The sequence below is a fragment of the Hyperolius riggenbachi genome, chromosome 4 (genome assembly GCF_040937935.1).
Source record: "Hyperolius riggenbachi isolate aHypRig1 chromosome 4, aHypRig1.pri, whole genome shotgun sequence".
Taxonomy (NCBI): Eukaryota; Metazoa; Chordata; class Amphibia; order Anura; family Hyperoliidae; genus Hyperolius; species Hyperolius riggenbachi.
The window spans coordinates 118,832,832-118,977,010 of NC_090649.1; the positions used below are offsets into that span (position 1 = coordinate 118,832,832).

General features: G+C 45.0%; 1 protein-coding gene across 4 annotated transcripts; it reads right to left on the bottom strand.

Annotated features, from left to right (window-relative positions):
- Positions 1-45,934: 45,934 nt before the first annotated feature.
- LOC137571408 (apolipoprotein L3-like) lies at positions 45,935-97,714 on the bottom strand. Of its 4 annotated transcripts, none has more exons than XM_068280444.1 (5): positions 97,617-97,714; positions 68,318-68,413; positions 66,484-66,551; positions 66,357-66,392; positions 45,935-46,782 (listed from the first exon to the last, which is right to left on the bottom strand). In XM_068280444.1, exons 3-5 carry the CDS (start codon positions 66,484-66,486, stop codon positions 45,988-45,990), a joined length of 834 nt encoding a protein of 277 aa, XP_068136545.1. In that variant the 5' UTR covers positions 66,487-66,551; positions 68,318-68,413; positions 97,617-97,714; the 3' UTR covers positions 45,935-45,987. The 4 variants fall into 4 exon arrangements, with proteins under 4 accessions (XP_068136545.1, XP_068136546.1, XP_068136544.1 ...); XM_068280445.1 differs by lacking the exon at positions 68,318-68,413 and adding an exon at positions 97,401-97,473; XM_068280443.1 differs by lacking the exon at positions 68,318-68,413.
- Between the last annotated feature and the right edge of the window lie 46,465 nt (positions 97,715-144,179).

Below are 144,179 nucleotides of genomic sequence, written 5' to 3' on the forward strand. Positions count from 1 at the left end.
TGTGTGCACTCACGTAGGTAGGTGGGTGCACTGTGAACAACAGGTAGGTATATGCAGTGATGGGTATTACAATGTGCACCTGTCACACACAGACAGGTACCGGACAGGTACAGTGACACTACGTGCACTCACGTAGGTAGGTGGGTGCACTGAAGTGAACAACAGATAGGTATATGCAGTAATGGGTATTACAATGTGCACCTGTCACACACACAGGTAGTCACTGAATGTGCTGGGCCTGGCAGTAGCACACACAGTAGGAATTACCAAGGCTGCTCTTTATGAATCAGTTCTCCAACACGCATTGACTGTGATTCTATTCTTCATCATTCGCTCTTGAATTATATTGTAGGCATCAGCCTTATTTGATTTATGATCATACTCATGCATTTTATATAGTATGCGCGGCTCTGGGCGTTTGGACGCTCTTACCGCTCCTTATATGAGGCTGGCTGGGCTTCTTAGTCCCACATCCTCCGTCTGACATCTCACCCCCTCCTTTGTGGAGGTGTGGCTGTGGGAGTGTGTGTGCGTCCGCTACCCAGGAATGCTGATCGTGTGGCCGCGCCTGTAGGCGGCTGCTGCGCCCGCCCCCCCCGGCTCACAAGAGGATGAAGTGGTTCGCCTCTCTCCCTCCCCCTTCGGGGATTGGGCCGGGTGGGGCGGGCGCCGTGGGCACCGATTGGTGGGCTGGATTATTTCAGATGGATGTGTGGATGTGTGACATATCTGTGCCACGCCCCCCTTTGAGAAAGCCGGAAGTCCGGTGAAACATGTCAGGACAGCGTGGCTTAGCGTCCTGAGACTGTCCGCACCTGCCAGCTTGTGCCACCTTGCGCCACCTGACCACCCTGCCTCAGGCTGGACCCTGCTTTCCCCAGCACGTTTTTCAACTGTGGAATGGGATCGGAGACATAGTACACGTAAGCAATTTGGAAAACGACGGTACAAACCAGTTGCCTGTCACAGTATGGAGCTGCTTCTATCCGGAGTGTCCTTCACTGCACATAAGGACTGGAGTTGATGTGATACCACGCATTGGGTACTGTATGCATTGCCTTATTTGGGGGTACATGCTATGTCCACGCTTAACGCCTCACATTGGCAGCTTGCAGTGGTTGTTGCTCCTGCTCACGCTCTAATGGGCTGTGCTGTGCTTTTTTCCAATCTTGCAGCTTACCGTTGTCCTCTGCTTGTGCTCCTTGAATTGCTTGCTTAAATACAAGTATTGGAAGAGAACTCTTTGCTCTGTTACTCTCCCATCCACACATATGTCTGTCACGCTTTGCTGGATTCTTCCTGATATCTATTGATTACCGCTATTGAGCAGACTTTTCATTCAAGGAACTATTGTTGGAGTCCCTCTTTTTGAACTAGCTCATGCATGAGTCTCTATATGGGAATCATTATTATCAATACCACCAGGGGGCCAGGATTGAATGGTTGTGTGCAATTGTGGTATGAATGGGCGGTGTGTTGACAGCCAGTGGGCTGCTTTTCTGTTTTAATGTGTGATTTTTTATTGTGTACTCTACTCTGATAATTAATAAAGGTTTTTGATATTTTTCTAAAAACAGGTGTTTTTGTTGTTTGGAGCATATGCCCCGCTTTAGTACCTCCTAAAGTGTTTGGCTAGTGTAGCCTGATTGGCTACAATGTGCCTGCTGATTGTGATGTAGAGGGTCAAAGTTGACCCTCATGATGCACTATGGGAGCGAACCGAACTTCCAGAAAAATGTGCGGTTCTCCGAGATTGCGAACCCCGGAAGTTCACCGGGAACTGTTCGCCGGCAAACTGCTCGAGCCATCTCTAATGACAAATACTTAAGATGCTGATTTATTTACCTAAGACAATACTTGCTACTGAGCCTGCATTCTGAGAACTTTGGTTACAAAACAAGCTTTGTCCACAGCACAGAGAGTAGATAAATCCGCTATTAGCACAACCCAACTGAGCAGAGGGGGAGACTACATAACTAAGCTTGTTAGTGACGGGCAGAATCTCTACATGTGCTATGAAATATCCTTTCCAGATGACCTTTTTAAACAAAACACTGAGTAATATGTGTTGCTCTTCCTATTAGCTACATGCTACAAGGGTTATCCCAGTAGCCTAAAGCGCTATAGTGCCTCTTTAAAGAGGAATTGTGGCGAAAATCTTCAAATTTAAAACACATACAAATAAGAAGTACATTTCTCTCAGAGTAAAATGAGCCATACATTACTTTTCTCCGATGCTGCTGTCACTTACTTTAAGTAGTAGAATCTGACATTACCGACAGGTTTTGGAAGGTTGGTTTTGCATGAAGTGGTCAATAATACCTTTAGAGATGGGCCAAAGTATTCGCCTGCAGCAAACCAGCGGTATTCGAAATTCGCATTTAACACAATTTTGTTTCAAAAAAATTTGCATTCACATTTTTCCCATAGACTTTAATGGATGCCGACTTTAGCAATTAATAGCAAAGTCCCCTTATGTGCTAGAAACACCAATTTTCAGGGTATGTGAAGGGGGGCAGTGGCTACAAGAGGAAAAAAAAATCAAACAGTCTTTATAGTTTTAGAGAAAATCGATTTTAGAGTTTTAAAAGAAAAACAAATACATTTAACCTGCCTGGCGTTCTATTAAGATCGCCAGGCAGGCTGCGGGAGGGTTTTTTTTTAATAAAAAAAAAACTATTTCATGCAGCCAACTGAAAGTTGGCTGCATGAAAGCCCACTAGAGGGCGCTCCGGAGGCGATCTTCCGATCGCCTCCGGCGCCCAGAATAAACAAGGAAGGCCGCAATGAGCGGCCTTCCTTGTTTTGCTTATATCGTCGCCATAGCGACGAGCGGAGTGACGTCATCGACGTCAGCCGACGTCGTGACGTCAGCCGCCTCCGATCCAGCCCTTAGCGCTGGCCGGAACTTTTTGTTCCGGCTGCGCAGGGCTCAGGCGGCTAGGGGGGCCCTCTTTCGCCGCTGCTCGCGGCGAATCGCCGCAGAGCGGCGGCGATCAGGCAGCACACGCGGCTGGCAAAGTGCCGGCTGCGTGTGCTGCTTTTTATTTCAGCCAAATCGGCCCAGCAGGGCCTGAGCGGCAGCCTCCGGCGGTACTGGACGAGCTGTGCTCGTCCAGACCGCCCAGCAGGTTAAATGCGGTAAATGACAGATAATGTAGCCATAGCAAACCTAATAGTAGTGTAAATTTACATACTGTATATAAAAAGGAAGAGCAATGAATTTTATGGCGGGGTTTCCAGGGTGTGCGTGGGAACATTTGACATTGGATATTACAACAAAGAGCACAGCCATCAAGCAATACTGTGTAATGCTCAAGTTAACATGAGGCATATAGCTGCAATGTCTGCATCAGGTAAAGTTAGTGCAGGAACTGTTTTCTTTGTACTATTAAACGGAAAGTGTTTTTTTTTGTTATTGGTTACACCCTTTGGCTGATGTAGTGTGTTACATGTCAAAGCCTATCCTTCTTATAGGTAATTTTTTCCTAAATTGCTGTCAAGTGTAAGTTTCTGAGAAATCAACATAATTCTGAACAGCTTGCGTTTATGCCATAAAAGACAGGACATATTGGACAGATGCCATACTGTATCTACTGTTTACTAATGATCATGTGATTTCCTCTCAGTAACACAAACATTTATGGGAAGGGGCACCGGAATAAAATATATTTACAACTAGGGATGAGTGAGCAAATTTTTGATGCTCAATCTCATGCCGATTTGAGCCTTTTTTACTTACCATGAATTTCTGTGATAATGGCGTACATTTGCATCTATTTTCGGCTTTTTCACATTTCTGCTAATTCACGTGCAATTTTTGGGGTGGAGTTTGAATTGAAGAATACCACCTACTTTAGCAGCTAATAGCGAAGCCACCATACATGCCAGACAGAATTTGCACAACCAGATGCTCACCCACTCCCCAGATGAAATGGGAAGACGGGTACTGAAGAACCCCTTACCCATTTCCACAAAGAGTTAAATAAGAGTTAAATAAAAACACAAAATGGCCTCATTCTGGTAGCTATGTGAGGTAAATATTTTCTGTGAGTAAGATACCTCATGAGGTATTTTCCTCTTTTTTTTAGCAATTCTGAAAGATTTTTCTCCATTTCCGAACATGAGGTAAAACATGAGGTAAATGCATAAAGTGAGGTAAAACATGAGGCATTTTAGCGGTAAGCATGCAGTAAATAAAAGATGTACTGTATTTGCTGCCGTATAAGACGCACTTTTTCTCCCCAAAAAATGGGGAGAAAAAGTCCCTGCGTCTTATACGGCAAAGGCAGGGAATCCCCAACTTGCGAACGCCCGCCGATACGAACTGCCGACCCGCCGCCATTGGGGATTCCCTGCCTGTGTCCCTGCTGGGCCTGGCCTGCCCCCCGAGTGTCACAGCTCTCCCAATGTAATAATTTCTTGCCCACCCGCCAAGCGTGCGTCTCCCCGGGTCATTCTCTCCCCCCCCCCCGCGCGTGTCTCTCCCCGTTGTACATATGTCCCCCAGTGTCAGCAGCAGCAGCGGCGGAGGCTTACCAGATCCATGCCGCCGCGATGACTGCAGACACCCGGCTACTTCATGTGTTTCCTCTACTGCGCGGCTTGTACTGATTGCGTCATCAGTAGCCGCGCAGTAGAGGAAACACATGGAGTAGCCTGGTGTCTGCAGTCATCGCGGCGGCATGGATCTGGTAAGCCTCCGCCGCTGCTGCTGCTGACACTGGGGGACATACAGTATGTACAACGGGGATAGCGAGACACGCGATGGGGGGTGACCCGGGGAGACACACGCATGGCGGGCAGCATGATTTCAATGGGGAGAGCTGTGGCACATGAAGGGGGGCATAAAACAACATAAGAGGACACGGACACTGAAGAGACAGGACACATGGGGAGAAGGAATCATGGGGGAGAAGGAATCATGGGGGAGAAGGAATCATGGGGGAGAAGGACACATGGGGAGAAGGACACATGGGGGAGATGGGAGATAGGACACATGGGGCAGACAGGACACAGGATATATGAGGAGAAGGAGAGGTCAGGACACATGGGGGAAAAGGGGCACACAGGACCCATAGGGAGACGGACACAGAAGGACACCTGGGGAGACAGGACACATGGGGAGAAGGGGCACACAGGACACATTGGCAGACACCATTTGGGGGATAACATGTACAAGACGCCTCTGGAATATGGACGCACCAGGTTATATATAATTATTTTTTTTCCCTGGTTTTTGCCCTCTAAACCTGGGTGCGTCTTATATTCCGGAGCGTCTTATACGGCGCGAAATACGGTAATAGTAGTCTTTAACTGTCTTCCATAAGTTAGGATAGTCTTTGGAAGATGTTTTTTTTTGAGGGGACAATGTGTATTTGATTATGTAGCAACCTATGAAAAGTATATTTATAGGCATCTTTTATAAAAAAAAAATCCAGTAAATATTTGGAGTTTTATTTCTACTATTCTTTTCTATTACACGGCCTGAATAGGAACAACACTAAAAACAGCAATAGGAACTCCACTGAAAACTGCAAGATGCATACAAATTGACTTCACCTCCAGGTATAGGCAGGACTTAAACTGATCAGTAAATTATGTGCTAACATGCCCCCTAATTTCCATGAGAATAGCTATTATTACCTCATAATTTACCTCATGAGGTAAAACATGACTGAAGCCTACCAGAGTTGCTAAATGTCATTACCTCATGAGGTAAATTACCTCACATGAAGTAATTTGTTTGATAACCCTATCGGAATTGAGGCCAAGGGGGGAAAAAAAAACTAAAAAACCTTCTAGATTGCTGTTGGTCTGTTAAGGTACCAATGGGGAGCAATGGAGGGATGCCTTGAAGGCTTTGCAATACTTAGTATAACAAGCCCTGACACTTCCGCCGACTCCTACTGTCCTCCCCGGCTGCCCATACATATCACATCTACCCATGCTGGCACCTAGAGCATTCACAGCACCCTGCCATGATGGAGTGCTGTAAATGATCGAGGTGCCGGCGTTTGTGGGAGTTTGAAAGTAATTTTAAACACAAGGAAAAATTATCTTCTAGGAACACAAGAAAAAGTAAATTGAATAAGGGTTTACTCCTAAATTTTCTCCTAGGAGATAATTTTTCATCTTCTGTTTAAAATAACTTTTCAGCACTCTTCAATTGAAAAAAAAAACAAAAAGTAGGTCAAAAGGTATTGTCAAAATTATTCCGAGTATTTAATTTCCTGCTGGTGGCTTAAAAGGCTTTGGGCCTGATGCAATTGTCAGACTCGCCAGTGTTAAACGCTGGTGAGTCCGATAATCAGGCGACTATAAAGTCACCTGATCCAATTGCATTTAGCCCTAGGCAGGGTGCTAAAAGAACTCGCTTGGAATATCGCCTAGCAAGTTCCTTACACCCTATCCTATTGCACTTTGCATGCCTCCGGGAAGCGATGCTTCCCGGCAGACATGAGCGTTAGCTTAGACCTGCAAAAAGCAGGTCTAAACATGCTAACGCACGTCATCGCTGCTGCAACTGGGGTCTCCTTTAATAAGGGGACCCCCAGAGCTCCCCACCGGCCGCCGCTCATCTCCGCAACCCCCCACGTAGCTACAAAGTTAATTGTAAGTAATTTTCTTAATAACAGAGTCCCGGCAAAGAATCTTTGAATCAGCCGCCGGGGCTCCCCATTGGTTCACAGTCTGGACCAATGAAAATGGCTCAGCAAAGCTGAGCAAAGGCCAAATCAAACAGCACAGGTAAGCATTGTATTGAATTACAGTGTATCTTTCTCATAAAAGGACATTAAGGACGTTGTAAAGTCTAGCAGTCAGCACTAGTCCTACATTGAGTTTATAATTTTATATGTAGGTAGGAAAAAACCAAGTCTTATAAAAGTAATACCTTTTAATGGCTAGCTGATAAAGTTAAATTATGCAAGCTTTCTGGGATCTAGTAGTCCCCTTCTTCAGGCATATTTCCAGATGTTAGCTGAAGTAAAACATTGATGTAGGTAGTTAGTAAACACGAAGATGACAGTTGTGCTGGTTACTGTTTAGCAGATAGATGTCAGGTGATCAGCAGGCTGGAGCTAGTGAGCTCATGCAAGTATACATGAACTTTGATCACTTTAACCGAAAAGATTTGCCAGGGAAAATCAGCCCTATTGGCAGTTGGCAGACCTAAGCCCGTTTAAATAAAAAAGGGCTCTAGAGTCTGTGTTTCTCGCCGCCGTCCGCCGCATGTACTGCGCACACGTGCACACACACACGTGCGCGCACCCGCCGCACCTCTGGCCACCCGCTCACCCTTGGCCCCGTCCTCATCCTCTTGTCTCTGTGAGGCTGGGTTCGTGCTGCGCACATGTGCAGTAGCAAAGAGCTACACAGGGACAGCGTGACGCAGGGACACAGGGGTTTTATTATAGAGGATATACTTAAATGAATAAATAAAAATCCCTATGTCAGGGATCGCTCAGAAGTCAGGCTAAGTAAATATTTATATGCACTCAGTTGGTGTGGGGTTTGTTGTTTATACCCCTCCACTCCTTGCATTATCTGATAATGCAAAGTCCCTGCACGTGCTGTCGCTTGAAATGTATCAGGAGGCTCAACCTGCAGACACTTCTAAGACAGGTGATCTTTGTCAAGGTGCACTTAGCGGTCATGCCGAGACACTTGGTTTTGGGCCTTGCAATATCTGATAATGCAAAGGTCCCTGCACGTGCTGTCACTTTAACTGTATCAGGAGGCTCTGGACTGGAACACAATTTTGAGAACAGACGAATTTCCCCGTTAAACATGAAATTTCGATTTGTTTCCATTACGGAAATGATTCTAATTACAAAAACAATCATAATTATGAAATATCCACATAAAGGCGAAATTTCACATAAGTTTGCAAAATTACAAATTTTCGATTATGTCTGTAATCGTAATTTCATGAATTACGCAAAATGTTGTGTAATTGTAATTTGGTCATTACGCTCATCACTACAAGTGACCAACTGTGCCAAGTTTAGGGACTCTGGCTTTATAATTGTGAGAATGGCAGTGTTTTACATTGACTTGAATTGGTGAAATCTGATTGGCTGTTTGTGGTTCCGCCCACGTATGCAGGGGAGACACGAGACCCCCAGAACAGTAAGGGAACTGTATACCAAGTTTCGTTGAAATTGGTTAAGGCATTTCTGAGTGATCACGGCACATACATAGAGTACATACATACACACGCACATACACACACATTCAATTTTTTATATATAGATGGTTCTAAATTTGGATTATGGTTCCATTTTCAATTATCTACTCTTCTTTGCTATGTTTTTTGCTATATTTTCTTTATAAATGTATAAATTACAGAAAATAATTATATTAGGGAGAAAGGACTGAACCTGCCCAGGTGCCTCCGCCAGGCCTCAGGAATTGGATTATGATATCACAATATTATGATGCAATATATTAGGGAGAAAGGACTGGGCCTGGCCAGGTGCCTCCTCCAGGCCTCAGGAAATGTATTATGACATCACACTATTATGATGCATTTCCTGATGTCTGTAAAACCAGCTGTCCAGCCTAGATTCAGTCAGCAGGAGCGTAGCAATGGGGATAGCAACCATAGCCTTGCTATGGGGCCCCTACCTCACAGGGGGCCCGCAGAAGTATGCCCCGCTAGGTGCTGGAGGGGTCGCAGAATGAGGGGAGAGCTTGGTGGCACGTCGGTGGGGAGGGGGGAAGGCCCCCCTCCCTCACCTCGGGCTCTCCCCTCTGCGCTCCCCTCCAGCATTGAATAAACACTGTATGCAGGTGGAGGCGGCGGGGCAGCGGCGGCAGATACATACCTTCCGTACGCTCCACCGATGCATCTCTCTCTAGCCTCTGACGCGACTTCCTGTTTATACCAGAAGTCACGTCAGAAGCTAGAGAGAGACGCATCGGTGGAACGCACGGAAGGTATGTATCTGCCGCCGCTGCCCCGCCGCCTCCGCCTGCATACAGTGTTTATTCAATGCTGGAGGGGAGCGCAGAGGGGAGAGCCCCCTCCCCACCGACGTGCCACCAAATTCTCCCGTCATGCTGCGACCCCTCCAGCCCTCAAAAACGGCCCTGAGCAGGCCCAGGGGGGGGGGGGGGGGGGGAGGGCCTAACCTGGGGGGTGCCGCCTGTCAATCACTACCTAACCTGGGAGTCCTTGTCACTCACAACTTAACCTGGGGGGCGCCTGTCACTCACTACCTAACTGGGGTGGGGGGCGCCTGTCACTCACAACCTAACCTGGGGGTCCCTGTCACTCACAACCTAACCTGGGGGGTCCCTGTCACTCACTACCTAACCTGGGGGGGGGTGCCTGTCACTCACAACCTAACCTGGGGGTCCCTGTCACTCACAACCTAACCTGGAGGTCCCTGTCACTCACAACCTAACCTGGGGGCGCCTGTCACTCACAACCTAACCTGGGGGTCCCTGTCGCTCACAACCTAACCTGGAGGTCCCTGTCAGTCACTACCTAACTGGGGGTCCCTGTCGCTCACAACCTAACCTGAGGGGGTCCCTGTCGCACACAACCTAACCTGGGGGTCCCTGTCACTCACAACCTAACCTGGGGGTACCTGTCACTCACTACCTAACTGGGGGTCCCTGTCGCTCACTACCTAACTTGGGGGGCTCCTGTCACTTCCTAACCTGGGGGGCGCCTGTCACTCACTACCTAACCTGGGGGTCCTTGTCACTCACTACCTAACCCGGGGGTCCCTGCGGATCGGCTGCGAGCGGCGGCGATCGGGTAGGACACGCAAAGTGCTTGCTGGGTGTTTTTAAAAAAATTATTCAAATCGGCCCAGCGGGGCCTTAGCGGTGCCCTGTAGCATCTCTTGACGAGCACAGCTAGGGAGATGAAAACAGAAAATAAAACTAGGAGGTTGTAAAAAAATGAATTTATTTTTCAGGAGTATGATGGATGAAATTGTTTATCTTCACAGTTTATTTTCAACTTGGATTTTACATAATGTTCATGTATGAGTTAAAACGTTTGTACAGTATTTAGTTTAAATTGCTGTTGCAGCAAGGGGGCCCAGTAATTTCTAGTTACGCCCCTGACTACTACCTAAACTGGGGACACCTATAGACCTGGCTACTTATACTGTACTTAGAGGGGTGTGGGAATGTTGGGGTGGAGGGTCCTGGAGGAATGTTTGGGTGGGAGGTCCGAGGTCCGTGGGATTGGAAGGTCGAGGGGGAGGGGGCCCATAAAAATTTTTTGCTATGGAGCCCAGTCATTTCTAGCTACGCCCCTGTCAGTCAGTCTTATTTTCACTAGTGACTAGTGAAGGTGTTTTGACTTGTGCTTGATTGCGATTTACCAAACAAGGTGTGGCAACCCCCCAGTACTCATGTGAGAGGGCAGATAAGTCCAACCACAAGAAGAGACTGAGGGAAAGATCTGGAAATGACCCAGTGGAAGGATCACACAAATATACTACATGAGCAGATACTGTATATCCCCATTAAAAAGCCTTCATTGCCCAGATACAGAAAAGTCTTTATTATTAGATGTGTATCATTTATAGGTAGGATTTAGGTGGATTTGTGCAATCAATAAATATTCTATGTTTTCACATTGTGTATAGTGTGCTTAACTGAGCCAACCCTCCTCTTTTTTTGTTTAAATACATTTGTAGGATGTATAAGGCCACGTTTACAGTGATGTGTTGCAGTGTAACGGCACATTGTAATGCAGCTTACCGCTGTGAAACGCACCACCTACACAATGTTCACAGTGCAATAGGTGCATTGCCACACCTGGACCATGGGATACAGATTTGGGCACCACTCTACAGGAAGGACATTGATGTTTTAGAAAAGATGCAGAAACAGGCAAATAAAATAATTAGTTGGCTGATGTCACCAAGTTATGACTTTGGGGTGACCTAATCAACTCAACATACATAGATACCTTCAAGCACAATATATAAACTTGGCAAATTACCTTTATATCCCTAGATCTGTAAGAAGGACAATAGGACATGTGAAGAAAAGAACATTTCACCACCTGTTAAGATGGGGAGTATTATATCACAGTAAGTACTTACAGCCAAGTCTATATTTGCAATTAGAAGCTGCTTGGATCCTTTTTTTAAGAACATGCACAGCTGTGATTACCAGGTACAGGAAGGTTTTTTTTCTTCTAGATTAGGGTAATGTGAGGCTCAAATGATAGGACTCAAGTTTTTACATTAGGTTTCAGGGGGGGGGGGGCAGAGAAGGATGTATAGCCTTAGGGTGCATGGAGCCTTTGGGAACTGATAATTCGAACATCACATTACAGTATCACAATACTAAGAAAGTGCAAAATCACACCGGGCGTTAAAATGCCTGTTCAGGGATGCCAAAAGTTTGGCAAGAAACATGAATATGCTGAGGAAATGTATGGTTTAGTGGTCGTGAGACTTGGCTTCATTCAGCACATGATTGGGTTGTGAGTATAAATTCTCTCTTCTGGAAGGACAGGGTTGTCAGTTCCTATACAAAATAGGATAACCAACTGTGGAGTATACTAAACTCAATTAAGGGTCAGTTCTCCAGGGTCGGTCAGATGGGCTCTCAGCCACTGTCATACCTTCAGTATTTGGAGGAGACCAGAATCGTTTTAAAATAAAAATGTATTCTTGCAATGATATATAAAAAAATTAAAAAAATACTAAAGTTACATAGAACATGGAGTTACATATAACAAGGTATTCAAATAACAAAAACATCTAGAAACAGAATTAAGTATTAGTCATCTGAATTAAGGAAAGAACATACCACACTCTCTGAACCATGTGATTTCCGGTACTGAGCGATGATGATGATACTGCGCAATAAAATATAAATACATTTTATATAAATATAAAATAAATAGGCGTAGAGAGAAGTTCAAACATTTTCAGACATCCCTAGAGGCAGTGGCGTAGCTAAGGAGCTATGGGCCCCGGTGCAAGGTTTACATGGGGCCCCCCAAGCGCTCTATACATAACAATTGATACAGCACACCAAAACCTGCCAAGGACAGCCACAGCGTCCGAGGTGCAAGAAGGGGATGGGGAACAGTTTGTTAATGATTACTACTAATAAAAGCACCTATAGAAGTGATTATTACCAGCATAGGACCAATAGAGAGCTAATACTGTGGTTGAGGGAGGGCCCTTCGGGGTCCCTCTGGCCCAAGGGCCCCGATGCGGTTGCTACCTCTGCACCCCCTATTGCTACGCCCCTGCCTAGAGGCTAGAGGCAATGTATCAGCAGTAGAAGTACCATGGTAAGAGTCAAAGATTTTATTTAGTTTTCCAAAAGAGAATAAATTGACTATACGTCAAAGATTTGCCCCATGCGGGGAGTTTCTCAGACACACAAATAAAACATATAAAACATAATGCAGCTTTGAAAAAACAGAAATGAAACCGAGAGCCCAATATGGTGTAGTATGTCAAAGTCAAATGAAAATAAAGTGAAAATTAATGGTAATGTACTCATAAAAATGGGTTACCGCAAAGGCAACCACTGGAACGGCAGGTGGGGAGAATTATAACCTGACCTCACTTAGGTAATAAAAAGTCGCTCTCTGTAGATAGAAGAAATTGGGGATACACCCCTCCACCCAGGGTGCACTAATCAGCAGAAAAACAAGAGTAACAGAGACGCCAACAAGGATAAAATAATTAAAATCTGCTTAAAAGGAGGGATGCAGGTGGACCTGGAGAGTCCCCAATAAATAGTACTGTTTTGTAACTGAGGGAGGTGAGTCCACCTGCATCCCTCCTTTTAAGCGGATTTTAATTATTTTATCCTTGTTAGTGCCTCTGTTACTCTTGTTTTTCTGCATATAAAACATAATATATTTATTCATTTCTCAATAACTCAGAACAAGTGTCGAGTAGAGAAAAAAAAATTGAAATACATATATATTTTTCCCAGAGTAAAATACACCATAAATATATGCTGCACCTGAATTGACAAGCTGAATAGATGTGTAGATGCCAACCATGGGCAGATTACACACAACTTGCATTTACAGCAAAGGATAACATTGGCTTCAAAAACAGCCGGTGCACAGATTGTTCAATACTAGACTCTTCCACAGCGATGACGTGCCCTCCCGGAAGAGACCTAACCACTAAACTGACAATTAACATTGTTGAAACCTGGACCTGCTAGCCCATAATTGGTCTACACATTTTTTCTAAAGAACAACAGGAAATAGGCAGCACTCCTAGTCAGGTTGCAAATGTAATTAAACCATCTATATATTTGAAAGCGCTGCCATTTCCTCCTGCTGTACGAAAATGTAAGCCCACTGGTGGCTAGCTGCATTCATGTGTATCAGTTTGCATTCAATTTAATTAGATTATGATTAGTGCATAGTTTGCAACTGATTTGCATTCAAGAGGCTTGATTTACAAAGCGGTGCTAACAGTTAGCACCCTGGTGAAAAGCCCCTTATCACGCCTAAACCCAGTTTAGGCGTGATAAGTTTAGGCATGATAAGTTTAGGCATGATAATTTTAGGCATGATAATTTTAGGCAAAAGTTTAGGCGTGATAAGTTTAGGCATGATAAGTTTAAGTACCCACTGGGTTAGCACCGCATTGCACAGCTGATCAAAAGTTTTGCGCTAGCAAAGTCTGGTGCACTTCGCATAGAGTTTAATGGCGCTGCTTTGTGCGCGGGACTTTGTGTGCGATCTAAACTTATCACGCCTAAACTTATCACACCTAAACTTATCACGCCTAAACTGGCTTCTCACCAGCGTGGTGCAATGGTTATCACGCCTAAAGTCTTTTACTGGGTTAGCACCGCTTTGTGAATCAAGCCCATGGTGTGTATATGCCCCCGGGGGGGGGGGGGGGGCATTGCACACCTCTGTTGGTTTCATTTCATTTGCAGCATGACTAGGAGTGCTGCCTATTTTAGAGATGGCTCAAACCTCTGATTTCCAATTCGCAAAACCTCGAACTTCCAAAAATGTTCGCGAACCTGCAAACTTTTCGAACCGCAATAGACTTCAATGGGCAGGCGAACTTGAAAAACTACAAACACTGTTTCTGGCCACAAAAGTGATGGAAAAGATGTTTCAACTGGTCTAACACCTGGTGGACGGCATGGCGGAGTGGAATATATGGACCCTGTTGGTGATGGCGGAGAAGGCAGTCAAGTGGCGTGCAGGCAGAGATGCTGTGTGCGGGGACTGACTTAGTCTTCGGGCAGGCAGTAGCCCTCCGGGATCCATGCCTCATTCATTTTGATAAAGGTGAGGTACTGAACACTTTTTTGACCTGACTGCTGGTGGCATAATACAAAGTGAAGTCATACAGAGGCAGTGAAAGATATGCACTGAATGTGCTGGGCCTGGCACAGTACAGCAATTAGCATGGGCCTGCTGTGACAGACAGGGCTGTATATGCAGTGTCAGTGGCACACACACACACACACACACACACACACACACACACACACACACACACACACACACACACACACACACACACACACACACACACACACACACACACACACATCCGAGGATTATTAGCTCTTAAAAGAGCAGTTTTGGGGTGCTTTTCAGAAAAAAATATCAGCAAGGAGCAAGCTAACAGACTTCCTAACTATCGCTTTCCCTATTTCTCCAATGTCTCTCACTAATACTGCAGCACACAGAGTGAGAACATTTTATAAGGGGGGGGGGGCTCCAGGAGGGAGTGCAGCCTCATTGGCTGCCATGTGTCTGCTGACTGTGATGTAGAGGGTCAAAGTTTAGCCCAATGATGTAGTATAGGGGGCGGGTCGAACTCGTTAAGTGTTCGCGGTTCACCCCGAAGTCGAACCAGCTAAGTTCGCGCGAACAAGTTCTCCGGCGAACCGTTCGGGCCATCTCTAGCCTATTTCCTGTTGTTTTTTTAAAATACACCATAAATTACTTGTTTCCAATGTTGCAGTCACTTACTGTAGTATAGTGAAAATGTGTCACATCTGTCAGGTTTTGGACTTGTTCATCTCTCGTAGGGGATTCTCAGTCATTTCTTTATCCTCTTGATCCTTGATCCTAATAAATTGGGCCTTCAGGTCTGCCGTTGCCACTCGCAGACCCTCCAGCTGATTGGGGTCGCGCTTCTCTTCAAGCATGATGCGGCCCCGATCAGATTACTGACAAGCACTTGTCAGTAATCTTTGGAGGGTCCTATAGCAGAAAGGAGGAACCAGAGACTTCTCTCTTAGGTAAGTATGTGATTTCATACTACTTCTTAAAGACTTCTAGAAATCTGGTCTGTTGGAAGAGATCAAGTGACAGGGGGATCCCACCTTTGTAAGAAGAAGCCCAGCTGAGAGATGATGGACTATATTGAAAGGTGGTCCTTCTTATTATTCTTACACAAGATACTGTATATTGAGAATGTGGTTTGCTGCTCTTTATAAGTATGACAATAGGGGTGGGAGAAGGTCAACACTTTGGCTGTAGCCTGATTATCCTTGATTTCACACACCCAGTCTGTCAATATTTTAATAGCATTTATTTCCATTCCACATTTCCGTATTTGAACCTGCGTGCAGCAGGTGAGGAATTGTCAGCCAGTCTAAAGTCCATTACGCTTAGGGTTGTGACTCACTAGAACAATTTCCTGTGGTTTAATTGGATTCCTGAATGGGCATTATGTGGCAAGTACAAATTCAGTACATGAAGATTGTATTTTGAGACTGCATAGACTTTATAGTTGTAGATCAGTCAAAGGACAGACCTCAGTGTGGAATCAGCGTTCTGCCACCTTTATATTGTTTAGCAGATGTTCAGTCTGTTTGTATGCATATTGGAAGACTGCTTATATGGCACTGCCATAAGCTTTGGTTAAAGAGACACAGAAGTGAAAAAAAAAATATGATATAATAAATTGGCTGTGTAGTATGGATAATTACTAGAACATTAGTAGCAAAGAAAATGTTCTCATATTTTTTATTTTCAGTTATATCGTTATTTTTTATAACATTGCATCATTCTTTAATATTTGCAGTTTACAGTTTACTACTGAGCACACTACTCAGCATTCTAAATGAGTTTACAGAGCAGGACGTGAACTTTTGAACTGTCCTCTACAGAAGAAAAAAAAATACAGTGACTGACACTTCAGATAGTAAGCTTCAGAAGACAGAGCTCTCTGCGACTTTAAAAGTCATGGAGATCAATGGCTCTTTTGCATAGATAACAACTGAAGTTTCTTTTAACGTAATCTTCATTTATGAATCTCATTAATTCAGTTAACAATATACAAATATATAAATGCAAAATTGTATGAGTCATCTGTACAAGAAATATATAACATATACAAAAATGACTTAAATTTCCTATTACAATCAAGAATGCTGACCCAAAATTATTATAATTATTTAAGAAAAACGAATCCACTTTCTGATTCTTAATATATCCAGATCCTTTATACATATTAGTATAAGTACAAATAAATCCACCAAAAACCACCTGAACATATATATATATATATATATAGAACAAAAAAGAAAAGAGCCAAACTCTTTCATCTACATCTACGTACTTTTTGGATACCAAGGGGGGAGGACTATGTAAAAAGAATAGTATGAATAAGATCATTTATGGTTTTGCAAATAATGAGGCTAAGTGAACACTTCTTTATATTCATCTTTCTCTTGAAATTCTATCCATGGATAGCAAACCGCCCTATATTTATCAATCTTGTCTTTACCCAGGAGTATAGTTTCCTCAGCCTGATGCACATTTTCTATTTTCATTATCAATTCTCGAACTGATGGTAGGTTTTGATGTTTCCATAGAGTGGCTATGAGGCTTTTAGCTGAATTTAAAATGTGAGGGATTATAGTGTTTTTGTATTTCTTAGCAGGGAATGGAACAAGATGAAACAATATAACCCACGGATCCCATTCTAACTCAACGTCAGTTAGTTGTTTTACAAGTTTAAGGACCTTTTCCCCGAACGGGGCTAGTTTTGGGCAACTCCAGAAGATATGAGATAGGAAGCCTAGGCTTCCACATCCTCTCCAACGCATAGGATCTTGAGTAGGATAAATTTTAGACAATTGAAGCGGAGTCCTTTACCACCTTATCATAAGCTTGTAACTATTCTCCTGGGTACGAGTATTAATGGAAGCAGAATGCGCTACTCCGATACGTTTTTGTTATTGAGTGTCCGTAATAGAAGAGTTTAACTCCCTTTCCCATTCCTTAATGAAACAAGGTTTAGTTAAAGATTTAGAGTTCAGGAGCATCAGGTAAATAATAGAAATCATATGGGGCGGTCAGTGGCGTACCTAGGGCATTTGACACCCGGTGCTAGGTATTGAAAGACACCCCCCCACCCACGGTCCACCACCTGCCGCGGTGAAAAAATGGGCGTGGCTATGATCAGATGGGGCGGAGCTAATTTAAAAGTGCACCCAAGTTTTAGTCAACCTTTCTCCAGAAAATTCACATCATTGCGCAGCTTTTCTCCAGAAAATACACAAAATGTCAGAAGCTTTCAACATAAAATACACGTAATGCGAGAACATTTCACCAGACATTACACGTTATGTGAGCAGATTTCACAAGAAAATACATTCAATCATGTCGGCAGATTTGACCAGAAAAAAATCATTCAATCTTGCGGTAGATTTGACCAGAACATACACAATGTCAGCACCAGATTTCACCACAAAATACACAATATCGGTAGTTAAACTGACCACAAAATACACAATGACGGTAGTTAAACTGACCACAAAATACACATCGACGGTAGTTAAACTGACCACAAAATACACAATGTCGGCAGTTAATCTGACCACAAAATACACAATGTCGGTAGCAGATCTGACCACAAAATACACAATATCGGTAGCAGATTTGAGTGTTGGCAAGCTGATAGCCTGGTGGGTAGGTGGTTAAGGGTGAGCAGCCTGATTGCCTAGTGGGTAGGTGGGCAGCCTGCTGGGTAGCAGTGGTGGGTAGGGGGGCAGCAGTGGTGGGTAGGTGGGCAGCCTGCTGAGTAGCCTGGTGGGTAGGTGGGCAGCAGTGGTGGGTAGGTGGGTAGCATGGTGGGTAGCCTGGTGGGTAGGGGGGCAGCAGTGGTGGGTAGGTGGGCAGCCTGCTGGGTAGCAGTGGTGGGTAGGTGGGCAGCCTGCTGGGTAGCAGTGGTGGGTAGGTGGGCAGCAGTGGTGGGTAGGTGGGCAGCCTGCTGGGTAGCCTGGTGGGTAGGTGGGCAGCCTGCTGGGTAGCAGTGGTGGGTAGGTGGGCAGCAGTGGTGGGTAGGTGGGCAGCCTGCTGGGTAGCCTGGTGGGTAGGTGGGCAGCCTGCTGGGTAGCCTGGTGGGTAGGTGGGCAGCAGTGGTGGGTAGGTGGGCAGCAGTGGTGCGTAGGTGGGTAGCAGTGGTGGGTAGGTGGGCAGCAGTGGTGGGTAGCCTGGTGGGTAGATGGGCAGCCTGCTGGGTAGCCTGGTGGGTAGGAGGGCAGCAGTGGTGGGTAGGTGGGCTGCAGCGGTGGGTAGGTGGGCAGCAGCGGTGGGTAGGTGGGCAGCAGTGGTGGGTAGGTGCGCAGCAGTGGTGGGTAGCCTGGTGGGTAGGTGGGCAGCCTGCTGGGTAGCCTGGTGGGTAGGTGGGCAGCAGTGGTGGGTAGGTGGGCATCAGTGGTGGGTAGCCTGGTGGGTAGGTGGGCAGCAGTGGTGGGTAGGTGGGCAGCAGTGGTGGATAGGTGGGCAGCAATGGTGGGTAGGTGGGCAGCAGTGGTGGGTTGCCTGCTGGGTAGCCTGCTGGGTAGGTAGGCAGCAGTGGTGGGTAGATGGGCAGCCTGCTGGGTAGCCTGGTGGGTAGGTGGGCAGCAGTGGTGGGTAGGTGGGCAGCAGTGGTGGGTAGGTGGGCAGCAGTGGTGGGTAGCCTGCTGGGTAGCCTGCTGGGTAGGTGGGCAGCAGTGGTGGGTAGGTGGGCAGCAGTGGTGGGTAGGTGGGCAGCAGCGGTGGGTAGCCTGGTGGGTAGGTGGGCAGCAGCAGTGGGTAGCCTGGTGGGTAGGTGGGCAGCAGTGGTGGGTAGGTGGGCAGCAGCGGTGGGTAGGTGGGCAGCAGCGGTGGGTAGCCTGGTGGGTAGGTGGGCAGCAGTGGTGGGTAGGTGGTGGGCAGCAGTGGTGGGTGGCCGGGCCGGTGCACCTGTAAAAGAAAAAAAACCCATTCACTTACCTGCAGATGAAACCTCTCTTCTGAATCCCAGGCAGCCTCCGCAGCTCCTCTTGAATGTCCCGCGCCGTCTCCTGCTGCGTCATCAGTGCAGGGCTACGGGAAGATGGCCACCGAAGCCCGCACTGGAGACAAAAATAGACGGCAAGATGGCGTCGGCGGCCATCTTGCCGTCTATTTTTGTCTCCAGTGCGGGCTTCGGCGGCCATCTTCCCGTAGCCCTGCTCGGGTAAACTAAGGGCGGCTATCAGCCGCCCTGTCAGTGCCCGTTCTGCCCTTGGAGGGGAAGCGCCGAAGGAGGGGACCCAGGTGAGGGAGATGTGGGGGGGTATTTCCCCCCTCCCCGCCGACGCTGCCACCCCTCCTTCAGCGCTGCTTCCCCTCCTGTGTCATCAAGGCTTCTGGGGAGGCCTTGATGACACCCCCCCTGGAGCTGACACCCGGAGCAGAGCGCTCCTGGCCGCCCCATGGTAGGGACGCCACTGGGGGCGGTTTAGCATCTTGTATAAAGATCTTTTGCCATTCAGACATATCAGAAATAGCCCGTAAGGGACCTAAAGTTTTTATCCACGAATGCAATTGTCGCAATCTCCAGGAGTCAAGAGGGAAGGATCCCGACTCTGACCTTAAGAGGTCTATTGTCTTTATAGCAGTACCACTAAGAAAACGCCCAAGAGTTAGTGCTTTATCCTGTTTCCATGAGCCAAAACAAACCCTCTCCAAACCCCGGGTGAACAGTGGGAATCCTTTCACTGGTAAAAAAACAAAGACAAGCACTTATATAGCGCTTTTCTCCTGGCGGACTCAAAGCGCCAGAGCTGCAGCCACTAGGACGCGCTCTATAGGCAGTAACAGTGTTAGGGAGACTTGCATAAGGTCTCCTGCTGAATAGGTGCTGGCTTACTGAACAGGCAGAGCCAAGATTCAAACCCTGGTCTCCCATGTCAGAGGCAGTGTCCTTAACCATTGCACTATCCGGCACTCTGGTAAGAGTGGTGAAGGGAAAGGAGCCCATTTAAACTGACTTAAAGGGAACCTTAACTGTTGGGGAAAAAAATTCACTTACCTGGGGGCTTTCCCGAGCCTCCTGCAGCCGTCCTGTGCCCGCGCCGGTCCTTCGGTGCCCTCCGGTCTCCCTTCGCGGCTAAGTTTCGTTTTCAGACGACTGCCAGTCGTCCTCGGGCAAAGCGTCCTCTTCTTCCGCATTTTGCGTCATGCGGACGTGCTTTATGGCTCTTTACAATGGGGAATGCGGAAGAAGAGGACGCTTTGCCCGAGGACGACTGGCAGTTTCTACCCGCCAAGGTCTTTTCTACTGTGACCCATCCCTTTTGTTGGACGCTCAATTGCCAATCTGTGATTCTATTCAAGGCTAAGGCTCGATGATAAAATTTTATATCCGGAACCCCCAGGCCTCCCCTTTCCTTAGGCAATATCAGTACATTATAGGCAAGTCTAGCTTTTTTATTTCTCCAGATATATTTTATGAAGGCAGTTTGGATTTTTGTAAAAAACACACGTGGAAGTGGGATGGGCAACATAGTCAGAAAAAAAGGAACCTAAGGAGAACATTCATCTTGAGTATGTTTACCCTACCCAACCACGTGTGTCCCTTCCTACTCCAAGACTCAAGATCCTTCCCAATCGACCCCAACAATGGTAAGAAATTGAGACCATATAATTTAGTTAAGTCAGCAGGGAGCCATATCCCCAAATACTTTAAAGACTCTTCTTGATATGTAAAAGGGAATTTTTGTTGTGATTTAGCAATCTCTGATGATGACAGACCAAATGCTATATATTCAGATTTGGACCTATTTATCTTGAAATCTGATATCACTGTCAGATTATAGTTCTGAAATTCTTTCATTAGGAGTGGGAGAGTGGTGTGGGGATCTGTTAGATAAAACAGAACATCATCGGGAAAAGCAGAAATTTTACAATGGGGTTCTCCTATTTTTGCCCCCTTAATATCTCTGTTCATACTTATGCTTCGCAACAAGGGTGCAAGGGTTAAGACAAACAACAGAGGAAATAAGGGACAGCCCTGCCTTGTGCCATTGCCTAGAGAAAAAGCATCTGAAATCGCCCCATTAGCCCTAATTCTTGCAGATGGGCAACAGTATAAGCTATTTACCCTAGCTCTCATACCTGGTCCTAATCCTATATGCTCCAGAACACCTTTGATCATTTCCCAGTTCACTTTGTCAAAGGCTTTTTCAGCATCAGTTGATAGAGCAATTATTGGAGTATCAGATTTTTTTGCCCAGTCTAGAATATTCAAGGCCTTATACAGTATGAATTATCTCTTGCTTCATGACCAACCAAAAAACCTGCCTGATCAGGGTGAACCAGGGATGGGAACTCAAATGTTATTCTTTTAGCTAGGACCTTTGCGAAAAGCTTAGCATCTAAGTTTATCAATGAGATCGGGTGATAGCTCTGGCACAAGGCAGGGTCCTTCCCCTCTTTAGGGATCACCACAATATGGGCCTCCATTCCCTGTCTCATAAAGTTTTCCCCCTTCTTTAGAGCATTAAGGAATTTTCACAAGCGGGGTAGCAGTAAGTCTGAATAAGTATGGTAGTATTTCTTGGAAAAGCCGTCTGGGCCTGGTGTTTTTCCATTTGGCATATTCTTAAGGGCCGCCCTTAGCTCCATTACTGTTATATCTTCTTCAAGTTCCATACACAACTCTGCCCCCCACTTTGGCAATTTAACACATTCTAAATATTTCTTTATTTTAATTTCACATAACAATGCTTCCTCTTTAGATTGGCCCTTTTGGATATTATAGAGCTCTTGATAATATTCCCTGAACAAATTGGCTCTCTTGTGTGCTTGAAATTCAAAACTACCTTTTTTATCTTTTAACTTGTGAATATAGACCAGATTGCGTTTTTTACGTATATTATTCGCCAACATAGTGCCACATTTATCACTATACTCATACAAGGAAGTGAGCCATTTCCTCTGTCTTCGTCTTGTTTGATTATCTAATATTTTCAGTAGATTTGCTTTAGAGCAGATTCAGATACCTGACTAGAATTGGTAGAATGAGTCAGTTGGAGCTTGTTTATTAAGTTGAGAGAACAAAGAAGTTGGGCCTGTTCCTGTTTTTTTCAGCCTGACTCCCTGGGAGATCAGCTCCCCTCTAACCACTGACTTGTGAGCTTCCCACTTAGTCATTGTCATTCTCTCTAAAGTAGTGGGATATTGTTTTACCTACTATTGTTTTGGCCTCCTCCTCATCTAATAAGTTTTCGTTTAATCTCCAGTGTCTCTCCCCCTCCTTCCAGATGAAATAGTGAGATCTAACCAAACAGCAGCATGATCTGACACTGTTATGGGCTCAATATTGACTTTAGTGATATAGTTTAGATAATACTGATCTACCCAAAGAGAGTCTAATCTGGTGTATACTTTATGAACATGAGAGTAGTATGAGTATTCTTTTTCTAGTGGGTTAAGATTCTGCCAACAATCAACCAGATGGTAGGATCTCCTGACATTCTGAAACTGAGTCAGTGTTTTTTGAGGGAGAGAAGAGACGCCGGAGGAGGAGTCATACTTAGGATTGGTAATGAGTTTCATGTCTCCGCCCAGGACCAAAAGCCCTTCCGTAAATTTTGAAAGTCTCTTAAGAATTTTCTGTAAAAAAACAATTTGTTGGATATTAGGGACATATATGTTGGCCAATGTATATATTTTTTTTTTTCCAGATTCTTTTATTTTAATATTAAAGAGTAACAGTGAAATACAATACGTAGATAGTTAACATAACTGTCATAAGTCATAACGTACAAGACACAAGGGAGATATATCACCAGACCTATGCAGATCAGCAATAACAAAGATTGGTAGCATATAGAATCAATGTACAATTTAGTTTTGTATGAGGACATAAATGATAACATAAATGGGTCTTGGACTCTTGAAGACGAGAAACAGTGGTCACATAATGTTATTGCTTTATATATTTAGCGTAATATGTGATAAAGATAATGAGACCTACGTTAAGGGTGAGACAATCATTGTTGTTATCACGGCCTCCCTGGGCCCATAGGGGTCATACACCAGGGGGGCCTATAGTAAAGAGAGTCTAGTCTCACCTGACGTGTCTAGTGAATATCATCCTCCCCTGTTCATTTTGAGAGTATAAGGAGAGGAAGAAAAAGAGAGAAAGAGAACGAAAAGAGAGAGACGTGTGCAGGCGTGGGGGAATCCAGAGTAGGGCACATGGGAACCCCAGGTAGAAGGTAAGTGTTCTCTTCTCCTCACGCCAGGGGGCAGGGGGGGTGGGCCAGGCGGGACTGTTTATGTTAACTGGGAGGGTGTGCGTTCCAGGCCATCTTAATTAGTTATAAGTGACTTGTATTGTTGTGTTTCTTGGAACTCGAACCAGCTAAACCATGTCTTCCAGTACTGGTCATGCCTATCATGTAATGTGGCAGTGAGATCCTCCATGTGTTGTATCTGCCCTATCAGTTTCAACCAGTCACCTATTCTGGGCGATTCTTCTGACTTCCAGAGTCTTGCTATCAAAGTCCTAGCAGCATTAATTAGATGTCTTGTTAGTGTTTTTTTATATCTTCTGATGGACCATGTGTTGTGATGTAGTAAGAAGAAGGCTGGAGAATCAGGTGGGAGAAAGTCAGTCAGCTCGTGCATAATGCCTCTAACTTCCGTCCAGAATTGTGTGAGTTTAGAGCAATACCAGAATGTGTGAACTAGAGTTCCCACTTCCCTCCCACATCTCCAACACAAATCAGATACACTAGGAAACATAGTATGCAAGCGAGCTGGGGTCAGGTACCATCGTGTTAATAGCTTATAGCCTGACTCCTGAAACCGAGAAGCCAGGGATGATTTGTGGGCAAAGATAAGAATCTTGTCCCACTGCTTATCTGTGAATGTTAGTCCCAAGTCACATTCCCACTTGTCTCGGAACTGGGCTGATGGCGTGGCAATATCATTTAGGATAGAGTACATTAGAGAGATTGTTCCCCGTATCTGGCCCTCTTCCATACATGTTCGTTCAAAGATAGTCAAGGGTCTGTTATAGCTGGGTCTAGACCCTTGGGACAACAGGAAGTGCTTGAACTGGATCCAGCTCCAGGGATCCAAAGTCTGTGCTCCAACAGTTTGGGCCAATGTCTGAAGGTGCGTCCAGTCTCCATTATCCAGCATATGATAGGCTCGTATAGCTGGTCCCACCCTCCAGTTTGGGTAACTTTTAGCAGGTAAACCTGGCGGAAAGGCGAGGTTATCCAGAATAGGTAGTAGGGGGGTGGGCCATGGGGATAATAGGGGTAAGTTCCTATACCTGGCAAAAACACTAATGGTGTGAGCGACCATCGAGGCAGCAGGGTCAGAGACTTTCCTGGATTTACTAGCCCATGGGACATTGCTTAATTTATCCTGTAGGAGTTCTTCCTCCATTCCTACCCATCGTTTATGATTAGCATGTCTGTGCCAGTCAATTATGCGGATAAGCACCGCCGCAGTATAGTATAGTTTAGGATTGGGAACGGCCATTCCCCCCAGTTCCTTGGGAGCTGTCTGGGTCTGATATTTCAGCCTGGGCTTACGGCCATTCCAGATAAATCTGGAGAAGGCTCGGGTCACCAACTTGAAGAACGAGGATGGGATATAGATAGGAAGGGTCTGGAACAGATAAAGTAGCCGGGGCATAATCGTCATTTTTATTATATTAGATCTTCCAAACCAGGAAAATTGCTGTTTGTTCCAGTTTTGGAGATCTTTTCTGATTCGCTCTAGTGCTGGGGTAAAATTATTGGTGACTAGGTCCCTTGGATCTGGTGTGATGTGGATCCCTAGGTATTTCATGTATATAGGGGGCCACTTAAAGGGAAAGTTACTTTGAATAGTAGATTTAAGTGTTCCTGGTAGAAGGACTCCCATTGCCTCGCTTTTATCATAGTTAATTGGCATGTTTGAGAGAAGCCCATATTTCCGAAATTCCAGAAGGAGGTTGGGTAAAGAGATATGTGGGTTGGTCATATAAAATAGCATATCATCTGCGTAAGCAGCAACTTTATGCTGGGATCTCGGAAGCTGCACCCCCCCAATGTCGGGATTGTTGCGTACTGTGCAGAGGAAAGGTTCAAGAGTCAGTGCAAAAATAAGCGGGGAAAGCGGGCACCCCTGACGAGTGCCATTTTGAATATTAAATGCATCAGATAGAGTCCCATTAGCTTTAACCTTTGCGTTGGGGCACGAGTATAAGGCAAGGATTCTTTTGCGCATCATACCCCCCAAACCTATGTGTCGCAGTGTCCCCTCGATGAAGTCCCAGTCCACCCTATCAAATGCTTTTTCAGCATCCGTAGATAGTAGTAGAGTAGGGGTGGACTGGGATCTCACCCAATGCAGTACATTAAGGGTACGGATGGTGTTGTCCCTTGCTTCGCGACCCGGGATAAACCCGACCTGGTCCAAATGGACCAGGTTAGGTAATAAAGGTGCTATCCTATTGGCAAGCATTTTGGAATTTAATTTCAGGTCCACATTGAGGAGGGAGATTGGCCGGTAGCTTTGGCATTGGGCCGGATCCTTTCCTTCCTTGTGTATAACAGTAATGTGGGATTCGAGCATTTGGGGGGGGAACCAGTGTTGATCTAGCGGTTGTTCTGTGATTAAGTTACAAGCCCGTAGTAAATGTGGGGAAATTAAGTTCTTGAACTTTTTGTAGTATTCTACGGAGTATCCGTCCGGGCCTGGGGCTTTACCTGTGGGCATTTGTGCGAGAGCCACTCCCATCTCGTCTTCTGTGAAGGGCTCCTCGAGAGCCTCTATATCTATCTGTGACAGCCGGGGCATTTTAGATTCCTTCAGATACATTTTAATCTTGTCTCGTTTTTCAGTTGTGGAGAGACTAAGTGATGAGGAGGGGAGATTATATAAATTGGCGTAATATTCCTTAAAGATTCTTGATATGTCCCTGTATTCATGATGCAGAGTTGAGGCCCTATCCTTGATACAGGAGATGTATCTTGAGGTTTGCTGAGTTCTCAAAGCCCTTGCTAACATAGAGCCGCACTTGTTACCCCACTCATAGAAGGAGCGACGGCATCTTTCTGCTGCAAATTTGGCCTTATGGAACAGCAGGGATTTAAGGCGCTCCCTCGCCGCTGTTAGATCAGACAGTGTGGACGTGGACATATCCCCCTTATGTTTGGATTCTAGCTCGCTGATAAGCGATAGGGAATCTGTTATATCTTTTTCTCTTTCTTTCTTGCGGCGGGCTCCTTCGCGGATCAAGACGCCACGCACAAAACATTTATGTGTTTGCCAGATTGTCATAGGGGACATGTCCTCGCTCACGTTTATCCGAAAAAACTCCTCAGTTTCATTCTTTATTTTTTGATAAATTTGCCTATCTTGTATCAGGGAGTTGTTTATGCGCCATGTGGGCGGTCTGTTTCTAATATCCCCCCAGGATAATTCAATCCATACTGGGGCGTGGTCTGACAGAGTCATGTTACCTATACCGGGGGAGGCAGATATTGATAATAAGTTATGAGAAATAAACACATAATCTATCCTAGTGTAGGAACTGTGCGTATGTGAGAAGAAGGTATAATCCTTTTGGGAGGGGTTATGAAGTCGCCAGGTGTCTACCAGTTGCATATCTCGCAGCAACGCTTTACATTTACGGAGTTGCTTCTCTGAAAGTGGGGATTTCTGAGAAGAGGAATCTAGTGTAGGTTCCAGCGCTACATTCAGGTCTCCTCCCAGTATTATACTGCCTTCTGCAAAGGAGTTTAATTTGGAGAGGAATTTTTGGAGAAAAAGAGCTTGCTGACTGTTAGGTGCATAAAAAGAGCCGATCGTAACCTTTTGGTTATAGAGTATGCCTTTGATTAAATTTGTCACGGACGATTGCGGGGACGCAGGCGCGTCCTGGAATCGCCCGTGAAGAAAAGAACGATCGCACTCGATTCCTGCGTCGATTGCGCTTCAAATCGGTACAATCTGGATTTATTGTGTAGGAGGTCTGCAGTCCTTTTCTTAGCAAAGAGAGCACCATTCCAAATGCTGGTTGGCCCTTTTGATATGCTAATGAGCCTGGGCCCAGAGAGTCCCTGGCTTCAAGCTGTGCTGATGGCCCATCCATCAGGTATAAGGTGACAAGCAGCTGGCAGGAAGACTGGCCCTGTGACTGCTGATCAAGCCAGAGGTGTAAACTCAGTTGTCTAAGCAGATTTCACATTCAGATGTTAATTGAAGGAGCCAACAGGGCCTTTCATAGCCAAGAAGCAGACACAGCTGGACTCCAGTCAGGCTGACTCCGGCCTTAGCAGGAAGAAATGAATGTACAATATAATCTTTTGCCCATTTACAGAATACAATAAATAGGGTGGTTATGAGAGCGGTATCATTGGATCCGTAGGGTCATGCTGGATCTCTTGATACCAGTCGAGAGGGGCCCGGGGCCCCTACCACCCAGGTATGAATCTACTCAGGACCCTGATCTGATGCACTAGCCATGTCAGGTATCATATTAATCTGTATTTTCCTCCAAGTATGAAGCTGTTACCCCCCTAAATGTAACGTGTATGGTTCAGGAGTTACAGCAATTCATAAGTTTAGCTCTAAAATCTCTCAGAGGGAATGAACTGTCATTTGCTGGTAGCTCAGAGGGGGCTGGCATTGCCACACCCCCAAACCAGCTTCATCAAAAGCACAGAGCCAGCAGGCGGGCTGGGTCCTCCACACTGAACCATCTTGCAGTCATCAGATGCCAGCTTGAGGATATGCTGGTATCCACCTGGTCTGAACTCTGGACTTTGAAACCAAGGACTTTATGATTCTTCCCACAATAAGGACATCTTTCCAGGAACTAAGTAATTTTCTCCCTTCTTTTATTTTTCATACTGGCTATTGCTGTTTTCATAATTGTTGATTTTCATAATTGTCTGTATATATTAATTATTTATATTGCGTGAATAAACGACTTTCTCCAAGTCATTCACTTTCCGCTACCCTGCTTATCAGCACACACAGAAATGATCCCGGGTCTCTGAAGATACGCTACTGTTTGTTTGTTGTTGGCTAGACAGAATATCGTGTGTTTAACCGTTTTATTCGCAGGATTAGTCAGTCAGTTAGTGAGTTCCTCTGTCTCAGGAAACAGAGGTGGTGGCAGATCCCATGAACTAGTGTGTGAGTTGTAATCACCCGTGTCTCACAGGCTCCCTTCGGAGTTGTCTGCGGCTAATTCTTAACGGTTCCTTGCGCATTGACTGCGACCAGAGTTCGCACGATCTGTGCGCTGGCACCGTTTAGAAGGCTAAGTGCGGTCAGCCACTGAGGGCTCCTGTGACAGTGTTAGGCAGCGGTTGGATCTGTGTTGTGCTGAAAGTATCTGCGATAGCGCTAGCGCTATCGAGAAACGAACTAATTCGTTGGTGTAGCTGGAAGGCAATATATTTTTTATATATACAGAGAGACTGTGTAGCCAGTACCCCTCCCCAAAAGTTTTATTTTATTTGGCGTGGAAATGTCCGGGAACTACAAGAAAATGTGCCTGGCGGACCTGCAAAATCTTTGCCAAGAGAGAGGCATTGAGGTTGGCCGCAAGAAACAAGGGGACCTGGTAACGGAATTGTTTCAATGGGATACCCAGCAACTGCAGGAGCTGGATGTGTCTGCTGAGGTAGACGCTGACCCATCTGACTCAAGGCAAGGGGAACCAGAGACTGAGACTCCTGACCGTACAGAGGTTGTGCATCCTGAGGGCCCTGCATCAACAGTTACGCAGGAGAATGTCAGTGTGGACCCCAATCCCAGAGTTTCTGAAAGTACTCGCCTGGAACCGGCCAGTACTGGACTGTCCGTTTGTACTGATCCGCTAATGCAGCAGGCATTACAAAAGCTGATGGACACTGACCTGGACAAGTACCTGCAGTACATGCGTGAGGAGCGCCAAATGCGGGAGGAACGGGAGCGGCAAGCCGCTGCTGCTGCAGCCGCTGAGCGGGAGCGCCAACGACAGCATGAGCTCAACATGGCAAAGGTTCAACAGGCCAGCCGGAGTTCACCGCCCAGCCTCCCTGCTGAAGGAGCTGCAGCACCCGTAAGTGCAAAATTTAAATTTGCTAATATTGAAAAGGACACAGACATTGACTTGTTTTTGCGGTCTTTTGAAAAAGCATGCCGTCAGTATCGTCTGTCCCAAGACCAGTGGGCCAGACATCTGACACCTTTGCTGCGCTACAAAGCGCTTGATGCCTTCGCAGAATTGCCTGCGGAGAAGGATAATGATTATGCTGCTATAAAAGACGCTATCATTACTAAGTACCAGCTGACGCCAGAAGCCTATCGGAAGAAGTTCAGGGCCTGGCAGAAAAAGTCTTCTGATTCGTACCGAGATGTGGCCAGCAGCTTGCTCACCACACTCCGCCAGTGGACACTAGGCCTCACCAAAGGGTCTTATGGCGTCCTGGAGGACTTGATAGTCCTCGAGCAATTTCTGAACATTTGCCCTGCTGATGTACGACAATTTGTGTTAGAACGCAAGCCGACTTCAGCAACTGTCGCTGCAGACCTTGCTGAGACTTTTGCAACTACCCGGGTGGCTGATACACGCAGAACTGTCCCATCCAGCTGGAGAGGAGGTCAGCCCAATACCTCGGCAGACCCTCCTGCCCCTGTGAGCCGTCCGCCACAGAGGCCACCCAGCGCAGCTGCTGCACCCAGGCCCGCAGCGCCTGGAGAGGTCACCTGTCACTACTGCCGCCAGCCCGGACACATGAAATTCGACTGTCCGGAGCAGAGACAGACACCACCAGCACCTGGATCATCTGCATCACCTGCACCTCACCCACAGCAGAGGCAACCCGCCAGCGAACCACAGCCTGGATCATCGGATTTTGTCCTGTTTGCACGCGGACAGGAAATCCGCGACCGAACCGACCAGCAGCAACTTGTTAGAGTGAACGGCAAAGTTGTCACCGGATTTCGAGACACCGGAGCAGACATCACGTTAGTTCACTCACATCTTGTGCCAAAGGAGAGCATCAGCTCCAGCCGATCCCTTGCCCTTACTGGAGTAGAGGGCACCCTTTTCCACATAGCCCACGCCAGAGTGAAGCTGGATTGGGGAGTGGGAGGGGTCCACGAAAGGGTTGTTGGGGTTATGAAGGATCTCCCAGTCCCTGTGTTGCTAGGGACTGATTTGGGCAAGCTTGTGTCCTACTATGAACCTGCCACGACCGCCTTGTCGCTCACGGAAGGAGACGGACTCTCCACCCACCACCAGGTACTTTATACACTTGGGGGAGCACCAGGGGGAGGTGGGTTGAATGTGCCCAGTTCAAGGGTACCAGGTTCAATAGTGCCTGCTTCAAAGGCACCTGAGTTTGAGGTACAGACTGTCTGTTGTGATGATGCTGTAACTGTACCTGAGTCTCCTGTACAACCTGTCTGTAATGAAAAAATGTCTATACCTGTCAATGTCATTACTGCATGCAATGATGATCCGAGTAATGTCCGTCTGTGCCATTCTGACAGTGTACCTGTGCTAGCAATACCGCGCAGCTGCACTGCTCAGAACCCGAGCTCAGAACAGGTGGAGGGGGTTCCGGCCTCCTCCCCCTCCTCTGACCGCAGGGATGAGACCTTTCAGCCGCTGGCCTCGTGTGACATGAGCCAGTTGGCTGAAACTGACAGCGCCGTATTCTCAGCCGCACTACAAAGTGACCCAAGCCTGGAGGTGCTCATGCAGCAAGCCGCTGAGCCCCTCGCAGACGGGGCCGCTTTCAAGGTGTACTGGGAAGGTGGGAGACTGTACAGTGAGTCTGCACAGCCCCCTACAGGTAGATCCCACGCGAATACCAAATGGCTTGTGGTCCCGAGTGCGTTCAGGGGACATGTGCTGAAATCCGCACATGGTAATCCTCTGACAGGGCACTCAGGGGTCCGCAAGACACTCGCCGGTATTCGGAACCAGTTTTATTGGCCCCGGATGAACAGGGATGTAGCAAACTACTGCAGGGCATGTGCCGTCTGTCAGGAGCTGGGCAGGTCCAGGGATTCCCGCGGGGTTCCCTTAGGTCCACAGCCACTAAGCAGGGGAACCCTGCGTGGGCTGGCTGTTGACCTAACCAACCCACTGCCCGTTGTCCGCAGTCCCGGCAGACACCACGTCCGACTGCAGTGGCGCAAACGCCCTGTCCAGAACGGTCCATGTTGGGTCAACCCTGAGGGTAGCAGACCGCGACCGGTCCAGGGGAACCGAGCCACAGGCTCCAATAGGTTTTCCCGCCGTACCGGCAACTCGAGGCCCGTCAGCCAGGTTAGCGGCGCCGCCACACATCTTGCGGATGAGTGGCTAAGCCACGGACAAGGGGGGGGGGCTGTCACGGACGATTGCGGGGACGCAGGCGCGTCCTGGAATCGCCCGTGAAGAAAAGAACGATCGCACTCGATTCCTGCGTCGATTGCGCTTCAAATCGGTACAATCTGGATTTATTGTGTAGGAGGTCTGCAGTCCTTTTCTTAGCAAAGAGAGCACCATTCCAAATGCTGGTTGGCCCTTTTGATATGCTAATGAGCCTGGGCCCAGAGAGTCCCTGGCTTCAAGCTGTGCTGATGGCCCATCCATCAGGTATAAGGTGACAAGCAGCTGGCAGGAAGACTGGCCCTGTGACTGCTGATCAAGCCAGAGGTGTAAACTCAGTTGTCTAAGCAGATTTCACATTCAGATGTTAATTGAAGGAGCCAACAGGGCCTTTCATAGCCAAGAAGCAGACACAGCTGGACTCCAGTCAGGCTGACTCCGGCCTTAGCAGGAAGAAATGAATGTACAATATAATCTTTTGCCCATTTACAGAATACAATAAATAGGGTGGTTATGAGAGCGGTATCATTGGATCCGTAGGGTCATGCTGGATCTCTTGATACCAGTCGAGAGGGGCCCGGGGCCCCTACCACCCAGGTATGAATCTACTCAGGACCCTGATCTGATGCACTAGCCATGTCAGGTATCATATTAATCTGTATTTTCCTCCAAGTATGAAGCTGTTACCCCCCTAAATGTAACGTGTATGGTTCAGGAGTTACAGCAATTCATAAGTTTAGCTCTAAAATCTCTCAGAGGGAATGAACTGTCATTTGCTGGTAGCTCAGAGGGGGCTGGCATTGCCACACCCCCAAACCAGCTTCATCAAAAGCACAGAGCCAGCAGGCGGGCTGGGTCCTCCACACTGAACCATCTTGCAGTCATCAGATGCCAGCTTGAGGATATGCTGGTATCCACCTGGTCTGAACTCTGGACTTTGAAACCAAGGACTTTATGATTCTTCCCACAATAAGGACATCTTTCCAGGAACTAAGTAATTTTCTCCCTTCTTTTATTTTTCATACTGGCTATTGCTGTTTTCATAATTGTTGATTTTCATAATTGTCTGTATATATGAATTATTTATATTGCGTGAATAAACGACTTTCTCCAAGTCATTCACTTTCCGCTACCCTGCTTATCAGCACACACAGAAATGATCCCGGGTCTCTGAAGATACGCTACTGTTTGTTTGTTGTTGGCTAGACAGAATATCGTGTGTTTAACCGTTTTATTCGCAGGATTAGTCAGTCAGTTAGTGGGCCCCACGGTCCCATAGTAACCGCGGTGGTGGCAGTTTACTCTGAACCAGTAGGTGACGTTGTAATCACCCGTGTCTCACAGGCTCCCTTCTGAGTTGTCTGCGGCTAATTCTTAACGGTTCCTGCGCATTGACTGCGACCAGAGTTCGCACGATCTGTGCGCTGGCACCGTTTAGAAGGCTAAGTGCGGTCAGCCACTGAGGGCTCCTGTGACAAAATTAAAGCGCCCTAATTTGTCCCCAAATTCTTCTATAAGCGTAAAGGGTGTATCTTTAGCGACCAAGATCGCAGTACCTTTTGTTTTGGTGTCCTGTGGGGTACTATAGAAGGCAGATTTGTAATATCTGCTAAATAGTTTAGGTGGCAAGGGGCCTTTGAAGTGAGTTTCTTGTAAACATACGATAGTGGCTCTTTCTCTGCGACACAGATTCAGCACAGCAGATCTCTTCTCTGGTATGTTTAAACCCCTGGCGTTTAAGGAGAGAACCTTAAGTGACTGCTTGAATGTAGAATAAAAATCCCGTGGGTCCCCCAGCCCATCCCGACCCACCCAGCGTCCGCACACCTTGAAGAAGCAAGTAACAGAGAGAAAAGTAGGAAAAAAGAGAGATACAAAAGATCAAGAATTGCATAAGAACATGTGTAGCAAACCACAGTGAAACCATAAGAAGTATGTTTCTACATATCTTCTTAATATTAGGCCCATAACAGGCCTGTTTATGGATAATAATATCCAGTATTCCCACGAGCCTAAAAGGTTCGTGTGGGCGAGGCGGCCAAACGCCCTGGGGTAAGTGAGTCCACACCATAGTAAGGAGTGGAGTCGCTGATCCCGTGTCCCCGCGTGCATATTTTAGATACAACCACCTTAATGTGTCCCGTTGGGGAAGGGAGAACAATTTTAAAAAGAAAAAAGGGGGATATGAAAGCTTTTAACATTCCTGAACATAGGAAAGCGAACATACAAAGAGCAGAGATATTCCAACAGAAGCCTTGCTTCCACCAATCCCCTACCTAGTTCCTGCTAAGGTTTCCCATACCAGGCCCTCCCACCACATCACATCCCCCATCCCCTCCCCCCGTGTGCCTGGAGAGCAAGAAAGCGCCCCCCAACACTGCTCTGTACTAGGGTGTTTACCAGAGTGAAGCCCTTCTCATCTATTGCTCATCAAGTTTGCTGCGGCAAAACCCCCCGTCCCCAGCCGCCCCCCTCTCCCCCCCAGCGGCTAAAAGCCACTTTCCGCACCCCCCAGGCCAGCTATTCCCCACTACATGTGCATAAACAGATATTTCGCATTGCTTACGATCATACAAATACATTATTCATTATGCAATTGAGGTCTCAAAAGCCTGCAAGCGTGGTCGGGTCGGCCAGCAGATAACAAGCATGTGTGGAAGTCACTGGGAGGGGGGCTCGGGACTCCATCATCACAGCAGGGGGAAAAAGTAAGGCGGTCCAGCGACACGGGGCCCCACCACACCGCTGCCTCCAGAATAATTCTTATTATATTGTGCCGATATCGGCGCTTGAGAGGAGGGGGTCGGGTCATGGGGGCCATAGCCCCAAGTAGCCTCAGGGAGTCTCTGTTGGCTTCAGATGTCAGCATGTCCCAAGATAGCAAATTCTTTCAGATCAGTGTCTGTGGTTGCCCACGCATCTCCAGGAGGGGGTTCAGGGGGGAGCGACCCGCAGCGGGCCCCAGCAAGTAAGTCTAGGCAAGGGCTATAGGGCAAGCAGGTGACAAAGTACTCACATTACTGGCGTCTCGGTCTCCGATTTTTCGGTGGGCGCGATGGGTCAAAGGAGTCTGGATCCCATTCAGGGAGCTCAACCGCGGACATAGAGATGTCCTCAAAGAAGGTAGGGAGCTCACGTGGATGCCGCAAGATGGCGGTTTTGGATCCCTTCCGCGCCACTAGCTGAAAGGGGAAACCCCAATGGTAGGTAATTCCAGCTTGCTGCAGTGCTTTGACCAGCGGGCGGAGGGCCCAGCGTTGGGCCAGGGTAGATGGGGCTAGATCCTGATACAGGGAGATTGAAGCGCCCTGCCACTCCACCTGGTCTTTGTTGCGGGCCGCCGCCATGATCTCCTCTTTCTCTTTGTAGTTATGCAGACGGCAGATGATGTCCCGTGCAGGTTCTTGGTTGGATGGCACAGCCCTCAGGGCTCTATGCGCACGGTCGAACTTGATTCCTCTATCTTCCTGTCTGCCCAGGACTCCATTAAAAATCGAGCAGAGCGTAGGGATAATTTCGTCCGCTTGTACCGTTTCCGGCACACCACGGATCCGTATGTTGTTCCTCCTTCCCCTGTTCTGCAGGTCTTCCAGCTGCCACCTGAACGACTGCGAGCTGGCGAGATGTTTTTCGCTTGCTGCTCTAAGGGAGGCCACTTCTGCCTGCAGCGTGGCGATGTTAGCTTCCGTAATGGAGACACGGTCAGAGAGGCCTGTAATGTCCGCGTGGATCGCCGCAATTTCAGTTTTTGTGGATGTGACAATTCTCTCCGTTTGTTCGTCTAAATCTTGCTTTGTGGGTAGACTACGGAGGTAGCGCCATATATCCTCTAGATTGCATAGGGCTGAGGGTCCCGCCTTCATAGAGGAAGATGTTGCGGCCTGGTCCGCTGTGTCCGCCATCTTAGGTGGTTCAGCAGTGGAACGTGCTGCTTGAAAATATCGGGTTACCGGCCTCTGCTTAGGGGATGGTGGGCACCTTTTCTTTGTGGGTTGTCTCTCCGCTTTCCTCATGCCCCTTAGGTCTCTTTTTGAGAAGGTGTTGCTAGTCTGTATGCTTTCTAAGGCACATCGGGACAGGAGCTCAGCTTCAACACGACCTCACTCCTCCATGGTCGGCTCCGCCCCCCGCCAATGTATATTTTTTTATCTCCAATTCGTGTTTTAAGAAAGAGGAACCTGCCAGAGTCATCTTTATCCTTAGCCAAAACTTGAAGAGGAAGCGTCTTAGCTATAGCTATGCCTTTAGCTCTATGTATCTTTGAATTATTAAAAAAAATCTGTCAAACAGAGATTTAGGGAGTCTGGGGATGTTATTGTCTTTAAAGTATGTCTCTTGGAGCATCAATATTTGTGGATGAAGTTTGCGAAGCTCTGACTACAGTCGACCTCTTTTACAAGGTGAGCCTAAGCCTCTAACACTGTACGTTAAAATTTTGATCTTATCCATAGTTGTACATCAAAAAATGGTTTTATGTAATGATATCCTGTCCCCTTAGTGTCCACAACTAACCAAATTAGAACATTATAAATAAGTATTATCAGAAAACACTCCTTCGGTAAACTAAGACTAGGTGTAAACCTAGCTCGAGAAATCGACTCCTCTTTCTCTAAACATCTTCCCCTATCAAGGGAGCCCTAATGGGGGTACGGTCCACCAATCAAAGAGAAAAGGGAACATCTCCGGGTCTACTCAGCTATTACCATGAAGCAAATGAGAAGGGGGGTACAGGCCCAGATAGGGGACCATAGAAAAACCAGCTAAAGTTATGATCAGGTCTCCCCAAAGGGGTCCCCCCCCCATCCATTTCCGTGTACTGCAACACATTCTATATTGATGCATAATAACTGTGAGGAAAATAAAACAAAAACAAATATAAACCTTGTTTTTAACCTTAGACATTGTATCTGTAATAAGTTATTCATTGTCAAAACTATAGGCAGTATAAAGAGTTATTAAAATATTATGAAGAAGCATTCTGCCTACATTTCTCCTATAGATAAAAAGTTGTCAAGTAAAAGATATAATCAGACTAAACTATATAAATCACCATCTGAGCTGACAGATATCTATCTCTTCAGCATTTTAGATGTGAGTGCAGGTAACTTAGTGTGAAACATTTTAAGAGCTTGCTCAGCTTAGTGAGGAAAAACTTTTTCAGTCAGTTGATGAAAAAGCACAGAGAGCACTTTATAATTTTAGCAGTAGGATCACTCAGTTAGTATACTCTGGGGATTGCAACTGATCAACATTTCTCTTGCGCCTTTTATCCGATGTCTGCCATCTATCTCTCTGGGGTAATGGAGGAGCCTCATTCGCAGATAGCATGTTAGAAGTCGACGCGAGACCGTTGCCTTTTGTCGAGGATCTTGTTCCCCTCATACCCTGCACTCTCCTCCAGTACTTTCAGGTATCTTTTCCTTGAAAAACAAGCGTGTTGCGCAGTTGATTAGCCGGGAGCTCAGAGCTTTGCTTCCTCACTCCTCCATCGCGTAGCCACGCCCCCACAACTGGAGTTTCTTAACTCTTCCTGTACTGGAAACAATATTAGACTTATGTCTCTGCTCCTAATGTTTTATTTCTTAAAGGTACTACACATGCAAATCATTATATCATAATTTGTTTTCACTTCTTTAAAACATTCTGATGTCTAGGTCTCTGCTCACTGGGGAAAGGACAAACATTTGGCAGTTCCAAGAGTCTCGAGGCCCATTTGCAATTAGCTTTTTCTCCTAAGTTTTCTCCTAGGAGATCATTTTTTCAACTTCTTTTTTTAAAATATTTTTTTAACACTTTGCAATGGAAAAACATAGGGAACCTGCTAATCAGGGAAGTAGGAGTCTACCAGGAAGTACCAAGCACCAGAGCTGTATAGTGGCAAGCAGTCACAGTGTACAGGATTTCGGTAGCTGCAGGAGAAGGAGCGCATGTGCATTAGCAGGACTGGAGCGAGGGGGAGAGGAGCACACATCAGGGTGCAGTAAGAGCTTGCAGTGGTAGTGTTATGTAGTGTTAGTGCAGTATAGTGTAGCTTAGCTGGTGGAACAGCAGGGGTTAGTGTAGTGTAATGTAGTCTGTAGTGTGTAGTGCAGTATAACTGGTAGGGGCAGCAGATGTTTGTTTAGTGTAGCTGGGCAGTGTAGCTTAGAGACAGCTTGGTTGGGAGAAGTTCCATAAGATGCCTCTGCACAATAGAAACACCAGGTTTAGTATTTTTTTCCCCTGATATTTGCCCTCTAAACCTAGGTGCATCTTATAGTCTGGAGTGTCTTATAGCCCAAAAAATTATGATTAGTGACAGGAGGGGGACATTTAGCACACAAGGGCTTAAGAAAAAGAAAATGGCTTGCAGATAATTGTATTGTGGTATTGCATAGGGTTAGGCACCACCAGGGAGGTCTTAGTCGCCTCCAGGGGAGGTGTGTGAGAGTAGGGTCAGATTAAGCCATAGTAAAATACTGGTAAATATTACTGCTATTGTACTATGGAAGTTCCGTAGTCGCTATTCCAGACACCTTTTTTCATGAATGCTGACTGACTATGGTAGGCTTTAGATTGTGACCTCTTCTAAGAGTTAGTGATATGACTATATTCAATATGTATAAGTGCTGTGAGAAGATGTCAGTGATATATACATACAAAATAAGATAATCTTTAAGACTAATGGGTAGATACTGTATTATAATAATGTTGGGAAAAAATGTGTTAGAAGAGGATTATTTATCTCTAATTACTTTGATTTTGCAACTGAAAAACAAAGGCACATCCCTGGCATGTAACCTCAGTAAGAGCTGAAAAACACATATCTATTAATATCATGCTAATATAAAAAGAAGTAGCACCACCCATAACAATGTTGATACAAGTAATACTTTATAACTCACCATAAATCAGTGTAAACCATAAAATGTAATAAATACAAAATATTATTATGATGACAATGTAAACGTCTCCCACACTACCAGTGCACTGTTACCTACTTTATGTATGTTTACTGCTTCAAGAACCCCTCTAATTGCCTTATTATTTTTACAACTATGATGTTTTTCAATCTGATTTTCCATATAAAGGGATATTCTGACAACAATCCAGTTGTAGAGAAAATAATTGCCTAAGGCTGAAAACTGAAAAATAATTATTTTTTTCCATTTCTTTCTTAATCTTCCTGTTAAAAATGGATTTAGAATAAAATCATTCTTAGCAAAATGTACCACCCAAAGAAAGCCTAAATGGTGGCGGAAAAAACAAGATATAGATCATTTCAGTGTGATAAGTAGTGATAAAGTTAGGCTGAAGTGGTTAAAGGATAAGAAAAAAAAAAGTCAATAAAACACATTTTGGGTAGAAAAATACATATATTTACTAGAGATGTAGCGAACGGTTCCAGGCGAACTTTGGGGGTTCGCGTTCGCCTGCACCAGGCGAACTTTTGCGGAAGTTCGATTCGCCCCATAATACTCTATTGAGCAAAACTTTGACCCTATACATCACAGTCAGCAGACACATTGTTGCCAAACACACTGCTCTCACTGCTGGAGGCCCGCCCCTCCTCCAAGCAAGGTCCTTATGCCATTTCACTCGTCTGCCTACACTAATTAGTTAAGGGACAGCTGCTCCCTCCACCCCTCCTGCCCTTCTAGCTATTCCCTCCTACCGGAGGGAGGAGGGTCTCATCTGCCAGGGAATTATACTATTTCAAAAACCAGTTTACATACCATAGCTGGGAATCAAACCCAGGTCTAACTGTGTGGTGGGCAAGCACCCTAACCGCTGTACCACAACAGTACTAACTGAAGCTGGCCTAGCATTTACTATTTATGCTCAATGCAATAGAAACATTAGGTTGCTTAAAGGGAACCTTAACTGAGTAAGACAGTAAGCCAGCACCTATTCAGTAGGAGACCTTAGGCAAGTCTTCCTAACACTGCTACTGCCTATAGAGCATGCCCTAGTGGCTGCAGCTCTGGTGCTTTGAGTCCGCCAGGAGAAAAGCAAGATATAAATGTTATTTGACTTGTCTACTTTTTCTCTTGTATTGAGCATAAATGGTAAATGCTAGGCCAGCTTTAGTTAGTACTGTTCTGGTACAGTGGTTAGGGTGCTTGCCCACCACACAGTGAGACCCGGGTTCAAATCCCAGCCAATGTGAGTTGGCTTTTATGCTACAAATACTTAAAGGGAACTTAAACGGTGAAGGATATGGATTTTTCCTTTTAAAATAATACCATTTTCCTAAATCGCCTGCTGATCCTTTGTCTCTAATACTTTTAGCCACAGCCCCTGAACAAGCATGCAGATCAGGTGCTCTGACTGAAGTCAGACTGGATTAGCTGCATGCTTGTTTCAGGGTGTGATTCAGCCACTATTGCAGTCACAGAGATCAGCTGGACTGCCAGGCAACTGGTATTGTTTACAGGAAACATCCATATCACTCTCAGTTAAGGTTCCCTTTAAGCAACCTAATGTTTCTATTGCATTGAGCATAAATAGTAAATGCTAGGCCAGCTTCAGTTAGTACTGTTGTGGTACAGCAATTAGGGTGCTTGCCCACCACACAGTTAGACCTGGGTTCAATTCCCAGCTATGGTATGTAAACTGGTTTTTGAAATAGTATAATTCCCTGGCAGATGACACCCTCCTCCCTCCGGTAGGAGGGAATAGCTAGAAGGGCAGGAGGGGTGGAGGGAGCAGCTGTCCCTTAACTAATTAGTGTAGGCAGACAAGTGAGTGAAATGGCATAAGGACCTTGCTTGGAGGAGGGGCGGGCCTCCAGCAGTAAGAGCTGTGTGTTTGGCAATAATGTGTCTGCTGACTGTGATACCAGGTATTAGAGCCCTTGAAACATGTTTTCTATCATTTTTCCACCCGGTAGAATTTTTTGAAATTTTCAAAGTTCGCCTCCCCATTGAAGTCTATTGCGGTTTGCGAACTTTTTCGCGAACCGAACCTTTCGCGGAGGTTCGCGAACCGAAAATCGGAGGTTCGCGACATCTCTAATATTTACATACATCTGTACATGAGTCCTGCCAAGGGACACATGAGGATGAAAGAGGGACAGGGGGATTTGGCTCCCAAAGAGGGACGGTCCCTCCAAAAGAGGGACAGTTGGTTGCTATGGAGATGGTTGCTCAGAATGTAATGTTACATCTTTATTTTCAGAAAGTATTTATACAGAATTTAGGAAATTTACTTAACCACTTGCCGACCGCACACTCATAACGTGCGTCGGCAAAGTGGCAGCTGCAGGACCAGCGACGCAGTACTGCGTCGCCAGCTGCAGCCTAATTAATCAGGAAGCAGCCGCTCGTACGAGCGGCTGCTTCCTGTCAAATCACGGCGGGGGGCTCCGTGAATAGCCTGCGGGCCGCCGATGGCGGCTCGCAGGCTAGATGTAAACACAAGCGGAAATAATCCGCTTTGTTTACATTTGTACGGCGCTGCTGCGCAGCAGCGCCGTAAGGCAGATCGGCGATCCCCGGCCAATCAGCAGCCGGGGATCGCCGCCATGTGACAGGGGACGTCCTGTCACTGGCTGCACAGGACGGATAGCGTCCTGTGCAGCCCGGATCTCAGGGGGGGGAGCAGGTAGGAGAGGGAGGGGGGAATTTCGCCGCGGAGGGGGGCTTTGAGGTGCCCCCCCGCCACCCAAAGCAGGCAGGAGAGATCAGACCCCCCCAGCACATCATCCCCATAGGGGGGAAAAAAGGGGGGCAATCTGATCTCCCTGCCTGCACCCTGATCTGTGCTGGGGGCTGCAGAGCCCACCCAGCACAGATCAATCAAACCAGCGCTGGTCCTTAAGGGGGGGTAAAGGGTTGGTCCTCAAGTGGTTAAAATATAAACAGATGTTTTATTTACATATACACAATTGCTCAGCAAAATCCCTATCAATGTCAGGACCCTTTGCCAGTGTGAAATAAGCATGCATATGCCTTGCCTGTACAATCTCTTGTTCTTTTCACTGTCCCCACTCCGGATCATCCACAAGGCAAACCTAGGCAGCTGCCTAGGGCTTGGAGAGAGTCTAGGGACCATGGTCATCAGTGGCAGGCAAAAACTGTTATCTTGTCTAGGGCCTCATTTCTTCTTAACCCTTTCTGCTCCTTGTCCTGCGACTATCAGATCTACTGACTGCACAACTTGCAAACCCAGCCACCACACATTGGGCCCAATTCACTTTTTTCTCCTTCGATTTCTCCTAGGTGATATTGTCACATCTTAAATGTCTTTTAAAGAGACTCTGTAATAAAAAAAAAAGTTTTCCTGGGGGGTACTCACCTCGGAAAGGGGGATGCCTCAGTGTCCCAATGAGGCTTCCCCCTCCCCTGTAGCTGCAGGCAATCCCCCAGTCTCCGGCAATCCAGGCTCGACAAACCTAACAAGCTACATTTATTTACCTTTCCTGGCTCCAGCAGGGGCACTGTTGCAGCTCTCAGTATGGAGATAGGCGGAAATAGCCGATCTCCGTCAGGTGCGCTCTACTACACAGGTGCAGGCGACTTGCGTCTACGCAGTAGAGCTGCCCGACAGCGATCGGCTATTTTCTCCTATATCTGAGCAGAGAGCCGATACTGCGCCTGCACTGGAGCCAGGAAGGTAATTATTTACATCCACGCCATTCCAGGAGCTTTATCACTGCTGCCGTGGGACACAGGAGGACAGGGGAAGCCTCAATAGGATCCGGAGGCTTCCCCCACACAAGGTGAGTACCACCCAGGGGAACTTTTTCCCGTTGTAGGTTTTCTTTAAGGTACCAACAAGCAAGAAAACTCTGAATAATTTTGACAGTACTACTTTTTTTTTAACCAACTTTTTGTTACTTTCTTAATTGCAGAGTGCTGAAAAGTTATTTTAAACAGAACATTAAAAAAAAATCTCCTAGGAGAAAAAATAAATTGGATCGGGCCAAATTTCTTTCCCTGCAACAACAGCTCGATGGAGGTGACAACAGTCACTCACCAGCCCCATTTGAACTGTTCAATACTTTTACAATGATTTGAAATTCTGTATTCAAAGATTGGGAGCTTCAGATTTAACGAATGTAAAATTCCACTTTTCTATTTTTTTAAAGGGTGAGGAAATGACTTACTAAACAGCTATTGTAGCTTTGATTACCCCTGAATTATTTCTAAAGTTATCATGGTTATGCTAAGCATAGAAGATTTTTTTATTATTATTATCATTATTAATTTATAAAGCCCCAACATATTTTGTGGCGCTGTACAAAATAAGAGAGACAAACAAGGGGTACATAATGATACAGACAATGATATACATCAAATATGGACATTGGTACAAAATACAGAACTGGTGATTACAATGACAGATGTAACATGACAAATAAAATGTATAACAAAGTGCAAGCTATGAAATGAACAAAATCCAATTTTACACCCCGCTTGTGTCTGTCCAGTCCTCTCCCTCGTCTGATACACACCTCTTCATGCACTATGCACTTTATTTCACTTTAATTTTTACCTGTTCCAGGTACCTATGTTTACACATGTTGACGTTTACTTATTTTCTGCCATGAGTGAGCCTTCTATTTATATTCCATGATCAATGTGATACATGTATATGTCTGGGACACACGATTTATTAATTACCTCATAAACAGACCAGGATTTTGATATTCATGTTTATGTTGTGCTACCTTCCTATTTTATGTTGTTTTATATGCCATTTGCAGTTTAATAAAGATGGACTTTTTTCTCTTGATCGTATGAATGGTGCGGTGTTTTGTTGGAACAGCTTTCTCTTTGGTACTAATTGTGTAATTGGTTCCTTTCTGCACACACTTATCTACTTGTAATGTGTTGTGATATTGTGGGTGGTTGATGCTGCTTGCCTGTTGTAGTGCTCTCAGAATGAACAAAATCCAAGACACAAAAGTGTGAGATAGCCCTGCCCTTGTGAGCTTACAATCTAAAGATACTTTTGCACTGTGTGTAAAAGCAGTGTATACCTATTTGTGCTGATAATCTTTATTCATTGTATTTATAAAGCACCAACATATTACACACTGCTGCACAATAGATAAATTGGGTAAACAAAGGAAGATAAGACATGCATAACGAGAAACAAGAAGCATGATTTGTCAGTGGGGCTGAATGTCATTGTTGGCAAGATTTCAATGTCTTTGGTAAAAACTAGATCAAGTCCATGAGAGGGGTGGCCAACAGAGAGGATCAGGGACGGATCTAGGGGGGGGGGGGCAAGCGGGTCTCGCATGATCAAGCTGGAAGCACGGTGGGGAGGGTCCTGCAAGAGTCTTCTTCTCATTTCACCCAAAACAGTAACATTCTTATTTGTGAAGTTTCTCATAAATAGTAGTAAGACAAGCTGACTGAACATGTACTTTGTTGAGAGAGGTGCAAGAGAAAACCTGGCTTATTTATCTATTGATTGCCAAACCGCAACATTTCCATGCTAAAGTTACTACTCAAAAATTCTAAAAAATAGAGGGGCAATGTATGTTGAAGAGATAGTGGTGTGCTTAATGAGTGATCTGTTTATACACAAAATGATATAAAACTTAATCATCTGTTAACTATTTAAAGTGAATATGAGAAATATGTAGTGGCCATTGCTTTTCTCTTTCTTAGCAGAGGCGATTTCTTATCTGTGATGCTGAGATCCTGGCTAGAACTTCACTCACTAGGAAAAATAATGCAGATAAGCTGGTCTTAAAGCTTTGTACACATGGATCAGGGCTGTCCAACTCCAGTATCCATGACCACGCCAGTGTTTAGGATGGACTGAGAAATCGGGAGATGTGTTCTGCTTTTGGCTGGATAGGGTGCTGGCTCTGCCTCTGACAAAGGCAACCTGGTTTCAAAACTCGTCTCTTCCTGTTCACTAAGCCAGCACCTATTCAGTGAGGAGACCTTAGGCAAGACTCCCTAACACTGCTACTGCCTACTGAGCGTGCCCTAGTGGCTGCAGCTCTGGTGCTTTGAGTCCGCCAGGAGAAAAGTGCAATATAAATGTTTTTTTATTTTTGTTTTTACTTAACAAACCACACATTTTTTGATTCAGACAAATAAGGACCTCAGCCTTTAATTATTATTACATAGTATTTATATAGCGCCAACACCTTCCGCAGTGCTGTGCAGAGTATATTGTCTTGTCACTAACTGTCCCTCAGGGGGGCTCACAATCTAATACCTACCATAATAAAATGTACATATGTCCATATATGTATTCTGTAGTGTATGTATCACAGTCTTTGGCCAACTTAGGGGGAAGCCAACTTTCTTATCTGTATGTTTTTGGAATGTGGGCATCCACACAGACACGGGTAGAAAATATACAAACACCTTGCAGATGTTGACCTGGCTAGGTTTTGAACGGGGACCCAGGACTGCAAGGCGAGAGTGCTAACCACTATGCCACCCTTAAGAACTGGTGTTGGACATCCCTAAACTACAAGGAGCCCAGTGAAGGTGGCTGTTTGGGGCCATTTAGGCCAAGGAACTAGTGTGTTCACAGTAGCCATCTGAGGTTACTTAACCTCCTTAGCAGTATGACCGAAACTGTGTCGGGCATACCGCTCTCTGGCCTCAGGAGTCCCCGATGAATAATTTATGTGATCCAATGGGTGCAACAGCTTTAGCTAGCACTAGGCTAGCTAGTACAGGTGTCTGGCACCCCCCGATCCCTCGATCCAGTCACTTAATACATTACCCAGCTTGGATCCAGCGATTGGCGCAGCCTCCCTGCATAGCTCCAGTTTCTCTATGTGGAGGAACGTGTCTGTGCATGACGTCGGTGACATCATGATGACGTCATGTACGATCCTCCCCATAGCGAAGAGCAAACCTGTGCGGGGAGGCTGCGCCGATCGCTGAATACAGGCTGGGTAAAGTATTAAGTGGCTGGATCGGGGGGTGCCGGCTACCTATACTAGCTAGCCTAGTGCTAGCAAAAGCTGTTGCACCCATTGGATCACAAATTATTCATGTGGGACTCAAACTGTAAAACCTGTAAAAACATTATGCCGCTCGCATAATGCTCAGGAGGTTAAAGATTAGGCATGATAGAGCTTTAGGCAACAGCAACCGCCATGCACACTCTTCCCTTCCATATCCTGCCTACTAGAAGCTGCTCTATTGTGCACAGCGCTACTGTCTCTCCTCCCCTCTGCTTAGCAACGGTACATGACTCATACCTGTGGCTGAGGGACATGTCTGCATGAGCAGAGCTGTGACCCTAGAGTTTAAGTGTCAATACCTATAGGTGTCAGTAATAGTGCATATGTACACACCATTACACCTCTCAGACACTCAGGATCTGCATATTTGTTTTTTGCGTGAAAGTTTGAAGCCAGTGAATCAACAGCATTATAGTCAGACAAATAGTATTTTTAGAAAGGGGTCATTAATGGCAACTCCATATTTATTTCATGACAAGTTTACTCGTTTTGCTTGAACATTTCTGCAACAAGTCTTAATTTCTCCTCACGCATGTTTTCAACGGTTATTCTCAAGGAATCTTGTATTGCTAGCAGATTCTGGGCTTGCTCCCTTATTTGTGCTGCTTCAATTGTATTGGCACCTTTTTGTAGCTCTACGGCTGCTTTTGCAACAAAGGCAACATCAATTATAACAAAGAGAGCAGCAAAGACCCCAGAAACAACACGAAGGGCCCGAGCCCCCTGCGCTGCTAGTTCAACTCCTCGAGCTGCAATACTTGATAGCCTCCCCAGCTGGGCCAGTCTTCCTATTTCCACTGCTATAAAAACTCCCCTTCCTGCAACCCTGGCTATATCAGCAGCTTCTTCCACCTTTAATACAGTTTTCAGGTCTTCAACCCTGCCACTGATATTTTGGGCAAGGTCTTTCATGGTTTCAATCATCTCATTTACTACATCTATCCTCTCACTGGCATTTTTGCATTTCTTTTTCATGTTTACAACATCCGCTATAGAAGCAGATGCCCCAGTGACTCCACCAGCTGTAGCAACAGCAATTCCAACACCACTGACAATCAGAGATGCACCCAATGTCACTGGAGCCAGAGCCAGACCTACGATGGTGGTGATTCCACCTGCAATTCCAAGTGAACTTCCAACAACATTGGTAATGGTGGCTCCCTTATGGAACTTGTCTATGTCATCGGCAGTACTGAGCAGTCCGTTAACACACTGTGAAATGGCCGTCTCTAGAAGTGATGCTTGGTCTTCATACTGTTGAACCAACCTTACGATCTGTTCAGATTAAAAAAAAAAATCATGTTTATTGCAGACTAGTGTCAATCACATCTAACTAAAGGATTTTCAATTGTTTTGTCAAAATATTTAATTTGCATATATTCAGCAGTGATGCACTGGGAGACATCTCAAGCTCACTCCAACCTGAATTATCGCAAATTCTTTCTGTTTTAAAGAGACTCTGTAACAAAATTGTCAGCCTTAGTTCTTCTATCCTATAAGTTCCTTTGCCTGTTCTAATGTGCTCTGGCTTACTGCAGCCTTTCCTAATTGCACAGTAGCTGTGTTATCTCTGCTATATGATCTAATCTTCTCTCTTCTGTGGGCTCTGTCGGCAGAGGCTGGAATGTGTGGAATGTGCTGCACTGCTTGTCATTGGCAGAAGCTATACACACACCCTCCAGGCCCCCTGCAGGCTCTGTATGACTCACACACTCTGCTTATGTGAGCCTATCACAAGCTGGTTAGTTTGTTTGTAAACACTGCCTAAAACTGGCAATTACAAGCCAGGTTTGCAGCAGAGAGTGGAAGAAACAGCAAAGAGGGGCCCAGGAGAATATAATGAATAGAATGGTATGCTTTTTGCTGTAAAATTTTTAGAGTACAGATTTTCTTTAAGAGAGCAAACTTTTGTTTTTCTTAACATCTTAGTAAGGGGGCTTTTAGGACCATTGTAGTCCCTTACACACTCCAATGAGTTCTGGGTCACCATGAGCTTGCTGGTTAGTCTGTACCTCTCGGTGTTACAAGCCCTACTGCATAGAGCCAAATTAATCCATGCCATGCACTGATGAGGATCAAACAATCCAAAACAGTCTGTATGCATGTTGGATTATTATGGCTCTGTACAAATTAACAAGATGGCACATCATTGCATTCCAGCAGTTCTGGAGGTGTGTTTGGCTGCTAAGGGTACAATGGTTAATTTGCATATATTCAGCAGTGATGCACTGGGAGACATCTTAAGTTCACTCCAACTTGAATAATCGCAAATTCTTTCTGTTTTAGGAAAGCAAACTTTTGGGGTTTTGGGGTTTTCTTGTCAAAATATTTAAAAGACAAGTTCATGAGACCATGAAATAATATTAGCCTCAAGGGTTTAACCACTTCAGCCTACAGGTTTTTTTTGCAACTGAGCAACTTTCACCTCCCATTCATTTGCCAATAACTTTATCACTACTTGGCACAATGAATGGATCTATATATTGTTTTTTCTGCCACCAATTAGGCTTTCTGTGGGTGACATTTTGCTGAAAATTAATTTATTGTAAATCAATTTTAACAGGAATATTAAGAAAGAAATGGAAACAAATGATTATTTCTCAGCTTTTGGCCATTATAATTTAAAATTCATACATGCTACCATAATTAAAAGCCATGTACTTTATTTGCCAATTTGTCCCGCTTATTACACCATTTAAATTATGTCCCTATCACAATGTATGGCGCCGATATTTTATTTGGAAGTAAAGGTGCAATTTTTCAATTTGCGTCCATCACTATTTACAAGCCCATAATTTTTATTAAATATATTAATACACTCCTTTGACATGCATATTTATAAAGTTCAGACTCTTAGGTAACTATTTATGTTTTTTTTTTTTTATTTATTATTGTAAAAAAAAAAAAATTTTAATTAAACGTATGTGGGTAATTTTTGGTGTGGGAGGTAATCAGTTATTTTTTTAATGTGAAAAAGTGTTTGTGTAATGTAAAATGTATGTGGGTGTAGATTTACTATTTGGCCACATGATGGCCACAATCAAATAGTCCTGGGAGCGATCGAGCTCGCTCCCAGGAAGATTGAAGCAGGGGAACTTTTTGAAATGCAGAAAAGCTGCAGCGTCTGGAGAGACGCTGTCGGCTTTTCTCCGGGGGGGGTCCCGATCAGTGAAAGGGATCTATAATCCCTTTCACTGTTCGCTGGGTTAACGGCCGGTAGCGGGAGTGTGCACGGGGGGCTCGCAAGAGCGCACGCGACCCGCGGGAGTGCGTGCAGCCTAACTGGACGAAAAATTTCGTCCAGTTAGGCTGCAGTGGTTAAAGTAGAATTATAGTCAAATTTTTTCTCTGTGCTCTAAAAGACACCATAAAAGGTTGTAAGAACAAAAATAGATTTCATAAAGTAACTAAAAGAATTAACACAAAATGCAAAAAAAAAAAAGCAAAATGCAAGAGCCCCAATAGTGCAATATGTAGAGTCAAGGAGCTAGATATGTATTTTAGCTATATTATACTCACAAGAATGGGGCACCTCAAAGGCGACCACTGGAAATACGGATGAGGATCACAATCCTTCCCCAATTGGGTTAAAAGTCGCTCTCTGTCATAGAAGATTAGCAGAGATACATCCCTCCGCCAGGGGTGGGCGATGTTAGAAACTGAGATCAATGGTACAGAGGAGCCAATAAGAATAAAACTATTTAAAATCCATTTAAAAATGGAGATAGTGCTGTACTTACCTCCAGAATTCAGATACAAGTTGTGTCATTTCAAAACAGCAGTTCTTTATTAAAAAAAACAGCCATAATTACTCCATGTGCTTTTTTTTTTTTTCAACCACTTAAGCCCACGGGGTTGTTTATTTTTTTGCATCTGAGCAACTTTCACCTCCCATTCATTTGCCAATAACTTTATCACTACTCATGACAATGAATTGATCTATATCTTGTTTTTTCCGCCACCAATTAGGCTTTCTTTGGGTGGCACATTTTGCTAAGAATTATTTTATTCTGAATCCATTTTAACAGGAATATTAAGAAAGAAAAGGAAAAAAATCATTATTTTGTTTTTGGCCATCATAGTTTGAAATGAATACATGTTACTGTAATTAAAACCCATGAATTTTATTTGCCTATTTGTCCCGTTTATAACACCATTTAAATGATGTCCCTATCACAATGTACAGCGCTGATATTTTATTTGGAAATAAATTTCAATTTGCGTCCATCACTATTCACAAGCCCATAATTTAAAAAAGTATATTAACCACTTCACCACTGAGGGGTTTTACCCCCTGAGCACCAGAGCAATTTTCACCTTTCAGCGCTCCTTCCATTCATTCGTCTATAACTTTATTATTACTTATCGCAATGAAATGAACTATATCTTGTTTTTTTCGCCACCAATTAGGCTTTCTTTAGGTGGGACATTATGCCAAGAATTATTTTTTTCTAAATGTGTTTTAATGGGAAAATAGGAAAAATGTGGGGAAAAAAATAATTATTTTTCAGTTTTCGGCCATTATAGTTTTTAAATAATGCATGCTACTGTAATTAAAACCCATGAAACGTATTTGCCCTTTTGTCCCGGTTATAAAACCATTTAAATTATGTCCCTATCACAATGTTTGGCGCCAATATTTTATTTGGAAATAAAGGTGCATTTTTTTCAGTTTTGCGTCCATCCCTAATTACAAGCCCATAGTTTATAAAGTAACAGTGTTATACCCTCTTGACATAAATATTTAAAAAGTTCAGTCCCTAAGGTAACTATTTATGTATTTTTTTTAATTGTAAATTTTTTAATTTTTTTTTAATTACAAAAAAAAAAAAAAATGGGGAGTGTGGGAGGTAATGAGTTAATTTTATGTGTAAAAGTCATTTATTTGTATGTGAAAAATGTGTAGGGTGTAGTTTACTATTTGGCCACAAGATGGCCACAGTAACTTTTTGTTTTAATGCGACCTCCAAGCTTCCTTCCGGAAGCTTGGAGGAAGAATAAGGAGGCTGGACACGTGAGTTTTTTCTCACAATGATCGCGCTGCCCATAGGAGAGCAGCTGATCATTGCGGGGCTTAGATCAACGAACGGGAATGGATTTTCCCGTTCATTGATCTCTGGGCGAGCGGGCGGCGGCGGTTTTACTAGCGGCGGGCAGCGTGTTTACGAGCGGGAGCGCGGGCAGCGTCGGGAACGCGGAAAGTACGTGTTTCTCCGTCCCTGGTTTTTAAAGGATGGAAAAAGGGGCGGAGAAATACGTACGCGCGGGGGTAAAGTGGTTAATATACTCCTTTGACATGCATATTTAAAAAGTTCAGACCCTTAGGTAACTATTTATGTTTTTTTTTATTGTAATTTTTTTATTATTTTTTTGTTACAAATTTTATTTGGGTAATTTTTGATGTGGGGAAGTAAACAGCTAATTTTGAAATGTCATTTAATATATTTATTTATTAAAAAATATATGTGGGTGTAGTTTACTATTTGGCCACAAGATGGCCACAGTCAAAAAAGTCCTGGAAGCATATGATGACGCTTCCAGGTACTAGAATGAACAGAAATACCGCTGTCTCTGATGAGAGACTGTCATTTTTTTTACAGGGGACTTAGATCGGTGAATGGGAAGTATATTCCCATTCACTGTTTGGGGGGCTAACGGCGGGCGTTAGGAGCGTGCACGATCGCGTGCACCGCACACTGGAAGGTGCACAGCCTATCTGGACGAACATATTCATCCAGATAGGCTGAAGTGGTTAAATAAAGAACTGCTGTTTTGAAATTACACAACTTGTATCTGAATTCTGGAGCCAATTGCACCACTATCTCCATTTTTAAACGGATTTTAAATATTTTCATTCTTATTGGCTCCTCTGTACCATCGATCTCAATTTCTAATATTGTCCACCCCTGACCGAGGGGTGTATCTCCGCTAATCTTCTATGACAGAGAGCGAATTTTGGCCCAAGTGGGGGTGGGATGTAGTTAATAAAACTGAGCAAAGCTTTCTAGAGTTTTATTCTTTTTTTCTGTAGGATTCAGTGATTGCGAGTGGCTGTGTAATCATAGCATTTTCTTTTCCTCGACAAAAGGACTCTAATGATTATTTGATGACATACCTTGTCCAATGCTAGGGAATTACAAATTCTTACAAAGATGGCATAAACAAGACACAAATGCAAATAAGATACCTCTATGGGAAAAAAACATATTTTTACAGTATGATAAGACTGCAATTCCCCTTTAACATAAATAACAGTTATAATTAACTAGCTGACCTAAGCCCGTTTAAAAACAGGCTCTAGGTCTTTCACCGCCGCCCACCGCGCGTGCAATCGTGGTGCGCACCCACTCGGCCCGCCTCCTGCCCCGTCCTGCTTCCGGTCCCAACGGCTGAGTTGGTGCAGGACATGCGCAGTAACGCAAAAGCACTGACACAGGGACAGGACGCAGGGACACCTGTATTTTATACATAGAGATACGTTAAGAATAAAAGCTGCAAAAGTTCAACATCCCTCAAAACCCCACTGCAGACAGTTGCCAGATTCATGACATATGAGTAAGTCTTAGAAAATGAAAGCACCAATTGAACAAGGCTTCCCACTATAGTGTCTTTGTTTTCATGACAATGACCAAGGTGCTGATTATGCAAAATGGCACTTCCTGGAAGATCTGGCATCTGAGGCAATACTGTCCAGTGACCCACTTCACCCATGATAGCTGTCTAACACAGGCTGCAGTGGCACTTGTGGGCAGTGTCCATAATAGTCAATGACTTTGCAGCTTGAACTAGGAGGCATGAACCCGAAGGCCTCATTAACTACTGGGTGGTCAACATGAACTGGAGCACAGAGCTTGCAGAAGATGTGCTAGAGTTGCTTGCCTGTCATGCTGCAAGTGTCTTATAGGAGAGCAGCTGTGGGAGGGGGTAGTGTGGACTGCTTTCCAGATAGATATTGTCAATTGCCTTTTTGTGTCTGCATCTGACTCTTCTCTGAGACCTGACTAATTGTTTAGCATAACCTTTCCAAGAGCCTTGTGCCTCTGCTCTAAAGCCAGACTTTATTTATTAGGAAGACTCCTCCAAAGTCTTTGTGGCAGCACTTTTAGGCTTGGGAATGCTACTGGTACTACACACTAAATAAAAGAGTTATGTGTCATATGGCAGTGTTCTCCCCAGGCCCTTTTAGCTGGGTGCTCCACCCGGCTAGTTTTGGTGAGCACCCAGCTGTCATCGGCTTACTTTCTCCTCTGCTGTTAACAGAGTTTTGCACAGAAGTACCAGCCCTGTATTCTGTCATCTTGCCCCACCCGGCTACTTCCTCATGCAACCCAGAGGCGCTCAAACTTATTGCTTGACCCACTGAGTTGTGCTCCCATTTTTGCCCGAGGAAGCGGGGTCACACCCGCGAAACGCGTTGCATTTGTGGAGTTGAATAAATTACTTGACAATTCTATTTTATTGAGACTCAAGTGAGTTTTCTTTTTTTGTAAGAGGGAGGTGAGTCCACCTTAACATCCCCCTCTCCTTTTAAGCGGTTTTTAAAACATTTTACTCTACTCTGGCGCCTCTGTATACCGAGTTTTTGCTGATCCTCATGCACCCCGGCTACCTCATCATGCCACCCGGCAGGAAAAAAATTCTGGGGAGAACACTGTATGGTACTTCCATCCAGTGCACCCAAAGGGTTGAAGCTTACATTTTGTGCTGCAACAAGCATGATGCACAAACCAGTGATAACATTTCAGTGTGCAAGTAGTGCATTGCAACTGTGCCGGTACAAAATGTCAAGGGAGTAGCATGCATTATGCCGGCGGTTCCTGCATCAGGCCCAATGTAAGATGCCTGCTTTAACCACTTCAGCCTTCAGTCGTTTTCACTTTATGCATCCGAGCAATGTTCACCTCCCATTCATTAGCCTATAACTTTATCACTACTTATCACAATGAACTGATCTATATCTTGTTTTTTCCGCCACCAATTAGGTTTTCTTTGTGTGGTACATATTCCTAAGAGCTACCTTACTGTAAATGCATTTTAACAGGAAGAATAAGAAAAAAAACTGAAAAAAAATCATTATTTCTCAGTTTTTGCCCATTATAGTTTTTAAATAATACATGCCTCCATAATTAAAACCCACGTATTGTATTTGCCCATTTGTCCCGGTTATTACACCGTTTAAATTATGTCCCTATCACAATGTATGGCGACAATATTTTATTTGGAAATAAAAGTGCATTTTTTCCGTTTTGCATCTATCACTATTTACAAGCTTATAATAAAAAAAATTGAAATATTGAAAGTTTAGACCCTTAGGTAAATATTTATGTGTTTTTTTATTGTAATGTTTTTTGTTTTTTTTATTAAACATTTTATTTGGGTATTTTTGGGAGGGTGGGATGTAAATAGTAATTTTTTTATGTAAATATGTGTTAATTTTTATTTATTTTTTTTAAATTTAGGTGTAGTTTTACTATTTGGCCACAAGATGGCAGCCATGAGTTTATTTACATTACGTCACTCTAAGCATAACATGTACGCTTAGACGGACGTAGGGGGATGGAAGAGTCAGAAAAAGCGAGTCTTCTGAGAGAAGCGGTCGCTTTTTCTGCCGGGGAGAGGAATCAATCAGTGGGCACTATATCACAATTGATTCCTGGGCTAACAATCTGTGGCCGGGAGCGCACGTGCACGATCGGCCGCAGGATTGCGCATGGCCTTCTGGACGTAGCGACTATGTCCAGAAGGCTTAAATGGTTAAAGTCCATTTCTGCTTCTGGCTTTGTACAAATACCAAGGGAGTAGTGTGAGAAAACGCGGAAGAGCCGCCGCCATGAGCCAGCGGCAGGCGGCTCTTTCCGCGCACGGACGCGCCACACACGGAGAGGCAGCCGCCTCCCCTCAGCATGAGGCGGCTGTCTCCGTGCAGGCGTCTGCGGAGCACGGAGAAACCGCCGCGTTGGACGCGGCGGTTCGTGCGCATGCCCCCGCTGCGGAGGCACCGCAGAGCGGGGCTGCTGTGGCTGGAACTCGTAGTCCCTCAGGTTTCAGAGTGACGCGCGCGCGCGCACTCAGGCAGGATTTATGACTCTTAGAAAGGAGTCAGCTGACCAGGCTGGTCAGCTGACTCGAGCTCCACTTCTCATTGGTCCAGCACTTAGGGAGGTGCTGGGGGCACAACTGTGTATATATACTGCTGGCTGTTCACTTGCTCCTTGTCTGGCGTTCCGATCACATATGTGGGAGCACCCAGATCCGTAGTCAGATCCGCAAGTGTGCCGGGACCAGCTGGAGCTGTAATCCTACACTTAGCTAGATTCTGTTGATAGCTAAAGTACTAGTTTGATTGTGATTATCTGTTATGACCTATTGCCTGCTCAACTATCCTCCTGAACTCTGATCTTGTACCTCGATATTTCTGATACTCTGTTGCCGAACCCCGGCTCGTTCCTTGACTCTGCTTCTGCCTCCTGATTTTGTACCCCGATATATCTGATACCCCGTTGCTGAACCCTGCCTGTACTTTGACTCCGCCTTTTCCTCCTGATCTTGTACTTTATCTGTCCGTGTGTGTACGACCTGGCTTGTCCGACCTCGAGAACCGACCTTACTGTTAGAGGCGGTTCCTCGCTCTGTTAGTGATCCTTCCTCCTGAAGGTTACTTTCAGTCTGTCCTTCCTACTGTCAGTCTGACTCCTCCCGTCTTGGAGAGCTCAGGTCTGCGGAAGGAATCTGTGCAGTACTCCTTGCTGCACTGAGGCCTAGTCCTCTAAGTGTTACTGTTACACCTAACACTACACTCTACCCAGGTGAACAAAGGTTAGCTAGTATATCGGATTATCAGTGATACTGCAGATCACGTATAATCTGGTATACATCTGTATTCCCAGTGATTCTGCAGATCACTGGTAATCAGATCCTCTCTGTGCTTCACCGATCGTTACAGAACGCCAGACCAAAAAACAGATGGAAACACGCGCTGATCCTCTGACTGTGCTTGCCACCTCAGTGGACAGTATCCATCAAGCACTGGGCCAGCATAAAGCTTTAATCGACTCCCTATCAGGCTCTGTGCGAACCCTCCAGACGTCAGTTGATTCAGTGCGATCCCCTCCTAGTGATGTCATATGTATGCCTGTACCAGACAAATTTTCCGGCCACAAATCTGACTTCCGGAATTTCAAGAGTAGAGTGTTATCGTACTTCGAGTTGAGACCCCGATCCTCGGGGACTGAGACCCAACGGGTCATTTTCATTAAAACACTATTAACTGGTGATTCCCAGTCCTGGGCATACAATCTGCCTCCCACAGACACAGCTCTGACCTCGGTAGAGGAATTTTTTAAAGCTATGGCCGGCAAGGCAGAGGGTCGGTCGAGGATTACGCGGCAGAATTTCGTAGGTGGTCTGTGACCGCCAGATTTGACAACTTTGCTCTGATGGATTATTTCCTGTCTGGGTTGTCGGAAGAGGTCTCTGACTTGATGTTAACCTTACCCGAGCCCAGGACAGTCGATGAGGCCATAGCATCGGCCATCCGAGTCGATCGTCGACTACGCCATCAGAGGCAGATTAGGGGCAGTCACCGTGCCAGGGTGACTTCGTATGCGGCACCTTCTGCTGCGTCCTCAGTAACAGCATCTCCGCCTGTCTCACCTCCTCCAGCCTTGCCGCCACCTGAGCCAATGCAAATTGGTCGATCGAAACTGACTCAGGTGGAGCGAAGGCGGAGAATATCAGAACAACTGTGCCTGTATTGTGCAGAAACAGGGCATAGAGTGCGAAACTGCCCTAATAAGCCGGGAAACGGGTCTGCCTAGGAGTAGTGGGGGGTGACACCCTAGGCACATCATTCGCACCCCAAAAAGAGAAGAAGCTACTTCTCCCCTGTACGATTACATGGGATAATAAGTCTGTAACCACTGAGGCTTTTATTGATTCTGGCTCAGCGGCTAATTTTATGAACATTGAATTTGCTCAGGAGTTGGGCATTCCTCTCACTCCATTAAGTCCCCCCATTCAGGTCACGGCAGTAGACGATTCCCCTCTGCAACGTGATCGTCCCCTGTCACAGACCCCGCAGGTGAAGGTCACGATAGGGGTACTGCATGGGGAACAACTACAGTTTTTTGTATTGCACATGTCAACCTCCACTATCATCCTAGGCATGCCATAGCTACAAGTCCACTCTTCACAAATAGATTGGGCTACGGGTCAGGTAACCAGATGGTCCGATCATTGTCACCAACAGTGCTTAGGGAAGGTGACATTGGGTCAGACCAAGATTTACGTGGAGGGTGCTCCCGAGGTCTATTCCGAGTTCTCTGATGTATTTTGCCCCAAGGCTGCTGATCAATTACCTCCTCATCGCCCGTTCGATTGCCCCATTGATCTCCGTGCTGGTTGTATGCCCCCTAGGGGTCACCTGTATAACTTGTCCGGTACCGAGAAGATGGCTATGCAGGAATACACTAGTGACAACTTGGCCAAGGGGTTCATCCGGCCCTCCCGGTCACCCGCTGGGGCCGGTTTCTTCTTCGTTAAGAAGAAAGACGGGGGTCTTCGACCCTGTATCGATTACCGGGGTCTCAATAAGATCACGGTGAAAAATCGCTATCCGTTATTATTGATAGACGATTTATTCACGCAAGTCACTACTGCAAAGATCTTCTCTAAGTTGGATCTGAGGGGGGCGTACAACCTAATCCGCATAAGAAGGGGCGACAAATGGAAGACGGCCTTTAACACACCCGACGGGCATTACGAGTATTTAGTGATGCCCTTCGGGCTGTGCAATGCGCCAGCCGTCTTCCAGGAACTAATCAATGAGGTATTCCGGGAGGTATTGGGTAGATTCGTACTGGTATATCTCGATGACATACTAGTGAGTTTGTGACCCCCAAAACCAAAGATTGGCTAAGTACATCCCTCCCAGTGGGTAACTTCAAATGCGGACACTGTCATTTATGTAACAACATTAATCAGAACAAATGTATCCGATTAGGTAAAGAAAGACTCAGAGTGAAGGATTTTTTCACATGTCAGACAAATTTTGTAGTGTATGTAATGTTATGTCCATGCGAATTCTTCTATGTTGGTCAGACAACCCGTCCTATGAAAACAAGGATAGGGGAGCATATTGCGTCGATTAAGTCCGGAAAAGGTTGTACACGTTTTATAACCCATATGAGGGAGACCCATAGTGGAGATGGTTCAGTTATTCGCTTTGCAGGTTTAGAAAAACAGGATATCCCCCGAAGAGGAGGAGATAGAGAGAAGCTTCTATTAAGAAGAGAAACTAAAATTATTCTGAAAACTGAAGCAATGGGCCCACTAGGCCTAAATGACAGGATTGAGTTATCCTGTATGCTTGATCCATGATATATATTTTACATCTAGTTGGTTACTATTTTTGTATGTATGTGTGTATATCTTTGTACTTGATCTGATTTTATATTGTATGAGCCTCATTAAGGAATCTGGTGTATGAGACTTGGGCATTGTACTACCTCTTGGTATTACTAAAAAATAGTCCTGGGAATAGGGGCAGATCACCTTCCCCCTATAGCTTTGATGCAATGTTAAACGATACACCCCCATACTGGTAGAGCGACACAATATGTCGCTCTCTCTGGGTGCTACTGTTCCCTAATAAGGGGACGGTGGACATAGAGTTTTAGTATGGGGATGAGAGAGAGACATATTTTTCTATATACATCATCAGGACCCAATTTCCTGACGACGCACCTCCAATTGGAGGAAGTTGATTGTAATTACAATCTTCATATTGCGTCTTTGTATTTAGTATCTATTTACCTCTTCTAGCCGGATGCCTCATTTTATGCCCCTGGAATTAGTTCCATTAGTTCAGCTTTTCCCAGCAATCAGTTTTAATTTGCACTGTCACTTTAAGACACTCATTGCACTACGTGTGGAGCGCTGGGCGTATGTGATGTGCCACAATTAGGTTTGCCTTTTAAACGAGATGCGTTTCCACTAGCGAAGCAGCCCTATTGAAATATGATGGGCACCCTCTATGAAAGATTAGATTCCCTTCTCTATTTTTCTAGCCTTTCCTAAATAAGTACATTATATAAATGTCTTTTGTACTGTATGGCGGGTCATTTCCGCCAATATGGCGCACCACATTGTGCTTGCGCTCCACACGTAAGTCTCTAGGAAGTGACGTCAGCGGAAGGGGCGGAGCCTGTCTCCGCTATAGTCCGTGGCGTTCGCTTCCGAAGTTCATAGTGGTTCGCGTGACCAAGCGTCATATAGACGCGAAACGGCCGTCGCTCCACCACTCTCCACCGAGCACCCACCTCCAACACCAGCTTCCCTGATCACCTGGGACATGTAAGAGTATGCTGATCATTCAGCCATCACCAGCAGATTTGTGTATGCCTTATTAAGAATACTTGCAAACAACCATTTGATTGTCCGCTGTGCCAATAAACCACGTATATGGACGGAAGGTGCACGCTTATCTCTTTCCTCTTGTACGTTGAATTTTGTGATGTTTTCTTCTAATCCGAAGCAGTGCATATGCCAGGGTGGCACTTAAGGACAGTAGCAAGTTGCATACATACAGGGCACTGGATGTGTATGAAGCCTGAGGTCATTTGTCACTCCAGCTGATGAATTAAGGGTTGTGCCACGCACAGATGCTTTTTCCTTCCTTGAATTGAATCCATATGTGTATACGTTTCACCCTTTGACAGTGTGGTGAGCACCCCATGATGACAGCAAATGTTAAAGAGCAGGATGCTATTACAAATGAAGAATTACCAAGTGACGAATTTGAAATTGATTTAGATTTGTGTAATTTAGTGAGTGAGAAAGTAGCAGAAGGGAGAGAAGATTTAAACAACTTCTTTTCAAATACTGCTGAATCGACACAGGCGAATAAAGAGGTGGGTGCGAAGGTGTTGGAACAGAGACTGGGGAAACTGAGCGAACAGGAAACCAAATTATTTTGGACAGTGGCCACCTTAAAAAGATATAAAAGAGAGGGCATAGTGGCTAGAGGTTTCAGATCATACAAAGTACCGTCAGAATATAAAGAAGATCCTGAATTTGTCGAAGACTGGACCACAGCCCATTTCGACTATGTAAAAAGATTACAAGAGATCGTATTGGCCCGAACGATCAAAGAATATAACAAAGTATCAGACGAACTACAAGATACTAAAAATAATTATAAAGTATCAGTAACACCAGAAAGATATAATTCAGTTAGCACCAAGATAGAAACTAAGATATTGAAGATACAGGACGAGATAAAAACGAGAAAATTAAGACAATTTTTCAGAGATAAGGAAGACTTCGATCGAAATAAAATCTTCAGTTGGGGGCCCCCTATACCAGCAAGGCGAAACCCAAAAGGCAAGGGATACTGGACCACAGACTCAGGGTCGGACAGTGACAACGACAAAAGAGGCAGCAAAGCCCCCCCCAATAAACGGAATTCAAAAAAGTATTCAAAAAATAAAGCTAAATTAAAGAAAGAAGGAGAACAGGCCTCTAAAAAAGATTCATCCCAATCGCAGGAATGTGTAGGGGGGTCAGCCCCTTTAGGGGGAGAGTCCGACGAGGAGGAAGAAGAAAACCTAGCCAAAAGACTCAAAGCAGTCAGTTGGGATGGTCTCAGTGTAACGAAACCAGTAATAAAGCGGAAAACGATGCAATAACCACAGAGGAAGATTCACAATTTAAACCTGTGATTGGTGGAGCTCATGAGGAGGACAATTTACAAATTTTGAATATCTCAGGAATCAGCATCACTACAGAATGCAATACGTTATTGAAGAAAGGACTTAACTTTTGTCCCACAAAGGATTTTGACTTTGTTTCTTTCACTATAGATCTCTTCAAATCAGTGCGCAAATTGGTGATTGCACATAAATTTGCCAACCTCAACCAAATTGAGCCAAACAAATCCCCAAGGATAAAAAGTGTCGGTCACTGTGGTGAAGTTAACCCGGTGCAGACACCTATTGAGGGGACAGGGACTAATATAAGCATGAATTTCTGTAACGTCCCTCAAATGACAGGGGATAAGGACACCGGCATCTTGGGATTTTTCCCACAGATTCGGTCGAATCCCACGGATGAGGAGATCTTACAGATATTATTAGATCTAGAAGAGGAGTCGAATGTCACCATAGAGCAGCCAACAACAGAGGAACAGGAACTCAAATTGGGAGATGTTGGGTCTTTCAGAGCATGTAAATCGATTCAATCTTTCCCCACTACTTCGGGATCCACTCTTGAACGCTTTTTTGAAAATACCCTAAGAGATGTTAAGGCAGAAATCTATGGGGAGGCAGAATCGAATCTAACGAGAGACGAGTGGAAAGCTCTGACTTGGTTGAGGAACAATCGAGAAATAGTTCTTAGAAAAGCAGACAAGGGAGGCAACCTTGTTATAATGTCGGTGGCTCAATACCGAGATGAGGCGTTGAGACAGTTGGGCGATGAAGAAACTTATCTCCCTTTACTGTCCGACCCCACATCTCGTTATCAAAATAAGTTACGCACATTGTTGCGTGAAGGTGTCGAGAAGGGATTCCTCTCCCACAAATTGGCCAATGATTTGTTACCACTCTTTCCTCGTCGGCCGGTGTGGTATCACATCCCTAAACTGCATAAGTCCCTGACCGCACCCCCGGGACGGCCCATAGTATCAGGCTGTGGCTCTCTCACTGAGAGACTGTCCAGATACCTCGACCACCTCCTACGCCCCCTTTTACAGGGGGTCCCTTCACATTTGAGGGACACCCTGGAGGTTTTGCAGCTTGTGGAGCGCACCACCTGGGTCCCCGGTGACAGACTGGCCACGATTGACGTGGTTAGTCTGTACAGCCGTATCCCCCACCATCTGGGTGTCGCAGCGGTCAGACATGATCTGTCTCGCACCAATAAAGATGCAGACTACATCGAATTCATTTTGAAATGTTTAGAATTCGTGTTGATTAATAATGCTTTTTTGTTTGACCGCAGGTGGTATCAACAGGTGTCGGGGACAGCTATGGGGACCCCGGTGGCGTGCTCCTATGCGAACCTTTTTTTGGGGGCGTGGGAGGAGTCTGCCGTACTCTCGGATAGAAACCCTTTCCGGAGACATGTCAGACATTGGTCGAGGTATGTGGACGATGTCCTGGTGGTGTGGTCGGGAACAAACGACCAATTTGATTCCTTCATGCAATACTTGAATACCAATATGGTAAATATGCAATTTACCTCGGAATTAAATGAAAAGGAGATCACTTTCCTCGATGTCAGACTAGTGGTGGAGAACAATGTACTTATCAGTAAGGGCTATAGGAAGACTACGGCCACTAATTCTGTCCTCCACGCACATAGCTTTCATCCTGGTCATGTGATTGAAGCCATACCTTATGGCCAATACTTACGTTTAAGGAGGAACAACAGTAGGGATAGTGATTTTGACACTCAGGCAAATGACTTAACTTTAAGATTTATGCAAAGAGGTTACGATGAGAGAATTTTGAAGAAAGCCAAGGATAGGGCCCAAAGACAAGAGAGAGAAATGTTACTAATCCCCCAAAAAAGAAAGAAAGATGAGAAAAATAGAACTACATTTACGTTTGAGTTTTCTTCTATGTCAGAACAGATTAGAAAAACTATATACTCAAATTGGACGATGATTACCAAGGATTCGGATTTAGACTCTATTTCAAAAGTTCCTCCAAGAGTAGCTTTTAGAAGAGCACCGACATTAGGGAATGTATTAACGAGTAGTGAGTTTGTGACCCCCAAAACCAAAGATTGGCTAAGTACATCCCTCCCAGTGGGTAACTTCAAATGCGGACACTGTCATTTATGTAACAACATTAATCAGAACAAATGTATCCGATTAGGTAAAGAAAGACTCAGAGTGAAGGATTTTTTCACATGTCAGACAAATTTTGTAGTGTATGTAATGTTATGTCCATGCGAATTCTTCTATGTTGGTCAGACAACCCGTCCTATGAAAACAAGGATAGGGGAGCATATTGCGTCGATTAAGTCCGGAAAAGGTTGTACACGTTTTATAACCCATATGAGGGAGACCCATAGTGGAGATGGTTCAGTTATTCGCTTTGCAGGTTTAGAAAAACAGGATATCCCCCGAAGAGGAGGAGATAGAGAGAAGCTTCTATTAAGAAGAGAAACTAAAATTATTCTGAAAACTGAAGCAATGGGCCCACTAGGCCTAAATGACAGGATTGAGTTATCCTGTATGCTTGATCCATGATATATATTTTACATCTAGTTGGTTACTATTTTTGTATGTATGTGTGTATATCTTTGTACTTGATCTGATTTTATATTGTATGAGCCTCATTAAGGAATCTGGTGTATGAGACTTGGGCATTGTACTACCTCTTGGTATTACTAAAAAATAGTCCTGGGAATAGGGGCAGATCACCTTCCCCCTATAGCTTTGATGCAATGTTAAACGATACACCCCCATACTGGTAGAGCGACACAATATGTCGCTCTCTCTGGGTGCTACTGTTCCCTAATAAGGGGACGGTGGACATAGAGTTTTAGTATGGGGATGAGAGAGAGACATATTTTTCTATATACATCATCAGGACCCAATTTTCTGACGACGCACCTCCAATTGGAGGAAGTTGACTGTAATTACAATCTTCATATTGCGTCTTTGTATTTAGTATCTATTTACCTCTTCTAGCCGGATGCCTCATTTTATGCCCCTGGAATTAGTTCCATTAGTTCAGCTTTTCCCAGCAATCAGTTTTAATTTGCACTGTCACTTTAAGACACTCATTGCACTACGTGTGGAGCGCTGGGCGTATGTGATGTGCCACAATTAGGTTTGCCTTTTAAACGAGATGCGTTTCCACTAGCGAAGCAGCCCTATTGAAATATGATGGGCACCCTCTATGAAAGATTAGATTCCCTTCTCTATTTTTCGAGCCTTTCCTAAATAAGTACATTATATAAATGTCTTTTGTACTGTATGGCGGGTCATTTCCGCCAATATGGCGCACCACATTGTGCTTGCGCTCCACACGTAAGTCTCTAGGAAGTGACGTCAGCGGAAGGGGCGGAGCCTGTCTCCGCTATAGTCCGTGGCGTTCGCTTCCGAAGTTTATAGTGGTTCGCGTGACCAAGCGTCATATAGACGCGAAACGGCCGTCGCTCCACCACTCTCCACCGAGCACCCACCTCCAACACCAGCTTCCCTGATCACCTGGGACACGTAAGAGTATGCTGATCATTCAGCCATCACCAGCAGATTTGTGTATGCCTTATTAAGAATACTTGCAAACAACCATTTGATTGTCCGCTGTGCCAATAAACCACGTATATGGACGGAAGGTGCACGCTTATCTCTTTCCTCTTGTACATTGAATAATCACGTACACTCCAGGCAGCAAAAACGTCAAGGCAGATGCTCTCTCCAGGTGTTTTGAACCTGAGACAGCACAGCCACCCGCCCCTGAGTCCATCATTCCGCAGAAACTAGTGTTAGCCGCCACGGATACTTGGGATAATTGGACAGAGATTTTAGGTCCCTTCCAGCAAGATGTTCCTGAGGGGAAACCCGAAGGGGTAATGTTTATTCCATTGCCATTTCGTTTACAAGTCCTGCAACTCTTTCACGCCCATAAGAATGCTGGTCACCCTGGGGCTGCCAGAACGCAGGATCTGATTGCCAGGTGTGCTTGGTGGCCTTCGTTGGCAACTGATTGCAAGGAGTATGTCAGAGAGTGTGCGGTATGTGCCAAGAATAAACCCTCCCGGCTGGCACCTGTAGGAAGGTTGCAGCCTTTGCCCACCCCGAGTGAGCCATGGACCCACTTGTCCATGGATTTTGTAGGGGAATTGCCCAGGTCTGAGGGCATGTCTGTTATTTGGGTGGTGGTCGACCGGTTTAGCAAAATGGCCCATTTTGTGCCCCTGAAAGGACTCCCCTCGGCTCAAGAACTGGCCGAATTGTTTATCATTCACGTCTTCCGGCTGCATGGTATTCCGGAAGACATTGTGTCTGATAGGGGAGTCCAATTTGTGTCTGGATTCTGGAGGGCATTTTGCCACCAAATGGGCATGAAATTGTCTTTTTCGTCAGGCTACCACCCACAGACTAATGGGCAGACTGAACGAATTAATCAGTCGTTAGAGCAATTCCTAAGATGTTACGTTGCGGAGGCACAGAGTGACTGGGTGAAATTTCTGCCTTTCGCGGAATTCGCCCAAAATAATTTGAAGAATTCCTCGTCTGGGTTTTCTCCATTCCAGATTGTGACAGGGAGGTCACCCAAATTCTCCCCTTTTCCAGTTGTCTCGTCTCCATTTCCAGCACTAGAGGATTGGCAGAGGTCACTCAGGGACAATTGGGGAGTTGTTAAGGGGAATTTGCAGAAGGCGTTCCAGAGTCAGAAGGGTCAAGCAGATAAGAGACGGTCCGTGGAATGGAAGTTTCAGCCAGGAGATTTAGTCTGGGTGTCCACTCGTCACTTGACCCTGAAGCAGCCATCTGCCAAACTGGGTCCCAGGTTTGTGGGTCCATTTCCCGTGACTAAAAGAATTAATAACGCACCCAGATCCGTAGTCAGATCCGCAAGTGTGCCGGGACCAGCTGGAGCTGTAATCCTACACTTAGCTAGATTCTGTTGATAGCTAAAGTACTAGTTTGATTGTGATTATCTGTTATGACCTATTGCCTGCTCGACTATCCTCCTGAACTCTGATCTTGTACCTCGATATTTCTGATACTCTGTTGCCGAACCCCGGCTCGTTCCTTGACTCTGACTCTGCTTCTGCCTCCTGATTTTGTACCCCGATATATCTGATACCCCGTTGCTGAACCCTGCCTGTACTTTGACTCCGCCTTTTCCTCCTGATCTTGTACTTTATCTGTCCGTGTGTGTACGACCTGGCTTGTCCGACCTCGAGAACCGACCTTACTGTTAGAGGCGGTTCCTCGCTCTGTTAGTGATCCTTCCTCCTGAAGGTTACTTTCAGTCTGTCCTTCCTACTGTCAGTCTGACTCCTCCCGTCTTGGAGAGCTCAGGTCTGCGGAAGGAATCTGTGCAGTACTCCTTGCTGCACTGAGGCCTAGTCCTCTAAGTGTTACTGTTACACCTAACACTACACTCTACTCAGGTGAACAAAGGTTAGCTAGTATATCGGATTATCAGTGATACTGCAGATCACGTATAATCTGGTATACATCTGTATTCCCAGTGATTCTGCAGATCACTGGTAATCAGATCCTCTCTGTGCTTCACCGATCGTTACAAGTAGCATGCATTATGCCGGCGGTTCCTGCATCAGGCCCAATGGAAGATGCCTGCTTTAAAGTCCATTTCTGGTTCTGGCTGGCTATCCTTCTTATGACTATTAAGAAAACAACAGTTTTGCCCACTACCAATATTGAAATGAGTGCTTTGGAATAAACGTACGATTTGTCAATCTGACAGGAGTTGAGGTTCAAACAAGTAAATACGCCCCCAGGAATCTGATTACATTGCTTGTCTAAATAATGTATCTGGAATTATAACAAATGACTCAAGGGCCCATATGCAATTAACTCTTTCACCTGAGTTTTCTCCTAAGACATAATTTTCCAATTTCTTTTTAAAATAACTTTTCAGCACTGTAATTGAATAAGTACCCAAACATAGATGAAAAAGTACTATCAAAACTATAGTATTGTCTTGCTTGCTGGTGACTTAAAATTATTTTTGTGTCAAAATATCAACTAGGAGTATACTCAGGAGAAAAAGTTAATTGCATATGGGCCCAGATGACACCTCCCTTTGGCTTATCTGAAGATATGAAACAACATGGACAATACATTTTAATACCCCTACCTCTAATATCAGCTGTACTTTATCCAGATGATCAGCCTGAAACAAAAACAAATTATAATATAATCTGGATCAAAGCAGCCATGAGTAGATCTTAACAGTTCTAAGCAGTAGATTTTATTTAACCTACCATTTTAGTGTTCCTCCTTGTGAGAACTGCTAACTAACTCACAGTCTGCAGATTACTTCGTACTTCAACTACAAATGAAAAAAAAAAGAAATAGTATTCGCCTCTAAATCTAATAATATACCAAGATATCATGTGCATATAAATTACTCATGTAACAAGAACACCTGGGCCCATTTGCAATTAATTTTTTCTCCAAAATTTTCTCCTTGGAGATAATTTTTCATCTATAAAAATTATTTTGAACATTTTCTTGCTTGCTGGTGGTTTTAAAGGCACGTTATTGAAAAGTTTGTAAATATCACCTAGGAGAAAACTAAAGAGAAAAAGTGAATTGCATATGGCCTCTGATCTCACTAATGCATTTACTTGAAAAACACAAAAGAGGAAACAGTCAAGAGCTCTTAAAGGGACTCTGAGCAGTGCAGAAACTATGGAAAGATGCATACAATTTTGAAGCTCTCTTTCTCCTCTTTCCAACGATATATAAACCGCCACCCTATGCCTCTTAGTTTTCGCTATTTTTGCGATCGAAATAGCGGCTGCCGCGATTATATCGAAAATATAGCTGAATGAAGCTGCCGACTTTGGGGAAAAGTCGTCCTGTGTAATACAAGTAACTATAGAAAGATGCATACCATTTTGAAGCTCTCTTTCTCCTCAAACCGCCGCCCTATGCCTTTTAGTTTTTGTTATTTTTGCGATCAAAATCGTGTTTGCCCTGATTTCGATTGCAAAAATAGCGAAAACTAAAACGTTTTATATATCGTTGGAAAGAGGAGAAAGAGAGCTTCAAAATGGTATGCATCTTTTCATAGTTTCTGCACTGCTCGGAGTCCCTTTAATAGTCTAGTAGGCTAGAACAAAATAATATTTCTCTTAATCAAAAGAAAGAGAGGTACTCGCAAAGATGAGTTACCACTTAGACAACCACTGAGATGTCAGGTGGGTCCCTCTCTGTAGAAGGGAACACAAAAAAGGGGGGTAGCACTCCTCTATAGTGGCTGGACTCAAAGTACTTAAAACATTGTTGAACAGAAGTGCCAAATTATAATAAAAGTGATTGAGACCAATTCAAAAATGGAGGTAGTGGTGGACTTACCTCCCCAAGTAGACTCAAAAATTCAATTTTCAGTAGAAAATTATTTAATCGTAAACTCCAAAATGCAACGCATTTTACAGGCATACACTCGCTTCATCGTGCTATAACAGGCAGGAGTAAATGTTAGGTAAATATCAGCCAGCAAAAGCGCCTAAGGAGCTTAACACAGAGAAAGCCCTTCCCATTTGAGAGTACAATCTACACTTTTAAGAGATAGAAAAAAATGGGCAGATTCAAAAAACAATGGTAAAATTTGCATGTGCACAAACTATAAAACTGGTGCTGCGCAAATAACACAACTCATGTTATGTACACATGGTGAACATTACTTGTATAACCTGTATATTTACATTGTCTATTTACATGTTACTTGTATAATGTGCATCATACTTTTTGTGTAACATATATTATTAAACTTTATTTATAATGCGCTAACATATTACGCAGCACTGTCCAATAGATGGTGAGACATTACAACAATAAACAGTGTTACACAGGGACATTATAGTGTTCAACAAGGGTATACAAAATAGTAATGTGACAATGTACTCCACAATCCTGAAACCCCCACTACAGAGGTATTACAGATCAGCCCTGGAGATAAAATAAAAAATGGCACATAGTGTTGAATATCGTATGAACTGGGAAACCCCTGCCACCACACTCTGCACTCCACCGGAATGCGCCCACAGATGGGGTAGTAATCACTCAGCCCTCCTTTGGGTATGCACTCACCATCCGGCTGCTTTCACTTTTCCATATCAGTACTCGAGGTACTTCAGCTCCAAGCCCCGTCTGGTCCCAAAAGGATACATCTCTAGGCTCCAGGTTCTAGTATAAAAAGTTATTTTTTTAAAGTAAAAGTCCCACAAAAATGTATTAAACTATAAAATAATAGCTTTGGGGGATCGGCATAGATGGTGGCAACAAACAACAGTGGCTGCACCGCGGAATACAGCCAGCTACCGCTGTGCCCAGCCTCTCCTCCCACCTGACTAGAGATGGCTCGAATCTCCGATTTTGGGTTCGCGAACCTGGAACGCGAACTTCCACAAAAATTTGCGTTCGTGCGAACCATGCGAACTGCAATAGACATCAATGGGCAGGCAAACTTTGAAAAATACAAACACTGTTTCTGGCCACAAAAGTGATGGAAAATATGTTTCAAGGGGTCTAATACCTGGAGGGAGGCATGGCGGAGTGGGATACACGCCAAAAGTCCCGGGGAAAATTACGGATTTGATGCACAGCAGCGTTATAATTCCTAAAGGGCAGAAATCACATTGCATTTCTAAATTGGAGGCATAAAGTGCTTGAAAACATCTTGCGTGTGTAGACATGGATCAGCAGGTAGTGTAAGTAGTGTACTGCTTCCCACTGACAGACCAAACTCACTGTGTAAAGCACCGCACACAGCTGTTTGTGTAGTGACAGCCGTGTTGGACTGGTGTGCACCATGACGAGAGTGCAGGCGATGGCGGTTTTCAAGCCCATACGGTCGGGCTTAGGTAGCTCAATGACAAAACAACAGTGACTGTCCAGCTGACCAAATTTGGTCTGTCCACAATGAAGCAACGATCTTTTTATCTTGGGTCAGGTGTGCCCCCCAACACACTCATATAGGTCTTTGCTTTATTGTGATACGCAAGCCCCTTCACCGCAGCAAGGTAACGATCACAAAGTGGAATTGACGCTTGTACATGCCTTTTGTTTTGTTGTCGCAGCCGCAGTACAGCTAGAAAAATTAGGCAGGCATGTACACGCACCAGAAAAATTATTATTGTTTTTGTTAGCGGCCTTAAAAATTCAGGAATCCACCTAGAGTCCTGGACCCTGTTGGTGGTGGTGGAGAAGGCAGTCAAGCGGCCTGCAGGCAGAGATGCTGTGTGGGGGGACTGACATAGTCTTGGGGCAGGCAGCAGCGGCCGGCAGGCAGGCAGAGATGCTGTGTGGGGACTGACTTAGTCTTCGGGCAGGCAGTAGCACTTCGGGATTCATGCCTCATTCATTTTGATAAAGGTGAGGTAGTGAACACTTTTTTGACCTAGGCGACTTTTCTTCTCACTGACAATGCCTCCAGCTGTACTGAAGGTCCTTTCTGACAGGATGCTTGAGACAGGGCAAGCCAGAAGTTGGATGGCAAATTGTGACAGCTCTGGCCACAGGTCAAGCCTGTGCACCCAATATCGCAGGGGTTCATCACTGCTCAGACTGTCGATGGTTCTTTCTCTACCATTGTTAAAGCTAACATTTTTTTTTTTATTACTTTTTCAGCTGTCTGTTCAGTTCCTTCAACGAGAATCTGTTATGGAGGGCAAGTCTGCCATTCATTCAACTGTGTTATAAAGTTTCCATGGTACTTTCTCAGTACCACGGCAACAGGCCAGAAATCACGGTTCGCTTCCGGTCCGGAGTTGGAGCATGAGAAATGGCTACCACCACACATCCAAGGAAGGCAGCAGGCATGGCACGCAAGTCCAGACTCAGGGAAGTAGTGATGAAAAATAACAATACAGGAGGACTTTTTCGAGGCCCTGCTGTATAATGATGAGATGAATACACTTGAAATCCTTTAACAAGAATCTGTTATGGAGGGCAAGTCTGCCATCCATTCAAGTGAAAGGTATGCAATGACTGCCAGGTATAATACAATGTGCAGTCACAGATGCAGTGAAAGGTATGCACTGACTGCTGGTATAATACGATGTGCAGTCACACAGATGCAGTGAATGCTATGTACCTACTGCTGTATAATGATGAGACGAATACACTTGAAATCCTATAACGAGAATCTGTTATGGAGGGCAAGTCTGCCATCAATTCAAGTGAAAGGTATGCACTAACTGGTATAATACAATGTGCAGTCTCAGAGATGCAGTTAAAGGTACTGACTGCTGGTATAATACAATGTGCAGTCACACAGATGCAGTGAAAGGTATGCAGTGACTGGTGGTATAATACAATGTGCAGTCACACAGGTGCAGTGAAAAGGTATGCACTGACTGGTATATAAAACAGCGTGCTGTCACACAGATGCAGTGAAAGGTATGCAGTGACTGCTGGTATTATAATACAATGTGCAGTCACACAGGTGCAGTTAAAAGGTATGCACTGACTGGTATATAAAACAGTGTGCTGTCACACAGATGCAGTGAAAGGTATGCAGTGACTGGTATTATAATACAATGTTCAGTCACACAGTTGCAGTGAAAAGGTATGCACTGACTGGTATATAAAACAGCATGCTGTCACACAGATGCAGTGAAAGGTATGCAGTGACTGCTGGTATAACAATGTGCAGTCACACAGGTGCAGTGAAAAGGTATGCACTGACTGGTATATAAAACAGCATGCTATCACACAGATGCAGTGAAAGGTATGCAGTGACTGGTCTATAAAACAGTGTGCAGTCACACAGGTGCAGTGAAAAGGTATGCACTGAATGTGCTGGGTCTGGCACAGTAGAGCAATTAGCAAGGGCCAGCTGCGACAGGCAGGGCTGTATATGCAGTGTCAGTGGGCCACACAAATAAAAAAAACACATCACAAGAACATTATCTCTCAAAAGAGCTTTTTTGTGGTGCTTTTCAGCAACAAATATCAGCAAGGAGCAAGCTAACAAGACCTCCTAACTAGCGCTTTCCCTATCTCTCCAATGTCTCTCCCTTATCTCACTAATGCAGCAGCAGACAGAGTGAGAAAATGGCCAACGCTGCTGCCTTTTATAGGGGGGGGGGGGGGGGTCCAGGAGGGAGTGCAGTCTGATTGGCTGCCATGTAGAGGGTGAAAGTTTAGCCCAATTATGTAGTATAGGGGGCGGGTCGAACTCGCTAAATGTTAGGCGTTTCGACGCGAAATTGTGTTGTTTGCGCAAACAAGTTTGCATGGGAACCATTTGGGCCATCTCTACACCTGATGTCAGCATGTTACCAGTCTCCTTCCCTAGTCGTTTCATCATAAATGACTCATCAGTCCATACAATATTCAGCACTATGTGCCGTTTTTGAATTTATCTGTAGGGCTGATCTGTAATACCTCTGTAGTGGGGGTTTCAGGATTGTGGAGCGCAGTGATTTTGGCTGAAGTTGGTGGAACAAAGAGACGGTGACTTTGTATTAACTGCGAACCCCTGGTATTGGTTCTGATTCTGATCCAGTTCTAAAACATGCCTGAAAAAGAAACTTAAAGTTTTGAAAGCTTGCAAAGAAATCTTGTACAGTTAGTCATTAGAGGTATCACCTAAACACCTTTTGTTGTTATGTCTTCGAATGTAGGGATAAATATAGCAGACGAGTCACTGAGTCCACATGGTGGTGGAGAAGTTTACACGGGGAGGAGGACTCTTCCAGATAGGCTTACAATCTATTATACAAGTAATGGGTGCCTTGTGTACATAACTCGACTTGTGCTATCTGTGAAACACCCTTAATGTAGTGTGTGTAAACTTTTGTAATGGGCTGTGTGTGTGCATGTCAGTTTTATTAATGTTTCATTAACCTTACCAAATATGCTGCACTTTTAGTAGAGATTCCCATTTGATCTGATTGCTATGCACCTTTTTGTAGGACTTTGTTGAGAGTTTGCCAAGATATTTCCCACTTTTGTGAAATATTTTGTCTCCCTGCCATTGAGAATTTTGATTGGTATAGGAAATTCAAACTATTGGTGGTCCTTGTGTGCAGTAGTGCCAATTGGAGGAGCAGCTTAGAAGGTTAGAATGGGATATGGCAGACCTCTCCAGTAGCCTGGATCATAACAGACGGTGGAAAGCCGCCTGGCTAATCTGCCTAGCTACCTAATGACACAGCTAGATCCTCACTTGAGCACAGAGAAGATGGCCTATCCTAAGCTGAAACTGGGAGGGAAGAGGCCCTCCAAAATTAGGTAGGTTGAGGGCGATAAATAATGTAAATTTGCTTACCTCAAAATGAAGAAAGCAAATTGTGTATGATAAACAAGTTTTTTTTTATTGGACACTATACAGAGATCTGTCTTGTTGTAACGATTGTGGAACATTCTCCGTGATCAGCGCACAACGCGTGCGCTGACACGGCGGAAATCCTCCACAAGCGTATATTTGCAGGCACCCAGCAAAAGGTGCTACGCACCTGTAGAGGGAAATTCCTGTCGGCAGATGGCGCTGGGGAGTGCAGAGGAACCAATCCTCTGTACCTCCACAAGTGCCAGACAGGAATTGTACGAAGCGCAGAACGCAATCGCAAGAGAGGCGATTGCGAATGAGATTGAGCAAAGGGACAGGTTGTATGTGTGTGCGCCAATCCAGTCGCCACCCCGCGACCGCGCACACACAACAGCAGATACGAAATAGGAACGCGATCGCGAGAGGTGCGATCGCCAGACGTGACACAAGGCAGATCAGAATAGAATACGAGGGTAGCAAAGGCACAGCAAATAATACAATAAGGAGATACGGAAAATAACAAACGCTAGCTAACCGCGAACACCGCACTCATTCGCAACAGTGCACGCGGTTATGCGCGATCTCCACGTGATAAGCACAATAGAGACAAGCACGCCTAACTAACCATTAACAAACAAACATGAAACAGAGGACGCGAGCGCTTGCTTAATGGTTACCTCACCGAGCCTCCAGCAAGCGTAGCGGACAAGACAGACACACGAAAACAGGGACAAATGAGAGAGGATCCACAGCACTAGCGAAAAGTAGCTAGCGCGATCCCAGAAAACAGAACAGAAGGATCCCCAGCACTAGCGAAAAGTAGCTAGCGCGATCCCAGGAGACAGAACAGAAGAGACAGCTGGTAGCAACCGCTGCACCAGCTATACTCCAAGAACAGAGATCAGAACCATTTCCTGTCGACCACCATTGGGACAGGACAATGGCAACAGGCAAGACAAGACAGAACAGGCAATACAGATAATACAACCTGACTGGGCTAGAAGGGGAGCCTAAAGCAACCCCCAGGAATTAACTTTACTAGATAGCAATGGCTGACACTCCAGCAGTGTCCATCAGGAACAGACCATGGAAAGGAAATGACCAGCAAAGCCTTCTGGGAAACATAAAGCTCTTATAGTGCCAGTCATCAGAGAAGACAGGTAGGGGATTTGCATCACGAATGTATGCAAATTCCCCAGCAAGAGAACAGACCAGAAACTTGCAATGGAAAGACAGGTCTCTGTTCCAGAGACCTGCAGCCCACAGACTAGAGGAATGGACAAACAGCTGTCTGCCTGTGCAGCCAGCTGAGCGGATCATCACAGTACCCCCCCTCTAGGGATGGACTCCAGACATCCCTCAAAACTGGTATCATCACAAAACTCTAACTGAAGACTCATGAAGGTCGGGACAGCCCGACAAGGCCCAATTCCAGAGTCAGTCCATCCGAAACCGACCTCATCGGAAGCAGAAGCCACCGAAACATGCCCATCAGCACTACAAGTCTCAGCGTAACACCCATCAGGACTGTGGACACCAGAGAAGAAGCCATTGACACCCTCCAGACAATACCCACCATCTTCCAAGGAGCGTCCAAGAATACCAAACCTGCCGCAATACCTGTTCGAAGTGTCCCTTACAACACCAAAGCCATTGCTGATCGTATTCAGGGCACCAAGCAAAACCTTTCCCAGGATCTCCCAGAACGCCTTGAAGCTCCGCAGAGGTCCCAAGAAGCCAGAACATTCACCAGGCTCACATGGAGAACCACCAAGAACCCCTATGGAACCTATGATCATTCCAGACTCAAAATTAGCAGGACACCTATCAAGATCAGGACTTTCAGGGACCACTTCTGGGCATGCAAGCAGGCAGGCTATATCAGAACATGTCTCCACTGAGGAAGCATCTGAGTACGCTGGTAACCGAGGCACACTTGGGCTTTCTGGGTCACAGAGCACATCGGGGTACACTAGTACAGGAGAAACCTCAGGACATGTCGGGGAACTGCCAACCTCAGAGTCCGACACGACAAGACCAAAACCAGTACCGGGCAGAAAATCATCACGAGTAAAGGTCACAGGTACTGGTCTTTCAAAAGAAGACTCGGACTCAAATTCAGAATTGTCTGTAACTGTAATATCATCATTGACTACACATGAATGAAGCTCCACAAGAGCTGCAAAAGTAGTCAGCAAGGCAGCAATGCCTACTGAAGTGGGCAACACCTCAGAAGGACCTGGGGGGCAGGAGACATCTCCTACAAGTTCTGCACCCTTTGGGAGGAACTCGGAGACCTTCAGATCATCAAGCAAGACCTCAGGAACATCATTTTTCAAGTTTTCTAAGAAGGATTCTGTACTATCCATGTTACAGGGCAAAACTGGAACTTTATTTTGAGAACAGGGCAGATGTTCCACCATAAACTGAGACTGAATTTCATCATCATGAGTGGAACGTACAGGAATATTCACTGGACCACACACTGACTCCGTAACTTTAATCTCGCTGCACCCAGAATTCTGCGTAGTAGTCAAACTAGCTTGCAACTCCAAAACTGCAGAAACACAGGTAAAAATAGCAGCAATACCTAGACGAGCCTCTAGGGGCAGGGCAGGAGATATTGTACAAGGCAATATTGACTCATCCAGAGTACAGGGTGGAGAGTCAGAACTTTCTTCAAAGCAAGAAAGGGACTCCCAAATGTCAGTGTGATTGGACATCGTTTTGTTATTCATGGTACAGGGCAGGCTCAGAGAAAGCGTCTCTGAATAAGGCAAAGAAGGTTCAGCATCAGATTCGCAAAACCGAAGCGCTGTCTCACTCTTAGATTCGGCTAACAATGTCGAATCCGAGGAATCAGAACGCAAAACCTGCGAATCAAAATTCACTTTAGGTTGTGAAACTGATGCTTCCATAGCGCAAACCTCCGCGATCTGCGGAGCAGACTGCAAGGCATCTAGGACCGAAACACTGGAGCAACTGTCTCCAGGCAACGGGCCCTTACAGGTGAGAACAGGGTGAGACAGGGAATCATTTGCAGAAGAAATAGCGACATCAACAGGATAAACTTTATTAGGCATATTAATTTTACTTTTGACACTGCACAGTCGAGAAACTTTCCCCATAGCAGGGTCACAAATGGAAGATCTCAAAGATCTGTTTCTAAATGACAAAGGATCCCACACATCCTTGAGGAAACCGGCAGACTCATGCCGATCACAATCTGCAGGAACATCTGAGAAACAGGCATCAGATCGCACAGATTCAAACTGCACACTGTCAGGAGAGAATCCTTCAGGATTCGCACAGGAATCAACCACAGCGGCATACTCATTCATTTCAGATTGCACAAAGTCAAGACTCTCATGCTTTACCCCAGAAAGGCAGGAACAATCATCCGACAACGATGTCTCTTTATTGGAATCAATTGGTTGGTGTGTGTGCAACTCATCCAAAATCGTTTGCCATACATAGATCACCAGATCCACATCATCCTTGTCACATTTATCGGAATCAATCAGAAGGTACATAGAATCAAGACAAGCATTCAAGACATCTTCGCTTTTTGCGATGTAAAAATCGCAAAAGGCTTTCCAATCAAAATCGAATTCCTCCAGCAAGGCCCCAACATCCCAGAAAGCAAATGGGGGTTCAAACAGGCCAGTATCCAGATAATCTCCATACGGGTGGAGTTCAGGAACAAGAACAGATTTTTTAACTGCTTTAATGTAGTGTGCGATCCTACCTATAGCAGGATCCACATAAGCTTTGGATTGGGGCAAAAAACCTGGAAACTGATCAGCAGATGCATTATAAACATCATTATCATACTGCATGGTTTTGCCCATTTCAGACTTGACAGAAATAACCTCTCTATCTGTGGTTGCCATGGGCAACGGATCTTTCCGCTGGGAAGCCTTCCTAAATCTTTTACGTTTAGACTTAAGGCTCATACACACATCAGACTATAGTCTTTGGAAAATGAAAGATCACAGACCAATCTTACCACCCTTCATGTAGTATGAGAGCCATACTCTACACAGTCTTTTCTATGGAGCTGAAAAAAATCTTTGCAAGATGCTGCACACACAGATGCTGTACAGACACAAAAGATCAGTATCTGCAAAAGATCTGTTCCTGCCAAAAATCCATTCCTGCAAATTGCAATGATAGTCTATGAGATCTGCAGATCATCATACACACATGATTTAACTGACATTCATCTGCAGATCAAGCAATCATCCGCAGATCTGAAAATCCATCCTGGTGGATCTGATCTGCAGATGAATGTCAGTTAAATCATGTGTGTATGATGATCTGCAGATCTCATAGACTATCATTGCAATTTGCAGGAATGGATTTTTGGCAGGAACAGATCTTTTGCAGATACTGATCTTTTGTGTCTGTACAGCATCTGTGTGTGCAGCATCTTGCAAAGATTTTTTTCAGCTCCATAGAAAAGACTGTGTAGAGTATGGCTCTCATAGTACATGAAGGGTGGTAAGATTGGTCTGTGATCTTTCATTTTCAAAAGACTATGGTCTGATGTGTGTATGGGGCCTTAGAGGCTTTGGATGGCTGCTTTATGGATGGAAGAGTAGATGGAGCAGCTGATTGAGCTGCTGACAACAACTCATTAGGGGGGTATGGTAATTGAGGTAATCTCAGCCAATTGTGAATTAAAAAGGCCAAGAATTCCAGGGGTCTTTGACTCAGGGTGGGATGATCTAACACATCATAAGTAGAGATGGGCCGAACGGTTCGCCGGCGAACGGTTCCAGGCGAACTTTGGGGGTTCGCGTTCGCCTGCATCAGGCGAACTTTTGCGGAAGTTCGATTCGCCCCATAAAGCTGTATTGAGCAAAATTTTTCGCCTCCATTTTACTGTCAGCAGACATGTTATTGTGAAACACACTGCTTAAGACCCCACCCACCCTTCAAGCTAGGTCCTTTTATACCATTTGACTCAGTTGTCTGCCTACACTAATTAGTTATGGGACAGCTGCTACACACTCTGCTAGGGAGATTTTAATTGGCCTCCTCCCTCCACCCCTTCTGCCAGGGAATTATACTATTTTAAAAACCAGTATACATCATACCATAGCCGGGAATCGAACCCAGATCTCACTGTGTGGTGGGCACGTCACCCTAAGCACTGTACCACTACAGTAGTAAGTGAAGCTTGCCTAAAATTTAACATTTATGCTCAACGCAATAGAACCATTAGGTTGCTTAAAGGAGAACTGTAGTGAGAGGTATATGGAGGCTGCCATATTGATTTCCTTTTAAGCTATACCAGTTGCCTGGCAGCCCTGCTGATCTATTTGGCTGCAGTAGTGTGAATCACACCAGAAACAAGCATGCAGCTAATCTTGTCAGATCTTACAAAAATGTCAAACACCAGATCATACCATAGCTGGGAATCGAACCCAGATCTCACTGTGTGGTGGGCATGTCACCCTAAGCACTGTACCACTACAGAAGTAAGTGAAGCTTTCCTAAAATTTAACATTTATGCTCAATGCAATAGAACCATTAGGTTGCTTAAAGGAGAACTGTAGTGAGAGGTATATGGAGGCTGCCATATTGATTTCCTTTTAAGCTATACCAGTTGCCTGGCAGCCCTGCTGATCTATTTGGCTGCAGTAATAATAATCCAAACATTTGTATAGCGCTTTTCTCCTGTCAGACTCAAAGCGCTCAAGAGCTGCAGCCACAGGGACGCGCTCAAGAGGCCACCCTGCAGTGTTAGGGAGTCTTGCCTTGAACTCCTTACTGAATAGGTACTTGACCTAGCCAGGATTCAAACCCTGGTCTCCCATGTCAAAGGCAGAGCCCTTAACCAGTACACTATCCAGCCACTGTAGTGTGAATCACACCAGAAACAAGCATGCAGCTAATCTTGTCAGATCTTACAAAAATGTCAAACACCAGATCTGCTGCATGCTTGTTCAGGGTCTAGGGCTAAAAGTATTGGAGGCAGAGGATCTGCAGGATAGCCAGGTAACTGGTATTGCTTAACCACTTGCCGACCGCACGCTTATACCGTGCGTCGGCAAAGTGGCAGCTGCAGGACCAGCGACGCAGTATTGCGTCGCCAGCTGCAGGCTGATTAATCAGGAAGCAGCCGCTCGTGCGAGCGGCTGCTTCCTGTCAATTCACGGCGGGGGGCTCCGTGAATAGCCTGCGGGCCGCCGAAGGCGGCTCGCAGGCTAAATGTAAACACAAGCGGAAATAATCCAGCAGCGACGTAAGGCAGATCGGCGATCCCCGGCCAATCAGCGGCCGGGGATCGCCGCCATGTGACAGGAGACAGCCTGTCACTGGCTGCACAGGACGGATAGCGTCCTGTGCAGCCCGGATCTCCAGGGGGGGCCAGGTAGGAGAGGGAGGGGGAGGATTTCGCCGCGGAGGGGGGCTTTGAGGTGCCCCCCCCCGCAACACCCGGCAGGCAGGAGCGATCAGACCCCCCCAGCACATCATCCCCCTAGTGGGGAAAAAAGGGGGGCGATCTGGTCGCTCTGCCTGCACGCTGATCTGTGCTGGGGGCTGCAGAGCCCACCCAGCACAGATCAGCTAAGACAGCGCTGGTCCTTAAGGGGGGGTAAAGGGTGGGTCCTCAAGTGGTTAAAAGGAAATCAATATGGTAGCCTCCATATACCTTTCACTACAGTTCTCCTTTAAGCAACCTAATGGTTCTATTGCATTGAGCAAAAATGTTAAATTTTAGGCAAGCTTCACTTACTTCTGTAGTGGTGCAGTGCTTAGGGTGACGTGCCCACCACACAGTGAGATCTGGGTTTGATTCCCAGCTATGGTATGATCTGGTGTTTGACATTTTTGTAAGATCTGACAAGATTAGCTGCATGCTTGTTTCTGGTGTGATTCACACTACTGCAGCCAAATAGATCAGCAGGGCTGCCAGGCAACTGGTATAGCTTAAAAGGAAATCAATATGGCAGCCTCCATATACCTCTCACTACAGTTCTCCTTTAAGCAACCTAATGGTTCTATTGCATTGAGCATAAATGTTAAATTTTAGGCAAGCTTCACTTACTTCTGTAGTGGTACAGTGCTTAGGGTGATGTGCCCACCACACAGTGAGATCTGGGTTCGATTCCCAGCTATGGTATGATGTATACTCATGTATGTATCCCCAGCTATGGTATGATGTATACTCATGTATGTATCCCCAGCTATGGTATGATGTATACTCATGTATGTATTCCCAGCTATGGTATGATGTATACTGGTTTTTAAAATAGTATAATTCCCTGGCAGAAGAGACCCTCCTCCCTCCGGTAGGAGGGAGGATAAAATCTCCCTAGCAGAGTGTGTAGCAGCTGTCCCATAACTAATTAGTGTAGGTAGGCAAATGGTATAAAGGACCTTGCTTGGAGGGTGGGTCCTCCAGCAGTGATGTGTATTTCACTCAATTAGGTGTGGCTCCAGGTATTAGAGCTTTTAAAACATGTTTTCTATCATTTTTCCAGCTGATAGAATGTTTTAAAACTTTGAAAGTTCGCCTCCCCATTGAAGTCTATTGCGGTTCGCGAACTTTTTCGCGAACCGAACCTTTTGCGGAAGTTCGCGAACCTAAAATCGGAGGTTCGGCCCAACTCTAATCATAAGCTCACATTGACATTTCGCCCCCCAACAGAATGTAGACCATTTGGGGGGCCCAGGTAGACAGTGGGGTGCATTGGAATTCAGGGTTCGCTAACAGTTTCGTACACTCAGACAAAAATTCGTCTGCTGATTCAGGTTCAAGTTTTTTAAATCTCTTAAAGGTACAAGAGCCATATTCGACAAAATCGTACAAATCAGAAATTCCGTCTACACTGGGGTTTTGGGTTTGGCTGGTCATTCTGTAACGATTGTGGAACTTTCTCCGTGATCAGCGCACAACGCGTGCGCTGACACGGCGGAAATCCTCCACAAGGCACCCAGCAAAAGGTGCTACGCACCTGTAGAGGGAAATTCCTGTCGGCAGATGGCGCTGGGGAGTGCAGAGGAACCAATCCTCTGTACCTCCACAAGTGCCAGACAGGAATTGTACGAAGCGCAGAACGCAATCGCAAGAGAGGCGATTGCGAATGAGATTGAGCAAAGGGACAGGTTGTATGTGTGTGCGCCAATCCAGTCGCCACCCCGCGACCGCGCACACACAACAGCAGATACGAAATAGAACGCGATCGCGAGAGGTGCGATCGCCAGACGTGCCACAAGGCAGATCAGAATAGAATACGAGGGTAGCAAAGGCACAGCAAATAATACAATAAGGAGATACGGAAAATAACAAACGCTAGCTAACCGCGAACACCGCACTCATTCGCAACAGTGCACGCGGTTATGCGCGATCTCCACGTGATAAGCACAATAGAGACAAGCACGCCTAACTAACCATTAACAAACAAACATGAAACAGAGGACGCGAGCGCTTGCTTAACGGTTACCTCACCGAGCCTCCAGCAAGCGTAGCGTACAAGACAGACACACGAAAACAGGGACAAATGAGAGATAGGATCCACAGCACTAGCGAAAAGTGGCTAGCGTGATCCAGGTACAGAGTAGCAGAACAGAAGGATCCCCAGCGCTAGCGAAAAGTAGCTAGCGTGATCCCAGGAGACAGAACAGAAGAGATAGCTGGTAGCAACCGCTGCACCAGCTATACTCCAAGAACAGAGATCAGAACCATTTCCTGTCGACCACCATTGGGACTGGACAATGGCAACAGGCAAGACAAGACAGAACAGGCAATACAGATAATACAACCTGACTGGGCTAGAAGGGGAGCCTAAAGCAACCCCCAGGAATTAACTTTACTAGATAGCAATGGCTGACACTCCAGCAGTGTCCATCAGGAACAGACCATGGAAAGGAAATGACCAGCAAAGCCTTCTGGGAAACATAAAGCTCTTATAGTGCCAGTCATCAGAGAAGACAGGTAGGGGATTTGCATAACGAATGTATGCAAATTCCCCAGCAAGAGAACAGACCAGAAACTTGCAATGGAAAGACAGGTCTCTGTTCCAGAGACCTGCAGCCCACAGACTAGAGGAATGGACAAACAGCTGTCTGCCTGTGCAGCCAGCTGAGCGGATCATCACACTTGTGTCTAATAAAGAACTTATTTATCATAAGCAAGTTTCTTTCATCATTTTGAGGTAGGCGTATTTACTTCATTTATTATCACCCTCAATCTAAGTAATATTTTTGAGGCAACTCTTCCCTCCCAATATTTCTTCCCTCACACCCCCATTTTTTGGGGACAGTTTGTGCACTTCTAATTTCCTTGGAACTTTTACTCAACCCTTTTTCTAGAGCGTGACCATCCCAACCGTCGAAGAAGGCATGAGAGCCCAAGTGAGGACGAGTCTTCCTTACTTGCCTTTAGAGATGGCCCGAATGGTTAGCCGGCGAACGGTTCCCGGCGAACTTCCGTGGTTCGCGATCTCGGAGAAGTGGGAACTTTTCCGGAAGTTCGGTTCACCCCCATAGTGCATCATGATGGTCAACTTTGACCCTCTAAATCACAGTCAGCAGGCACATTGTAGCCACGTGAGTGCACGCAGTGTCACTGTGCCTATCCGGTACCTGTCTATGTGTGACAGGTGCACATGTAATACCCATCCCTGCATATACCTACTACCTGTTGTTCACTTCAGTGCACCCTCCTACTTACGTGAGCGCATGCAGCATAGGCGGACTGGCCTGGGGGGACGGGTGGCAATTTCCCCCCGGGCCGCCTCTTCATTGATCAATTAGGGCCGAAGTCGGGTTACTGTAGTAACTAAGTGAACTCAGCTCGGGAACTCAGCCACGCCCACAGCTCACTCTTACCAGCCCAGGCTGTCCTCCTGTTGGTGCACCTCAGGCCAGAGACTGCAGGGCTTTGTATTGGCTCCCTTTTCTCTTGTCCTTCTCCTCCATTGGCTGCAGTGCTGATGATGCACTTGTTAAACTCCACCCTGCAACTTTCCAGAGCCGAGGATCAGCCGAATCAGAGAGACTGCGGACCATGAGGAGCAGCTGCCTGAATGTGTGCGATGAGCCCAGGTCAGCCCTCTCAAAGTCATGGAAGAAGTGTGTGTTTGTGTATCACAGGGTGCCTGGGCTGCTGCAGGAAGCTGATATGGATGTGACAGGCAAGATGCAGAGCAATGTCCGTCTTGCACATCAGAAGACAAATAGACTTTTCAGCGGACACGTGTCTCTGCATGAACTGCTGACCCTGCCTGCACCATGCTTCCACTCCTGCTGGGCTCCCTCCCCTATAGATAAGGAATAGACAAACGTCTGGTCACTGGCACCTGGCAAGGCTGCATGTGAGGAGACAAGAGGGCTGGAGGTGATGTGCTGACCACAATAGAAACGATCACCCCACCTCTCCATCTGATTTCCAGGAGGACACCAGTAATAGCCAGCAGAGAAAAATCTATAGAAGCCAGGAGCAGCTAGCCCTGAAGTAATAATGAAAACTAAGGGAGGTTTTTTTTTTAAGTGTGAGGGGAGCTGCCAGGGCCAAGTGACAGACAGACGCAAACTCTTATGGCTGAATCAGGCTAAAGAAAAAAAAATAAAACATAAGCTTCCTCCAGCCCCTGGCAGCCGTCCTGTGTTCTAGCTGCAGCTACAGGTCTACTCACAGGTCCAGGTCTACTCACACGTGGTCTCTAGTGTTCTGTGCAGGCACAGAGCTGCTATGCCTGCGCAGAACACTAGAAACCACGTGTGAGTGATTGACAGCGGTGCTCACGCAGGCGCAGTGGATGCCGACCTAGCAAGGTCAGCATCTGCACCGGATGGGACCTGGAGCTGCAGCGAGGGCACAGGATGGCTGCCAGGGGCTGGAGGAAGCCCCGGATTAGTAAAGCTTTTTTTTTTTGTAGCCTGATGATTCCTTTTACACATATAGATGAAGTACTGATGCAGCAGTCAGTTATTATTTATATAGTGCTAATATCTTCTGCAGCGCTGTACAGAGTATATTGTCTTTTCACTTAACTGTTCCTCAGAGGAGCTCACAATCTAATCCTACCATAGTCATAGTGTATGTCTGTGTATATCGTGTAGTGTATGTATCGTAGTCTAGGGTCAATTTAGGAGGAAGCTAATTAACTTATCTGTATATTTTTGGGATGAGGGGGGAAACTGGAGTGCCCAGAGGAAACCCACACAGACATGAGGAGAATATACAAACTCCATGCAGATAGTGCCCTGGCTAGGATTCAAACCGGGGCACAGGTTAGAGAGCTGACCACTACACCACCATGCTGCCTGGTTGCAATGTAAAGCAAGTATAAAGTGAAGTGAAGAGGGGTGGTTCAGGGCAGAAGCGGCGGTAAGTCTACAGCCTAAAGTGCTGCACTATATAAAATACGGTAGTATAATGCTGCAGTTTATTGAAAATGTATGTGCTTTGTGTGGTAGGTATCAACCTACCACACAAAGCACATACATTTTCAATAAACTGCAGCATTATACTACCGTATTTTATATAGTGCAGCACTTTAGGCTGTAGACCTACCGCCGCTTTTGCCCTGCCCCCAATCAACCTAGATTTTCCATCCTGTCTGATTGACACTTTCAATTTCATCCCCCCAGGCCAGTCCGCGCCTGCGTGCGATAACCACGAATTATAGACAAGACGGAAACCCCAGCTGTTGTCCCTCAAAATGTATTGTGCCCCCCTGATGCCTGTACCTTACCTGTCATACTGTTCACAGAGTGTCCTTGCTGTATTTCCGCATTGGCACTCCACGTGATTACTGGCATATACACATGGGGTGAATGTGTGACATAATTTGGGCTGATGCTGCCATGATAACGGGCCTCTAGTCTGTGTTTCCCCCCTGGCCAAAAGGTCCCAGTCCTCCCCTGGCATGCAGTGTGATATACCACTCCGTGCATACCTGTTAACTGCACCTGTGTGACTGACTGCACATTGTATTAGTCAAGTCAGTGCATACCTTTCACTTCATCCCCCCCAATATGGACAAAACAAAAGGCAGAGGCAGGCCACCTGGCAGGTCTGTTCGAGGTCTCGCTGTCGTGATTTTGTGCGGCCCGTGACCAAAGTACAGTGTTCAGAAGAAGGCACGTGTCATCAACCCCCAATATTGTCAGGACATAGTTGACTATTTAACACAGAACACCTCATCTTTCTCAGCTTCCACACGGAAGCGTGACATATCTTCCTCCTCCTGCTCTGATTCTGGCCACTTAACACTCAGTCGGCCGCCACCACCAAAGTGCCATCACCCCAGGGCTCAGCGGTGTGGACATTTTTTTGTGTGTCTGCCTCAGATGAGAGCAATGCCATCTGTACTCTCTGCCACCAAAAATTGAGCTGTGGAAAGACCAAGACCCGCGTAGGGACAACTTCCTTACGAAGGTACATGATTACAAAGCACAAACTGCAATGGGATGACCACCTCAGGGAATGCAGCACACAAAAGCAAATCCCCACACCGCAGTGGAAGATATGTAATTATTTCTCAAAAAAGGCGATTCCCAAACTGTACCATGTACCATGATGTTGAAAGGCAAGTGGTGTCATCTCTGGCACACAGCGTTGGGTCAAAGGACCATCTGACCACGTGGACTGCAAAATACGGTCAGGCCTGCTCACACACAGCACGCCGTGTGACTGCCTGCCCCAAGATAATAAGGTCGTTGCTTCATTGTGGACAGATCAAATTTGATCAGCTGGACAGTCACTGTTCTGTCATTGAGCTACCTCAGCCTGATCATGTGGGCTTCAAATCCGCCACGGCCTGCACTCTGGCCATGGTGCGCACCAGTCCAGCACGGCCGTCACTACACAAACAGCTGTTTGCGGTGCGTTACACAGTGAATTTGGTGTGTCAGTGTGAAGCAGTACTCTAATTACACTCCCTGATTGATGTATACACATGCAAGATCTTTTAAAGCACTTTAGGCCTGCAATTTACAGTGGCTTGCAAAAGTAATCGGCCCCCTTGAAGTTTTCCACATTTTGTCTTATTACTACCACAAACACGAATCAATTTTATTGGAATTCCACGTGATAGAACAATACAAAGTGGTGTACACGTGAGAAGTGGAAAGAAAATCATACATGATTCCAAACATTTTTTACAAATAAATAACTGCAAAGTGGTGTGTGCATAATTATTCAGCCCCCTGAGTCAATACTTTGTAGAACCACCTTCTGCTGCAATTACAGCTGCAAGTCTTTTAGGGTATGTCTCTACCAGATTTGCACATCTAGAGACTGAAATCCTTGCCCATTCTTCTTTGCAAAACAGCTCCAGCTCAGTCAGATTAGATGGGCAGCGTTTGTGAACAGCAGTTTTCAGATCTTGCCACAGATTCTCGATTGGATTTAGTTCTGGACTTTGGCTGGGCCATTCTAACACATGGATATGTTTTGTTTTAAACCATTCCATTGTTGCCCTGGCTTTATGCTTAGGGTCGTTGTCCTGCAGGAAGGTGAACCTCCACCCCAATCTCAAGTCTTTTGCAGACTCCAAGAGGTTTTCTTCCAAGATTGCACTGTATTTGGCTCCATCCATCTTCCCATTAACTCTGACCAGCTTCCCTGTCCCTGCTGAAGAGAAGCACCCCCAGAGCATGATGCTGCCACCACGATATTTGACAGTGGGGATGGTGTGTTCAGAGTGATGTGCAGTGTTAGTTTTCCGCCACACATAGCATTTTGCATTTTGGCCAAAAAGTTCCATTTTGGTCTCATCTGACCAGAGCACCTTCTTCCACATGTTTGTTGTGTCCCCCACATGGCTTGTGGCAAACTGCAAATGGGACTTCCTATGCTTTTCTGTTAACAATGGCTTTCTTCTTGCCACTCTTCCATAAAGGCCAACTTAGTGCAGTATCTTGTAGACGCAAGAAAAAGATACAGAGACACCGGGAGCCCAATGTCGTGTATCATCGTTGGGTCTTGTTCAGTGATATATAGAACAAACTATGTATACTCACAAGTCTGGGTTGCAAAGAAGGCAACCACTCGTGCTGGCATGTGAGGAAGTACCGTCCTCACTCGGCCTTTGTTGTAGGAAGGTCTATTGGTCGCAGCTCCAAAACAAAAAAAGGGTCTTTTAAACCTTCAAGAGGTCTAAACCCTATACATTCCTATAATCGGTAGGGGTAGGAGGCGCCCAGGGTAATATTTGGTGTGGTGGTAGAGTATAGCTATATACAAATATCTATATATAGGTAAGAATCTTACCTTAATAGGTCAACTTCAAAGGTGCAAGATTTTCATTTAAAATATATATACTTTTTATTGTGCACATCTAGACAACGCGTTTCGCGGCTAACACCGCTTCATCAGGTCAAATTCAAGTGCCTTAATAAATGAATAGATGCGAGAAGCCCTGAGCGCCTATATATAGATTCTTACCTATATATAGATATTTGTATATAGCTATACTCTACCACCACACCGGACTTTGTGCAGTGCACAACTAATAGTTGTCCTATGGACAAATTCCCCCACCTGAGCTGTAGATCTCTGCAGCTCGTCCAGAGTCACCATGGGCCTCTTGACTGCATTTCTGATCAGCGCCCTCCTTGTTTGGCCTGTGAGTTTATGTGGATGGCCTTGTCTTGGTAGGTTTACAGTTGTGCCTTACTCCTTCCATTTCTGATTGATCGCTTGAACAGTGCTCCGTGGGATGTTCAAGGCTTTGGAAATCTTTTTGTAGCCTAAGCCTGCTTTAAATCTCTCAATAACCTTATCGCTGACCTGTCTGGTGTGTTCTTTGGACTTCATGGTGTTGTTGCTCCCAATATTCTCTTAGACAACCTCTGAGGCTGTCACACAGCAGCTGTATTTGTACTGACATTATATTACACATTATATTACACACAGGTGCACTCTATTTAGTCATTAGCACTCATCAGGCAATGTCTATGGGCAACTGACTGCACTCAGACCAAAAGGGGCTGAATAATTACGCACACCCCACTTTGCAGTTATTTATTTGTAAAAAAATGTTTGAAATCATGTATCATTTTCATTCCACTTCTCACGTGTGCACCACTTTGTATTGGTCTTTTATGTGAAATTCCAATAAAATTGATTCATGTTTGTGGCAGTAATGTGACAAAATATGGAAAACTTCAAGGGGCCCGAACACTTTTGCAAGCCACTGTAGCATTCAATGTGATTTTTGCCCTTAAAACGCTGCACTTGCGTCAAATCCAGATTTTTCCCTGGGACTTTTGGCGTCTATCCCACTCCGCCATGCTTCCCTCCAGGTGTTAGACCCCTTGAAACATCTTTTTCATCACTTTTGTGGCAAGCATACATTTTTCTAGTTTTCCAAGTTCGCCTCCCCATTGAAGTGTATTGCGGTTCGCGAAAGTTCGGTTCCGGTTCATGAACCGAAAATCGGAGGTTCGGGCCATCTCTACTTGCCTTCATCCTGTGGCTGCTAGTTCTGCAACCCACACCTGTAAGTATTAGTCCTGCAGATGTCTATTAATCAGAGTAACAAAAATACTACATTATTCAGGGCTTCTGGGGACACTGTGTTTTTTTTATGTTTGTTTGGAAAGGACCCTTGGACTTCCCCCTATCCTAAGCTGAGATGTACAACTTTGATATTCTTTCCCACTCTATTCTGTAAAACTAAAAGGTCATACTATACCCCTGCAACAACCTGTTAGTCTTTTACTACTTCTGAATACGTTTACTTGTGGTTACTGGCTATTTATAACTGTCAAAATAATAAATGAAAGACTGAGGATGCTCTGTGAAGAGATATCAGATCTGCCAGATTTCTGTAAGTCTGTAAGTGACAGCAACATAGGAAAAAAGTATAGCCTATTTTACTCGGTGAGAAATATAATTCTTATAAGTATGTATACATAGGTATTTTACATTTTTTCACAACAGTGGTCCTTTAATTAGCCATTTCAGCCCGCAGGGATTTTTCACCTTATGCATCAGAGCAATTTTCACCTCCCATTCATTCGCTAATACCTTTATCACTACTTATCACAATTTATTGATTTATATCTTGTTTTTTCCACCACTAATTAGGCTTTCTGTGGGTGGAACATTTTGCTAAGAATTATTTTTTTTATAAATGCATTTTAACAGGAATATTAAGAAAAAAAATTGAAAAAATTATTTCTCAGTTTTCGGCCATTATAGCTTTAACATAATGCATAATTAAAACCTATGTATTTTATTTGCCCGTTTGTCTCGGTTATTACACCATTTAAATTTTGTCCCTATCAAAAATGTATGGCGCCAATATTTTATTTGGAAATAAAGACGCATGTTTTCAGTTTTGCGTCCATCACTATTTACAAGCTTATAATTTAACCACATGAGGACCACAGTGATTAACCCCCCTAAAGACCAGGCCTTTTTTTTGTGAAAATGGCCACTGCAGCTTTAGGCCCCACTGAAAAATGTATGTAGATGTAGTTTTACTATTTGGTTACAAGATGTCCACATTGAGTTTTTTTTTTTTTCTTTGTGCTTCTCGCTTCCCGGAAGCACAAGGAGGACGGGAAACTTTCTTTTTTTCCAGAAAGACTGCGTCCTCCGTTCATTGATCTAAGGGCTACCGGGGAACAGCACAGGGGCACGCCTGCGATCGCGCCGCAGGGCGGCACTGCAGCAGAGCAGCCGTCTGGACGTGAGGATCACGTCCAGGCGCCGGAAATGTTTAAAGGAACCCACAAATCTGTCTCTCCCATTTTGCCCTTAAAGTCCCATACAATGACCCCTCTCCATCACTGTAAATACTGGTTATGTATGCAAAATTGTACTATGACCATTCACTGTAGATGGCTCTGTAATTTCTTAAAGAGGAACTCCAGTGAAAATAATTTAATAAAAAAGTACTTCATATTTACAATAATTATGTATAAATAATTTAGTCAGTGTTTCCCCATTCTACAATCTTTCCTCTCCCTGATTTACAGTCTGACCTTTTTCACATGGTGACATTTTTACTGCTGGCAGGTGATGTCACTGGAAGTAGCTTCTGCTTGCTTTTTTGGCTGTTGGAGACAGCTGCAAACAGCTATTTCCCACAATGCAACAAGGTTCACAGACAGGAAACTGCCAGGACCGTGGTCCTCACAGTTTTCTGTGGGAGGGGTTTCACCACAATATCAGTCATACAGTGTCCCCTGATGGTCTGTTTGTGAAAAGGAATAGATTTCTCATGTAAAATCAGCTACTGATTGGGATGAAGTTCAATTTTTGGTCACGGTTTCTCTTTAAATACTCAGTAAAAAATTTTTTTAAAAATGACCCTTCAATGACAGGGGCCGCTTGATAATTGTTAGAGCCAGCTGCAGCAGCCCTGACCCAAGTTATTGTACACAAGATAACTCGTTCATGGCTGCTAAGAGGTTAAAGAAATGGAGCAACACTGTGATTCTAGAAAAGATCATCATAATAAACTGTGGCCTGAAGCATTTTGTGACCCATGATCACTTCCTCAGAGGTCTACATAAGAGGCCACTTCCTCAGAGGTCTATATAAAATATAAAGCAGGTAATGGCCACAAAATCATGTATAATGTAGAGTGCTTGTAAAATAAAAAAAAAATATAAATGGTAGCATGCACACAATAGTCAAATTATTTAAGGAAAAATATACATAAGCAGATCAAGATATTAAAGTTACTCCATGCATAAGAAAACAAAAGAGCAGCATCATCAAGCATATAGACTGTCAATGTGGGTAATTTGATTAATCTCATGGAAACATGAATCATGAACAGGGAAAAAAGTAAAAGAAATCATCTGAACATTACCTGTTTAGTTACTCTAAAATGTATTGACTGGTTGGGAAAGGCATCCAAATAAAGAAACCTGATGCACGATGAAAACAAGGCAGATGTTGTGCATCAGCCAATACAGCACTGTCAAATGAAGGAAGTATGCAGAAAGGTGAAGGAGAACAGGGGAGGTGGAGAATAGAATGATGAGGTGGGAATGAGAAAGGGGATGGTGTGGCTGGGAAAGCGATCACTTGGAATTAGTGTTGTCCGGATCATGAACGATTCGGATCTTTGATTCGAATCTATTTTGTGAGTCGAATCATCAAAATGAGTGATTCGGATCGCAAAGGGGGCAGGGCCAGGAGCGACACGCCCCCTCTCAGCGGGCAGCGGGGTCCTGGAAGCAGAGCTGAGATGGATCGCTCTGTTGGATGGGAGCCAGCCTTGCAGGGAGACAGGTAGATGAGAGAGAGCGGACATCGGTGCCACTGCCTGATATGTGTAGAGCACACATACTGGCTATAATGTGCTGCTCATTATAGGCTGTCTGTTCCGTAGTTGTGCACAGTGAACAAATTGGAAGCTTTTGGCTCAGCTCAGCACAGCTCAGTAACTTTGCAGGCACTGTGATTGCAGCGCAATATGATCCTCCTGCACTGCTCTAAACAGCTGCACTTCACTTTGGGGAATGCTTTCTTTCACTGTGCGACATTTGCAGTCAGAGTGTACAGATGAAAATCTAGGTGAAATACATGTAAAGCATATGATTGCAGCATGTGGGTATTGTGTGCAAGCAAACATTTCTGCTCTCTGCTCGTCCCTCCTCCCTTCTCTGTCCACTCCCTGCCCTCTGTCCATCTTCTCCCCTTCTCTGTGTGTCCACCCCCCTCCCCCTGTCCACAGCAGGGAAAGACCTGTCCTGCTATTCATTTCACCCCCGAATGTTTCCCTAGTAAAATGATCCGATATTCAGATCAAAGATCCGGATCTTTTCAATGATCCGATTCGAATCATCCGGATCATTGAAAAGATCCGAACTTCTCATCTCTACTTGGAATAAGAGAAAGATTCAGGGGAGTGAGTGGTTTGGAGGTGGGAGTTGGGGAGGGGGAAACAGGGAAGAGGAAGAGAGTGGGAAACAGGGAAGAGAGGGGAAAAAAGGGAAGAGGAGGAGAGGGGGCACACTGTACATCGCCCAAAGAGGAATGAGAAGCAACAAACCAATCCAGGGCCGGGCTGAGGCATAGGCTGAAGAGGCTCCAGCCTCAGGGCGCAGTGTAGGAGGGGGCGCACAATTCATTCAGCTGTCATTACTAATTGTGTATGAAGCAGAAAGAAATAAGAAAAGGGGATACATAGCAGTGACTGCAAGCCAGATAACTAGATATTAAGGTGTTGGGGCTGTGTCACCTCTTAGGCCCCATACACACATCAGACCATAGTCTTTTGAAAGTGAAAGATCACAGACCAATCTTACCACCCTTCATGTAGTATGAGAGCCATACTCTACACAGTCTTTTCTATGGAGCTGAACTCCACATCAGAAAAAAATCTTTGCAAGATGCTGCACACACAGATGCTGTACAGACACAAAAGATCAGTATCTGCAAAAGATCTGTTCCTGCCAAAAATCTATTCCTGCAAATTGCAATGATAGTCTTTGAGATCTGCAGATCATCATACTCACATGATTTAAGTGACATTCTTCTGCAGATCAGATCCACCAGGATGGATTTTCAGATCTGCAGATGATTGCTTGATCTGCAGATGAATGTCAGTTAAATCATGTGTGTATGATGATCTGCATATCTCATAGACTATTATTGCGATTTGCAGGAATGGATTTTTGGCAGGAACAGATCTTTTGCAGGTACTGATCTTTTGTGTCTGTACAGCATCTGTGTGTGCAGCATCTTGCAAAGATTTCTGTCTGATGTGGAGTTCAGCTCCATAGAAAAGACTGTGTAGAGTATGGCTCTCATACTACATGAAGGGTGGTAAGATTGGTCTGTGATCTTTCATTTTCCAAAGACTATAGTCTGATGTGTGTATGAGCCTTAAGTCTAATAGCAATCAGGGTGTGACAGCTGTGGTGGGAAGGATGGAGGGGCGCACTTTGGTGTCTCAGCCTTGGGTGCTGGAGGACCTTGTCCCTGCTCTGAGTGCTGCAGTGGGAAAAGTAAATAGAAAGAAAGGAAATAGAGATCAAATAAAAAGAGGAAGAGATACAATTGAGGCAGTGTGAAATTAGGAGATAACATTTTGAAGAAAAAAATGTTTTCCTTAATACTGGAAGTTGGTTTGCCTGTGAAATTCCATACGGCCCAACAGTCACTATTTAGGCGGGACTTTTAAAGTTTGAGAGGCTGGGTTCCACATCACGGGGCAGCCCTCTCTATGTCCCATTTTAGCCTGAGAGAGCTGACAGCACCATGACAACAAAAATCCCTCCCCCTCACTGCTAGCTAGGTAGCTGGACAGAGCTGTGAGTAAGCGAAGCTCCTTGTAGCTGCTTTATTGGCTGGGGCTGCTGTCAGTCTTGTTAAGACCGCCCACGGCTCTTCCTGCGGGCAGAGCAAGTGATGTGGGACTGATGGCTGATCTCTGCTCTCTACTTCTCCTTCCGTAAAGCCTCAGCCTGGAGTCTCCTAGCAGCTCATGCCTATTGCCTAATAGCTATCCTGGCTGAGCTGAGTTACAGCCCGTTGTGACTGTCACCCGACCCTGCTCAGCTCGGACTACGGCTGACTCGGATGTCTCCGCTTAGTAGTGCAATGAGGCAGCCCCAGCATCCATGTAGACGTGCATTCTCCTGGTTACAATAGGATGTGAACAGGCTGCTTGCTCTGCCATCATACATAAATAAATGATAGCTCCCAACTGACACTCTTTAGAAATCCAGTCCTCCTGTCCCCTTTTCTTCCTCATTTGTCTCTCTTTCAGGACCCAGGTACAGATTTATGTAAATTATGCATATTACTACTGAAAAATGAGTTTATTTTAAACTATTCCCTTCCTTTTGATTGATATATATTTCTTATTTTTGAACATTAGTATGAAGGAAATAAACTGGGATAAATTGGATCCGTGTGGTTTGAAATATAAAAAACGTTTTTTTCTTATGAAATCTTTTACTGTATGCGTGATAGGGGGTGTGGTAAGAGGTGTGGCTTAAGTGTCCCTCTTTCTGATCTCAAAAAGTTGGGAGCTAAGAAATACTGAATGAAGTGTTGAATAGTTACCGATACAAGGAATAATCATAAATCTCGGCAGATCTCGGTCACAAAAGAGCCGACACTCCAATACCGAACAGTAAAGTGGAAATGGAGAAACGCTACAACTGCAACTTTAGTAAAGGCCGAATGATCAGTAAACATTTACAATGGGAGTGAGAGCACAGAGTGAAACAGAACAGGTGACTCATATTCACCTGATACTATTATAGCGTGAGCCTGCAAAGATGCAGAAGAAAAGTGACAATATCACTAGAAAACACTCTTAGGCCTTGTTCATGTTGCGTTGCGCTGGCGCTATCGCCCGCGCTGAGCGATTTTTTTTTCGAATCGCTCTGCTCTACGTGTTATAAGCGCTTTTGTAAGCGCTTTAGCAGAGCAATTATTAAAATCACGTCAGGAAGTGATTACTGTTCCCCTGGAAATGAATAAATACATGGGGCTTGATTCACTAAAGCGTGATAACTGCTATCACAGCAGTTATCACGCCCTCTGGCACGCGCGAAAGTTTACACGCGAACAGCATTAGTTCACCTGATAAATGAAGATTATCGCGCGATCACATGCGCTTTTCATGTGAACCGCGCACGTACGTTTGTTTATCGGGCTTGATTCACTAAACCATGATAACTCATATCACGTCCACGCTAGCATTTTTCACACACGTTTTTGCACGGTCGCAAATAATCTCATGCAATCGTGGGCAAAAATTTGCGAATGCACTCAAAAAACGTGAAAACGCACGCAACCATAATATGAGTTATCATGGTTTAGTGAATCAAGCCCAATGTGTGACAACTTTGATAACGTGTGATAACTTTGATAACGGGTGATAACTTTTGATAACGTGTGATATCTTTGATAAGGTGTGATATTTGTCCTACCACGGTTTAGTGAATCAAGCCCATCACGTGAAAACGTTTGCCAGCGCCAGTTCGCGTGATAACTGCTGTGGTAGCAGTTATCACGCTTTAGTGAATCAAGCCCCATGTATTTATTCATTAAAGCGCTGGGGAAATCGATATACAAAGCGCTTTTTCAAGTGCTTTGCGATTTACCTAGACCTTCCATTCAGGGCAAATTGCCCTGAAAATGGTACATGCAGAGCTATTGTCAGCGGCAAGCAAACGTAACGCCCCAACTAAACAAAAAAGAGGTGCAAACAGTGTCACAAAAATCCAAAAACACATAAATACGTGTGATTTCCGTGTGCTGTGCATGCGCAGATAGACCCCAGCAGTGGGAGCGCAATCATGGTGAGCGTGGCTCTGGGCCGCACATGCACAGTAGCCGGCGACTCGCGGCGACAGGCCAGCTTTGTGGAGGTCGCTACTGCTTACTGGATGGAACCAGGAAGGCATCGTAGGCACAGTTGGACTCCAGGGGGCTACAACATGGGCGTCCGCAGAAAATTTTCCAGGTAGGGGGCAAAATGGGCGTGGTCATGAACCACTATGTGGGTGTGGTCACAGGTAAAGCCAAATTTACATGAACTTAGCAATGGTGGAACATTAGACTAGGGCTATGATAGCGATTAGATTGTGAGTGCCTCCGACACAGGTGCCCCCCAGTTTAGGTAGTGACAGTGAAACTTAAGCCGTACCCCCTGAGTGGCACTAAGCCACATCCCAGATTTTGCAGGAGAGTGCCAGTGAGTGGGAAAGGGTGACAATGAGGGGAGGAGGGTGCCAGTGTGTAGGAGGAGGGTGCCAGTGTGTGGGGAGAACAACAGAAAGGCAGAAAGAGAGAGCGAGAGAGACTAGATAGAGAGACAGCTGAGAGCGAGAGTGATAGCTGAGAGGCATAGAGAGAGCAGAAAGGCAGAGAGAAAGAGAGCAGAAAGGGACATCAGAAAGGCAGAGAGAGAGAGATAGAGCAGAAAGGCAGAGAGGGATAGCAGAAAAACAGAGAGAGAGATTGAGAGAGAGCAGAAAGACAGAGAGAGAGAGAGCAGAAAGGCAGAAAGAGAGAGCAGAAAGGCAAAAGAGAGAGACAGCAGTAAGGCACAGAGAGAGAGACAGACAGCAGAGAGAGAGAGATGAAAGGCAGAGAGAGAGACAGGAGAAAGGCAGAAAGAGAGAGAGACAGCAGAATGGCAGAGAGAGAAAGAGAGTGGCTATTTTTTTTCTATTTGGCTGCAGTGGTGTCTGAATCACACCAGAAACAAGCATGCAGCTAATCTTGACATATACTGTACTCATTAGTTACGCAATCTATACTCATCATAGATTGTGTAACTAAACAATAGCGCCTCCTTCAAACATAGTTTTTTTCATGCAGCTAATCTTGTCAGATTTGGCAATAATATCAGAAACACCTGATCTGCTGCTTACTTGTTCAGGGTCTATGGCTAAAAGTATTAGAGGCAGAAGATCAGTAGGACAGCCAGGTAACTAGTATAGCTTAAAATGAAATAAATAAGGCACCCTCCATACCCCTCACTATAGTTGTACTTTAAAAAAAGTGAGAGACTTTTAAATCACACCCCCAGCCACACCTGAGAACCACTTGAGGTATGCTACAGCACATTTGGACAAGACAGCTTCATTTTGGAATAAGGTGCTGTGGACTGATGAAACTAAAATTGCGTTATTTGGGCATAACAAGGGGCGTTATGCATGGAGGAAAAAGAACACAACATTCCAAGAAAAACACCTGCTACCTACAGTAAAATATTGTGGTTCCATCATGCTGTGGGGCTCTGTGGCCAGTGCAGGGACTGGGAATCTTGTCAAAGTTGAAGGACGCATGGATTCCGCTCAGTATCAGCAGATGCCAATGTCCAGGAATCAGTGACAAAGCTGAAGCTTTGCAGGGGCTTGATCTTTCAACAAGACAACGACCCTAAAAACTGCTCAAAATCCACTAAGGCATTCATGCAGAGGAACAAGTACAGCCTTCTGGAATGGCCATCTCAGTCCCCAGACCTGAATATAATTGAAAATCTGTAGTGTAAGTTAAAGAGAGCTGTCCATGCTCGGAAGCCATCAAACCTGAATGAACTAGAGATGTTTTGTAAAGAGGAATGGTACAAAAAAACGTCAACCAAAATTCAGACTCTCATTGGAATCTATAGGAAGCGTTTAGAGGCTGTAATTTATGCAAAAGGAAGATCTACCAAATATTGAACTAATTTGTTTTTTATGCACCTGCCTAATTTTGTTTAAATAATTATTGCACACTTTCTGTAAATCCAATAAACTTCATTTCACGTCTCATATATCTGTGTGTGTCTCCTATATGATATATTTAACTGACATTTTTTATCGTAACAATTAACGATTTACACAGGAAAATCATAACAATTAACAAGGTTGCCCAAACTTTCGCATCCCACTGTATTTGAGCCACTCAGTAGAATAGCTCTTTGCAATTACTCCTGTCCCTGATTGGTTCTGAGGACAAGAGCATATGTAGTAGGGATGTACTTGTCCTCGGAACTAGTTCCAAAGAGCTATTTGGTGGAATAGCTCTATTCAGGGGTGCTGTAATGGCGCCCCAAAAGAGGAATGGGATTGCTTAATACTATCCATAGCCTTTACAGTCCCGTCTGTTCTGCCACTGATAGCCCCTGAAAACTCCCCAAATGAGCCATTCATGCACCTCCTTGGTTGTGCTGCCGTGGCCATGAGCGTTCTGTGCCTGCGCAGTTACAAGCCTTTACTGCAGTTACCAGTCTTTACTAACTGCGCAGTCACATAATGCGAGAGCATGACCAAGGAGGTGAGTGGCCAGAGCCGCGCATGCACAGTAGTCGACTACTGGGGCTGACAGGAGAGCGTACGGGACTGGACAGACACCAATGGAGTCCACGGACTACAGGCGGCACACACACACACATTGCGCACACACACACATTGCGCACATACACACACACACACACACACTGCATGCACACTTACTCCAAAAGAAGAACTATCCCTCCAAAAAGGAGCTGGGACCGGTGTTCCCTTTTCAGAGATCCTATAGCAACTTCTGCAATAACAAGCCCAGCAATGAACAAATCTAAACCTGGTTGTGTTGGAAGTTTGAACACAGAATATAGCAAACACTTCTTTGAAATGCACAACACACACAATTATTTAACACGCTTTTAAACAAAGTTTCTGTATACTAACTTGCTGGTCTGGATTATACAATTACACAAGCAGCAACTGGAGAATCCCTCTCCACATGTCAACAGACGGACACAGCCAGCCCTTACGTCCCTTCCCCCTTGATCTCAGGCACATAGCAAAGTTAGCACTGAAAAAAAAGGACAGAGACACTTAGCAGGACAGCCCTTCTCCCAGATGACATATCCTGAGAGAGGGGAGACCGCAAACTAAACAACTGCACAACTTCCATACCCAGCCAGCACACATTGGACCCAATTCACTTTTTCTCTTAGTTTTCACCTAGGTGATATTGTCACATCTTATATAAAATATATAAAATGTCTTTTTAAGCCAACAGCAGTCAAGGAAATAGAATAATTTTGACAGACTAAGCAAAAGAGATTCAAACATGCGCTATGGATACAAACAAAGGATCACGTGGTGCGCAAGTCACAAGAACCTGTATAAAATGCAAGTCAATAAATGTATAATGACTGCGCTCAAATGTCTAAAAATTGGAAATGATACAAATAAATCAGATCAAAAGTTCCTTAATTTTAAATCTGTTCCCATTTGTGAACGAACTAATCTCACTGTCCTTTAGCTACCTGACAACATCTACATCCGCTACATGGGAGGAATCCAAGTACCTGCCAACCTGACAGGTGTCTTGATTCTGGTGGAATCAAGTGGTCGTGGCTGAGCACTCCATCACAAGTATTATGTAGTAGTGCTTGATCCTAGGGCATAGGCAATGCCCCCACAACAATCAACTGTCCAATGTATCAGCACACCAATTTTTGAAATAAGGCACGCTCTTTATTGAGCCATATGTTTCCACAAGGAATAAGGCGACAATTGTTTCGGGGGCCATGCAGGGTCCCCCTTTATCAAGACCTTGCGCGGCCCCCTAAACAATTATTGGCTTATTCCTTGTGGAAACATGTGGCTCAATAAAGAGCCATATGGCACTTATTTCAAAAATTGGTGTGTTGATACATTGGACAGTTGATTCTGGTGGAGCCACAGAACTTAGGGCAATCTGATTCTTCAAATTAGGTGCCTATAAATGTTAAAGGTCTATACATAAAATTTGGTTTAGGGGGCAGGACATTGCTAAGCACATGGTCACTCTGTAGAATGTTCCAATGTCTCTTGAAAATGTATTCAATTTGTTTGTATTGAGTTGAGAAATCAGGCCGAGTGCACACCAAGCGGTTTTTGGAGCGATCCGCCGGCCGCATCCGCCTGTAAAAACGCTTGGCTAATGTATTTCAATGTGATGGTGCACACCGGCGGTTTGAGGTTTTTGCCCAGCCACAAACGTGCCCCCTGCTGCACGTTTGCGGTTTTCTGAAGCGTTTTGTCCTCAGTGTAAAGTATAGGAAAACCGCAAACCGCTCTGAAAAACGCTACTTCAGAGCGGTTTGCCAGGCGTTTTTGTTACAGAAGCTGTTCAGTAACAGCTTTTACTGTAACAATATATGAAATCTACACAAAAATGCACCCAAAACCGCTAGGTATGTTTAGAAAACCTCTCTAAACATACCTAGAATCGCTCTGAAATCAGCTCCCAAAACCGCTAGCATATTGCGGATCTGCTAGCGGTTTTGGTGTGCACTGGGCCTCACTCAGGAAAGAGAAGGCCTTGGAATCACAATCATTTTCCCTCCTCCTCGCTTGTATCAAGGCCTCCCTTTCTATATTTCCGACCTCACATTGGGTGAGTTTGGACACATTGGGGGGGGGGGGGGGGGGGTCCCTGCACGAAGGTCACAATGGTGGAGGAATAATATATCACTGGAGAGGTGGAGGTGTTGTTATGTTCAGCTGGTTGCACTATGAGCCCTCCTATCTTTGTTCTTTCTTACATGTACTACATGAAGTCTGAATTGGAGGAGTGATATTTATCACTGGGGTGTCGGCATGGGCACGGTCCCATTCTCTAAACAGAGACAGTGGAATTGTGTGGATGGTGACATTTGGATCTGATTTGTTTGTATAATTTTAATTTTTTAGATATTTGAGTGTGGTCATTATACATTTATTAATTTTGACAGCCTGTACTCTTTTACCAACTATTTGTTATTTTTTTAATTGCAGAGTGCTGAAAAAAATTGTTTTAAACAGAACATTAAAAAATGATCTCCTAGGAGAGAACTTAGGAGAAAAATTAAATTGGATCAGGCCCAATTTCTTTTCCTGCCACAACAGCTCGATGGTGGTGACAACAGGCAGTCGCCGGCCTCATTTGAACAGTTCAGTACTTTTGGAATGATTGGTAATCCTGTATTCAAACATGGGGTACTTCAAATTTGAAGAATGTAAAATTCTAATTTTGTATTTTTCAAAGGGTTAGGAAATGATTTCCTGAACAACAGGGGCGTTGCTAGCCCCAAAGATCAGTGGCACATGCCCCGGATCTATTCTGGTGTGCCCTGGATGTCCTCAGGCAGAGTAGAGGCACCACAGTACCTAGAATGGCAACACACAGTACACAGCATGCCTCACAGAGGCACCACAGCACCCAGCATGACACCATAGCATCCAGATGGCACCACAACACAAAGCAATGGGGTGTATTCTGGGTGCTATGGTGCCTCTATGTGGGCATATTGGGTGCTGTGATGCCATGCTAGATGCTGTGATACCTTTATGAGGGCATTTAGGGATCTGTGGTTCTTCTATGGGGGCATGCTGGGAATTGTGGTGCCTCAATGGGAGGCCCGTGGGAGCATGGGAAGGGGTACACTTGAAGGTCAGGGAATGCTATGGCAGCAGGTCAGCCCTGCCCAGCAGAAAGCCAGACCAGCCTGCACAGAAGCCAGGTAACACTGCCTAGTTATAGTATGTTTAAAGAGAAACTCCGACCAAAAATTGAACTTTATCCCAATCAGTAGCTGATACCCCCTTTTACATGAAAAATCTATTCCTTTTCAAAAACAGAGCATCAGGGGGCACTGTATGACTGATATTGTGGTGAAACCCCTCCTACAAGTAACCCCTCCCACAAGAAAAGTTCGAACTTTTGTGGGAAATTGCTGTTGACAGCTGTTTCCAACTGCCAAAAACCATGCAGCAGCTACATCACCTGCCAACAGTAAAATGTTCACTGGAGTTCCTCTTTAAAGAGACTCTGTAACAAATTTTTCAGCCTTAGTTCTTCTATCCTATAAGTTCCTATGCCTGTTCTAATCTGCTCTGGCTTACTGCAGTCTTTCCTAACTGCACTGTTTCTGTAATAAATCAATGTATCTTTCCTCTGTCCTGTTTGTCGGGCTAAGGCTTGATTGTGTGGAATGTGCATGGCTGCTTGTGATTGGTAGAAGCGATACACACCCTCTGCAGGCCCCCTGCACACTCTGAATGACTCACACACTATGCTTAGCTGAGCCTATTAGAAGCTGGTTAGTTTGTTTGTAAACACTGCCTAAAACTGTTAATTACAAGCCAGGATTGCAGCAGAGAGTGGCAGAAACAGCACAGAGGGGCCCAGGAGAACATAATGAATAGAATGGTATGCTTTTTATTGTAAGAATATTAGAGTACAAATTCTCTTTAAGTGACACTGCCTATTTATGTAATATGCTGCATTTTTGTTTTGTATTAATGGCGGGGGAGCTTCATCCAACATTTTGCTAGGCAGGCCTACTGTTAAGTTCAGATAAATTTTGCTCCACTATTGACCACACCCACATTCTGGTGCATGGCCACACCCATCTTTGGGCTGGAATGCCCAAAAGTGCCCCGGATCTCTTAGGGTCCTTTTACACTTACTCAGTTGCTCTCAGTTAAAACGGAAAGAAAACTGATTTTCAAAGTAAGTCCCATGTTTTCCTATGGCACCTTTCACACTTAACGCGTTTTAACTGAAATCTTCTTCCCAATGCACTGCTATGGAAAAACCGCGTACCAACGCGCACTAACGCATACTAACACACACTAACGCATGCCAACTGATTAAGTGTAAAAGGGCCCTAAGGATCCTAGCAATGCCCCTGCTGAACAACTATTATAGCTTTGATTACCCCTAAATTCTTTTTAAAGTTGTCATGGTTGTGCTAAGTCTAGAAGAAGATATATTATTAAAAATTATAAGATACTGTATATTATAATAATATATATAAAATTATGATAAGATATATTATTAAAATTATGATAAACCAAAATGGGTCTTCAGACCTCTGTGCCCCAGCGAGGACCCGGATCCAGTGCGGCGGACAATCCATCCTCCGACATCAGGACCTGCTCGGCACCGCATGTCCCAATCTGGGCACTCCATCACTCTCCAGCTGCTTGTAAGCAGAGCCCAAGTCCTGACACCACTGCTCCATTGCGCCGGGCCATCCTCCCCGCTCACCAGCCGCCAGCCCTGCATCTGCTCCAGCCTCCCAGCAGTACTGCCGCTGCCTTGACATTGTGGACCAGCTTCTCCGGAACTGCCACCTTCTCATCACCCCATGTGGTACAAGGGCCTCCCATCTGGGCTACCCGTGCCGGCCACTTCATACACGTGGCCTGCTACTCCACTCCACGTGGTACAGAGCCTGCCATCTCTGCTCCGTGAGTCTGCCGCCACCACCCTAGAACTGAGGACACAACAGACGAGGTACATAACCCCCAGCCCGGCTCTGCTTCTGCCGCTGCTAACTCCGCCTTCACCAGGATTCCGCGTCCACTGTGCCAGGCTGTGTGGGGACTGCAGACTGCAGCCCCAAGCATCACTGAGCCTCCACTGCCAAACCATCAGGGGCCCTCATATCCCCACCTCTGCACAGGATCAGATCAGACCTCCCCAGGATACCCCACTGGACTAGCTAAGGAAACTGCAGTTGACAGGGAGTTCCAATACAACACAGTGCCCTCCACAGTGACCCGCAGGGCCTGCTGCAGGCTGCCCAAGCAAGTCAAAACTCCACTCCACTGAGAGCCTTGCTGTCCACTGCAAGGATGGTGGGCATGGGTCACCAAATGCGGGTACTGTCACCCCGGTAAGAATGCCTTTTTTTTGCACTGATATATACATACTTTATTCACAGTGATGGACTGTTTGCTTAATCCTCACCGAGTCCCTCTCTGCAAGCTCTGCTATAAACTTTGCACTATATTCATTGATGGTTTTTTTTTTTTTTCTTTTTGCTTTTTTTTCCTTTCACTCTGCTATATATTTGCACTATATACATTGATTGTCGGACTGTTTGCTTTCCCTCACTGAGTGCTCGGCTACATATTACGCACTAAAAGATTGATGCAGTGTTTTGTTCCTATTGCTGATGTGCTCGGCCATATATCTCCTCCGGCCAAATTCCGGCAAAACTCCAGCCCTTCTTCCACAGATTCCCATCAACTGAACAGCAAAGCCTCTCTTGAGCTCGTCCCAACCGTCCAAGCACTGCTCGGGTGCAGCACTCTTCTTAAGTACTCTCTCCGATTTTCTCCTGTGGGTATTTATTTATTGCCAGGCAAATTACACCCCCTGCAAAAGCTGTGAATGACTACCTCTATGTACTAGTGGCTTACTTCTATTGCTATTGTGCTGATGTTCTGTCTCTATTGTGTTGATGTCCTGTCTCTGTTTTGCCTTGTGATTGCTTGTTCTGATGCCAATGCCATGTGTACCATAACCAATTCCGGGTATGACAACCACAGTACTCGGCGAATAAAGGATTTCTGATTCTGATTATTATTGACTTAAAAAGTGCCAACATATTCCAAGGAGCTGTACAAAGTAAGAAAAACAAAAATGCTATGCACAATGATACAGACAATGATATACATCAAATATCATTGTCTCTATCATTGTGCATAGCATTTTTGTATACATAAGATATATACAGTACAGACCAAAAGTTTGGACACACCTTCTCATTCAAAGAGTTTTTTTTTATTTTCATGACTATGAGCATTGTAGATATACATTGAAGGCATCCAAACTATGAATGAACACATGTGGAAGTATAGTACATAACCAAAAAGTGTGAAACAACTGAAAATATGTCATATTCTAGGTTCTCCAAAGTAGCCACCTTTTGCTTTGATTACTGCTTTGCACACTCTTGGCATTCTCTTGATGAGCTTCAAGTAAAGTAGCAAAACAAGCTGACTGAATGTGTACTATGTTGAGAGAGAGATGGAAGAGAAAGCCAAGCTTATTTATCTATTAATTGCCAAGCTGCAAAACTTCCATAGTAAATACTATAGTCTAATACTAAAAACTTCTAAGAATAGAGGGGGAAATGTATGTTGTCAGAATAGTGGTGTGCTCAATAAATGATCTGTGTATACGCAAATGGTATAAAACCTAATAATCTGTTAAAGAAACACTATCGATTAACACGTTTTTTTAAATTGAGATGAGAATAGTTTGGGCAGTGTTCCTAACTAGTAGTGTATACATTTGAATGCTTATCTCTTTGTTTACTGTTATCAAATTCCTTTCCCAATTTAGTGACAAGATAGGCTGCACAGGGTGACGGACCAGTGAATCATGAGGGGAGAGGGATCCCTCTCCCTACATCTGTTAACCCTGTGTGTGAGATAGGTCTCACTACCTTAACTGCAGCTGCTTGTGTCTTTGAATGAGCTGTCTGCATGGAGAGCAGAGGAAATGTTTTTTTGTTTGCAATGTAATTGTGTGAAACCTGACATCCAAGGCTTTTCATATAGCTCTGTAGTCTCACATGCACAGAACAGCACAGCAGTGGTCCACCTAGGGCATCTGACACCCGGTGCTGGGTATTATAAGACACCCCCCCCCCCCCCAAAAAAAGAAAAGAAAAAAGGAAAGGAGCGAGTGTGGCACACTAAGCGCACCACGGCGTGTAATGCCAGGTATAGATGCCCCCTGTATAGGTAATATAATTGCCCCAGTATATGTAATAAAGTTGCCCCCAGTATAGGTAGTATAGCTGCTTCCCCCAGTGTAGGTAGTATAGCTGCTGCCCTGAGTGTAGCTAGTATAGTTATACATAAAGTTCAGAAGCGCTCACGGCTCAGAAACCTCACAAAGTTCAGTTCATCAGAGAGTCACCATCCAGAAGTTTGGAACATCCAATTAGACCTCCCAGGACTGTAACTGATTCCTTGGTAACTTGGCCAACACGTCATATAAATGTAAAGAGAAAGGGGCACATAGCGTAATCCAACATTTACAACTTGCCCGTCACCAAACAAAGTGACCTCACAGTCCACCTCGTGCAGGATCACACTCCTTCCAATGCTCCCGCACTCACCCAGTCAGCCTCCTACTAATCCGGAGGTCTGGATATAAGGCATAGACAAGGGGATGTGGCAAGGTTCACTTCCAATCACGTAGTAATCTAAGACTTAGAAAGCACCAGATAGTATAAAACCTTTTAATATCTTTAAAATCATAAAGTATTGCACTCACAAGTGTCGAAGATCAACAAGCGTTTTGTACAAGTGTAGTTCACGGTCCCGGGTAGCCGCTCACACACACGCTGCCTCAGACCCTCTCCACCAGCTACTTCCTCATAGTGCCGATCACGTGACGTAGCTCCGCCCTATGCATTTCGTCAGGGAACTGACTCATCAGGGGCATACGTCACGAAGGGCACATCGGCTTCTATAACCCTACACACCACCCACTCTCCCAACCCCGCCTAGTATTCAAAATAGGTCCTCCGCATACATGTGAATGAACGCTCACCCATAGACCAACACTGCGAAGATTCCTATCCGTACATACGGAAACAGGTGATAGACAATACGGAAGACCATATACAACACATAACATACAATGCGGAAAGCGGTATTTAAACAATACGGAAATAAAAACATCCATAGAACATCATAGTCATATAATTGGTATGTACAACCTATTAGCAAAAACTATTATACTTAGATTTAAAAACAACCTGCAATTAAAGCATATAGACAGATCCCTTCATAGAAGAACACTAAAATGAGTGCCAAATTACAGCACCCCCATAGAGAGACAGATCGCATCCAATCACCAAATGGCCAGATAGTCAGGAAAAACCAGCTTACCGGTGCGTGGTAAAGGGGAATATTACCGTATGCCAGGTAGTGCCGACGTTCATAGACAAGGGTCAAGAAGGAAGGGAATCCGTCCGTATACCAGCTAGCTGTTATTTATAAAACAGTTTATGTCCAGATCAACATTTAATCCCACAGGACTAGCAGTATCTAAATTGAAGATCCATTTAGTTTCTTTCTTTGAGAGTTCTCTTACTCTATTGCATCCTCTCCAATTTGGTACCAGTTTCTCTACTGCGCAAAAATGCATTGCGCTTGGGTCACACTGGTGCTTCAGTTTAAAATGAGATGAAAGACTATGTTGCTCAAACCCCCTCCTAATATTATTAATATGTTCACCTATCCTTTCTTTTAGTGGTCTAGTGGTGCGGCCAACATATTGTAGGCCGCAATCACACCAGACCACATATACCACAAAAGCTGTAGCGCAACACATGAACTGTCTAATCTTATATGTGCTGCCATTGGATCCTGACACTATTTCACTAATTCTATGCCCAGTGGCCTCTCGACAACATTTACATCCCCTACAGGGAAAAAAACCTGGAGTTTGCCAACCCAGTGCCCGCTGCTGTTCTGGAGGGGCCACGCAGCTTGGTGCTATTTGCTTTTTTAAATTAGGGGCCCTTCGATAGACAAAACTCGGTTTTGGAGGTAAGACATTTTGTAGGACATGGTCACTCTGCAAGACATTCCAATGTCGATAAAAAATCTTCTCAACCTGTCTATAGTGTGTTGAAAAGTCGGTCAAAAATGAGAAAATTTTAGGATTGCCAACTGGATCATCCTTACTGACCCTCACTAACATCTCTCTCTCCTTTCTACCTACTTCTTTCTGTATCTCATTCAGCCAGCATTCATCGTATCCTTTCTCTACGAATTTGGTTTTCAAAATGTCAGATTGTACAAAGTAGTCATGTAAATTAGAACAATTCCTCCGGACTCTAGTAAATTGTCCCTTTGGAATTCCTTTAAGCCACTGTGGGTGATGACAGCTCGTAACGTCAATATAGGCGTTCCGGTCAGTGGGTTTAAATCACCCACAGTGGCTTAAAGGAATTCCAAAGGGACAATTTACTAGAGTCCGGAGGAATTGTTCTAATTTACATGACTACTTTGTACAATCTGACATTTTGAAAACCAAATTCGTAGAGAAAGGATACGATGAATGCTGGCTGAATGAGATACAGAAAGAAGTAGGTAGAAAGGAGAGAGAGATGTTAGTGAGGGTCAGTAAGGATGATCCAGTTGGCAATCCTAAAATTTTCTCATTTTTGACCGACTTTTCAACACACTATAGACAGGTTGAGAAGATTTTTTATCGACATTGGAATGTCTTGCAGAGTGACCATGTCCTACAAAATGTCTTACCTCCAAAACCGAGTTTTGTCTATCGAAGGGCCCCTAATTTAAAAAAGCAAATAGCACCAAGCTGCGTGGCCCCTCCAGAACAGCAGCGGGCACTGGGTTGGCAAACTCCAGGTTTTTTTCCCTGTAGGGGATGTAAATGTTGTCGAGAGGCCACTGGGCATAGAATTAGTGAAATAGTGTCAGGATCCAATGGCAGCACATATAAGATTAGACAGTTCATGTGTTGCGCTACAGCTTTTGTGGTATATGTGGTCTGGTGTGATTGCGGCCTACAATATGTTGGCCGCACCACTAGACCACTAAAAGAAAGGATAGGTGAACATATTAATAATATTAGGAGGGGGTTTGAGCAACATAGTCTTTCATCTCATTTTAAACTGAAGCACCAGTGTGACCCAAGCGCAATGCATTTTTGCGCAGTAGAGAAACTGGTACCAAATTGGAGAGGATGCAATAGAGTAAGAGAACTCTCAAAGAAAGAAACTAAATGGATCTTCAATTTAGATACTGCTAGTCCTGTGGGATTAAATGTTGATCTGGACATAAACTGTTTTATAAATAACAGCTAGCTGGTATACGGACGGATTCCCTTCCTTCTTGACCCTTGTCTATGAACGTCGGCACTACCTGGCATACGGTAATATTCCCCTTTACCACGCACCGGTAAGCTGGTTTTTCCTGACTATCTGGCCATTTGGTGATTGGATGCGATCTGTCTCTCTATGGGGGTGCTGTAATTTGGCACTCATTTTAGTGTTCTTCTATGAAGGGATCTGTCTATATGCTTTAATTGCAGGTTGTTTTTAAATCTAAGTATAATAGTTTTTGCTAATAGGTTGTACATACCAATTATATGACTATGATGTTCTATGGATGTTTTTATTTCCGTATTGTTTAAATACCGCTTTCCGCATTGTATGTTATGTGTTGTATATGGTCTTCCGTATTGTCTATCACCTGTTTCCGTATGTACGGATAGGAATCTTCGCAGTGTTGGTCTATGGGTGAGCGTTCATTCACATGTATGCGGAGGACCTATTTTGAATACTAGGCGGGGTTGGGAGAGTGGGCGGTGTGTAGGGTTATAGAAGCCGATGTGCCCTTCGTGACGTATGCCCCTGATGAGTCAGTTCCCTGACGAAATGCATAGGGCGGAGCTACGTCACGTGATCAGCACTATGAGGAAGTAGCTGGTGGAGAGGGTCTGAGGCAGCGTGTGTGTGAGCGGCTACCCGGGACCGTGAACTACACTTGTACAAAACGCTTGTTGATCTTCGACACTTGTGAGTGCAATACTTTATGATTTTAAAGATATTAAAAGGTTTTATACTATCTGGTGCTTTCTAAGTCTTAGATTACTACGTGATTGGAAGTGAACCTTGCCACATCCCCTTGTCTATGCCTTATATCCAGACCTCCGGATTAGTAGGAGGCTGACTGGGTGAGTGCGGGAGCATTGGAAGGAGTGTGATCCTGCACGAGGTGGACTGTGAGGTCACTTTGTTTGGTGACGGGCAAGTTGTAAATGTTGGATTACGCTATGTGCCCCTTTCTCTTTACATTTATATGACGTGTTGGCCAAGCTACCAAGGAATCAGTTACAGTCCTGGGAGGTCTAATTGGATGTTCCAAACTTCTGGATGGTGACTCTCTGATGAACTGAACTTTGTGAGGTTTCTGAGCCGTGAGCGCTTCTGAACTTTATGTATAATTGATGTTTAGGAGATTTACAGACTGCCATTTATCAGTGCGCTCCACGTAACGATTATAATTGTGTTTTTCCTAAGCGCAGACTTTTCTATTTTTCTTTGTAGCTAGTATAGTGGCCACCAGTGTAGCTAGTATAGTGGCCCCCATATAGCTAGTATAGTGGCCCCCAGTACAGCTAGTATAGTGGCCCCCAGTATAGCTAGTATAGTGGCCCCCAGTACAGCTAGTATAGTGGCCCCCAGTATAGCTAGTATAGTGGCCCCAGTATAGCTAGTATAGTGGCCCCCCATATAGCTAGTATAGTGGCCCCCAGTACAGCTAGTATAGTGGCCCCCAGTATAGCTAGTATAGTGGCCCCCGTATAGCTAGTATAGTGGCCGCCCGTATAGCTAGTATAGTGGCCGCCAGTATAGCCAGTATAGTGGCCCCCAGTATAGCTAGTATAGTGGCCACCAGTGTAGCTAGTATAGTGGCCCCCCGTATAGCTAGTATAGTGGCCCCCAGTATAGCTAGTATAGTGGCCCCCAGTATAGCTAGTATAGTGGCCCCCAGTGTAAGTAGTATAGCTGCCACCAGTGTAGGTAGTATAGTGGCCCTCAGTATAACTACTATAGTGGCCCACAGTGTATATAGTATAGCTGCCCCCAGCATAGCTAGTATAGTGGCCCACAGTATAGCTGCCTCCAGTGTAGCTAGTATAGTGGCCCCCTGTATAGCTGCCCCCAGTGTAGGTAATATAGTGGCCCCCAGTATAGCTGCCCCCAGTGTAGGTAGTACAGTGGCCCCCAGTATAGCTTCCCCCAGTATAGCTAGTATAGTAGCCCCCAGTATAGCTGCCCCCAGTATAGCAAGTATAGTGGCCCCCAGTATAGCTAGTATAGTGGGCCCCAGACTCCAGCATAGCTGCCCCCAGTGTAGGTAGTATAATGGCCCCAAGTATAGCTGCCCCAGTGTAGGTAGTATAGAGGTCCCCAGTATAGTGGCCCCAGGAGGGTGGGCAGCGCAAGAAGGAGAGGCAGCAGGGACAGCAGTGGGGAGGGGAAAAGATCCCCCCCTCCTTCACCTGGGTCCCCTCCTTCAGCGCTCTCCCCCTCCAAAATGCTGCAAACAGGCAGGCTGCTTTCCCTCCTGCTCTGCCTACCACGAGGGTCGTGGTGAAACCCCCCTGGCTGTCAATCAATCGGTGCACCACACCCCCCTGCATTCAATGGAAGGAACGCTCCTGCAGCATAGGTCATGTAATACTGAAGCACTGGCACATCTCTTTGCAAATGAATCATTCCAATGCAGCTAAAATCTACACACAACAAATTAAAGCTTTTGCCTCTGATGTTTAACATGAATGAACACGAACAGGAAAATGTTTACACGCTTAGACATTATTTGTATATTGTCATTTTAGAACACTTGGTTATTGATAGTGTTTAACTATTTAAAGTGAATATGATAAATATGTAGTGCACATAGCTTTTCTCTTTCTTAGCTAGGCTATTTCTTATCTGTAATGTTGATATCCTGGCTGTAACTATTAACTTCACTCACTTGGAAAAATAATGCAGAGAAGCTGTTCTTGAAGCTTTGTGCACATGGTAGGTCAGAGCTGTCCGACTCCAGTCCTTGAGGGCCTTATCCATGCCATTGTTTAGGATGAAACAATCAAAGAAAAATGGAGCGTGCCATAGCACATTAATCATAAAGGGTTGTTTATTAAAAATTGAAAGTTATACTCACAAACTCAGTTTGTGCAATTCGCTTGTCAGCGGACAGCCAACCGCTTGTCTCAACAGGGGAGGATGCCGCGCTGTGGCTAGCAACACGAGTCCCGATGGTCTGGGCTCCGTCTCGCTGTGAGGTGGGCGTGGCTGGTGTTCAGTAGGCGTGTGACGTCATTACGCATTTCGGCGCACTGCGCCTTCGTCATCTGTTGGCTGTCCGCTGACAAGCGAATTGCACAAACTGAGTTTGTGAGTATAACTTTTAATTTTTAATAAACAACCCTTTATGATTAATGTGCTATGGCGCGCTCCATTTTACTTTGATTGTTTTACCAAGCTACACTATCATGGAGCGTCGCAGTGCATGACATCATAAGAGGAGCACATCTCTGATTGGTTCACCCAGGATCAGGAGCGCAGGATATCTTTCTTTGTCATTGTTTAGGATGGACAGAGAAATTGAGAAATGTGTTCTACTTGATGATCCACACCTTTCCTAATTCAGTCCCATCAATTAAATTTGAGCTGTGCCAAAAAAATGTGTGAGGACCTCAGCCTTTAAGGACTGGTGTTGGACATCCCTAAATTGGATGAAGCCTGTGGAAGGTGGCTACTTGGGCCATTTTGGCAAAGGAACTAGTGTGCACACAGGAGCTACCTGAGGTTACTTAAAGATCAGGCATGGTAGATCTTTAACCTATTTTGGTTCCTGGACGTAGAAACTACGTCCAGGAACCATGCGCGCGTGCACGCGTGCACGTGCACGCGCACTCCCGGCCGCGGATTTGGTAGCCAGGGAATCAATGTATCGGCTATGGTGCCCGATCACTGATTCCTCTCCCCCACTGAAAAAGCGACAGCTTCTCTCGGAAGCTGCGCCTTTTCTGGCCGTTCCCTCCACGATGCGTCACTCTAAGTGTGTGTTACGCTTAGAGTGACGTCATGTAAACAAACTCATGGCCGCCATCTTGTGGCCAAAAAGTAATACTACAACTGAAAGTAAAAATAAATTAAAATGAACACACATTTACATTATAAATCTATTGTTTACCTCCCACCCTCCCAAAACTACCCAAATAAAATGTTTACTATAAAAAAACAAAAACATTACAATAAAAAAAACAAACAAACATGTAAATATTTACCTAAGGGTCTAAACTTTTTAACCTATTTTGGTTCCTGGACGTAGTTTCTACGTCCAGGAACCATGCGCGCTACCGCGCGCCCCCGCGGCCGATCGTGCTCGTGCACACGCACTCCCGGCCGCGGATTCGGTAGCCAAGGAATCAATGTATCGGGCTACAGAGCCCGATCATTGATTCCTCTCCCCCGCTGAAAAAGCGACAGCTTCTCTCGGAAGCTGAGCTTTTTCTGGCCGCCTTCTTCCTGATGCGTCACTCTAAGCGCGTGCTACGCTTAGAGTGACATCATGTAAACAAACTCATGGCCGCCATCTTGTGGCCAAAAAGTAATACTACACCTGAAAAAAAACAAACAAACAGAATTAACACACATTTACATTATAAATCTATTGTTTACCTCCCACCCTCCCAAAAGTACCCAAATAAAATGTTTAGTATAAAAAAACAAAAAACATTACAATAAATAAAAAAAAACATGTAAATATTTACCTAAGGGTCTAAACTTTTTAAATATCAATGTAAAGATGAAATATTTCTATATTTTTTTTATTTTAAACTTGTAAATAGTGATAGATGCAAAATGGAAAAAATGCACCTTTATTTCCAAATAAAATATTGTCGCCATACATTGTGATAGGGACATAATTTTAACGGTGTAATAACCGGGACATATGGACAAATACAATACGCAAGTTTTAATTATGGAGGCATGTATTATTTTAAAACTATAATGGCTGAAAACTGAGAAATAATGAATTTTTCCATTTTTTTCTTATTCTTCCTGTTAAAATGCATTTACAGTAAAGTGGCTCTTTGCAAAATGTATCCCCCAAAAAAAAGCCTAATTGGTGGCGGAAAAAACAAGATATAGATCAGTTCATTGTGATAAGTAGTGATAAAGTTATAGGCTAATGAATGGGAGGTGAACATTTCTCACGTGAAAACCACGGAACCTGAATGGGTTAAAGAGACCGAAGCGAAAAAAAAATTATGATATACAGTAATTAATTGGTTGTGTAGTACGGATAATTACTAGAACATTAGTAGCAAAGAAAATATTTTCATATTTTTATTCTCAGTTATATAGTTTTTTTTTATAACATTGCATCATTCTCTAATATTTAGAGTTTACATACAGTGGGATGCGAAAGTTTGGGCAACATTGTTAATCATCATGATTTTCCTGTATAAATCGTTGGTTGTTATGATAAAAAATATCAGTTAAATGTATCATATAGGAGACACACACATATTTGAGAAGTGAAATTAAGTTTATTGGATTTTCAGAAAGTGTGCAATAATTGTTTAAACAAAATTAGGTAGGTGCATAAATTTGGGCACCACAAAAAAGAAATTAAATCAATATTTATTAGATCCTCCTTTTGCAGAAATTACAGCCTCTAAACGCCTCCTGTTGGTTCCAATAAAAGTCTGGATTTTAGTTGAAGGTATTTTGGACCATTCCTCTTTACAAAACTTCTCTAGTTCATTCAGGTTTGATGGCTTCCGAGCATGGAAAGCTCTTAAACTTACACCACAGAGTTTCAAATATATTCAGGTCTGGGGACTGAGATGGCCATTCCAAAACATTTTACTTCTTTCTCTGCATGAATACCTTAGTGGATTTTGAGCAGTGTTTATGGTCATTGTCTTTGTTGAAAGATCCAGCCCCGGGGCAGCTTCAGCTTTGTCACTGATTCTTGGACATTGGTCTCCAGAATCTGCTGATACTTAGTGGAATCTATGCATCCCTCAACTTTGACAAGATCCCCAGTCCCTGCACTGGCCACACAGCCCCACAGCATAATGGAACCACCACCATATTTTACTGTAGGTAGCAGGTGTTTTTCTTGGAATGCTGTGTTGTGTTTCCTCCAAGCATTATGCCCAAATAACAAATACATTTTAGTTTCATCAGCCCACAGCACCTTTTTTAAAAATGAAGCTGGCTTGTCTAATTGTGCTTTAGCATACCTCAAGTGGCTCTATTTGTGCTGTGGGCAGAGAAAAGGCTTCTTCTGCATCACGGCTTCTTCTGCAATGGTCGAACGATGCACAGTGACTCCATCTGCAGCAAGATGATGTTGTAGATCCTTGGTGCTGGTCTGTGGGTTGACTCTGACTGTTCTCACCATTCGTCGCTTCTGTTTATCCAAGATTTTTCTTGGTCTGCCACTTCGAGCCATAACTTCAACTGAGCCTGTGGTCTCCCATTTCCTCAATATGTTCCTAACAGTAGAAACAGACAGCTTAAATCTCTGAGACAGCTTTCTCTAGCCTTTTCCTAAACCATGATGGTGAACAATCTTTGTCTTCAAGTCATTTGAGAGGTTTTTTTTTTAAACTCCCATGTTGCTACTGTTCAGAGAAAATTAAAAGAGGGTGGGAAAATTACAATTCACCCCCTTAAATACTTTTTCTCATAATTGGATTCACCTGTGTATGTAGGTCAGGGGTCACTGAGCTTACCAAGCCAATTTGAGTTCCAATAATTAGTTCTAAAGGTTTTGGAATCAATAAAATGACAACAGTGCCCAAATGTATGCACCTGTCTAACTTTATTTAAACAATTATTGCGCACTGTCTGTAAATCCAATAAACTTAATTTCACTGTTCAAATATCACTGTGTGTGTCTCCTATATGATATATTTAACTGACATTGTTTATCATAACAACCAACGATTTATACAGGAAAATCATGATGATTAACAAGGTTGCCCAAACTTTCGCATCCCACTGTACTACTCAGCATTCTAAATGATTTTACAGAGCAGGCTAGTGAAATTTTGAAATGTTCTCTGCAGGAAAAAACAATACAGTGACTGACACATGAGATAATAAACTTCAGAAGACAGAGCTCTCTGCTATTTTTAAAGTTGTGGAGCTCAATGGCTCTTTTGCATAGATGACAACTGGAGTTTCTTAACTCTTCCTGTACTGGAAACAATATTAGACTTATGTCTCTGCTCCTAATGTTTTATTTCTTAGCTGTACTACACATACAAATCATTATATCATTTTTTTTTTTTTTGCTTTAGGTTCTCTTTAAAGGAAAAAAAGGTCTAGCGCTCAGCAATAGTGTCCTTTGCACATAAAAAATAATAATGTCCTTAGTTGTTGTATATAAAGAATCCTTCAACACCAATAATTTATTGAATATATAGATTCTTCAACACCAAGTAGTTACAAAAGTTCTCATCTTCATTTGCACATTACTCCAGCCAAATAAAGTAAACCAACTCTGCTCAAAAAAACTCCAGGGTAATCATAACAGATCAGCAAATGCACATTCAGCCCAGCCACCAGACACAAAGAGAGGATAAACATCTATGGTGTAGTATGTCTGAAACTAATCAGACACCTCCAGTGCTCCCACCATTTGTGTGACCCAACACCAAGAAATACCAAGAAATACTATCACAAGCCTCTCACCAGATTGCCTGCCTGACCCGGCACAGACCAGCAGATGTGCTTATTGAATCCAGATAATCTTCAATTACAGCCATGCTTCTAAATAACCTTCAACTCAGAAGGACATTCACATAGGGTAATACAGTTTATTTCATAAAAAAAAATTAAAAGTAGTGCACTTACAAAGTTTCTGCGCTCGAACAACTCACGAGCTGTATGGCAAGGGCTTAAGGCTGCCACCAACTACAAGCCTCCCCCGCAACATGCTACGCCCAGCCCTGAATTAGCTGAAGAACTAAGCAAATTCTACCACAGGTTTGAAAAGCAGGCTGAGCCTGGGGGGCACCTGCCACCTCCCCCCCCCAGCCCCCGTGCACAGCGACCCAGGTGAGGACTCACTCTCTCTGGAAGTGAGGGAGGCAGATGTTTGGCACCTCCTGTCCACGCTAAATGCCAGGAAAGCCTTGGGACCCAATGGTGTGTCCCCAGCCTGCCTTAAATCTTGCTCAGAGCAACTTGCCCCATCCTCTCCGCCATCTTCAGCAGGTCACTGACAGAGGGCAGAGTCCCTGCGTGCTTCAAGAGGTCCAATCATTCCTGTTCCTAAGAAACAAGACATCTCCGACCTCAACAACTTCAGGCCTGTGGCCCTGACATCCGTTTTCATGAAGACCCTAGAGAGAGTGGTCTTATCCACCCTCAAGCTATCCACCTTGCCCCTACTAGACCCACTCCAGTTCGCCTACAGAGCAAATAGGTCCACTGATGATGCTCTAAACATCTGTCTGGAATACATCTACAACCATCTAGACAGGAAGGATGCATATGCCAGAGTACTGCTATTAGACTTCAGCTCGGAATTTAACACCATATGCCCACGCACCCTCCAGAATGTTCTGGCCACACTTGGGGTCCACCCCACCCTACGCCTATAGATCGTTGACGTTCTCTCTAACAAATCCCAAGTTGTCAGACTGGGGGACAACTGCTCACGAGAAGTGATAACCAACACAAGGGCACCCCAGGGCTGCGTCCTGTCCCCGCTGCTCTTCTCCCTTTACACTAATGATTGCAGATCCACGGTGGACTCTGTCAAAGTCATCAAATTTGCGGATGACACCACCATTGTTGGCCTCGTTACCAAGGACAACATCCAGGAGTACCAGCAGCAGGTAGAAAGACTAATGCCACTGGTGCAAGGAGAACAGCCTGGTGCTCAACATGGCCAAAACCGACAAACTTATAATTGACTTTAGGAAGTCGGCTCCTACACCTCCTCCCATCTACAGCGATGGCACCGAGGTGGCCAGAGTGCCCTGCGCTCGCCTGCTGGGCACCACCATCTCCAACGATCTCAGTTGGAGGGTCAACATCACGTCAACCCAACGGAAAGCCCAGCAGAGACTCTTCTTCCTCCGCCAACTGCGGAAGTTCGGCATGGCACAGTAGATCCTAACATGCTTTTACACTGCCACCATTGAATCGATCCTCTGCTCCGCCATCTTGGTCTGGTATGTGGGTGCCACCGCCAGCGACAGGCACAAATTACAGAAGATCATTAGGTCGGCGGAGAGGGTGATTGAGAGACCTCTGCCCCCACTTGACCACCTGTATAACACAAGACTGTGAGCCAGGGCACTGAGAATTGCAAGCAACCTCTCTCACCCAGGCCACTGTTTTTTCACCCCTCTTCCACGGGGTCGAAGACTTTGGGCCATCCCCACCAAGAAGACCACCAGACACAAGAACTCGTTCTTCCCGATGGCCGTTAGCCTCCTGAACTCCCTTAATATTCTACCACCCTCTATCAGCGCCCTACCACCACATAGGAGCGGCAGTCTTCAGCAGTGTGTGTTTTTGTAAGATGAATACTGAGCTATATGTACATCTAATGTTGACTGTAGATTTGTGTATGTCTATATTTGAGTAAGAGGTATTACTGTTATTCTAATGTTTTTTTCCTGCATTTCTTTCTATGTATCGCTCCATTGTGCCAAACCCAATTCCGGGCTTGATGATTCTGATTCTGATGAAATGAGCATATCGTAGCTCCACGTGTAGTTTGCATCTGACACATTGTTTGTTGTGATAGAATGTTTTTGATTTAATAGGTTTTATGGTTACATTGCTTTATAGCATATAATAGAGATTTGGAATACTTGTATCAATATTGTTATGGGTGGTACACCTTCTCATCACACTAATAAGTATGTTATTGTGGTTACATGCCAGGAATTTACCTTTGTCTTTCAATTGCTAAATCAAAATAATTGGAGCCAAGCCGATTGTTTGAACTCAGTCCTCCTCTGACCTGTTTTTTTCTGAAAGAGAACCTGAGGTGAGAGGGATATGAAGGCTGCCATAGTTATTTCCATTTAAACAATACCAGTTGCCTGGTTATCCTGCTGATCCTCTGCCTCTAATACTTTTAGCCAATAGACCCTGAATAAGCATGTATATCAGATGTTTTGACCCAATTCCTGACTGGATTAGCTGCATGCTTTTTTCCGGGTTGTGACTCAGACTCTACCGAAGCCAGAAGATCAACAGGATTGCCAGACCACTGAGATTGTTCTAAAGGAAATAAATATGGCAGCCTCCATATTACTGTAGTTACTGTAGTTAGTAGTGCACGCTACAGTAGTAGTGTGCTTACTTTGAACATTTCACTCTCGCTGCCACACTAAGCTGCGCTGCTTGAGTAAATTCCCAACTGATTTGTATGTGAGCCAGATGCAGCCATCAAAAGAGCCACATCTGGCTCCCAAGCCATAGGTTCCCTACCCCTGCCCTAACCAATCACAATGCCTGGAATGAATGGACATGACCCCGATCAGAGGCCATGTCCATTCACAATGACAGGAATTAGTAAAATCACGTAATTACTGTAAAGAAAAAGTGAACTCTTCCTGGAAATCAGTATAGTGTTTCTATCGACATCTAGTTGTTAAAAGTTAAATTACACTAACACAATAAATATATAATTAAAAATGAATCCCTTCCAAAGGCCCCCTTCCCGCCAAACACTTGAAAAAAACACACAAAAAAAGTTTAAAAAATACATAAATAGTTAATATGTATTTTATGAGGGTGTATTACTGTTATTTTGTTACATAAGGCTTTGTAATTATGGACTGGACTAAAAAAAATAAAAAATAAAAACTGAAAAATTACACCTATATTTCCAAATTTTATCTTGTCACGATACATTGTGATAGGGACATAATTTAAATGGTTTAATAACCGGGACAAATGGGCAAATAAAATGTGTGAGTTTTATCAACAGAAGAATATTTTATTTATATAACTATAATGGCTGAAAACTGAGAAATAATGATTTTTTCCATTTTTATTTTTTATTTTTCATGTTAAAATGCATTTAGAATAAAATAATTCTTATAAAAAATGTACTACCCACAGAAAGGCTAAATGGTGGCAAAAAACAAGGTATAGATCAGTTTGTTATGATAAGTAGCAATCAAGTTATTGGCAAATAAAAGGGAGGAGCGCTGACAGGTGAAAATTGCTCTGATCCTTTAGGGTGAAAACCCCTTGGGGTTAAGTGGTTAAACATGTAATGTGGCAGTGTGTGAATAGCTATTGAACGAAGCTGTTGTAGCTGTCTGCTTCCTAGCAAAGAATTAGCCTGGTTTTTTTTTCTTTTTTCAAATACATACAGTTGGTCATTGGGTGACAGAAATTAATATACAGGAAAGTGGGCGGGGCCTACAACAGCCAATCAAAATTCACCTATTAATTTTCAAGGGTAATATTTAAACTGGTGCCATTCTTACTTTAAGGCATAGGCCTAAAACCTGCTACAGGCAATTGGGTGACTTGGCCAATCAGATTTGTTTGATTGAAAATCTGCTTCTATTCTCACATTATTGATGCCAAGAACCCCAAAGCTCCCACACTTGGTCATTGAGTGACTGTGCATGACAGTTACAAAAAGTGGGTGGAGACAACAATAACCAAAATTATAAATGGGAAAATTTAAACTGCAGCCACAACTTGGCACTTGGCACACTTGGTCACTGGGTGACTGCCATTAAAGCAGTATAAAACCCTGACATAATATTCAATAAAAACATGTTTTCCTACTTTTTATATGCCATATGGTTATTATATTTGCTTTTGTGCATAAGTATTAGTATTCATTTAGAAATTATACGTTCCCAAAGTACACTTTTTGCTCTGTAAGCTGACCATGCATTTTATTTATAACTGCTTTATTCATGTTCTAAGTAACCAGAAATGCATTCTGATTGTCTGACTTTGTTCAGCAGAGCCTGTAGTGTCAGAGAAGTGTTTATTTACATTCCTCACTTGATACAATTAAACACAAAATAACATTATCTCTAGTTTGGATGCGTCCAACTTTGCTGGCAGGGACGCTTCTAAGTCCTGTGTGCAACCCTTTGAATGCTGTTCTAGTAAAAAAAAAAAAAAAAAAAGCTGGTTGTATATAATATGCTGTAAATAATTAGAGAAAAGAAGAAATGCTGAGTTTCATTCCGCTTTAATATACAGGAAAGTATATAGAGCCTACAACAGCCAATCAAAATTCCCCTATTGATTTTCAAGGGGTATATTTCAATTGCTCCCATTCTTAAACTGTTAATATTTAGAGGCCTGGTACAGTTAGTCATTGCGTGACTGGGATTTGAATTCTGATAAGGGGCAGAACCACAAACAACCAATCGGATTTGTTTGATTGATTTCAATGGGAACATTTTAAACTGCTTCCATCCTCACATTATCGATGCTAAGTGCCGCAAAGCTCACAAACTTCGCCATTGGGTGACTGCATGTCAAGGTTATAACAATACAGGGAGTGCAGAATTATTAGGCAAGTTGTATTTTTGAGGAATATTTTTATTATTGAACAACAACCATGTTCTCAATGAACCCAAAAAACTCATTAATATCAAAGCTGAATATTTTTGAAAGTAGTTTTTAGTTTGTTTTTAGTTTTAGCTATTTTAGGGGGATATCTGTGTGCAGGTGACTATTACTGTGCATAATTATTAGGCAACTTAACAAAAAACAAATATATACCCATTTCAATTATTTATTTTTACTAGTGAAACCAATATAACATCTCAACATTCACAAATATACATTTCTGACATTCAAAAACAAAACAAAAACAAATCAGTGACCAATATAGCCACCTTTCTTTGCAAGGACACTCAAAAACCTGCCATCCATGGATTCTGTCAGTGTTTTAATCTGTTCACCATCAACATTGCGTGCAGCAGCAACCACAGCCTCCCAGACACTGTTCAGAGACGTGTACTGTTTTCCCTCCTTGTAAATCATACATTTTATGATGGACCACAGGTTCTTAATGGGGTTCAGATCAGGTGAACAAGGAGGCCATGTCATTAGTTTTTCTTCTTTTATACCCTTTTTTGCCAGCCACGCTGTGGAGTACTTGGACGTGTGTGATGGAGCATTGTCCTGCATGAAAATCATGTTTTTCTTGAAGGATGCAGACTTCTTCCTGTACCACTGCTTGAAGAAGGTGTTTTCCAGAAACTGGCAGTAGGACTGGGAGTTGAGCTTGACTCCATCCTCAACCCGAAAAGGCCCCACAAGCTCATCTTTGATGATACAAGCCCAAACCAGTACTCCACCTCCACCTTGCTGGCGTCTGAGTCGGAGTGGAGCTCTCTGCCCTTTACCAATCCAGCCACAGGCCCATCCATCTGGCCCATCAAGACTCACTCTCATTTCATCAGTCCATAAAACCTTAGAAAAATCAGTCTTGAGATATTTCTTGGCCCCGTCTTGACGTTTCAGCTTGTGTGTCTTGTTCAGTGGTGGTTGTCTTTCAGCCTTTCTTACCTTGGCCATGTCTCTGAGTATTGCACGCCTTGTGCTTTTGGGCACTCGAGTGATGTTGCAGCTCTGAAATATGGCCAAACTGGTGGCAAGTGGCATCTTGCTCAGTTCATGGGCAGTTAGTTTGCGCCTTGGCTTTTCCACACGCTTCTTGCGACCCTGTTGACTATTTTAAAGGAAACTCTTGATTGTTCGATGATCACGCTTCAGAAGCTTTGCAATTTTAAGAGTGCTGCATGCCTTTGCAAGATATCTCACTACTGAGCCTGCGCAGTAAAGCCCGGAGGACGTCCGATGACGTCAGCGCGCCGCCGTGAGGCGCATTTTGGAAGGCGGAAGGAGCCCGACCTGGCCGCCGGCCTGGCCAGGTCGGGTCGGCCACCGGAGACCACCGGCAGCCTGCGGAGCGGCGCCGAGGGCACCTCCTGCCTGCCACGGGCTGGAGGAAGCCCCAGGTAAGTGGATGCGGATTTTTATTTTTTTTTAAACAGTCCCTGAACCTTCCCTTTAAAGTTACTTTTATTCAACCAGCAAGTCATTTTTTTTTTTTTGAAAATCAATTTTTATTGTTTTTTCAGAACAGGTTTAGCATAACACATATAATAATACAATTGGTAATGCGGATAACACAGATAGCTAGGTGAATAGTTGACATGTGGAACACCCGTAGGGTATAAACATAAGGCAGAAAGTCTAAGCAGAAACAAGGTGTCACAATTTAACACAATTTAGCACATTTCTTTAGTTAAAATATCAAAGAAGCCTAGTTCAGATGAACCACTACAGTAATAACTGAAACTGCTGGTGGTGTTTGCAGAAAGGGGTGATGGGGAGAGAAGGGAAGAAAAAGAAGGGGAGGGGTGAGGATGGGACTATATCCAATGGATATAGGCGTATGGGGTAGGGACTGGGGGGGAGGGGCTAGGAGGAGGGGGGGAAGGTAACAGGGACCTCATGACGGAGAAATCATTAAGGTGATTTGTATAGCTTAGGCACAGTTTGGGTAGGTAATGTATGGGAGGAGTGTATTTTACTAATCCGGTTATATGAGTGGCTGACTTAAGGTATGATGGTTATCACTACAGATAATTGGAACACCTGTCGGAGTCGCAGAAATCTATCCAGATAGACCATCGTGCAACAAAAATATCGTTTTTATTCTGGGCAGATAGTGTTAATTCATCCATTCTTTTGAGATGATTGACCTGCACAATTAATTCAGCTTTAGTGGGGAGGGCCTGTTGTTTCCATTTTCTGGTGAGAAGGAGACGTGCACTAATAAGGATATATCTAAAGATGGATTTTTTGGCCCTGGAAATGGAACCCGGTATGTTAGAGAGCAATGCTATCTCGGGGGTGCAAGGCATAGGGGTTAGATATAAAAGATTGTGCAGGTCAAAGACATCTGACCAGAATGGGCAAATGTGTTTGCATTTCCACCAAATGTGGAAATAATCACCAATTTCATTTCCACATCTCCAGCAGAGGTTTGAGGAAGAAGGTTGAAATTTAGCCAATCTAGCTGGGTCCTTGTACCACCTGCAGATGATTTTGCAGTTTATTTCCTGGGCGTCTATGGATGGGGATAGTTTGTGAGCTAAGGTGAATATTTTGTCCCACTCTTCAGTATCAAGCACTCTACCCAAGTCCCTGTGCCAGGAGTCTTGCAATTTCTGTAGACAATCAGTGCCATTGGAAGCATTAAGTATAGAGTATACCTGAGCCAACATATGTGAGGGTTTATCTTGCATGCAACACAATTGTTCAAACGGGGAAAGGGCTCTGTGAATCCTAGCTTTTGGCGTGAGGGAGGTGTAAAATGTTCTTACTTGAGAAATTGTGAGCCAGTCTGGGTTGGGACTGTGTGTATTAGCTTTCCGCCGTTCAGGTGGGAGCAAGGTGGATGCAGCAGTAATATGTCTAATCTGTGGCCATTTGGCTCTGTCATGGCCCAGGAATGAGTTTCTGCCTATACCTGTTCCCGAATTCACTATTGTCTAGTAAAGGCGTGAGAGGGCTGGGGATGGTAGATAGTTGGTACCGGGTGCAGAACGTATCCCATTTAGATAAGATTACTGCAGACCAGTATGGCAGTGATTGATATGGGGGGCGTTTGGATTTCGGGGACCAAAGTAAAGCTCTCTGGTCAAGATCTTGTGAGCCTTTCTCTAGGGAGACCCACTGTTTCTGTTGTCTGCCATGGAACCAGTCCAGGATCAAGATTAGTTGAGCAGCATCGTGGTATCTCTGCATGTCAGGTAGGCCCAGACCTCCCTCCTCTTTCAGTCTATAGAGTAGTTTGAATCTAACCCTTGGTCTTTTGCCGTTCCAAATAAAGTTTCTGATTCTGTGTTCTAACAGGTTAATATAGGTGCAAGGCAGCGGAATGGGAATAGCCTGTAGTACATATAGAAGTCGTGGGAGGATATCCATTTTAATGACGTTCACTCTCCCCAACCAGGACAGATGTAGTTTATCCCAGGATTGTAGATCTTTATGGATTCTGTCTAATAGAGGTAGGAAATTTAAATTGTAGAGGTGTGACAAGTCAGCTGGGATCATAATTCCTAGGTATTTGATGGCAGCTTCATGCCACTTGAATGGGAGGGCTTTTTTAAGGTTAGGAATCGTGGCAGGTGGAAGGGAGACATTTAGTACCTCCGTCTTAGATAGGTTAATTTTAAAATTGCTAAGGTTGCCAAATGCTTCAGCTTCTTTAAGGAAGTTGGGAAAGGAGATGTGTGGCGAAGATATGTATAATAGCAAGTCATCAGCATATAACGCTAATTTGGCCTCTCGCCCATCCACCTGGACTCCCCTTATGTCTGGGTTAGCTCTTAGTGCATTGGCAAAGTGTTCCATGCATAAGATATATAAAAGGGGCGATAGGGGACACCCCTGCCTCGTGCCGTTGTTTATGCGGAAGGCGTCCAACAGGATTCCATTTACTCGAACCCGAGCTGAAGAAGATCTGTATAGACCCATGATCTTCTGTAAAGGGTTGGGGCCAATGCCAATCTGTAGCAAGGATTCCCGCATGAATTCCCAATGGATCCTGTCGAAACGCCTTCTCTGCATCGACCGATAGCACACACATAGGTATCTTATGAGATTGGGCTCTATGGATCAGAGATATAGTTTTTAGGGTGTTGTCCCTCGCTTCTCTAAGAGGTGTGAAGCCCACTTGGTCTGTGTGGATGATATGAGGCAGGGAGTCTATAAGTCTGTCTGCTATGATTTTGGAGTATAATTTGACGTCCAGGTTGATGAGCGAGATAGAGCGGTAGCTGCCACATGAATTAGGGTCCTTGCCCGGTTTCGGGATAACTACTATGTGGGCTTCGAGGGTTTGTGTCGGAAAAGGGGACTCTTGTGAGATTGAGTTAAAGGCAGAGGTCAGCAAAGGTGCCAGCTCCTTGGAGAATGTTTTATAGAAAGCTCCCGTAAAGCCATCTGGCCCTGGGCTCTTATTGATTTTCATGCAGCTTATACCCGAGAGGACCTCAGCCTCAGAGAAATCCTTTTTGAGCTCCTCAAACACTTCAGAGGGTAGGGTGGGTAGTTTGGTATCGTTTATGTAAGATTTGATCTTATCTGTGAAGGCAGGGGGTTCTAGATACTTAAATTTACCTGGGAGATTGTAGAGCGACTGATAGAAAGTACGGAATTCCTCTGCTATGTCGGTGGGTTTGTGTGCCTGAGTGGGCAGATATAGAGGGGATGAAGGTCGTGTTAGTCTTGGGGTGTAGGTAGTGTGCAAGAGCGGTACCACACTTGTTTGCTTGTGTGTATCGTGTGCTTTGGAGTCGTTCTCGATGTTTAAGGGAGCATTCGTCCAGCAGGGCTAGGATTTGGTGCCTAGTTTTGGCAAGCTCTACTATGGTAGATGGTATTTTATTGTCTTCTGTCTTATGTTTTGCTTCTAATGAAGCTAAATTATGCAGTAACTTAGACAGTTTTGCACTTTTAATTTTCTTGAGTCTAGTACCGTGGGATATTAATAGACCTCTAATGGTACACTTGAAGGCCTCCCATTTTACTGCCCCGGGTGTTTCATCATTCACATGGTTTGCGACGAAGTCAGCGATGGCCCTGCGGATGTCCTGCAGACAGTCCGGGTCTTTAAGTAGATTATTATTTAATCTCCAAATGAATTCACCTTTGGAATTCTGCAGGACAACCAGGGAGCAGTAAACTGGAGCGTGGTCTGACCAGAGCTTCACTCCTATGTCGGAAGCAAGCGCTTTATCCAGCAAACCATGTGAAATCAAAATATAATCGATACGACTGAAGGACCCGTTTGGGGAAGAGAAAAAGGAAAAATCCTTTTTTTGGGGGTTAAGGATTCTCCAGCAGTCTGAAAGATGCATGTCATTTAGCTTAGCCTTTACTTGGAGGAGGACTCTTCTGGGTATGTTAGCATGGCCTGTGGAGGAGTCAAGATCAGGATTAAGGCAAAGGTTGAGGTCAGCTCCTCCTGTGTGCCGTGGCGCTGACCAGCAGCCACGGCACACAGGAGCTCCGAGAGCCTTTGCTTTTGCTTTTTGCTGTTTTGTTTATACTTAGTTTAGGTAGCCTAGTTTAGTTTAGTTACTATTAGTCACTAGCGGATCCAGCCTTATCCAGCCTCACCTCGGGACACCTCACCAGCAGGGTGGCCTTCCAGGCACCAGCCGCACAGCCCGTCCTTCTCAGCAGCGGCATACCACCTCCATGCCTGCCATCAGCAGCCACGGACCCTCCGCCAAGCTCCGTCTGCGGCCACGATCCACCGCCAGCTGCTCCAGCCTGCTCAGATGCAGCTCCCTCCTCCACTCAGAAGCGACTCCCTCCAGCGCCAACGGACCACGTGCGCCCTCCACCGCCGCTGAGCCTTTACCCGCAGCAGGACTGGGGAACCCTCCACCACAGATCCGGGCTGCATCTTACCCAGTGGATCCCCATCAGGCCCCATTGCCTCTCTGCCTGCTGTCGCCATCCCCGCTGCCGCCTGACAGACGCAGCTCCCCGGAACTTCTGGCGACCCACGTGGTACTTCTCCCCGCAGCGGTCTCCCTCACCAGCCGCATACTGGATCACTGCTGCCTCACCAGCGCCAGCCGCAGGGACCACTAAGCGGGCAACGGGCAGCGGGCAACCATCCTCCACATGGTCACATCCTCCGGACAGCCATGGTGATTGCTCCTGTGGATGCCTCCCCGGATCGCTAAGCCCCACCACGTGGAGACAAGGCGTGCAGGCCAGCGGTGGAGCTGCAAGCTGCACTCAGGCGAAATTGACACTGACTGGTCACGGATGCTCATCCCTCCCAGCCCCGGTTGGCTGCTGCCGCAGTAAGCTCTCCTGCAAAGAGCCCCTGACCTGGATGCCGCAGAAAGCTCTCCTGCAAAGAGCCCCTGACCTGGATGCCGCCACCCCCATCGACAGCCTGACGCTCAGCCAGGGTAAGGAGCCTTCACCTTTTTCCACTGCCTGCTATGCTGCCCTACGGCTTGGCTGCCTCTCCGGCCCCCAATTCTTGCTGTTCTGCCTGCGGCCTCTCCGGCCCCCATCTCTTGCTGTTCTGCTTTGCAGTTTGATGCCAGTAGCCATTGGAACTATGCTATGCTGCTCTGCGGTTTAACTATGTGTGGTGCCTGAACTGCGGTTTAACTATGTGTTGTGTCTGAACTTTTTCTGCTGGGCCTGAACTTCCGCCCTCTTGTCCGCATATCCTCAACTATTCGGCTGCGCTCTGGGCTCTGCTGTGAACACTGTCCGTATCCACTGTTGCACTCAGTGCTACAGCCACTGTCTGGCATTGAATCTGTCTACCTTCGGTGCCGAACTGTATTGTGCAGAGCCCCTACTCTCCCACTCTCCCTATCTGACCTGCTAAGGGATCAGGGATCGATTCCCAATTGCTGTTCCGAACAGTCCTGTGGCTGGCGTCCCCGCGAAATGCCGTGCTCCTCCACTCCCCGCTGGAGCCCCACTCCGGCCAGCAGCCATGCCGCAACACGCATCACATACTCCAGAGAGCAACTTCTTTGGTGGGAACAACGTGGCCCATCACTTCCCGAGGCCAAGCTCCTGCCAAACTTGGTCCAGAACTACCTACAGCAAGTCTGCTCCTTGGCCCAGAGCAGCCTGGCGGCGAAGGGGCTGTCGAGCTGGGGCTCGTGTGAGACTCAAGAGGAAGGGCCTGAAGTCAGCCATCCCCTCGGTACTCTTGGCAAATGTCCGCTCCCTCCCTAACAAACTGGATGAACTACACCTCCTCTGCGGCAGGTGGGAGCTCGGGAGGAACACCCCAGTACTCTGCTTCACGGAGACTTGGCTACACGAGAACGTCCCAGAGAACGCTCTACACCTTCCAGGCTTCGGCCTCATACGGGGGGATCGGGACCCATCCCTCTCTGGGAAGAAAAGAGGTGGCGGCATCTGCTTTTATGTCAGCTCTGCATGGTGCCCCACCCCACCAATACTCGACAAGAGATGCTCCCCAGACCTAGAGCTTCTACTCGTGAATTGCAGGCCGGCATACTCACCAAGGGAATTCTCCTCCTATGTCCTGGTCGGAGTGTATATCCCCCCAGACGCTGACGTCAGATCTGCCCTGAGCACCCTCAGCGACACCATCTCGCAGTGGGAAACGTCCCTCCCAGACTCACTGTTTATCGTCATGGGTGATTTCAACAGGGCAAACCTCCGACAAGAGCTGCCACGCTACCATCAGCATGTCGCTTGCCCTACTAGAGGCCTGAACACTCTCGATCATTGCTACACGCCACTGAAGGATGCCTACAAGGCTATCTCCGGGGCGGCGCTCGGTTCCTCCGACCACTGCCTTGTTCATCTCATCCCCACCTACAAGAGGCTCCTGGATTCAGCAAAACCAGTCATGAAGTCCTCCAAGGTATGGTCTAGTGAGGCCAAGCTCCACCTTCAAGCCTGTTTTGACTGTACGGACTGGAAGTCCCTGGAGGCCCCAGACCTGGACGAGTGGGCGGACAACGTCACCTCATACATCAGCTTCTGCGAGACCTCCTGCGTCCCAACCAAAACCTTCAAGGTCTACCCTAATAACAAACCGTGGTTCTCCAACAAGCTACGGCTATTGCGGAAATGCAAGGAGGCGGCGCACAAGGTGGGCAACCAGGAAGACTTTAGGAAGGCGAGGAATGCTCTAAAACGTGAGCTGAGAGCTGCAAAAAAAGGAGTTCGCTGAGAGGATGAGGCAGAACCTGCGCTCGAACGACTCACGAGCCGTATGGCAAGGGCTTAAGGCTGCCACCAACTACAAGCCTCCCCCGCAACATGCATCACCCAGCCCTGAGTTAGCCGAAGAACTGAGCAAATTCTACTGCAGGTTTGAGAGACAGGCTGAGCCTGGGGGGCACCTTCCATCTCCAACTCCCCCCCCAGCCTGTGAGACTAGTGACTCAAGTGATGACTCACTCTCCCTGGAGGTGAGTGAGGCAGACGTTCGGCACCTCCTGTCCACGCTAAATGCCAGGAAAGCCCCAGGCCCCGACGGCGTGTCCCTAGCCTGCCTCAAAACCTGCTCGTGGCAACTCGCTCCCATCCTCTCTGCCATCTTCAGTAAGTCACTGACAGAGGGCAGAGTACCTGCATGCTTCAAGAGGTCCACCATCATACCTGTTCCCAAGAATCAAGGCATCTCCGACCTCAACAACTTCAGGCCGGTGGCCCTGACGTCTGTCATCATGAAGTCCCTAGAGAGAGTGGTCCTATCCATCCTCAAGCTCTACACCCTGCCACTACTGGACCCACTCCAGTTCGCCTACAGGGCGAACAGGTCCACCGACGATGCCCTAAACATTTGCCTCGAATCCATCTACAACCATCTCGACAGACCAGATGCGTATGCCAGAGTACTGCTACTAGACTTCAGCTCAGCATTTAACACTATATGCCCACGCATCCTCCAGAATGTTCTAGCCACACTTGGGGTCCACCCCACTCTGCGTTTATGGATCACGGACTTCCTCTCTAACAGATCTCAAGTTGTCAAGCTGGGGGACATCTACTCGCGAGAGATGACAACCAACACAGGGGCACCCCAGGGCTGCGTCCTGTCCCCGCTGCTGTTCTCCCTCTATACAAACAACTGCAGATCCACAGCGGTCTCTGTCAAAGTCATAAAATTCGCTGATGACACCACCATTGTCGGCCTCGTCACCAAGAATAACATCCAGGAGTATTAGCAGCAGGTGGAGAGAATATGCCACTGGTGCAAGGAAAACAGTCTGGTGCTCAACACGGCCAAAACCGTTGAGCTAATAATTGACTTTAGGAAGTCTTCCCCCCAACCCCCCTCCCATCTACATCGACGGCACCGAGGTGGCCAGAGTGCCCTGCGCTCGCCTTCTGGGCACTACCATCTCCAGCGATCTCAGCTGGAAGGCCAACATCACGGCAACCCAGCGGAAAGCCCAGCAGAGGATCTTCTTCCTCCGCCAACTGAGGAAGTTCGGCATGGAGCAGGAGATTCTAACTCGTTTCTACTCAGCCACCATCTAATTCATCCTCTGCTCCTCCATCTTGGTCTGGTACGCGGGAGCCACCACCAGCGACAGGCATAAACTACAGAGGATCATCAGGTCAGCAGAGAGGATCATTGGGAGACCTCTCCCCCCGCTTGACCTCCTGTATAACACAAGACTGCGTGCCAGGGCACTGAAGATCGCAAGTGACCCCTCACACCCAGGCCACTGCTTCTTCACCCTTCTACCGCTGGGCCGGAGACTTCGGGTCATCCCCACCAAGACCACCAGACATAAGAACTCTTTCTTCCCTGCAGCCGTTGGCCTCCTGAACTCCCTTAACATTATTCCACCCTCTATCAGTGCCCTACCGACTGCAAAGTAGCGGTCTGCAAAAGGAACACGTTTCTTGCTCAAACAATCCAGGCACCGGCCACCACATTTTAACTGACTGACTTTTTACCTGCACATTTTGGTAGACTTCAGCAGGGCGCCTGTAAAGTTGCACACTGTCGCTGAATGTATATTTGTGTACTTACATATTTGTGCATTTTTGTATTACTGTCATGTTCTTATTGTATTGCCTTTTGTCTATGTACCACTCGGTAGCTATGTATGTGCTGTGCCAAACCCAATTCCGGGCATGACCCAGTTATTTGCAGAGCTGGTAGAAATAACATTACTGTTACAGTATTGTTGTGCCGTGTCCAACGATCCACGCTGTCCCAGACGGGATTGTCTATGATAAGGGGAAAATCTCTTAAAGTGTCTTTATTAACAGGGGATATGATGGAGGATATGTGCACCTTAACTGTCTTTCAAAGACCACGGGCTGTGGCCCTTTGAAGGAAACAATAAAGTTCAAACAGTAGAAGTTTAGGGTGGAACTGCGACACGTTAAGGAAGCTAACACAAGAGAATAAAGGCAATTATCTCACCCAGTGTTCTCGGTCGGAGCGATGCCCCTTTTCCTTCCTCTCCTGCGGGTTGCGGTGCGCCATGCCGGGCGCTGCGGAAGGCCTGTGTCGGCTTGGGCTTTGTCTGGCGGGAGTTCCAGAGGCCATTCGGAGAGAGTCGGAGTAGAGATATCTAGTATCTCACAGAAGCGTGGCAAGTCCCGTGGAGAAGCCAGGAATGCTGATTTCCCTTCATGGCTGACCTGCAGTTAAAAAGGGTATCCCCATCTGTAGGGGATATGTTTGTCACGGAGCACCTCCAGTAGTGGCTTCACCGCCTTCCGGAGCTGGAGAGTGAGCCTGGATAGATCCGCGAGGATGGCTATTTTGATGCCGTCTATTTCGAGGTGTTCAGCTTTCTAGGCAGCCGCCATTATAGCCTCCTTCACCGTGTAATAATGGATGCGGCAAATTACGTCACGCGGCCTGTCCGGGTTATTCGTAACCGGGCCTAGTGATCGATGAGCGCGGTCAATCTCGATTGGAGAGTCCGGTGGCTTGTCTAGCAGCTTATTGAAGATGCGGAGGAGCATAGGAAGAGTATCCACTGCTTGTATGGATTCAGGTAACCCCCTAATTCTTAGGTTGCTGCGCCGGTGGCGGTTTTCCTGGTCGTCCATTTTCATGAATATATTGTGGATCTGCGTGGTATGCAGGTCAATTGTGGACTGTTGCACTATTAAGGTGTTCTCTATGTTATCTATATCTTTCTCAATCTTTTCCACCCTGTTTCCTATGTGACGGATCTCCTGCTTCACCACCTCTAGCTCCCTTTTGTATGTCTCCTCTATGCGGCTCACGTACCTCTCGAGATCGTCTTTAGTGGGCAGAGTACGGATGTACTCGTGCAGGTCCACTTCTGTATAAGATTCTGCGCCCTCCAAGCGAGCCGGGGAAGCAGGAATACTGGCCATTCTAGGCGGAGATGGTACTGGCGGTTCCTCTGACCGAGCTGGGGAGGCGTGAGTACTGGTTGTTCTCGGCGGAGAGGGAGCGGGCGAGGACGGTGATGCGGCCTTGTCTCGAGTCTCCTGGTCAGACGCCATCTTAGGTATATCGGTGGTGCTGGCTGCTCGGGTCAACGGCTTCAGGAATCGCTGTATGTGGTCTTTGGGAGCCGTTGAACCCCCAGCCGGGGTCTTGCCCTCCTTCTCTTTCTTTTTGTTCCCCATTTGGTCAGTTGTGTGTCGCTGATAGCAGCTAATTATTAGGCCTGAGGGAAGGTGGAGCGGGAGCTCAAAGAAGAAGCGTCCTCAGCGCGCCATGAGCAAGCCACGCCCCTCAGCAAGTCATTTTTTGATGGGAAATGACATAGGGATAATAAGACAGTGTACAAGAGACATTATTGTGGAAAAAAAAAAACATTTTTCAGCTGTTATTTACATTTGAGCAAAAAGTATCCAGTCCAAAATTATTCATACCCTTCACAAACTGTCACAGTCTGTGGGATATCCAAAGTTCTATACCATTCCAAATACTCCAAGCTGTTCTTAAGCATCCCAATTAACCTGATTAATTAGGAACAGCTGTTTTAATCAACTCAACAGGTGAAAAACTGCAGCTCTCTGCAGTTGGTTTGTGGACAGTCATGGCTAAGACAAAGGAGCTCAGTGAGGACCTGCGGCTGCGCATTGTGGCTGCTCACAAGTCAGGAAAGGGCTACAAGGCCATTTCTAAATATTTTCAAGTTCCAGTGGCTACAGTGCAAATAATTATTAAAAAATACAAGATGTTTCACACTGAGGAAAATCTTAGAGGACATGGTCAGAAGCCAAAAGTGACACCTGTGCTGGCCAGGAGGATAGTGAGAGAGGTGAAAAAGAATCAAAGGATCACCACCAAGGCCATCCTGGTGAATCTGGGCTCTGCTTGTCTCAAGGTAGACAATCCAACGGACACTGCACACTGCTGGGTTTTACGGATGCAGACAAAGGAAGACGCCCCTTCTCCATATAAGGCACACAAAAGCTTTCTTGGCCTTTGCAAATGCTCATCTGGACAAAGAAGAAGACTTCTGGTCTTCTCTGTTATGTTAGCAAGCCAGTGAAAAGCCCTTCAGTGCACGCAAAGTGACTTTGCGCGCACTAATATTCACACAAAAGTTTGCATGCGCAAACTTTTGTTAGGTTGGTGCACGCGAACGTTGCACCTGTGCGCTCGAAACGTTGCATCGGTGCGCCTGAAACTTAAGGTACAACGTTTCGGGCGCACCGGTGCAACATTTTGGTCGCACCCAATACGATGCTTCGCGCACATCATGCAACGTTTCGCGCGCTTAAACTTTGCGCACGAACATGCAAAGTTTAAGCGCGCGAAACGTTGCATGGTGTGCGCGAAGCATCGCATTGGACGTGCAAACTACTTAGCACCCCAGTTTGCACGTCCAAAGCCTTAAGATGTGCTAACTGAGTTAGCACCGGTTAGTGAATCGAGGCCTACAAGATTAACATTTTGGAATGGCCCAGCCAGAGTCCTGACTTGAATCCATTTGAGAATCTGTGGAGGAAGCTAAAGATCACGGTGATGGCAAGAAGACCCTCCAACCTGAATGATTTGGAGCTCATTGCTAAAGATGAATGGGTAAAAATACCTGTGGAGACATGCAAAAAGCTGGTCTGCAATTATAGGAAGTGTTTGATTGCTAATAGCCAATAAAGGCCTTTCTATTGATTATTGAGAAGGGTATGAATAATTTTGGACTGGACACTTTTTGCTCAAATGTAAAAAAAGCTGAGAATTTTTTTTTGTACAATAATGCCTCTTGTACATCATCTTATTATCTTTTGGGAGACACCTATGTCATTTCCCGTCAAAAAATTACTAGCTGGTTGACTAAAAGTAACTTAATCTTAAAATTTGGCAAGGGTGTGAATAATTAAGGACAGCACTATATATATATATATATATATACCTTTCGGCTACATGCACAGTGGTTGTTGTATTCCCTGTGACTGCAGGAGCGCAGTGCAATGGACTGGGAACGCTGCATGCGCTGCACGTTACCCACACTTTGCTTCGGATGCAGTGAAGCATACAGGTTAATGAAAAGTATTTTTCACTGTTACTGTTAACCCATACGTTTTGTGATAACACACTGCATGTGGTGTGTTATGATGCCACAAACTATTACACTGCAATGTACCCAACCGGACTGTGAACATCACTTTAGGTTGTGCATTGCCACCTAACAAAGCATGCAATTATTCCACACTGCAACGCACCACTTTGTATCAAGGGAAAAAATATCTATTGTGCAGAGGCATCTTATGGACCTTCTCCCCGCAAGCTGTCTCTAAGCTACACTGCCCAACTACACTATATAAACAACTGCTGCCCCTACCAGTTACACTGCACTACACACTACAGACTAAATTACACTACATTGCACTAACCCTTGCTGTTCCACCAGCTAAACTACACTACACTACACTACACTGCACTACACAACACTAACCCTGGCTGCCACATCAGCTAAACTGCACTACACTAGACTACATACTACACTAACACTACCACTTCAAGCTCTTACTGCACCCTGACGCCGTGCTCCTCTCCCCCCCCCCCCCCCCCCCCTCGCTCCAGTTCTGCTGATGCACATGTGGTCCTCTTCTCCTTCTGCAGCTGCCAAAATCCTGTACACTGTGATTGCTTGCCACTATTCAGCTCTGGTCCTTGGTACTTCCTGGTAGACTCCTATTCCCTGATTAGCAGGTTACCTACGTGACCTCAGCAGTGCACGTGTGCAGTATGTTATATGTGACATTGCATATGGTCCCTTGTCAGTAAAATGCCTTTCAAACCACCAGCAACCAATAAAATACAAAGAATAATTTTAAGGTACTTTTCACCAAAGTTTTGGTACTTTTTCCATTGCAAAGTGCTAAAACGTTATTTTAAAAAAAAAATTGAAAAAATGATCTCTTAGGAGAAAACTCAGGAGAAAAAGCTAATTGCAAATGGGCCTCGAGACTCTTGGAACTGCCAAATGTTTGTCCTTTCCCCAGTGAGCAGAGACCTAGACATGAAAGTGTTATTTAACCAAAGCTTATGGCAGTGCCATATAAGAAGTGTTCCAATATGCATGCAAACAGACTGGACACCTGCTAAACATCATAAACATGGCAGAACGCTGATTCCGTGCTGAGGTCTGTCCTGTGATTATGAACTATTAAGTCTATGCAGTCTTAAAATACAATCTTCATGTACTGAATTTGTACTTGCCACATGATGCCCATTCAGGAATCCAATTAAACCACATGAAATTGTTCTAGTGAGTCACAACCCCAAGCGTAATGGACTTTAGACTGGCTGACAATTCCTCACCTGCTTATGTGCTGCAGGTTCCCATAGGGAAATGTGGATTGGAAATGAATGCTACTAAAGTATTAACAGACTGGGGCCCATATGCAATTAACTTTTTCACTGGAGTTATCTCCTAGGAGATAATTTTGATCTTCTCTTTAAACAAAATTTTCACCATTTTACAATTGAAAAAGTGCCCAACAGTTAGTGAAAAAGTGCTATCAAATTTATTTTGAATATTTTTTTGCTCGCTGGTGGCCTAAAAGGCATTTTATGACAGGTTGCAAAAATATCACCTAGAAGAAAACCCAGGAGAAAAGATGCATTGCATATGGCCCCGGGTGTGTGAAATCAAGAGTAATCAGGCTACAGCCAAAGTGTTGACCTTCTCCCAACCTTCACCTCTACAGTCATACTTATAAATAGCAACAAACTACATTCTCAATATATTTGTGTAAGAATACTGAGAAAGACCACCTTTCAATATCGTCCATCATCTCTCAGCTGGGCTTCTTCTTACAAAGGCGGGATCCCCCTGTCATTTGATTTCTTCCAACAGACAAGATTTCTAGAAGTCATTAAGAAACAGTATGAAATCACATACTTATCTAATAAGGGAGAAGCCTTTGGTTCCCCCTTGCTGCTTGAGGACCCTCTAAAGATTACTGACAAGTGCTTGTCCATATTCTGATCGGGGCCGCATCATGCTTGAAGAGGAGCGCTGTCCCATTCAGCTGGAGGGTCTGCGAGTGGCAACGGCAAGCCTGAATGCCCCCTTTATTAGGATCCAGAGGATTCCTTCTCCTTAGGTTAGTATTTGTTTCTGAACCTGAGCTTTGTCTCATCTCAGGTTCTCTTTGCATGCACTTGCTGAATTTTCAGTAACTAAAGTGACATGGCTGTTTAACCTATAGAAAGTCTCTGGCCCCTTCAGTAAGAGTTTAGCAAATAAAGAAATAACTGAGAATCCCACATGAGAGAGGGACAATCCAAAACCTGTCAGATCTGATACATTTTCAATATACTACAGTAAGTGACTGCAACATTGGAGAAAGGTAATTTATGGTGTATTTTAAAGAACAACAGGAAATAGGCAGCCTCCTAATCAGGCTGCAAATGAACTGAAACCAAAAGTGGTTTGCAACGCCCCCCCTCCCCCCTGGAGCTTATACACACCTTGAATGCAAATCAGATGCAAACTATGCACTAATCCCTAATCTAATTAAATGGAATGCAAACTGATACACACAAATGCAGCTAGCGACAAGTGGTGCTTATATTTTTGTACAGCAGGAGGAAATGGCAGCACTTTCAATAAATAGATCCTATTTTTGAAGCCAACGTTCTCCTTTGCTGTATCCCTTTCAAATGCAAGTTGTGTAATCTGCCCATGGTTGGCCTGTACACATCTATTCAGCTTGTTAATTCAGGTGCAGCATATATTTATTGTGTATTTTACTCTAGGAAAAATGTATATGTATTTTATTTTTGTTCTCTACCGGACACTTGTTGTGAGTTATTGAGAAATGAGTATGTTATTTTTTGTATATTTTATTGATGTGTTTGAGGAACCCCCTGCATGGGGCAAATCTTTGACGTATACTCAATTTATTCTCTTTTGGGAAACTAAATAAAATCTTTGACTCTTACCATGGTACTTCTATTGCAGATACATTTCCTCTAGACTCTAGGGATGTCTGAAAATGTTTGAAATTCTCTCTACTCCTATTTATTTTATATTAATATAAAATGTATTTATATTTTATTGCTCAGTATCATCATCATCGCTCAGTCCCAGGAATCACGTGGTTCAGAGTGTGTGGTACGTACTTTCCTTATGTAATTCAGATGACTAATACTTACCGGTAATTCTGTTTTTAGATATTTTTGTTATTTGAGTACTGAATATAACCTTGTTCTATGTAACTTTAGTTTTTTTTTTTGTATATCATTGCAAGAATCCATTTTTATTTTAAAATGATTCTGTTCTCCTACAAATACATATAGTCGGTATGACAGTGGCTGAGAGCCCATCTGACCTATCCTAGGAGGACTGACCCTTAATTGAGTTTAGTACACTCCACAGTTGGTTAAAGAGGAACTGAAGAGAGAGGTATATGGAGGCTGCCATGTTTATTTCCTTTTAAGCAGTACCAGTTGTCTGGCAGCCCTGCTGATCCTCTGCCTCTAATACTATTAGCCATAGCCCCTGAACAAGCATGCAGCAGATCAGGTGTTTCAGACTTTAAAGTCAGATCTGACGAGACTAGCTGCATGCTTGTGTCTGGTGATATTCAGATACTACTGCAGAGAAATAGACCAGCAGGGCTGCCAGGCAACTGGTATTGATTAAAAGGAAATAAATATGGCAGCCTCCGATACCTCTTACTTCAGTTCCCTTTTAACCTATTTTGTATAGGAACTGAAAACCCTGTCCTTCCAGAAGAGAGAATTCATACTCACAGCTTAATCATGTGCTGAATGAAGCCAAGTCTCAGGACCACTAAATCACACAGTTCCTCTGCATATTCATGTTTCTTGCCAAACTTTTGGCACATCCTAACAGGCATTTTAACTCCTGTAGTGATTTTCACTTTCTTTGTAATGTGATACTGTAATGTGATGTTCTAATTATCAGTTCCCAAAGGCTCCATGCACTCTAAGGCTATACATCCTTCTCTCTCCCCCCTACCCCCCCCCCCCCCCCCCCCCCGAAACCTAGTGTAAAAACTCGAGTCCCATCTTTTGAGCCTCACATTACCCTAATCTAGAAAAAAAACACGCACACACACTTTCCTGCACCGGGTAATCACAGTAATCACAGCTGTGCATGTTCTTCCAATTAAGAAAGCATCCAAGCAGCTTCTAATTGCAAATATAGACTTGGCTGTAGGTACTTACTGTGATATAATACTCCCCATCTTAGGTGGTAAAATCTTCTTTTCTTCACATGTAGTCCATGTCCTATTGTCCTTCTTACACATCTGGGGATATAAAGGTAATTTGCCAAGTTTATATATGTGCTTGGATGTATCTATGCATGTTGACTAGGTCACCCCAAAGTCATAAATTGGTGACATCTTCCAACCAACTAATTATTTTGCCTGTTCCCGCATCTTTTTTAAAACATCAATGTCCTTCCTGTAGAGTGGTACCCAAATCTGTATCCCGTGGTCCAGATGTGACACCATTAGTGGTTTATACAAAAGCACATTCGCCCTTATTCAATTCACTTTTTCAAGTTTTCTCCTGGGAGAGCCCTCAGCAATTGAAAACCCAAACGTAGGTGAAAAATTAGTCAAAATTATTCCGAAAATTGTCTTGCTTGCTGGTGGCCTAAAAGGCATTTTACGATAAGATGTGAAAATACCACTTATGAGAAAACTTAGGTGAAAAAGTGCATTGGATCTGGCCCATTGTGATTTAATTTCCAGTTTTAGGCCACATTCACAGTGGCCATAGCATTGCGTTCCCTGTGACAGCAGGATTTAAAACCCGCTTTTTACCTTATAGTTTTAGCAGGGGGCAAACATGCCCATGTGACTATAAGGTAAAAAGCGAGTTTTAAACTCGCTTCAGAGTCTCTTTAACCATATAAGTAAAACACTGCAAAGAAGGATGGGAATTCTCCAACCCCTATTGAACTGTACTGCCTGTCTCCTCCTCTTCTCCTACTGTTCCTTTGATGCTGCCCCTCTTTTCCAGTCCCTGCACTTACCCTAAGGATCCAGTTCAAACTCCTAACCCTCTCAAACGCTACTCTGTATAAGCCGCTGCCTCCAAACATTCCGACACTAATCTCCAGAAACCATCCCACTCGCAACCGTTTATCCTAAAGCTCCAATCTTCTAGTCTGTTCACCTTCTCTCACTCTCATATCCAGGACTTTTTACCTATATTTTGGAACACAAGTAGCACCCACAGTGACATGCTTCCTACCAGCAGCACCCACAGGGCCTCGCTACACCCAGTAGCACCCACTGACACTTCTTCTTCCAGTGACATTCTCTCCACCAGCACCCACAGTTACCTCCCTCCACCAGTAGCACCCACACTGACCTTCTCCCTCAGCAGCACCCACATTGACTTTCTCCCTCCCTAGAGCAGCACCCATAGTGACCTCCCTCCACCAGTAGAACCCACACTGACCTTCTGCCTCCACTCATCAGCACCCACATGATGGGAACTTTACCAGGGCTGACAGTGTCAGAACGGTGCAGATCGGGAGGACACTTAAGGCTTCCTTTCACTTAAGGCTCCCTTTGAGTAGGTGTATTTATGTTTTAGTTACATTCAGTGTAAACTAAGCATGCACCACTCTATATGGTTTGTTTTAATACACAAACGTACACCAATTGGCAATAAAATTGCAACAGTTTTATTAACTTAGATAAATACAATAATCCTATGTAGTCAAATTGTAGACAGATGAGCGCCATGCTAATAGAAGTGGAATGATCGCATCTCTTTACGTCACTTCAGCTGGCGTCTTCATCTCCCTCCACCGATCACTCATGAAGCTGAAACCGTGAAATATGTCTTTGGTCTCTGGTGAAGGGAGTTGTGGCTCAATGGATGACAGAAAGACTTCCTTTTCTGCATTGTCCTCTACGTCAGTTAGAGGGTTCTAGAAAAAAGAAAACAAATAAGGTCTTTAGTGCAATGTACTAAAATGTTACTGGTCTTATCTCATTTCCAAATATATATCCAATGGCAGAATAAAACACGCTGTAGACATATCACTGGATAATACATATTCTCTGGATGTACAATGATGAGCTCTTCACTGAAAAGAGATTGTGGTAATCTTCTGCCTCTAGGACTCTGGTCACACCAAGGTCTGCAGCTGGACAGTTTCCCAGAGAGGATAGCAGCAGAATGGATCCATACTTTCCCATGGGCCTGTTCACAATGTTTGGGTTTCTTCATTACATTTCTGCAACACACAAGCCAGACCAGCACAATATTATGCAGAGAGAAGATGCATTGCCGTTTATTACATAGGATGGCAAGAGTGTGTTACAATGTGCAGGGACACTGCAGCGAATCTCCCGAGTGGTACAGTGTGTCTATACTATGTGGATAAGCTGAGGAGATTGCAGAGGATCACACACACTGATGCACGCGCATCCCCGCTTCAGTTACAGAGCACCACTCCATAAACAGCCTGCAAGCCCGCGATCACAGCTAGTAGGCTGTCAGAAGAAAAGCTGTCCCCTTGAGTGGCCCACAATGTGATGCCATCTCATAGGCTGATGCCTATGAGAGGTGATCACTGATTGGATCACAGGGGGAGCAAGGGAGGGGGAAAATATAAATTAAAAAATACATAAATGTAATAAAAAAAATCTTTATAAATTATTAAAAAATAAATAAACCTGACAGCTGCAATCAGATGCCACTAACAGAAAGCTCTGTTGGTGGCAAGAAAAGGGGGGGGGATTCATTTGTGTGCTCAGTTGTATGGCTGTGCAGCGAGCTTTTAAAGCTGCAGAGCACTGAAATGTAAAAAATAGCCTGGTCACTAAGGGGGTGTAAGCCTGTGGTCCTCAAGTGGTTAAGGACAATTCCTTTTAGAAACACCAGCCACATAAACCAGAGAGTTGTCAAGAAGGTGAGAGTTTCCTTTCCTGCACAGAGTCATCACCTAACCACATCAGAGCAGGATCAGGGCAGGTCCCCGGGGCCTATTTGGTGTTGAGGGGTCCACCAGCCCCTTTCTCTGTCCTCTCTTCACTTCAGCTCCCTCCTCTGCTTCCTTCTGTGGAGCACAGGGACAGAGTCAGCTCTGTGTACACAGGAGGGAAACACTGGCCGGTGCCTCTCCCAGCTCCTCCCTGACTATATCAAGTGGATGATGATGAGATAAAGGGAAAAGTTTGAACTTGACACAGACCGCTGATCAGTCCAGCCAAGCACTATCTGACATACTGTAGGATAGGAAGTCAGCATTGCAAAACTAACAATGCTGATTCCAGTCTCGTACAGCAGACACAAAGAACGGCCCATTGCCCATAAATGTATATCTTATTTCTGTACTTACCGGCTCCATGGTAAAGGGTGGCTTGGCTGTTCCAGCCTCCATATCAGTCCAGTTTATTCCTGTAAAGAATGGATGATGCTCTAGCCCTTGTACCATTCTTTGCCGTGTGTATTGATCCTTACAAAGAAGCTGGAAAAAAAAAACAGAAAAAAATAATCATTAGTGACAAAAGTAATGTGGACAGTTAACCCTTAAAAGTTTTCTTGTGTTTCGGTGAGATATTTAGAAGTGTACCACTATGTCTTCAACCATATTTACATTCCAACTGCACCAGCTACAGCAGGGCCATTTCTTGGGCAGTGCGGGCAGGGCGGCTGGGTGCAGACAGGCAAGTAGAAGAAGGGAGGCGTAGGCAGAAGAACATAACCGCTAGGGAGCTGGTGATGCACGGTGCAGCCAAAAGAAAGAAGATTACCAGCGCGATCACCTTCTTTGACTTCTCCTGGGCTGCCTGCCTCAGCACCGCATGATGACACCTGTTGTCCTGTAGTGGTACTGTAGGCTGTCAGTGCGCATGGAGGAGTCAGCTTTCCAGGCTCTCTTTACCTGTGTGTTCCCTTTGCCTTGCTTCCTCCTGGATGAGCAGCTGGTCACTAGTAAGTAGGCAGATCTACTTGTGACCTGTGGCTGTGTGACTGTCCCTAAAGAGGAAGGGTTTGCGTGTCCCCAGGGGTGGAGGGGGTGCAATTTTTACACCCTCGCCCAGGGTGCAATTTAGCCTAGAAACTGCCCTGTACAACAGTGTTGCTAAATATTTTACTCAGAATGACTATCATTCAACATTTCACTACTGAATACTTTAGTTCTCAAGCTAACCTACACTGATACATAATGAAAGCTATTACTGGTGAACCCATTGCAAATCGCAAAACGCATATATAATGCTATTGTGCTGCAATGGTATTTTGCAATCTTTTTTACTGCCGCTAGGAACACAAGGAGGAATGTAGAAGAAATGTAGCAGGCAGATAATTTTCAATAAGGCAAATTCAGATTGCAATCGGATCACATTTATATAAAACACTAGTAAAAAGACCCGCCCATTAAAAAACAGGTGCTAGGCCACAGCCGTGACACACGCATGACCGCGACCTGCATGCGCAGGCAGCAACACATGTGCATGCACGGTCGTGACCCACGCACAGACGTCTCCCGTCCATGACCACTGCCCAAAGTCTGTTCGCATACCATGCATGCGCAAAAGGCAGAGCGGACGCATGGACACAGGGACAGAGGAGGACGCAGAGAAAGAGGTTTTATTGTATAGGATGCCCCAGAATTCCTATTGACTTTTGATGTCCTTGCATTTTATGATTTCCTTGCAATCACAAATGGATAAAACAACCCTTTCACTTTCCCAACAGAGGTGACCTTTTACTGTCTGCCCTTAGATATGACAGGAAGAGAATGTTGGGGTGCTGATACTATATAGTATACTGTACGTCTAGACCAGCTACGTGTTTATATACTTACAATCTGCAGGAAGTCCTTCAGGTCAGCATTCATAAAACGAGGGAATGTTGGTTCATCAAATGAAACAGACTGCACAATGCTGGGTACATTGTCATCCTTAAATGGGAATTTCCCCACAGCCATCTCATATGCCACAACGCCAAATGAAAAGTAATCTGCGGCAAAGCTGTATGGCTCTTGGATCATGACCTGTAAGATAGATGAAAGTGAGGAGGAGTTAGTACAGAGAGCAGCCTAGCAGGAGACAAATCTGATGACAGTTATGTGATGTGGTTACAATTAAGTGAAATTCACACTGACCAATAACAGAAAGTTGCAAAACAATAAAATAAATGCTAACGGTAAGTAGCCTAGACTCACAACTCAGGCCTCTTTTCCAAGAGTAGCTAAAGATGGTGAATCCACCGCCTGTCAGCTGCTCTTGTTCACCGCAGCTTCCCTTCCCCTGTCCACAGCAGCCCCCCCCCCCCCCCATCTGAGTATGGTGGTAGTCCTGTTCACTGATGGATAATATTGCCTCTTGTATTACTATAGTGCTTTTAAATGGCTCCCTTCTCCAAGTGAGCGGCGACACGAAAGTGGAGCGGACTGATGCCATTGTAAGAAACTGATACGTTTAAAGGGAACCTTAACTGAGAGGGATATGGATGTTTTCTTTTAAACAATACCAGTTGCCTGGCAGCCCTGCTGATCTCTAGCTGCAGTAGTGGCTGAATAACACACCTGAAACAAGCATGCAGCTAATCCAGTCTGACTTCAGTCAGAGCACCTGATTAGCATGCTTGTTGAGGGGTTGTGGCTAAAAGTATTAGAGACACAGGATCAGCAGTAGAGTCAGGCAACTGGTATTATTTTAAAAGGAAAAAGCCATATCCATCTCAGTTAAGGTTCCCTTTAACCGCTTGCCGACCGCGTCACGCCAACGGGCGTGGCCGCGGCGGCAGCCCCAGGACCAGCTAACGCAGATTGGCGTAAAGTTCTTGGGGCTCGCAGTACAGGAGATCGCGCGCACGCTGCGCGCGCATCTCCTATTAGTGGGCGGAGCGGAGCCTTCAGTCTCCAAGCGGTGGTTGCCGCTCGGGAGACTGTTAGACGGCGGAATATCGCTGCGATCGGCAGCAGCGCTGTACTGGGGACAGCCATGTGACACGGCTGTCCCCATGGGACACTAGAGAGCGATCGGCTCTCATAGGCAGAAGCTGCTGATCACCGTTATTGGCTGGCTGTGGGGTGGGAGGGAGGGAGGGTAAAGCGAAAAGAAAAAAATAGGCAGTTTTATTTTAAAAAAAGACATTTACACAAAACAAACAAACACTTGGGGGGAGGGGGGCGATCAGACCCCACCAACAGAGAGCTCTGTTGGTGGGGAGAAAAGGGGGGAGGAATCACTTAAAGCTGCAGTGATATTTTTTTTTAAATAGCCTGGTCTTTAGGGGGGGTAAAGCCCATGGTCCTCAAGAGGTTAAACGGAAAACAGGATCAGTATTTTGTCTGGCACAGTGTGAGTCCAGCCTTATTCTGTTGAAGGAGCAGTTAAAAAAAGTGTGGCTAAAAATGGGCGCAATTGATATTTATCGTAATATTGATAGCCATTACACTATTTACCTGGGGGCTGTGATTAAATTGTTATGTAATGTATTATTGTTAGCCGTTACATTATTTAGTGGTTGGCTGTGATTAAATTGTACCATATAGGGGGACTTAGGGTTAGGCACCACCAGGGGGGACTTAGGGATAGGCACCAACAGGGGGGACTTAGGGTTAGGCACCACCAGGAGGTCTTAGGGTTAGGCACCACCAGGGGAGTCTTAGGGTTAGGCACCACCAGGACGGTCTTAGGGTTAGGTACCACCGGGGGGGGGGGGGAGGGGGGTAGCGTAAGGCACCACCAGGGGGTTCTTAGGGTTAGGCACCACCAGGAGGGTCTTTGGGTTAAGTTATTATTTAGCTTTATTGCTATCAATATTGTTATTTTATATCTGGCCGAAATTAGCTCCCAACTTTTTAAAATGTATGCTGCTGTAGATGTGCACTCCCTTTCTTCATAATGACCACAAAAGCCATCTACCTGACTTGAGTCCCCTCCTCACTTTTTCCATTTG

Coding starts and splice junctions, on each gene's coding strand:
- LOC137571408 (XM_068280443.1), bottom strand. Junction 46,783..66,356: donor AAGTACAGCTGATATTAGAG/GTAGGGGTATTA, acceptor TAATCTGAACAG/ATCGTAAGGTTGGTTCAACA.